General features: G+C 40.6%; 2 protein-coding genes across 14 annotated transcripts in view; one reads left to right on the top strand and one right to left on the bottom strand.

Moving 5' to 3' along the window:
* DGKK (diacylglycerol kinase kappa) overlaps positions 1-60,559 on the top strand; it is a 167,712-nt gene extending 107,153 nt beyond the window's left edge. For both annotated transcript variants that reach the window (XM_013990902.3, XM_085007928.1), the window contains exons 8-28: positions 17,947-18,049; positions 23,112-23,295; positions 23,986-24,094; positions 24,870-25,009; positions 25,924-26,005; positions 40,762-40,853; positions 41,620-41,719; positions 42,586-42,805; positions 44,540-44,644; positions 45,103-45,199; positions 46,841-46,948; positions 49,180-49,276; positions 49,552-49,659; positions 50,314-50,427; positions 51,048-51,182; positions 52,486-52,646; positions 53,426-53,567; positions 54,751-54,837; positions 58,531-58,641; positions 59,161-59,284; positions 60,279-60,559. In XM_013990902.3, the coding sequence (XP_013846356.2) occupies positions 17,947-18,049; positions 23,112-23,295; positions 23,986-24,094; positions 24,870-25,009; positions 25,924-26,005; positions 40,762-40,853; positions 41,620-41,719; positions 42,586-42,805; positions 44,540-44,644; positions 45,103-45,199; positions 46,841-46,948; positions 49,180-49,276; positions 49,552-49,659; positions 50,314-50,427; positions 51,048-51,182; positions 52,486-52,646; positions 53,426-53,567; positions 54,751-54,837; positions 58,531-58,641; positions 59,161-59,284; positions 60,279-60,358 (2,499 nt within the window). In that variant the 3' untranslated portion in view covers positions 60,359-60,559. The remainder of the gene's footprint in view (positions 1-17,946; positions 18,050-23,111; positions 23,296-23,985; positions 24,095-24,869; positions 25,010-25,923; positions 26,006-40,761; positions 40,854-41,619; positions 41,720-42,585; positions 42,806-44,539; positions 44,645-45,102; positions 45,200-46,840; positions 46,949-49,179; positions 49,277-49,551; positions 49,660-50,313; positions 50,428-51,047; positions 51,183-52,485; positions 52,647-53,425; positions 53,568-54,750; positions 54,838-58,530; positions 58,642-59,160; positions 59,285-60,278) is intronic.
* Positions 60,560-76,197: 15,638 nt separating this feature from the next.
* CCNB3 (cyclin B3) lies at positions 76,198-142,345 on the bottom strand. 12 transcript variants are annotated; one of them, XR_014835403.1, is made up of 12 exons: positions 142,190-142,345; positions 137,652-137,768; positions 134,747-134,833; positions 127,592-127,713; positions 109,994-112,868; positions 108,630-108,728; positions 106,642-106,734; positions 84,733-85,449; positions 81,688-82,705; positions 80,767-80,916; positions 76,736-76,866; positions 76,198-76,512 (listed from the first exon to the last, which is right to left on the bottom strand). XR_014835403.1 is itself a non-coding variant. In XM_085007925.1 (12 exons), exons 2-12 carry the CDS (start codon positions 137,745-137,747, stop codon positions 76,440-76,442), a joined length of 4,020 nt encoding a protein of 1,339 aa, XP_084864051.1. In that variant the 5' UTR covers positions 137,748-138,802; positions 140,100-142,345; the 3' UTR covers positions 76,198-76,439. The 12 variants fall into 12 exon arrangements, 8 of the variants coding, with proteins under 8 accessions (XP_084864051.1, XP_013846354.2, XP_084864052.1 ...); XR_014835405.1 differs by having other exon boundaries at positions 108,630-108,725; XR_014835404.1 differs by having other exon boundaries at positions 142,310-142,345.
* Positions 142,346-144,179: the final 1,834 nt, after the last annotated feature.

Here is a 144,179-nt window from a genome sequence, read left to right as displayed (position 1 = left end):
TTGGATAGATTCATGTCCTGTGTCTCAAGGTCTCTGGCTGCAGGATCTTGGGGGTCTCAGAGTTGGTGTGTTGACCTGATGTTGGGCAGGGCCAGGGCAGGGTGTCCTGGGGCTGGTGTGTACCCACTGATGGATAGGTCAGTTCTGAGGTTTCAGGATGCAAGACCCTGGTGTTCCTGGAGTTGGTACTGATCCACTTGTGGGTGGAACTGAGTCCCTGGCTGGCTGTGGGGGCTCCCAGGGGGCCCTGTGTACAGGTACAGTGCAGTAGTGTATGGGGCTGGGTCCTTGGCCCTCTGATGAAATGCCTAGGTCACAGAGTGGCTGTGGGCTCCGGGAATCTTAATGAGGCCCTTCTGCTTTTGGGTGGGGTTGTGTCCATGCCTAGCTAGCTATTTCTTCTGAGGTGCATCAGTACTGGTGCCAAGAGGCTGGCAGTTGGGGCTGGGTCCCTGTGCTAATAAGCTGGAGGAAAAATTCTAGAATGGCCCTTACCAACACCAATGTCCATGTGGTAGAATGAGCTCTCAAAACTGGGTTCTGCTAGTGTCTCTGTCCTCAGCATGAGCTTCAGTTGCCCCTTTCTGGCTGCTCTCTAAGATGAGGAGGTGGGTTTGACCCAGTATGCTTCCAAATTACTGCTCTGACTTGGTTCCCAGAGCATGTATGATTTTGTGATCCACCCGTTAATAGTAGAGTCTCTTTTCCCCACATTCCTCTGGCCCTCCCGAATGTAACCCCTGCTGGACATCAAAGACAGACTTTCTTGGGGCTTGTCTTCCTGGTACAGTATCCCTGGGCTTGGGAGCCCACTGAGGGGCTTGGACCTCTCAGTCCTTGGGGAGAACCTCTACTGTTGTAATTAGCCTCCCATTTGTGGGTCACCCACACAGGAATATGGGTCTTGACTATATTGTGTCTCCACTCCCCTATCCATCTTGTTGTAGTTCCTTCATTATATCTTTAATTGTAAAACTTTCATGCTAGTCTTACAGTCTTTCTCATCAATAATTGCTCCATAAACAGTTGTAATTTTTGGTGTGCCTGTTCAAAGAGTTGAGCTCAGGGTCTTACTTCTCTGCCATCTTGGTCACTTCTGACTGTTGATGACATATTATATATAAAAAACCATAAATACTCCAACAAAAAAGTGTTAGCATTAATTTAAAAAATCATTAAAGTTGTTGTATTCAAAATCAACATACAAAAAAATCTGTATTTCTCTACACCAATAGTAAACTATCAGAACATCAAATTTAGAAAATAGTTCCATTTACAATCACATCAAAAACGATAAAATACCTAGGAATAAATATAACCAAAGAAGTGGAAACCTGTACTATAGACATTGATGAAAGAAATTAAGTGGAAAAATATTTCATTCTCATGAATTGGAGAATATTGCGAAAATGGACCTTATACACAAAGTAATCTATAGATTTAATGTAATCCCTATCAAAATTCCAAGGACGATTTTTTACCAAAATAAACATTCCTAAAATTTTTATGGTACTATTAAAGTCCACAAGTACCCAAAGCAGGAGTTTCTGTGGTGGCTCAGTGGAAACAAACCTGATTAATATCCATGAGGATGTATGTTTGATGCCCAGCCTCATTCAGCGGGTTAAGGATCCAGCAGTTGCCATGAGCTGTGGTGTAGGTCACAGATTCGGCTCAGATCCTGCATTGCTGTGGAGGTGGTATAGGCTGACACCTGTAGCTCCTATTTGATCCCTAGCTGGGAACTTCCATATACTGCATGTGTGGCCCTAAAAAGAAAAAAAAATAGCCAAAGGAATCTTGAGAAAGAAGAACTAAACTTGAGGCATCATGGGCCCCAATTTCAAACTATATGTCAAAGCTGTAGTAATCAATACAGTATTAAAAACAGATATATAGATCACTTGAAGAGAATAAAGAGCCCAGAAATAAACCCATGCATATATGGCCAAGTTATTGAATATAAAGGAGCCAAGAATATACATCGGGGAAAGGACACTTTCTTAAATGGTTCTGGGAATACCAGATGGCCACATGTAAAAGAATGAAACTGTACTGCTATTGTATGACATAAACATAAATTAATTCAAGGAGTTCCTATCATGGCTAAGTGGAAATAAATCTGGCTAGCATCCATGAGGACACAGGTTTGATCCCTGGCTTTGCTCAGTGGGTTAAGGATCTGGCATTGCCACGAGCCGTGGTGTAGATCACAGATGTGGCTGGGATCTGGCATTGCTGTGGCTGTGGCATAGGCTGGTAGCTACAGCTCCAATTCAACCCCTAGCCTGGGAACCTCCATATGCCATGGGTGCCACCCCAAAAAGACAAAAAAATTAATTAATTGAATATACATTAAAGAATTGAGTATAAGACCTGAAACCATAAAACTGCTAGAAGAAAACATGGACAGTAAACTCCTTGACATTAATGTTAGTGATGATTTTTTAAAATTTGACACCAAAACAAAGGGAACAGGAGCAAAAATAAATAAGTAGGACTACAATGAATGAAGAGGTTCTGCAGAGCAAAGAACCATCAAGAAAATGAAAAAGGCAACCTACTGTTTGATAGAAAATATTTGCAAATCATATATCTGATAAGAGGTTGATATTTAAAATATATTAAAAATCCATCCAACTTGTAGTTCCTGTTGTGACTCAGTGGTAACAAACCTGACTAGCATCCATAAGGATGCAGGTTTGATCCCTGGCCTAACTCAATGGGTTAAGGATCCAGTGTTGCTGTGGTGTATATTGCAGATGCATCTTGGATCCTGTGTTGCTGTGGCTCTGGTGTAGGCCAACGACTACAGCTCTGATTCAACCCCTAGCCTGGGAGCTTCCATAGGCCCCAACTGTGGCCCATAAAGACCCCCCAAAAAAGAGGAAATCCATACAACTCCATAGCAAAAAAAACAAATGATCCAATTAACATGGGCAGAGGATTTGAATAGATATTTTTCCAATGAAGACATACAGATGGCTAACAGGTACATGAAGACATGCTTCACAGCACTAATCATCAGAGACATGCAAACCAAAGCCAGAATGAGCTATCACCTGATACCTGTTAGAATGATTATTATCTAAAGAAGAAGTTACAATTGTTAACAAGGATATGAAGAAAAGGGAACCCATGTGGACTGTTGGTAATAACATAAATTCATATAACACTATGGAAAAAAGTATGAAGTTTCTTCAAAAAATTGAAAACAGGAGTTCCCACTGTGGTTCAGTGGTAACAAATCCAACCAGTATCCATGAAGATGAGGGTTTTATCCCTTGCCTCACTCAGTGCGTTAAGGATCTGGTGTTGCCATGAGCTCTGCCGCAGGTCACAGATATAGCTCTGATCCTGTGTTGCTGTGGCCATGGCATAGGCTGGTAGCTGCAGTTCCAATTCAACCCCTAGCCTGGGAGCCTCATTATGCTACAGGTATGGCCCTAAAAAAAGACAAAAAAAACCCCACAGAACTACCATATAATCCAGCAGTCCCACTTCTGGGTATGTATCTGCAGAAAACAAAAACACTAACTCAAAAAGATATATGTACTTCCATGTTTGCTGCAGAAATATTTCTAATAGGCAAGATAGGCAAACAGCATAAATTTCCACTGATGGATGAATCTATGAAGAAGATATGGTATATATAAAAAATGTAATATTATTCAGCCATAAAAAAATAAAATCTTGCCATTTTTGGCAACATGGAGAACCTTGAGGATAGTAGGCTAAGTGAAGTAAGTCAGAAGAGGCAAATTACTATATTATCTCACGTATATGTGGAATCTAAAAAGAGAAAACCAAAATCAAGCTCCTAAATAGAGATTAACAGTTTGGTGGTTGTAACACATGGGAGCAGGGTAGACAAAATGGGTGAAGAGAGTCAGAAGGTACAGACTTCCAGCTGTAAAATAAACAAGTTCTGGGAATGTAATGTAGAGCATAATGACTGCAGTTAATAATGCTGTATTGCGTATTTGAAAGTTGCCAAGTGAGTAGTTTTTGTATTCCTTTGGTACTTAAAAAAATTCGCTTTAATAATTCACATACAGTACTATATTAGTTTCATGTGTGCAACATATTTACTAAATATTTTTATAAATTATGAAATGATTATTATAATAAGAGCAGTTACCACAATCACCATAAAAAGCTGTTATAGTATTATTGACTGACTATATATTCCCTATGTGTGTTACATTCCTGTAATTTATTTTACAGCTAGAAGTTTATACCTCTTAATCCCCTTCATCTATTTCACTCATCCCCCCAACCCTTTCTGCTCTGGCAACCACCAGTTTGTACATATGAGTCCGTTTCTCTTTTATGTTTGTGATTTTTTGGTTTTTCAGATTCCACATATAAGTGAAATAATACAGTATTTTTTTTCTCTGCCTTATTTTCACTTTGTGTAATACCCTCCAGGTCCATCTATGTTGCCACAAATGACAGTATTTCATTCTTTTTTATGGCTGAGTATTATTGCATTGTTTATATACACTGAATCTTCTTTATCCATTAATCTATGGATGGATGCTTGAGTGCTTCCATATCTTCGCTATTATATTGCATTGAACATAGGAAAACGTATATCTTTTTGAATTAGTGTTTTCCTTTTCTTTGGACAAATACCCAGTAATGGAAATGCCAAATTATATGGTAGTTCTATTTTTAGTTTTTTGAAGAACTTCCGTACTGTTTTCCATGTTGGCTACACCAATTTACATTCCTACCAGTAAGTGCACAAGGGTTCCCTTCTCTCCACATCCTCACAGCACTTATTATTTCTTGTCTTTTTGACAACAGTCATCTTCCAGATGTGTGGTGATATCCCATTGTGGTTTTGATTTGCATTTCACTGATGATTAGTGATGTTGAACACTTTTCCAAGTGCCTATGGGCCATATGTATGTCTTCATTGGAAAATGTCTATTCAGGTCCTCTGCCCAAATTTAACCAGGTTTTTAAAAAAATACCGAGTTGTATGAGTTCTTTATATATTTTCATATCAACTGTTTATTGGATATTTCATTTGCAGATATCTTCACCCATTCAGTAGGTTGTCTTTTTGTTTAGTTGGTGTTTTCCTTGTGCAAAAGCCTTTTTGTTATGTAGTCCACTTGCTTATTTTTGCTTTTTTTGCACTTGCCTGAGGAAATATATACAAAAAATATATCAAAGAGCTTACTGTTTATGTTTCCTTTTATTTTTTGTCTATGTGTTTCTTCCTTTTTGGTTACCCCTGCAGCATGTGGAAGTTCCCAGGCCAGGGATCAAACTAACACCACAGCAGCGACTGGCAGTGAAAATTCCATATCCTTAACCTGCTGAGCCACAAGGGAACTCCCTGTGTGTGTTTTATTTTTTTATTTGAAATACAGTTGATTTACAATGCCATGTTAGTTTCATATATATAGAACAGTGCATTTTATCTATCTATCTATATATATATCTGATTTTAGATACTTTTCCCCTATAGGTGATTACAAAATATTTTTTATTGTTATTTACCCAATACGATTTTTTTTCTACTGTACATCATGATGACCCAGTTACACATACAGGTATATATTCTTTTTTCTCACATTATTATGCTCCATCATAAGTGACTAGACATTGTTCTCAGTGCTACACAGCAGGATCTCATTGCTAATCCATTCCAAAAGCAATAGTTTGCATCTATTAACCCCAAGCTCCCAATCCATCCTACTCCCTCCCCCTCCCCTCCCCCTAGAAAACCACAAGTCTATTCTCCAAGTCCATGTGATTACAAAATATTGAGTAGAGTTCCCTGTGCTATACAGTAGGTCCTCATTGGTTATCTATTTTATATATAATAGTGCATATGTTAATCTAAAACTTCTAATTCATTGCTCAAACTCCCTTTTCCTCTTTGGTAACCATGAGTTTGTCTTCTATGCCTGGAAAAAATTTTCTGTTTTGGAAATAAGTTCATTTGTATTTTCTTTAGATTCCACATATAAGTGCTATCATATGATATTTGTATTTCTCTGTCTGTCTTACTTCACTTAGTATGGTAATCTCTAGGTCCATCTATTTTTCTGCAAATGGCATTATTTCATATTTTGTGTGTGTATGTATGTGAATATGATTGTATACCACATCTTCTTTATCCATTACTCTGCTGATGAACATTTAAGTTACTTCCATGTCTTGTCTGTTATAAATAGTGCCACAGTAAACATTGAGGTGCATATATCTTTTTGAATTATGGTTTTCTCTGGATATATGCCCAGAAGTGGGATTGAATGATCATATAGTAGCTGTAGTTTTAGTTTTTTGAGAACCTCCATACTGTTCTTCATAGTGACTGTGCCAATTTACATTCCCACTAACAGTGTAGAGGGTTCCATTTTTCTCCAAGCCCTCTCCAGCATTTATTATTTGTAGACTTTCCAATGATGGCCATTCTGACTGGTGAAGTTTTCATTTGCATTTCTCTAATAATTAGTGATATTTAGTATCTTTTCATGTGGCTCTTGGTCATCTGTTTGTCTTCTTTAGAGAAATATATAGATCTTCTGCCCATTTTTTAATTGGATTATTATTTTCTTGACATTGATTTGCATGAGCTATTTGTATATTTTGGAAATTAATCCTTTGTCAGTTTCAGGGTGATTCCAGTACCTCTATTTTTCTTTCTCAAGATTCAGGGTCTTTTGTGTTCTTATTAAAATTTAAAAATGCTTTTGCTCTAGTTCTGTGAAAAATTCCATTGGTAATTTTTTAAAATTTTTATTATGATTGATTTACAATGTTCTGTCAATTTCTGCTGTACAGCAAAGTGACACAGTCATACATATATGTACATTCTTTTTCTCACATTATCCTCCATCATGTTTCATCACACGTGCTTAGGTATATAGAACTCTGTGCTATATAGCAGCATCCCATTGCCCATCCACTCCAAATGCAACAGTTTTCATCTACTAACCCCAGACTCCCAATTCATCCCACTCCCTCCCCCTACCATATGGCAAACAGAAGTCTGTCCTACATGTCCATGATCTTTTCTGTTTTGAAAATAGATCGTTCTGCCATATTTTAGAGTCCTCATATAAGTGATATCATATGGTATCTGTCTTTCTCTTTCTGATTTACTTCACTGAGTATGAGAGTCTCTGGTTTCATCCATGTTGCTGCAAATGGCATTAATTTGTCCTTTTTATATCTAAGTAGTATTCCATTCTATATATGTGCTACATCTTTCTAATCCATTTGTCTGTTGATGGACATTTAGGTTGTTTCCATGTCTTGGCTATTGTGAATAGTACAGCAGTGAACATGCAGGTGCATGTATCTTTTTCAATAAAAGTTTTTCTGTATATAGGCCCAAGAGTGGGATTGCTGGGTTGTACAGTAGTTCTATATTTAGTTTTCTGATGTATTTCCATACTGTTTTCCATAGTGGTTGTACCAATTTACATTCCCACCAAGAGTGAGGGAAGGTTCCCTTTTCTCCACATCCTCTCTAGCATTTGTTGTTTGTTGACCTGTTAATGATGGCCACTCTGACTGGTGTGAGGTAGTACCTAATTGTTGTTTTGATTTGCATTTCTCTGATAATTAGTGATGTTGAGCATTTTTGTTCATGTGCTTTCTGGCCATCTGTATGTCTTCTTTGGAGAAATATCTATTTAGGTCTTCTGCCCATTTTTAACTTGAGTTGTTTGTTGGGTTTTGTTTGTTTGTTTTTGTCTTTTTAGGGCTGCACCTGAAGCATATGGAGGTTTCCAGGTTGGGGTCAGATCGTAATCAGAGCTGTAGCCACTGGTCTATGCCACAGCCACAGCAGTGCCAGATCCGAGCCACATCTGCAACCTACACCTCAACACACGGCAACACCAGATCCTTAACCCACTGAGTGAGCCCAAGGATCAAACCTGTGTCCTCATGGATATTAGTCAGATTCATTTCCACTGAGCCACAATGGAAACTCCATTTGTGTTTTTGTTGTTATTGTTAGTTGTATGAGTTGTTTGTATATTTTGGAGATTAAACCTTTGTCAGTTGAGTCACTTGCAAAAATTTTCTCCCATTCTCTAGGTTGTCTTTTCATTTTTTAAATGATTTTCTTTGCTGTGCAGAAGCTTTTGAGTTGAATTTGGTCCCACTGGTTTATTTGCATCTTTATTGTCTTTATTCTAAGAAGTGGGTCAAACAAGATGTTGTGTGATTTACTGCCAAAGAGCATTCTGCCTAGGTTTTCCTCTAGGAGTTTTATAACATCTGGCCTTACATTTAGGTCTTTAATCCATTTTGAGTTTATTTTTGTATATGGTGTTAGAGAATGTTCTAATTTCATTATTTTACATGTAACTATCCAGTTTTCCCAGCACCACGTATTGAAAAGACTATCTTTTCTCCACTGTATATTCTTGCCTCCTTTGTCATAGGTTAGTTTTCCATAGGTACTTGGGTTTATTTCTGAGCTTTCTATCCTGTTCCATTATCTATATTTCTGTTTTTGTATTAATACCATACTGTTGCCATGACTGTAGCTTTGTAGTAGTCTGAAGTCAGGGAGCCTGATTCCTCCAGTTCATTTTTTCTTTTCAACATTGCTTTGGCTATTTGAGGTCTTTTGTATTTCCATACAAATTTTAAAATATTTTGTTTCAGTTCCATAAAGAATGTTATTGGTAATTTGATAGGAATTGCATTGAATCAGGAGATTGCCTTGGGTAGTATTGTCATTTTGACTATATTGATTCTTCCAATCCAAAATCACGGTATATTTTTCCATCTATTTGTGCTGTTTGATTTCTTTTATAAGTGTCCCATAGTTTTCAGACTACAAATCTTGTCTCTAGATAGGTTGATTCCTAGGTATTTTGCTCTTTTTGATACAGTGGTAAATGGGGTGGTTTCCCTAATTTCTCTTTCTATTCTTTCATTGTTAGTATATAGAAATGCAATTTGATAGGGATTGCATTGAATCTGTAGATTGCCTTGGGTATTATAGTCATTTTAACAATATTGATTCTTCCAATCTAAGAACACAGTGTATTTTTGCATCTGTTTTTTGTCATCTTTGATTTCATTCATCAGCATCTTACAATTTTCATAGTACAGGTGTTTTGCCTCCTTAGGTTTATTCCTAGGTATTTTATTATTTTTAATGTGATGGTAAATAGGATTGTTTCCTTAACTTCTCTTTCTCATCTTTTGTTGTTAGTGTACAGAAATGCAGCAGATTTCTATGTATTAATTTCGTATCCTGAGAGTTTACCAAATTCATTGATAAACTCTAGTGGTGTTCTTCTAACATCTGTAGGATTTTCTATGTATAGTGTCATGTCATCTGCAAACAGTCACAGTTTTACTTCTTCTCTAATATAGATCCCTTTTATTTCCTTCTCTTCTCTGATTGTTATGGCTAGTACTTGCAAAACTTTGATAAGTAAAAGTGGGGAGCAGAGCTCCCTGAGGCTCAGCAGAATAAGTATCTGGCATTGTCACTACTGTAGCTTGATTCACCACTGTGGCACAGGTTTGATCCCTGGCCCCAGAATTTCCACATGCCACAAGAGTGATAAGTTAATTAATTAATTAATTTTAAAAAGTGGTAGAGTGGACATCCTTATCTTGTTCCTGACCTTAGAGGAAATGCTTTCAGCTTTTCACCATTTATATGGGTCTGTCATATATGGTCTTCATTATGTTGTAATAGGTTATCTCTATGCTCACTTTCTGGAGTTTTTTTTTTTTATCATAAATGGATGTTGAATTTTATCGAAAGCTTTTTCTTTTTTTCTTTTTTTTTTTTTTTTTTTTTTTTTTTTTTTGCTATTTCTTTGGGCCGCTCTCGCGGCATATGGAGGTTCCCACGCTAGGGGTCAAATCGGAGCTGTAGCCACTGGCCTACGCCAGAGCCATAGCAACGCGGGATCTGAGCCGCGTCTGCAACCTACACCACAGCTCACGGCTACGCCGGATCGTTAACCCACTGAGCAAGGCCAGGGACCGAACCCGCAACCTCATGGTTCCCAGTCAGATTCGTTAACCACTGCGCCACGATGGGAACTCCTTTTTTTTTTTTTTTTCCGAAAGCTTTTTCTGCATCTGTTAAGATGATCGTATGATTTTTATTCTTCAATTTGTTACTGTGATATATACCACACTGATTGATTTGTAGATTTGAAAAATCCTTGCATTCATCCCTGGAATAAGTCCCACTTTATCATGTCATATGATCCTTTTAATATATTATTGGAGTCAGTTTGCTAGTATTTTATGGAAAATTTTTGCCTCTAGTTTCATCAGTGATTAGCCTTAAATTTTCTCTCTTTTTTTTTTTTTTTGAGGCATCTTTATTTTTGCTGTCACAGTCATAGTAACCTCATAGAATAGGTTGGATTTGTTCTTTCCTGTGCAATTTTTTTTAATAGTTTCAGAAGAATAGGTGTTATCTCTTCTTTAAATGTTGGATACAATTGGCCTTTGAAAACCTCTGGTCCTGGACTTTTCCTTGTTCGTTTTTTAGTCACAGATTCTACTTTGGTAGCTGTAACGGGCCTATTCATATTTCTTCCCAATTCAGTCTTGGGAGATTGTGCCTTTGTAAGAATTTGTCTATTTCTTCTAGGTTGTCCATTTTATTGGCATGCAATTGCTTATAGTAGTCTCTTGTGTTCCTTTGTATTTCTGTGGTGTTGGTTATAACTTCTCCCTTTTCATTTCTAATGTTATTGATTTGGGCCCTCTCCCTTTTTTTTCTTGATGAGTCTGACTAAAGGTTTATCAATTTTGTTTATCTTTGCAAAGAACCAGCTTTTAGTTTTATTGATCTTTTCTATTGTTTTCTTCATCTCCATTTCATTTATTTCTACTCTGATCTTCATGATTTCTTTCCTTCTATGAACTTTGGGTTTTGCTTGTTCTTCTTTCTCAAGTTGCTTTAGGCATAAGGTTAGGTTGTTTGAGTTTTTGTTTCCTGAGGTAAGCTTGTATTGCTATAAATGTCCCTTTCAGAACTGCTTTTGCTGCATCCTATAGGTTTTGGATCATTGTGGTTTTTATTGTCATTTGTCTCTAGTTTTTTTATTTCCTCTTTGATTTCTTCAGTAGCATATTGTTTAGCCTCCACGTATTTGTGTCTTTTGCAGTTTTTTCTTGTAATTGATTTCTATTTTCACAGTGTTGTGGTTGGAAAAGATGGTTGATATAATTTCAGTTTTCTTAAATTTACTGAGGCTTTCTTTGTGGCCCAGCATGTGATCTATCCTGGAGAATGTTCCATGTGTACTTGAAAAGAATGTGTATTCTGCTGATTTCATATGGAATGCTCTATAAATATCAATTAAGTCCATTTGCGCTAATGTGTTATTTAAGGCCTGTGTTTCCTTGTCAATTTTATGTCTGGATGACATTGATGTCCATTGGTGTAAGTGGGGTGTTAAAGTCTCTCCCCTATTACTGTGTTACTGCTAATTTCTCCTTTTATGCTTGTTTGCATTTGCCTTATATATTGTGATGCTCCTATGTTAGGTGCATATATATTTATAATTTTTATATCTTCTTGGATTGATCTCTTGATCAAGTAGTGTTATTCTTTGCCTCTTGTAACATTATTAATTTTAAAGTCTGTTTTGTCTGATATGAGTATTGCTACTCCACCTTTCTTTTGATTTCCATTTGCATGAAATACCTTTTTCCACCCCTCACTTTCAGTCTCCATGTGTCTCTAGATCTGAAATGGGTCTCTTGTAGACAGCAAATATATGGATGTTTTTCTTGTATCCATTTGGCCAATCTATGCCTTTATTAGAGGATTTAATTTGTTTACATTTAAGGCAATTATCAATATGTATGTTCTTACTGCCATTTTGTCATTTGCTTTTGAATAGTTTTTATAGGTCTTTTTCTTCCTTTCCTCTTTTGTTTTCTTCTCTTGTGATTTGATGACTGTCTCTAGTGTTGGGTTTGGATTCCTTTTTCTTTTTTTGTGTGTGAATATATTATATATTTTTGGTTCACAGTTTCCATGAGGTTTTGTTGATTCCCTTGTTTGTTATTTGTTGCTTTTAATATTTTCTCTTTGTCTTTAACTTTCATCAGTTTGATTACTGTGTGTCTTGGCTTATTCCTCCTTGGGTTATCCTATTGGGACATTCTGCACTTCCTAGACTTGGGTAACTGTTTTCTTTCCCATATTAGGGAACTTTACATACAATTATTATCTCTTCAAATATTTTCTCAGGCCCTTTCTCTCCCTCTTCTTCTGGGACCCCTATAATGAGAATGGTGTTGTATTCGTTGTTATCCTAGAGGTCTCAAACTGTCATCTTTTCATTATTTTTTATTTATTCTGTTCTGCAGCAATGATTTTCATTACTCTTCCAGCTCACTGGACTCATTCTTCTCCCTCATTTATCCTGCTACTTATCCCTTCTAGTGTATTTTTCATTTGTAATTGTATTCTTCAACTCTGGTTGTTCTTTATATTTCTTAACTCTTTGCTTAAAAACTTGTAACTTCTCATTCTGTGCATCTGTATCTTTCCCAAATTCTTGGATCATCTTTTTGATCATTACTCTGAATTCATTCTCTGGTAGTTTGCCCATCCCAAATTCACTTAGTTGTTCTTCTGGGGTTTTATCTTGTTCCTTCATCTGAAATATATTCCTTTCCCATCTCAATTTTTTTTTTAATTTCCATTTGTATTTTTTTTTGGTCTTTTTTTTTTTTGCCATTTCTTGGGCCACTCTCACGGCATGTGGATGTTCCCATGCTAGGGGTCCAATCAGAGCTGTAGCCACCGGCCTACACCAGAGCCACAGCAACATGGGATCCAAGCCGTGTCTGTGACCTACACCACAGCTCATGGCAATGCCAGATCCTTAACCCACTGAGCAAGGCCAGGGATCAAACCCGCAGCCTCATGGTTCCTAATTGGATTCGCTAACCACTGTGCCATGATGGGAACTCCCTCCATTTGTATTTTTATATATGTGGTAGCTTAGTTACATTTCTTGACCTCCTAGAAGTCCCCTTCTATAGGGGATATCCTATGTGTACCAGAAGTGCTCTACCTTTTCATCACCCATGGGCCAGGCAGCATCTGGTCCCAGGGTAGGTTCTGACCTATGTTTGCAGACTCAGTTCTGCAGGCTGCAGGATGGTAGTTTTCATGCTTCTGGTGTCTTCCCCCTGGTTGGTGAGGATTGTCTAAAGGTTGTGTAGGCTTCCTGATGGGAGGGGCCAGTGCCTGCCTACTGGTGGGTAGAGCTGAGTCTTGACCCCCTGGTGGGCATGGCTATATCAAGAGGCATGTATAGAGATGGCTATGAGCTCAAGAATTCTTTAGGTATCCTGTCTGCTGACAGGTGGGGCTGTGTTCCTGCCCTGTTGGTAGTTTGGCCTGAGGCATCCCAGCACTGGAGCCTACAAGCTGTTGGGTTGGGCCAGGTCTCAGAACCTAGGATCCAAGATGTCTGTCTCCAGCCAGAGTTCACATAGGTCCCAACTATGTTTGCCACCAGCTTTTATGAGCACAGAGACAGGCATGGCCACCCCCACCTCCCTAGGAGACCTTCAAAGACCAGTATGTAGCTCTGGATCAGGCTCATATGGAGTCACTGCTTTTGCCCTGGGACCTAGTATGTTCAAGACCTTGTGTGCACCCTCCAAGAGCAGAGTCTGTTTACCCCAGTCCTATGGAGATTCTGTAATCCAGTCCTGCTGTCCTTCAAATCCAAAAGCTCTGGGGGCCCCTCTTCTTGATACTGGACCCCTAGGCTGGGGAGCCTGGCTGGGACTCAAAGCTCTCATTCCTATTGGAGAACTTCTGTGATATAATTATTCTCTTGTTTGTGGGCCACCTACCTGGGTTGTATGGGATTGATTATATAGTGAGTACACCACTCCTACTGTCTTGTGGTTTCTTCTATATGTCTTTGGATGCAGAATATCTTTTTTTGGTAGATTCTAATCTTTTTTATTAATAGTCATTCAGAAGTTAATTGTGATTTCAGTATTCTTGTGAGAGGAAGTGAGGTCAAGGTCCTTCTACCCTGCCATCTTTTCTGCAATTTCTTTATCTTCACTTTAGTCTGAAGTGCACAGCAATATGCAAAGAACATTGGAGTAAATAAGGAGCATATAGACCCATATTCAGCTTCTCAGCACAGCTAAAGCCCTCCCCATATAGTCCTGGGCATGTGCCCTTCTTATGTTTTTTGCTAGTTTTATGGTTTCAGGCCTTATATTTAAGTCTCTAACCCATTTTTAGTTTATTTTTATATAAGTATATGGAAGGGGCCCAGTTTCATTCTTTTGTATATAGCTGTCAAGTTTTATTGAAGGGGCTATCTTTCCCATTGTATATTCTTGTCTCCTTTATCATTCATTAATTGAATATATGATTGTGGATTTCGTTCTGGACTTCCTGTTCTGATCCATTGATCTATAAGCCTTGTTTTCGTGCCAGTATCACACTGTTTTGAATTCTGTAAGTTTGTGGTATAGTTTCAAGTATGGGAGTATGACACCTCTAGTTTTGTTCTTCTGTCTCTAGATTGCTTTTGCTATTAGGACTCTTTTGTGTTTTCATCAAAAATTATATTTATTTTTTCCTAGTTCTGTGAATAACACCATTGGTATATTGATAGAAATTGCATTGAACCTGTTGATTGCTTTGTGTAATATGGACATTTTAGCCATGTTGAATCTTCCAGTGCATGAGCATGGCATATTCCATTTTTTTAGTGTGTTGTCTTCAATTTCTTTAATAAGTTTCTTATCATTTTGAGGCTACAGGTCTTTTACCTCCTTATTTAAATTAATGTCCAGGTATTGTTTATTGTTTTGACACAAATATAAATGGGATTGTTTTCTTCATTTCTCTTTCTGATAATTCATCATTAGTGTACAGAAATGTAACAGGTTTCTGTGTATTCTGTATCTGCAAATTTCTGAAATCATTAATTAGCTCAAATAGATTTTTGGTGGAGTCTTTGGTGTTTTATATATATAGCACTATGTCATCAGAAAATTGTGATTGCTTTACTTCTTCCTTTCTGATCTTTATGCTTATTTCTCTTTCATGCCTCACTGCTGTGGCTAGGACTTTCAATACCATGTTGAATAAAAGTGGCATAAGAGGGCATCCTTGTCTCATTCCTAATATTTAAAAAAAAGCTTTCAGGTTTTCACCATTGAGTATGATGTTAGCTGTGATTTTGTCGTATGTGGCTTTTTGTTATGTTGAGGTATATTCTCTCTAAACATACTTTGTTAAGTTTTTCTCATTTTTCTCATAAAATGCTTGAATTTTGTAAAATGCTTTTTCTGCATCTGTTGAGATGATCATGTGATTTTTATCCTTCCTTTTGTTAATTTTGTACATGACCTTGGTTGGTTTCTAGATGTTAAAACATCTTTGCATCTCTAAAATGAATCTTACTTGTATGTGGTGTATGATTCTTTTAATGTATTGTTAATTTGGTTGGCTAATATTTTGTTGAGCATTTTTTCATCTATATTTATCAAAGGTATTGGCCTGTAATTTTCTTTTATTAGTATTTTTGTCTGGTTTTGGTATAAGGGTAATGATGGCCTTGGTAGAATGACTTTGGGAGTATTTCTTTGTCCTCATTTTTGGAATAATTGGAAAATGATAGGTGTTAACTCTTCTTTAAATATTTGGTCGAATTCACTGGTGAATCCACCTGGACCTTGACTTTTGTTTGGGGGGCTTTTTGCTTACTGATTCAATTTTCATTACTAGTAATCAATCTACTCAGATTTTCTATTTCTTCATGATTCAGTATTGGAAGATTACATGATCTATAAAATTATTCATTTCTTAGTCATTTAATTTGTTGGCATATAATTTTTATAGTATTTTCTTATGATCCTTTGTATTTCTATTGTATCAGTTGTAAATTTTGCTCTTTCATTTCTGATTCTATTTATTTTTCTTAATGAAATCGGCTAAACTATTATTGATTTTGTTCATCCTTTCAAAGAACCAACTCTTACTTTCATTGAAATTTTGTAATTTTTAGTCTTTATTTCATTTATTTCCTGTGTGATCTATTACTTTATCCTTCTACTAACTTTGGGCTTTGATTCTTCTTCTTTTTATAGTTCCTTTAAATGTACATTTGGATTCTTTAATTGAGATTTTTGTTCCTTGAGGTAGGCCTGTATTGGTATGAATTTTCCTCTTAAGTCCGCTTTTGCTGTGTCCCATAGAATTTGAACAGTTGTGTTTCCATTTTCATTTGTCTCAAGGTATATTTCAGTTTCTTCATTCACTCATTGGTTGTTTCACAGCATGTTGTTTAGTCTCCACGTGTTAATATTTCTTCCCCAGTTTTCTTCTTGTAGTTAATTTCTAGTTTCATAGTGTTGTTGTCATAAAAAAACACTTAATATGATTTCAGTCTTCTTATATTTAATGAGACTTCTTTTGTGGCCTAACGTGTGATGTATCTGGAGAATGTTCCATATGCCCGTGGAAAGAATATATATTCTACTGAATTTTGATAGAATGTTCTATATATACCTATTAAAGTAATCTTTTCTAATGTGTTTTTAAGGCCAGTGTTTCCTCATTGATTTGGGGGGGGTCTGGATGACCTATTCATTAATTTAAGAGGGATATAAAGTTCCCTACAAATATTTTATTTCTGCCTATTCAATTATTTTTGTTAATATTTACTTTATATATTTAGTTACTCCTCTGTTCAGTGCATAAATGTTTACAAGTGTTATGTCCTATTATTGACTCTTATATCATGATTTAATGTCCTTCCTTTTTTTTTAACAATCTCTGTTTTAAAGTCTATCTGTCTGATATAAGGTATTGCTACCACAGCTTTCTTTTAATTTCCATTTGTATCAAATACTCTTTTTTATCCTCTCACTTTCAGTCTGCATGTGTCTTTAGATCTGAAGTGAGTTTCTTGTAGGCAGCATATATAGGGACCATGTTTTTGTACCCACTCATCCACTCTACGTCTTCTTATTGGAGCATTAGACCATTTAAATTTAAAGTGATTATTGATAGGTATTTGCCTATTGCTATTTTGTTAATTTTTTCTGGTTGTTTTTGTAGTTCTTCTCTGTTCTTCTCTTGGTTTCTTTCCTTGTGTTTTGATGTATTCCTTTAGCATTATGTTTGGGTCCTTTAAGAAAGTAAATCTTAAAAGTTCTCAATATGAGAAAAAAAATGTAACTGTATAGCGATGAATGTTAACTAGATTTTTTTTTGTGGCAGTCATACATAATATATACAAATACCAAATCATTATGTTGTACACCTGAAACTAATAAGTATATCACAATAAGAAGACAATGCTGGCTGTCCTCTGGATCTCTTTTAAATGCTTTCATATAATTAGGCCAGGTTCATGTCCTCTAGGAACTCTGTAATTTTCCAGGAATTGGTGCTTGAAGATATCATAAATCTGGGAAGTATGGCATTAATGCAGAAGGCAGCAGAGTCTCAGCTTTTTCACTTCCCAGTTGTTTGACCTTGAGCAATATCCTTTACATCTCCAAACTTTGGTTTCCTCATTTTGAAAATGAACTTAATAATGTCTTCCCTACCACACACAGTTGTTGTAAGGATTGAAGTATAATAATATATTATCAGGATTAACACTCTTATACTGCAAGTAAACTTCCCATTCTGTAGGCCACTAAAATCGTTCCCTAGGATTGGCATCTACTCAGTGCCTGTGATGAGTATATTCTGAAAACCACCTTTGAAAGGAACAGAGTTCAGAGGGTACATTTCAGGGATGGTGCAGGCTTGAGATGGAGAGAGGTTGAGTCAGGGGTATGTGTATGGCACCCAGGGAGTTTTGAATACTGAGTACTTAAATTTTAGAATTGGAAAAAATACTGATCTATGTTATCTGCTTCCTGTCCCACTCATGTTTTTTCTTTCTTCTCGTGTCATTCCAGGTGCATGATGACTGCAGGAGACGGTTTTCCAAGGAATGCTGGTTCGGAAGTCATCGATCATCAGTCATTCCTCCCACTGCCCTCAGCGACCCCAAAGGTGATGGTGAGTAGCTAAACTTTAACCTCAAAAATACATTAGGGAGGGAGGGAATGTGCAAAGCCTGGGGAAAAGGACTGCAATTAAATTAATATGGTCAACAAGTTAAACATTTATGGGAGTACAAATGTGCATATGTTTAGAGAGAGCTCATGTTTTTCTTTGGACCTTTGGAATGGTGGATATTGATGTTTATGGTGTATATGTATGTGCACATGTTCTCTGTAGCCTCTGTCACAATTGTTTCCAAATGATCAGGATTGATTTCAGCTTTTTAATGATTTTTGGACACTAGCTAATCCATGAAATAATTCTCATTGCTTGCTGCCTACTTCTTTGCCAAGGAAAAGCCAGCATTATCTAGGAACAAAGAAAGGAACATAAAGAAGAGTATACAGTTTTCTTAGTCAGAGAATAGAATAAGGCAAGGATTCCTATAGCCATTACAACTGTTTTAGAACTAGACATAGAACATGTGTACATGTGTTCACATACATGTACATCCACTCTAAGCCAATCTAATCTTTCACAGTTCATTTCCCAACACCAACACAGATACAGACAGACATTGGTGCATGGAATGTACCACTCACAGTTTTCTGCAGGAAAGCATACTCATATGTCCCCATAATGACATGCACAGACATATCCCTTACTCAGAGATGCATGCATATATTATTCTCAGATCTACTCAAATATTTATCCATGTAGAGTCACCTACCACAAAGTTGACTAAGGAGGTGATGAGAGAGATGACTTGGTAAATAAGAGATACCTGGTTGGCCAGGAGAAATAAGGGACTGGGGGAAGATAGAGTTGACAGTAGAGAAAAAGTAGCAAACTAGTCAGCCAAGCATACTCAGGCAGCTAATAAAAGTCAACAAATCTTGAATCTGAGACTTTGCTCATCCCACAGTGACCTAGGGAAGATGTCTTTGGGCAAACTGAAGGATGGCCACCTCAGCATCTCACAAATCACCCCAAATATCTGTTGAGGGGCTGTCACTTCTTTGCAATTGGCCCAACAAGTTCTGTGCTTCCTGTCCTTATGAAAGTGGGGGTTTTAAATTTATTTTTCCCATCCTATGTAATTTCTTATTCTTGTTATAGATGGCCAACTAATAGCATTACTACTTTCTTTTGCTTTCCACCACTGACATATTATAGATTAGAAGCACCTGTGTTAAGCAATTCTTTTGAGTAGTGTCTCTTACAGTTCCCCACAAGTTAGCTTTTAGCCTTTCATCCTAGTCATCACTAGCCTTTCATCCTAGTCATCAGCAATCCTGATCCAACCGAACCTTACTCTTTAGAGCCCTTCTTTCTATCATGCTTTACTTGGCCTGTCATGTCTTAGGAATGTCTTTTAAAACCTCCATATCTTCTTGACACTTTCTAGCTTTTTGGTATAGGAAAATATGCTCTTTAATGGATAGATTCCCTGTTGGGAAGTCCCATCAATCTCAGAGATGATGTCATTAAAGATGATCTGGCCCAACCCCTCTGGCCAAGCTAGGAAATCCCTTCTTTAGCATCCACGGTGGAAACATCCATCTGATGACTTTCTGAGGAATCAGATTCCATTGTTGAGTAGCACTCATCCATTCATTATTATATGTTCAGTCAAAAAACTAATTTCTGAGAATGTCTTCTAATTACCCTTTTTCTTACCCAGTCTGTTTGGTAAGTTTCTTTTCTCATCCTATAGGATGAAAACAAAGTCAAACATTATCTCTAGTTTGGAAGTTTCTGTAGTTACCTGTCCCCAGTTCTTCAGACAAATAAATTATTTCCTTTGCTATAAACTCAGAACACATATCTCAGAGGACTTAACACACATGTATGTCTCCCACTCCAGACTGAGCTCTCTGTATCTCCAGCACTTAACTCAAACCTGGATACATAGTATATGCAAGTCAAGATTGTTATGTGAATTCATTAAAACATTTACTGAATGCTGCCTATATTTAAGGCTCAGTGATGAGCAATGTAGAAAATAAGATATGACTAAGACAGCAACCCTGATTCATATGGAAGAAAAACAGTATAATGAAGTATTTGTCAAATCTGAGAATGCATCGTATTCATTTAGGAGTATGTTAAAACACAGGATTCTAGGCCCTACCCCTCCTCCTGAGTTTTTGAGTCAGTAGATCTGGGTAGAGTACAAGAATTTGCATTTCTAACAAGTCCCCAGATGATACTGATGCTATTAGTCCTGTGAGCATTATTTACTAACTCTGTGACCTTGGGCAAGTTACTTAATTCTCTGTGCCTCATGTATCATTTGTTTTCTGCCAACAGAGAGTAAAAGTTGGTGCATTATGATGGTTAAATGAGTTAACATTTGTAAAAGAAGATTTTAAAATACAACCTTATGCTAATTCAACATCCTTCTGTGGTATGAACCCAACAATTTGAGAGGGACTGCTGGCTCCTTGGTTTTGGGTACTGTGATTATATTAATATAGCTCAAAGAAGAATGAGCTTCTTTTTTGAAAGGCTCTTTTGGGCTTTTGACTCATCTGGAGCTTAAAGTCAAGTAAATCCCCTAAGCCCTTTTCACACTTGATGCTGCCAAAGCAAGTTCCTACTGTCCTGTTCTGCTGCAATTTATGTCTTTGAGCCTAAAGGCCAAGATTCACATTTATCCCTTTTTCAGTTTGTTGACTTTGACCCAGCTGCTTGTTAAGGTCATTTTTCAATCTTGATTCTGTCATTCAGTGGCTTTCCCTCCAGCTTCAAAGTTGAAAAGCTGGCCTTCTCTGTTTTTGTTTGAATTGCTTAGCAATTTAAGCAACAATTTGAATAGTACAGGACATTCCCTTACAATTAACATCAGCCCATTCAAAAGCAATGCTATGGGCAGAATCACTTACCTGGTTAGGAATCTGCCTAACATTGCTATATTCCAGCAAGGATGATCCCTTTAGTAAGGAAGGGAAACACAAGCAGAATCAGGTTCTAAGACAAAGGAGAGGTAAAACTGTCCAGGCCATGACTTGAGGCCTATGCTGTTGGTTGGTAGGGGAACAAGCACATAAAAAGATACCATCTTTTGACTATTTTCTTCATGTATCTGAAGACCTAACCCCTAAGGTTTCAATTCCATACTGAACAGTTTGAACTGCTTCCTCTAACATCTTATTTTATCTGGTCCCTGTCACCTCTCTGATCTCATGTCCTATCACTCTCTCCCTCTCTCACTCCACAGCTGCCATGCTCTTCTCTTCACTGTCCCCAGACATCCCATGTAGTCCACTTTGTCTAGGTGACTTCTTATTCTCCCTCCTGCTCCTCCCAGAAAACTTTTCCCCCAGATATCTGCATTGCTCACTTCATTCCCATCTCATCTCAAATATCTCCCCCAGAGAAGCCATCCCTGAATACCCTATCTAAAATAACACCCCCTTCAGTCTCCATCCCCCTTTCTTGCCTTATCTTTCTTCATAGCGCATTATTTTCTATGTTTATTTGCTATGGTATGTATCACTCCATTAGAATATAAGTTCCATAAGAGTAAATATTGTTTCTATCTTGTCAGTGACAGATAGGACATAACAAGGACAGAAAAAGGCACAGAGAATGCCCTCAATACATATTTGTTGAGTGAATGAACAAATGTCTTAACTACCATTGTGTTAATAGGTTACCTTTTGTAAAAAAAAGAAAAAGAAAGAAAAAGAAAATGTTAGAACAGGGTAACATGATCAGGGAGAGTAACTACTTCCAAGTTATGCTACTGAAAGGACAGAGCAGACTCCGCTTGTAGCACTGAACCCTGGCAAGCCCTGAGAGTTTGGTACATAACAGGCTAGCTGGCTCAGGATACCTTCAAGCTCTAATGGCCAATGAGTAGAAATTGGCCCACAGAGGAAGCCTGCTTTAGATTTTTCCAGGCAAAACAGCCACAAAATCTGCTTAAGTCAGCAGTCTTCCTTGAGGCTCCCTTTCACCCAGGCTACAATAAATGGGACATTTTTACCCACCTCCCCCCCCCACCCCCATCCCACACCACTCAGGAGCTAGCCATATGCTTTTTCTCCTTTGAATTTATTTTTGCTGGGGCATCTCTGGCAAGCCACAAGCTTAGAGGTTTGGGGGGCTTACAATTTGCCTAGCATCTCCTATGAGACCATTGCTCACTGCCTGTCTCCCTGCCAACAGGCCCTACGACTCGGCATGAGCTGGCAGGCTTTGGCAATTTAGACTGCTGTAACTCCTCTTCTCTATGGGGAACTTCAGTGTTGGGGATTATTAAAAGCTTCTCTCCTGTCCAGACAATCTCCCTGTAGACTTGTTTCCTCTGGAAGTTGGTGTGATGACTTAGATTGCTCTGCCAGAGCCTTAGAGGAGTGATTAAAGCTCCAAACTTTACCCTACATTGATATGTTCTGTCATTAGCTCCTGGCTGAAAGACAGTCTTTCCTCCTCATCTCTCCAGACCTGATATCTTCTCAGTGTGAGAACCGAGCTATCTCTGGCAGAGAAAGGACTAGTTGGCATGCTGATCCTCCTCCTAGGCTCTCAGCCTTCTCCTTCCTCAGTTTCCCCTTGAGATTTTATTGATCTCTGGTTATGGTGGCAATTTTCTTGTTCTTGTGTTCCAATATACTCTTGTGTATGAATCTGTCTCCCCAGCTTGAGGGCAAGAGCTAGACACCTAGCAGTATCTCACATGATGATTGGCATGTAGTAGTTGCTCAGCAAATATTGGTTGCCTGGCAGCAGCTGGGCCAAAGACCAGCTTTTGTTGGCTTTTTTTAAAATAAAAGTTCCTTGGGGCTGCATCCCGACTTCCCCTCTCTTCCTGTATCAGAGGTACAAGGGAGCTGTGGGAAGTGTTGGACTTCTATTACTTTGTGGTGTGATATCATGGGTATTTGACTATGTCTAAACTCATTAAATTGTACACGTTAAATATGTGCAGTTCTTTGGATATCAGTGATGCCTCAATAAAGCTGCTTTTTACAAAGTCTGCAAAATTTGATGTTAAGGTGTATTTTGCTTCCATCTCAACGGCCCTTTGCTTTTTTTCCCTTTTTTCTCTGTTGTGTGCATATATTAGGCCAATTAGTAGTATCTTCAGACTTCTGGAATCTTGATTGGTCTTCAGCCTGTTCATGCCCCCTTCTCATCTTCATCAACTCAAAAAGCGGCGATCACCAGGGGATCGTCTTCCTCCGGAAATTCAAGCAATACCTCAACCCGTCTCAAGTGTTTGACCTGTCGAAGGGTGGACCAGAAGCCGGGTAAGCCTTGGTTAAGGGATATAATATAGTTGAGTATATAGAAGGGACCCCCGGCTCCATATATATTCTAGACTAGAATAGGCTTCCTAGAATTAGTTGTCGTATCTGGGCAGGAAAGATCTATGATCTCAAGTTAGGACACAAATACAAATCCAGAGCATTTTGAGTTGGCTGGTTAGAGGACTTTTAGCCCTCTCCCAGAAATTCTTCCAAGCCTATGTCCTGCCCTCAGATTGGTTTCACCTTTTCTGATTAGAAGAAGTAAAAACTGTGTCTCCTGACTTCAGAGGAGGAGGCAAGTGGATATTGCCCTCTACCTTTCCTGTCACTCAATTTTTCCTGAGGCCAAATAGATATGTTTCTACTACAGGCCTGTTTTCTTTGGGGCCCATCTGACTGTTCAGCCCTGGCAACTGTGCAAAGCATTCTTCTGGGCCTCAACAAATAGATTTGGCTGACTAGTAGCTTTCAGAACATGGTTGGGCAAAGAAGAGTGTGGGTTGAGGGAAGGCCTGATCTCCAGATTGCCTGTGATCTTAGGTACACAGAGAGCTCCAGTTAAGGGAAAGATGCCAGGTAGCCTGATAGTAGGGTGCAGAAGCAGCGGTCCTTAGCTCCTGGCATATTGTAGGGAAGTTATAAAATTCATCAGTTCATGAAATAACTCCCTTTCCACCTCTTCCTTTCCAGGCTCTGCATGTTCAAGAACTTTGCTCGTTTTCGCATCGTGGTTTGTGGTGGCGATGGCAGCGTGAGCTGGGTCCTGTCTCTGATTGATGCCTTTGAATTAAATGAACGGGTGAGTCTCTAGCTGACTTAATTTACCCATTGCTAGAGAGACTAGGGGTGTGGAGCTACTTATCCCAAGAGGTCCCTGGGCTTTAATCTCCTTTGGAAAATATCCATTTCCCACTGGTTTCATAGTCAACCTGACTGGTAGATTCCCGATCTAAGCCTGCACACCTATACCATTTTCTGGTGTTCTATCTGTGGAAAGGAGAAGTGAGGAAGTTAGCAGGAAAAGATGAGCAGTGCTCTATCCCCCAAGCCCCAAAGTGAATATTTAAAGGGGAGGAAAGCAAGCCAAAAAAAAAGTGGCATCAGGCAGCATTCAGCCCCCAATTTCCTAGCCCTCCTGAGGCCACTGGTTTTCTTCCCTGAGTCTCAAGAGTAGCAAAAATGTTTTTTTACCTTACCCCCTATGCAAGGAGCCTCCTGCTCTTCTGGCTGCAATAGCTTTGTCTACTTGAGGCACCTCACCTCCTGGGCCCAGCTTAGATAGAAATGTGTGGCCGTATTTCTCCTTTATAAGCATGGCTATACAGGTTGACATATCCCAGCAACTTTTCCCCTTACTGAGTTGATTCTGTATTGCCAAGAGTGGGACCCAACTCCTTAGAGAAAAATTTCACTCAGTTTCAAACATCTTCCTATTATGCTTCCTAAAATCATGAGTCCCTTATTGCCACTGGCTTTGAGACCTTATTCTTTCCCAAATAGCGCCCCCTTGTTTCTTTTATGGGTGCATCTTGGTAGGATTGTCTGAAAAGGATGTCTGGTTTTTGTTCTTGCAGTGTCAGCTGGCAGTCATCCCGCTTGGAACCGGTAATGATCTGGCCCGTGTCCTAGGCTGGGGTGCGTTCTGGAACAGAAACAAGTCACCTCTGAACATCCTCAACAGAGTGGAGCAAGCTAGCGTGAGGATTCTAGACAGGTGAGTGGCTGAAAGATCAGGTTGTTGTGGCTTTCCAGTCCCATGCCAGTTACTCCCACTTATGTCATCTCAATCAGGAATGTTCTAAACTCCCTCACAGAGCCTCACTGCCTTTCTGGCTTCAGTGCAGGGATATTTGGGGGACCTTGTCTATTAAGAAGCCAGGGTCTACAATGTAGCCTATAAACATCACCGAAGCCCCTCCTCAAACTTAAAAGATCCTAGAGCAGGAGCCCCCACTGGTAAATTTCAAGTGTTCCATAAAGCTCCTTCAAATTGCATAGCTAATTATCTATGTCTGCATATTTTTTTTCTTGGGAAAGTTTCCATCTTTCTGTTCTAGGATAGTAGAGAAATTATTCTACAGTTTCATTGGGTTCTCAAAGAAACTCCAAAAGGGGGGGGGGCTCTTAAACAATTGGCCTAGATTATCTGTGCCCCAGGGAAGAGAGATTATTGCCCTCCAATCTTCTGAGAAGAAAGACTTTCTATGTGGGGGCATATTATTTGATTTGTGGCTGCTCATAAGGATATCCCGGGGAGCTTTTTCAAGGTACCAAGCTGGGCCCTACCACAAATGCTTTTATTTAGTAGGTCTTGGGTATGGCCTTGGTATATGCATTTTACAAAAGCACCTCAGGTGATCTTGCTAGTTACCACTCCTTGAGAAGCACTGCTCTCTGAGAACCCCATGGTGGGAATCCTCCCATCACATTGCCTTGAAAAGTCATGAGGCAGAGGACCCTCTTGGGGAATACCTTGCAGTCAGGTGACCTGAGATAACTTGGGCATCCCCTATAACTCATCACTGCTCACCACATAAACATTTTGACCTCTTTCATGACATATGAATCATTGATGCCAGCCACTGAAGAAACAGAGCCCTAAATATCTGTCTTTAAACTTTATTTCAGATGGAGTGTAATGATCCGTGAGACTCCCAGACAAACCCCATTGCTAAGAGGACAAGTTGAAATGGATGTACCCCGATTTGAGGTAACTACTACTTAGCTACAATTCAGACCAACATCTTTATTTTTTGGCCATGCCCATAGCATCTGGAAGCTCCCTGGCCAGGGGTTGAACCCACGCCACAGCAGCAACCCAAGCCGCTGCAGGGATACCAGATCCTTAAACCTCTAAGCCACAAAGGAATTCCCCGACGTCTTTATTACACATTGAAATAATAGGCAAAACCCAGAGAGAAACTTTTGTATTTTCCATAGGCTTGATGAGGATGAGGTCACTGAGGAATGAGGACATTTCAATCAGCAGTTATTTACCAAAAAATGTGTTAGGTATTGGGGAGATAATTCAGTCAGCCATTTACTTGTTCATTCACTCATAATATATATATGGAAACTATAGATTAACTATAATGCATGAGATACTGTTTGAGGAGCCATTCTTATGCTAAATTGATAAAGAAGAATGACACAGTCCATACTGTCATAGAGCCCATAGTCAACTTGCAGTGCTAGAAAAATAGTTTACTAAAGTAGTATGAGTGTTAGCACATAAGGAAATAGAGGAGAATAGGAAGACTCAGCAGGTATACCTAACTCGGTCTGGTGGAGATCATGGAAAACTTCTCAGAAGAGTCATTTCAAAAGAGATTCCAGGACCAGAGGGAGTTAATCAGGATAAGTAAGAAGAAGCCTGTTCTAGATGGAACAGTATGTGTTGTTACAAAGGAAAAGGAGAGCATGGAATAGTCATAGAACATAAATGCATTCATAATGCCTAAGGCATAAGGGCCAGGGAGTGTGTATATAGGGGAAGTAACCAAAGATGAGGTTGGAAAAGTAATCAGGGGCCAGGCCAGAAAGGGCTTGGTAAACTATAGCAGGAAGTTTAAACTTTTTTAAGAAAATTTAAGTGTAGTTGATTTACGGTATTACTCTTAGGTATACAACATAGTGATTCAATATTTTTTGTTATTTAAACTTTAAGTAATTACAAAATAATAGCTACATTTCCCTGTGCTATACAACATATCGTTATGGCTTTTTTATTTTATACAGAGTAATTTATATCTCTTAATCCCACACCCCTAACGTGCCTTTCTCACCTTCCCTCTCCCCACTGGTAAGCACCAGTGTGTTCTCTATATCTCTGAATCCATTTCTGTTTTTATAATATTCATCCTTTTTAAATTTTTTATCTTTTTTATTTTTTAAATACTACACATAAGTGATAACGTAGAGTATTTGTCTTTTTATTTTAGACTTATTTGGACTTCCCATGTGGCTCACAACATAATTTTAGACTTATTTCACTAAGCATAATACCCTCTAGATCCATCCACATTGTTGCAAATAGCAGAATTTCTTTCTTTCTATGGCTGAATAATATCCCACTAAGTGTATACACACACAAATACACGCACTACATCTTTATCCATTCATCTATTGACATATATATAGGTTGCTTCCATATTTTGGTCATTGTAAATAATGTTGCTAATAACACTGGGGTACATGTATCTTTCCCATAAGTGCTTTCATTTCTTCAGATACATTCCTAGGAGTGGAATTTCTGAGTCATATGGTAGTTCCAATTTTGGTTTTTTGAGAAACTTTCATACTGTTTCATACTGTTTCTATAGTGCCTAAACCAATTTACATTCCCAGCAACAGTCTATTATGAGTTCCCTTTTCTCAAAATCCTCACAAATACTTATAGCTCTTTTTGATGATAGCTATTCTGACAGGTGTGAAGTAGTATCTCATTGTGGTTTTGATTTGCATTTATCTAATGATTAGTGATGATGAGCATCTTTTCATGTGCCTGTTGTCCATCTGTATATCTTTTTTGGAAAAACATCTATTCAGACCTTCTGCCCATTTTTAATCAGTATTTAATTTTCATAGGGATTTCATTTTCATGTTTGGCTTTTTTTTTTTTTTTTTTTTTTTTTTTTTGCTGTTTAGGGAGGTTCCCAGGCCAGGGGTTGAATCTGAGCCATAGCTGCCGTCCTATGCCACAGCCATAGCAACACAGGATCTGAGCTGTATCTGTGACCTGCACCACTCATGGCAACACCAGATCCTTAACCCACTGAGCAAGGCCAGGGATCAAACCTGAGTCCTCATGGATGCTAGTCAGATTCATTAACCACTGAGCCATGGCAGGAACTCCCTGCATGTCCTTTTTTGATATTGAGTTGTATGGGCTGTTTATATATTTTGGGTATTAACCCCTTATTGGTCATACCATATATGAATATTTTCTCTCATTCAGTAGGTTCTGTCTTTTCATTTTGTCAAGTTTCCTTTGCTGTGCAAAAATCTTTAAGTTAAATTAGACCCCATTTGTTAATTTTGTTTCTTTTGACTTGAGGCAGATCCAAAAAATAATGCTACAATTTATGAAAAGATTATACAGCCTATGTTCTCTTCTAGGATTTTTATGGTTTCAGGTCTCACATTTAAGTCTTTATTCCATTTTGAATTTATTCTTTTACATGTGGCTGTCCAGTATTCCCAATACCATTTATGGAAGAGACAATATTCTCTCCATTGTATATTCTTGCTTCCTTTGTTGTGTATTAACTGGCCACAAGAGTGAGGGTTTATTTCTGAACTCCCTGTTCTATTCCATTGATTTCTGTTTCTATTTTGTGCCAGTACCATGCTGTTTGATGACTGTAGCTTTGTAGTATAGTCTTAAGTCAAGGAGTGTGATACTTTCCACTCTATTCTTTTCCCTCAAGATGGCTTTGGCAATTCTGGTTCTTTTGTGGTTCCATATAAATTTTAGCATTATTTTTTTCTAGTTCTGTGAAAGACATCCTGGGTATTTTCACAGAGATTTCATTAAGTCTATAGATTACTTCAAGTACTAGGGATATTTTAAACAGTATTAATTATTCCAATCCATAAACATGGGATATCCTTCCATTTCATTGTATCATCCTCAATTTCCTTCAATAAGGTTTTATCATTTTCAGAGTATAGGTCTTTCACCTCCTTTGGTTAAGTTTATTCCTAGGTATTTTATTCTTTTTGATGTGATTTTTAAGCAGGATTGTTTTCTTGCTGTCTTTTTCTGATAGTTCATTATTAGTGTATAGGAAAGCAACAGATTTCTGTATACTAATCTTGTACCCTACAACTTTACTGAATTACTTTATTAATTCTAATAGCTTTTTGGTAGACAATTTAGAGTTCTCTATATATAGTATCATGTCATCTGCAAATTGTGACAGTTTTACTCCTTCCTTTCCAATTTGGATGCCTTTTATTTTTTTTCCTTCTCTGATTCTCATAGCCAGGAATTCCAATAATATGTTAAATAGAAGTATCAAGAGTGGGTATCCATGTCTTCTTCCTGATTTTATTATATTATTTATTTATTTATTTTTAATGGCTGCAACTGTAGCATATGGAAGTTCCCAGGCCAGAGACTGAATCCAAGCTGCAGCTGTGACTTACGCCACAGCTGTGGCAACTCCAAATCCTTTAATCTACTGCACTGGGTTGGGGATTGAACCCAAACTGCTGCAGTCGGATTTTTAACCCACTGCACCACAGCAAGAACTCCTCTTGTTCCTAATTTTAGAGAAAAGGTTTTCAGCTTTTCACCACTGAGTATGATGTTGTCTGTGGGTTTGTCATAATGGCCTTAATTTATGTTGAGATATATTCCCTCTATACCCACTTTGATGGGAGTTTTTATCATAAATGGGTATTTAATTTTGTCACATGATTTTTTTGCATCCATAGAGAGGGTCATGTGATTTTTTCCCTGGCTTTTTTTAATATGGTGTATCACATTGATTGATTTATGACTACTAAACCATCTTTTCATCCCTAGAATAAATCCAACTTAATCATGGTATATGATTATATATTATTGGATTCAGTTTGCTAATATTTTTGAGGATTTTTGCATATATATTCATCAAAGATTGGTGTGTAATTTTCTTTCTTCATGGTGTCTTTGTCTAGTTTTGTTATCAGTATAATAGTGTCCTCATAGAATGAATTTGGAGGTGTTCCTTCCTCTTCAATTTTTGGGACTAGTTTGAATATATATATTAGCTCTTCTTTATATGTTTGGTATAACCCCCCTGTGAAGCCACCCAGTCATGGACCTTGGTCTACTGGGAGTATTTTTTTATTACAAATTCAACTTCACTACTATCAGTGAAGTTGAATTTGTCATCTGTCTGTTCAGACTGTCTATTTTTTCCTGATTCAGTCTTGGAAGATTACGTTTCTAGAAATGTGTCTATTTCTTTTAGGTTTTCCAAATCATTGGCATATAACTGTTCATTGTATATTTTATGACTTTTTGTATCTTTTTGGTATTGGTTGTTATGTCTCCTCTTTCATTTCTTATTTAATTTGGGTCCTCTTTCTTTTCTTCTTGGTGAGCCTGGCTAAAGGTTTGTCAATTTTACTTATCTTTTCCAAGAACCAGCTCTTGGTTTCATTGATCTTTTCTATTGTTTTTTGGATCTCTTATTTATTTCCACTTTAATATTATTGTTTCCTTCCTTCTGTTGACTTTAGGCTTTGTTCTTTTTCTAACTCTTTTGAGTTGTAGGATAAGTTATTTATTCAAGATTTTTCTTATCTTGAGGAAGGCATTTATTGGTATGAACTCCTCTTAGAACTTCTTTTGCTGCATCCCATAGGTTTTGTAAAATTGTATTTCCATTTTCATTTGTCTTGGTATAGTACCTCACATCTGAGCACTCTCTTCAGCCACATCAGCTCTAACCCTAGTGTAGAACAGCTATTGTGAAGTAGGTAGGGTAGAATGGGCACTTGGCTCAGGCTGGGCCTGTGCCAGAGTGGTTGCAGGACATCATTCAGAGTCTCATTCAGTTTCAATCTGCTTTTTTCTGCCTTGTCTCAAGAATAAGCAAGTGTATATGTGCTCTGCACTAGAGGAGTCTATGTTTATTTGTTTGCTGTACAATATATCCAACTTTCTTATTTATTTTATACATAGTGCTTTGTATCTTTGAGTCCAATACCCCTATCTTGCCCCTCCTCATCCTTCTACACTGCTAGTCACTAGTTTGTTCTCTACACCTGTGAGTCTGTTTCTGTTTTTTAAATATAAATTAATTTTTTCACAATTCACATATAAGTGATAAAATAGAGTCTTTGTCTTATTCTGACTTATTTCACTAAGCATAATACCCTCAGGGTCCATCCACATTGTGGCAAATGGCAGCTGAGTAGTATTCCATTGTGTATGTGTGTGTACTCATACACCACATCTTTATCCACTCATCTATTGATGAACACTTAGGTTGCTTCCATATCTTAGCTATTGTAAATTGCTCTGCTATGATCATTGGGGTGCACTTACCTTTTCAAATTAGTGTTTTCATTTTCTTTGAATATATACCCAGCAGTGAAATTGAAGACTGTTTTGGGGGATTGTCATTCTTATTTATTCCTTTATATTTTTTCTTCCCTTTGATTTGATGACTATAGTGTTATTTTTTTTATTCCTTTCTCTTTTTTGTGTGTAAATCTATTATAGAGTTTTGATTTTTGGTTACTATGGGGTTCATATATGTTCACCTATAATGATAACTATTTGTTTTAAACAGATAGCCCTTTAAGTTCAAACACATTCTAAAAGAGCTACATTTTTACTCTCTTCTCCCATACTTTGTATTTTGATGTCACATTTTACATCTTCATGTTTATCCCTTTACTGACTATGGTATTTATAGTTGATTTTACAATTTTTCTTCTTTTACTCTTTGTACTAGCTTATTTAAGTGGTTATTCCTTAGCATTTACCATGTATTTGCCTGGACTAGTGGGATTTTTCCTTTCCTTTAGATACCCACTTCTTTAAGAAAAAAAAAATTATATAATTGGTTTACAATATTATATTAGTTTCAGGTGTATGGCATAGTGATTCAGTATTTTTGCAATTATACTCTATTATAGGCATTACAAGATAATGTGTGTAATTCCATGTACTATACAGTATATCCTTGTTGCTTGTCTATTTTATATATAGTATTTTCTACCTGTTAATCCCGTATCTCTAATTTCTCCCTCTCTCCTTTGGTAAGCACAAGTTTGCTTCCTATCATCTGTAAGTCTGTTTCCATTCATATATATGTATATATATATATCCATTTATATATTTTTAGATTCTAAATATGTGATATCATACAGTATTTTTTCTTTGTCTGATATATTTAACTAAGCATAATATTCTCTAGGTCCATCCACATTGCTCCAAATGGGAAGATTTCATTCTTTTTAATAGCTAATATTCCCGTGTGTGTGTGTGTGTGTGTGTTTGTCTTAATCCAATCATATGTTGATAGGCACTTAGGTTGCTTCCATGTCTTGGCTATTTTAAATAGTGCTGCTATGAAAACTAGGATGTATATATCTTTTTGAATTAGCGTTTCCATTTTTTTTTTTTCTGGATATATAACCAGGAGTAGAATTGCTAGATCATATGGTAGTTCTATTTTAGTTTTTTGAGGAAATGCTGTTTTCCGTAGTGGCCACACAAATTTACATTCCCACCAACAGTTTACTAGAGTTCCTTTTCTCCATATTCTCACCACCATTTCTTATTTATAGACTTTTTGGTGATATCCATTCTGACAGATGTGAGGTGATCGCTCATTGTTGTATTGATTTGCATTTCTTTAATAATTATCAATGTTGAGCATCTTTTCCTGTTCCTGTTAACCATATTTATGTCTTCCTCAGGACAATGTCTATTTAACTCTTCTCAGTTTTTGATTGGGTTGTTTCTTTTTTTGATATTGAGTGGTATGACCTGCTTGTATATTTTGTATATTAACCCTTTGTCAGCCACATGATTTACAAATATTTTCTCCACTTTCATAATTTTTTTATCCTATTAATGGATTCCTTTGCTATGCAAAGGCTTTTAAGTTTAATTAGGTCCTATCTATTTTTGTTTTTATTTCCTTTTCCTTAGAAGACTGACCCAAAAAATATGATTTTTGTCAAAGGGTTGTCTGATTATGTCCTTTTCTAGGAGTTTTATGGTGTTATGTCTTACATTTAGGTCTTTGAACCACTTTTTTGGCTTCGTTGTTGTTGTTGTCTTTTCTAGGGCCACACCCATGGCATATGGAGGTTCTCAGGCTAGGGGTCTAATCAGAGCTGTAGTTGCTGGCCTATGCCAGAGCCACAGCAATGTGGGATCTGAGCCACATCTGCAACCTACACCACAGCTCCTGGCAATACCAGATCCTTAACCCACTGAGCAAGGCCAGGGATCGAACCTGCAACCTCATGGTTCCTAGTCGGATTCATTATCCACTGAGCCATGATGGGAACTCCTGAACCACTTTTTGAATTTATTTTTGTATATGGTCTGTGGGAATGTTCTAGTCACATTGTTTTACATGTAGCCATCCAGTTTTCCCAGTACCACTTGATGAAGAGACTGTATTTTCTCCATTATATTCTTGCCTCCTTTGTCATAAATTAATTGACCATAGGTGCATAGGTTTATTTCCAGTTCCGTTTCTGCTCCATCGATCTATGTGTCTGTTTTTCTGCCAATACCATGATGTTTTGATTACTATTGCTTTGTAGTATATTCTGAAGTCTCAGGAGGGTTATACCTCTAGTTTTGTTCTTTTTCTCAAGATGGCTTTGGCAATTTCAGTCTTTTGTGGTTCTATATGGGTTTTTATTTTCTAGTTCTATGAAAAATATCATAGGTATTTTGATAGGGAGTGTATTAAATCTGTAGATTACTTTGGGTAGAATGGCCATTTTTAACAATATTAATTCTTCCAATCTAAGAGCATGGGATATCTTACCATTTCTTTGAGTCATCGTCAGTTTCTTTCATCAATGTTTTACGCTGTTCAGATTATAGGTCTTTCACCTCCTTAGTTAAGTCTATTCCTAGGTATTTTTTTATGTGATTTTAAACAGGATTGCTTTCTTGCTGTCTTTTTCTGATAGCTCATTATGAGTGTATAGAAATGCAACAGATTTTGGCATATTAATCTTGTATTCTTCAACCTTGGTGAATTCATTTATTAGCCCTAATATTTGGGGATGGAGACTTTGGAGTTCTCTATATAAAGATCATTTCATCAGCAAATAGTGACAGTTTTACCTCTTCCAAAATGAATGCCTTTTATTTCTTGTACTTCTCTGAAAGCTGTGGCTAGAACTTTCTGAGAGTTAGCATCTTTGTCTTGTTCTTAAATTTAGTGGGAAGACTTTCAGCTTTTCACTGTTGGTATGATATTGGCTATAGGTTTATCATAATGGCCTTAATTATGTTGACATATATTCCCTCTATTATACCCACTTTGGGTGAGAATTTTTATAATGGATGTTGAAATTTGTCAAATGCTTTTTATGCATCTATTGAGATGATCACATGATTTTTATCCTTCCTTTCATTAAACTCATGTATCATATTAATTGATTTGTAGCCAAATCAATTAATATGATCTACCCTCATGACCCTGGAATAAATCCAAGTTGATCTTAGTGTATATCCTTTTTACATATTGTTGGATTCAGTTTGTTAATATTTTAAGGATTTTTGCATTTATATTCATCAAAGATATTGGCCTATAAATTTTCAGTAGCTTCTTTGTCTGGTTTTGGTATCATGGTAATGGCGGTTTTTTAGAATAAATTTGGGAGTGTTCTTTCCTCTTCGATTTTTGAGAATAGTTTAAGAAGGATCAGTATTAGCTCTTCTTTACATGTTTGTTAGAATTCCTCTCTGAAGCTGTCTGGTCCTGGACTGTTGTTTGCTGGAAGTTTTTTTTATTACAAATTCAACTTTAGTAGTAGTGATCAGTCTGTTCAAATTGTCTGGGGTTTTTGTTGTTGTTGTTTTTCGTTTGTTTTGGTTATTTGTACCCATAGCATGCAGAAGTTCCCAGGCCAGGATCAAACCTGAGTGACAGCAGTGACCACACTCAATTCTTAACTGCTAGGCCACCAGAGAACTCCTGTTTCTTCTTGACTGAGTCTGAATTTTTCTAGAAATGTGTTCATTTTTTCTAGTTTTCCAATACATTGGCATATAACTGCTCATAATCTGATTTTTTTTTTTGTATCTCTGTAGTATTGGCTTTTATTTCTCCTCTTTCATCTCTTACTTTGTTTATTTGGGTCCTCTCTCATTTCTCCTTGGTAAGCCTGGCTTAAGTTTTGTCAATTTTATTTATCTTTTCAAAGAACTAGCTCTTGGTTTCACTGATCTTTTCTATTGCTTTTTCTGTCTCTATTTTATTTATTTTCTCTCTGATATTATCATTTCCTTCCTTCTGCTGACTGTGGGCTTTATTTGTTCTTTTCTAACTCTTTTAGGTAGTAGGTTCTTCTTTTTCTAACTCTTGTTTTTTTAAGATTTTTCTTGTTTCTTGAGGAAGGCCTGTATTGGTACGAACTCCCCTCTTAGAACTGCTTTTGCTGCATCCCATAGATTTTGGAAAGTTATATTTGTATTTTCATTTTTCTTGAGGTATTTTCTGATTTCCTCTTTGATTTCATCATTGTCCCATTAGTTTTATAGTAACATGTTGTTTAGCCTCCACGTGTTTATGTTTTTCCTATTTTTCTTTCTGTAGTTGATTTTTAGTTTCATACTGTTTTGGTCACACACATGCAAAAATACTTGATATAATTTCTATCCTCTTAAATTTGTTGAGGCTTTTTTACTGCCTAGCATGTGAGCATGTGATCTATCCTGGAAAACGTTCCATATGCACTTGAAAAGAATGTGTATCCTGTTGTTTGGGAATGGAATGTCCTGTAGATATCTATTATGTCCAACTAGTCTATTGTGTCATTTAAGTCCACTATTTTCTTATTATCTGTCTGGATGATATATCCATTGACGTCAGAGGAGTGTTACAATCCTCTACTATTATTGTATTATTGTCAAATTCTCCCTTTATGTCTGTCAGTATTTGCTTTATATATTTAGGTGCTCCTATATTGGGTGTATATTTTTTAATTAAAGTATAGTTGATTTACAGTGTTCTGCCAATTTATGCTTTACAGCAAATGACTCACTCATACATAAATACATTCTTAGGATATTATTTTCCATCATGTTCTGTCCCAGGAGATTTGATATAGTTCCATGCTATATAGTAGGACCTTATTGTTTGGGGTGCATATATGTTAACAAGTGTAATATTTTCTTCTTGTATTGATCCCTTTATCATTATATAATACCCTTCTCTGTCTTTGTCTTTTATTATAGCCTTCATTTTAAAGTCTATATTGTCCTATATGAATATCGCTAACCCCTACTTTGTCATTTTTGTTTTCATTAATTATCTTTTTCTATCCCCTCACCTTTATTCCATGTGTGTTTAGCTCTGAATAGATTCCCTTTTAGGCAGCATATTGAAGGGTCTGACTTTTTTAATCTGGTCAGCCCACTGTCTTCTGATTGGAACATTTAGTCTACTGACATTTAAAGTAATTATTGATAGGTATGTACTTAACTGCCATTTTATTACTTGCTTTCCAGTTGTTTTTGTAGTTCTCTGTTTATTCTTTTTTGTTTCTCGTGTTGTAGTTTAACAATTTTCTTTAGTAATATGCTTGATTTCCTTTCTTTTTGGTTTTTGTTTATCTTTTGAAGGTTTTTGATCTGTGGTTTCCATGGGGTTCAAATATGTTGACCCATAATTATATCTACTTTATTTAATCTGATAGTCATTTAAATTTAAACACATTCTAAAAGATCTACATTTTTACTCCCCCCAACATTTTATTTTTTAAGTCATATTTTATATCTTCATGCTTATCCCTTTACTGTTGTCTTTATAATTGATTTTACATTTTTTCTTCTTTTAATCTATGTGCTTGTTTATTTAAATGATCATAAATCCTTATTATATATTTGCCTTTCCTATTTGGGAATTTTCCTTTTCTATGGATTCTTCTTTTTTATTTAGAGAAGACCCTTTAATATTTCTTTTAGAGTAGGTTTAGTATTGCTCATTTATTTTAGTTTCTGCTTGTCTAAGAAGTTCTTTCTCTCTCCTATTCTAAATGATAATCTTGCTGGGTGGAGTATCCTACATTACAGGTTTTTCCCTTTCAAGATTTTGAATATATCTTGCCACTCCCTTTTGGCCTACAATGTTTCTATAGAGAAATCAACTGATGGTCTTACAGGGGTCCCCTTGTAACTAACTATTTTTCCTTGCTACATTTAGAATCCTCTCTTTAACTTTTGACACTTTAATTATGATGGGTCTTGGTATGGGTCCGTTTGGGTTCATCTTATTTGGGACCTTCTGTACTTCCTATATCTGGATATCTGTTTCTTTCTTAGGTATGGGAACTTTTCAGCTATAATTTCATTTAAAACATTTTCAACCACCTTCTCTCTCTCTTCTTCTGGGACCAATATTATATGAAATATATATATATAGATTTTGCTATTCTGATTGTGTGATTTCCATTTTCTATCTTCCAGATCTCTTATGTGTTTTTCTGTATCACCTAGTCCACTGTTAATTCCGTCCAGTGTGTTTTTTCAGTTATTGTATTTTTCAGTTCTGACTGGTTCTTTTATATTTGCTAGTTCCTTGTTAAATCTCTCACTGCGTTCATCTATTTTTCCCCTAATTCAGTTATCTTTCTTATTACTAATGCTTTAAAATTTTTATCTAGTAAATTATTTCCGTTTCATTCATTGTTTTTCCAGGGCTTTTCGCTCTCTCTTTCAATTGAGACAAAGGCCCCTGTCTTTTCATTTTGCTTATCTTTCTCTATCTCTATGAAATTAGGTCAATACCTATGCTGGTCTTGAAGGGATGTCCTTATGTAGGAGTGTTCCTATGCAGTCTGCTTGTACCCAGTGGCTTTGTGGTAGATCTAGATGTGATATGAGTAAAAATCACCTTTCTTCAGGTGTGCTGGTAGGTAAAACCTTGGTAGGAGGTGAGGCTGGAGATAGAGGTGCTAGGGCAGAGCCAAGTGTGATTCAGGGCTTTCCCTCTGCTCAGTGGACATCACTGCCCTATTGGGAGTAGGATCAAGTCCTGAGTTGCTGGATCAAAAGCCCTAAAGCTCAGGTCAGATCTGCTTGATGCATTTAAGTGTGTGCTCTTCCCTCTCCCAGCACTGGTACCCTTACCTGAGCAGAGCAGTACTGGAGCAAAAGAGGCTGGGGTGGGTGTTCATGGCGGGGGGGTCAAGGCATGAGCTGTGGTGGTCTGGCTGCCATCAGAGATCTGGTCTGCCTCTGATATGTGCAATTGCCAGTAATGGCCACCCCTTCCCTGCTTGGATGCCACTCAGGATTTGATCCACTGTAGCATCTTTTTAAAAATTTAAGTACAGCTGATTTACAGTGTTTCAGGTGTACAGCAAAGTGATTCAGATATATAGAGAAATATTCTATATATATTCAGAATATATAAAAATATATTCTTTATATATATTCAGATATATACATATATTCTTTTTCAGATTTTTTCCACTATAGATTATATCATAGCATCTTACAGCCAAGCTTCTTCCTTGCTTGTGGCAGCCCTCAGTCCAATGTGGAGCTCTATGTGAAGCAACTGGTGTTGGAGCATTTGTTTGGCTCAGGCTGGGGCACACACCAGAGTCATCACAGGAGACCAGTCATCCAGCTGGGTATTTTAATCCACGCTTTCTGCCCTGCTTTGGAGGCTAGCTAACATTCACAGGTTCTCCATGAGCATAGTCAGGCTTCTCAGCCCTCCTGAATCCCACCGGCTCTCCAACCAGCCAAGAGGGCTTATATTCCCTGCGTTCGACCCCAGGGCTGGGGTGCTCAATATGTGGCTCAAGCTATTCACTCCCCAGGGTGGGTGTTTGTCTTTTCCTCTGAGTCTCCTCCTAGGGGAACAGGTCCCAACTTCATTGGTTCTCTTCCCTTCTTATCTGATTCCAAGCGCATCTTTCTTACAGTCTTGGTTGTACAGGAGTTTTTCTGCCAGTTTCCTATTAGTATTCAAAGAGAACTGTTGCACATATTGATGTGTTCGTGGGGTAAAGTGAGTTTCATATTCTCATACTCTACCATCTTGATTTGAGTCTCTCTGAGTCTAGGTTTCTTACAGCCCTCCTATTAGTCCCACTGGTAATCTAACCAGCTAAGGGGACTTGTCGTTTGGTGTCAGATCCAAGGGCTGTGGTGCCCATTACGTGGCTTGAACTGCTCACTCCCCAAAAAGGCTTCTGCCTTTTTAATCCCATCCCTCTTCTATGTCTCCTCCCAGGGACACAGGTTCCAAACTGATTGCTTCTCTTCCCTTCCTACTCAATTCTGTGTGCATCTTTCTTACAGCCTCGGTTTTTGAAAATTCTTTGTCAGTATCCACTTAGTTTTCTGTGATAATTTCTCCACATTTTAGATGTACTTTTGATGTGACCATGGGGGGAAATGAGTTCTATGTCCTCCTAATCCACCACCTTGATCTCTTCCCCAAAAAAGTTTGAACTTTTGTCCTAAGAGCAATGAGAAATACATGAGGATTTTTCTTATTCCATTATGAAATGTTTAAACAGTAGGAAATTTTAACTGATATTTTCTACCATTAATATTTTACTATACTTTCTTAATCACATTTCTATCCATCTATCTAGTTTGCTAGCTAATAGAAAGGTTTTAAGCAGAATATCCCCATGGTATGTGGAGAAACAATTGAAGGAACAAAGACTAGAGACAAGGAAAAAAAGATAGGCAGTTCTGTAATTGTATAGACAAAAGATGATGGTGATCTGGACTAGTGAAGTGGTAATAGAGATAAGGAGAAGTGGGTGGACATATTTAAAACCTATTGAAGAGATAGGATCATCAGGAATTGGTAGATGTTTGAATATAGGGGGCGATGGAGAGGGATGCATATAAGTTGTGGTTAGGAGAGCAGACTTAAGAGCCAGACTAGGAGTTCCCCTTATAGCTCAATGGGATAAGAACCCAACTAGTATCCATGAGGATGTGGGTTCGATCCCTGGACTTGCTCAGTGGGTGAAGGATCTGGTGTTACCGTGAGCTGTGGCATAGTTTGCAGATGCAGATTGGATCTGGCGTTGCCATGGCTGTGGTGTGGGCTGGCAGCTGCAGCTTCCATTCAACCCCTAGCCTGGGAACTTCCATATGCTGCAGGGGCAGCCCTAAAAAGAAAAGAAAGATCCAGACTACCTGAAATCAAATCCTAGTTCTGCCACTCATCAGCTCTCCCTTTCCTATGCCTCAGTTTTCATTTCTGTGAAGTGGGGATAATAGTTCTTATTTCATAGAATTTTTTAAAGGATTACTTTAAAATACACACACACACACACACACACACACACACACACACATCTGAGAAAAGAGCCTGGCACATAGTAAGTGCTATATAAGTGGATCCTATTATTATTTTTAATTTTATATATAAGAGGTGACACTTTGGTTGGAAAGATGTGGGTTTGAATCCCAGATTTATTATTTACTAGCTATATAATATGAATTTGTTTGTTCATTTGAAACATGGAACAAACAGTTTCTCCTTCATATCAATTTTTGAGTGTTTAGTTTCATAGAGGAAACAATATGCACCTCTTATTTTTAGAATGACCACAGATCTAAGATTATCTGTGGAGTTCTTCAACAATAATTCTTTAATTGTGGTTATTTTCAGAGAGGTAGTTGAGTTGCAGGTAGAGCATCAGTAGGAGATGAAAGGGTGAGGATGGGTAGCACCCTATCAAAGCGCTAAGATTCTAGGTCTCAATACTCCTTTTCCCCCCTAGGCTGCTGCCATCCAACACTTAGAATCTGCAACCACTGAGTTGAACAAAATCCTGAAGGCCAAGTATCCGACAGAGATGATCATCGCAACCAGGTCAGTATTCTTTTGGCTCTCAATCTTTGGGGTGTTTTTGCCCCTCATGAGCCATTTCTTAGGCAGATATGGGGCTCATTTTAATATGTTGGGGGTTATGTCCAAGGAAAGCATGTTTACCTCTCCAAGTAGAGTTTCTCCCAACTAAAACTTCTTGAATGGAAAGTTTAGGGGGAAAAAAGATGAGATTGGGGTGAAGGTTCCTCCTATTCCAAAAAGACAAAATTTCAAAGATAGATTTCCATCTGATTCCTAGATAACTCTCTGTAGTACCTACTACAGCTGCTTTCTCATAGCCTGAGCAACACAATCTCCCCCTCTAAATACGTGGGTCATTCATTCCTCCTGGGACTCTGGTGGGTTCTCACCAAGTATATCACATTCTCTTTTGAGAAACACTCCCTACAGTTCCAAAGTCATTTGTCTCTACTAAATTAGCTGGATCTTTGAACCATAGCTGATTTGACCTAGGATGAAATCTTGACCCAAGCTGAACCAACTGAATTGTTTTCCAGAAATTCAGAATTTGGGCTAAGAAATGCTATTTAAACTCTCTTTAATATTAGCATATTTCACCATATGCACATGAAGAATCAGAATAAACAAAGAGGGGAGAGGGAGTAGGGAGAGAAGGAAAGGGAGAGAGGAGAGATCAAGAAAGAGAGAGGGAAAAGGAAGAGGAGGAATATAGAAACTAACATAATGAGAGAAGGGCTCTGGACCTCATGGTCCATGTTACATTGTGCCATCTATCTTATCTTTCCAGATTCCTGTGCTCAGCAGTGGAAGATTTTGTGGTTGATATCGTAAAGGCCTGGAGCCGGATAAAACAGAACAATACAGCAATAGAGTCTGTGATTTTGAAAGTAAGTTTCCATTCTTTTCTCTTGTACTCTTTGTGGTGCAAAACTTTTCACCCTTCACCAAATGAAGGGTGGCACTATACATACTTATCCATGTACCATGTACCAAAGTATATGCCAAGCATCTGTCCACATCTAGACGGTGTGCACCAAGCATGCATGAACATGGCTGTATACCAGAACATGCTCCAAAATATATACAACTACATGCTAGAAATATACCCACATTCGCCTCTATAACAACAATAGTAACAATAATAGCTAATACTTAACATGACACTTACTCTGTGCCAGGCACTGTTCTAAGCACTTAAAATGTATGACTTATTTAATCTTCACAATTACCCTAGAATATAAAAATGCAAAGAGATTAAGGTACTTGCCTCCACTCACAAACTAGTAAGTGATGGAGCTGGGAATCAAGCCATAATCACACACTACACCCCCGCAAACATCCACACAGACAAAGGCAGACACCAGGCACACATCCAGAACCATATCCACATCCATAGGAGCAAGCCCATGAAACCACCAATCCAGAAATGTTTATCTTTCCTCAATTTTGCCATATTACACATCATCTTACAGGCCACTGTGACATGAAAAAGACTAGGCAACATGCATTGATGCCTGCAGCTGCTCACAAACAAATGTCTCTTTGAACCCTTAACACCCTTTGGTTATCTTATTACATCTACCCAAGTAGTTCTTACCCTAAACTTTCATCTCCCCACATACAGCTTTCTATGGTCAATGTTCCCTGCCAACTATTAACTCCTCCCCACCTCTCTCCATACCATCTGACTCCTCATTCTGTCCTTTCGAGCATGAATCCCTCATAACAATGCCCTGTCTCCTTCCCCACATAGAGCGACTTAATGTATGACAAGCTCAGTGTCCTGATTGATATCCTTGCTGAAGATGCAGCAGTTGAGAAGAGTAGTACAGCATATGCAGACAGTGCCACAGCAGATGGAAAGCCCTTCGTCCCACAAATTGACCACATAGCCAAGTGCAAGATGGAGCTGGCCACAAAGGCCCAGAATCTCCAGAAGTCCTTGAAACTCATCATATTCCAAGTTGAACAAGGTAAGGGTCCCAGGGTTGTGGCAATTGAGGTAGAGGAAAGAGAAGGTTCCTGTGGATGGTATACTCCTCTCCCTCACTCTGGGTCTGCTATTTGACACTACTACCAAAATTTAACTAGATCCTGTATTCATAAAGCATCCAAAATCAATCTTCTGACTTTACTGATTTGAAAAGCCTCAGCCCGATAAGCTGCCCCTTTGACTTCTTCTGCCTCCCAGGCACTCAACTCTTGCTACCTATTTATTTTTGGAACTAACACTCATCCTAAATAATTACAGCTGCTAAGTGGCTTAGCTCAAAGCTCCGTCAACTTCCACCTCCAGACATGGAACTTTTTTCCACCTGCTCCTGTTCCCTTCCAACCACTAAGCCTATGATGATTTTAGAAAGAAAATAGTGTTTATCTCTGCATGTCTTACACAGTATTAATCAGTTACAAGGGCCCTGAAAATGGTCCTGTCAGCTCTGGCATTGATTGCCATTTCCCATAACTTATGACAATCTGCAAGCTTCCAACTCAGTATGAAAACTCCTTCAACTCCTCCAGCTTCTTATGTTAACATTTTGGTTCCCACTTCTTCTCCACAATGCTTCTTTGAAGCACAGATCAGAAAATGGTGTAACAGCAAGTGTGTTCTACCTGAGCTATTGGAATTGAGCAAAAGTTCACATAGCAAGGAAGTCCCTTTGGCTGGCCTTTGATTTTAAGCTATGGTACCTTCTCCTGCCTTGCTACCTTTAGGTAAAACCTCAGCCAAGTTTCTAAGAAAGAAAGGAAATATCTCTTCTGCTTTGCGAAATCATTAAACAGCCAGTTTGCCTTTATTTGTGCAGGTAATTTCCAAGTAGAAGAGATCACACCAATCTAACATGGCCATAAACCTGTTAAAACTAACCCTGTCTGCTCCATCAGTACATAAGTCAGAAGTGCAGCTTGTGTGGAGTTCCCATCATGGCGCAGCAGAAACGAATCCAACTAGGAACCATGAGGTTGTGGGTTCTATCCCTGGTCTCGTTCAGTGGGTCGAGGAAACAGCATTGCCATGGGCTGTGGTATGGGTCAAAGACTTGGCTCAGCTCAGATCCTGCATTGCTGTGGCTATTGCATAGGCCAGTGGCTGTAGCTCCAACTGGACCCCTAGCCTGGGAACCTCCATATGCCAAGGGTATGGCCCTAAAAAGAAAAAAAAAAGTGCAGCTTGTGGCCTTGGGACAAAGAAAGGCACACCCCAGGTAGAATAGGGATTGAACCTGTGAGCTTTAGCATAGGCTGAGCATCTGAGCTATTCAATATATAAGCTGGTGAAAGGAAGGCAACTCCTCAAATATTCTGGGTATTTATCAGACATTTGAGTGGAGGAATGGCATGGTCCTAGAGGGTTAAGTTTAGAACAAAGGTCATGTGAGTAAATGAATTAACAAATAGGTGAGAATGGAGGTAAAAGAGAAGGTTTCCCACCCTATTCCCCCTACCCCTGGCCCAGAGCTTCTACTCATAGCCACATTTACTGGATAACAGGAAAAGAATATCAAGTAAAATTGAGAAAGCTTGGGCATGGATATGAGGAGTGGGCAATACGGAGAGGTGATGATCAAATGAGAGTCTCTGTTGTCGCCCCACACACTGAAATTAACTAAGAATTGCTCAAGAAATGTGACCAATTCTCCCTCCCTCCTTTCCTCACTCTCTTCCTTCCTCCCTTTCCTTCCCTCCCTTCTGCTTTTTCTCTATAGTTCTTGATGAACAAAGCCGACAGACGATATCAGTTAAGAACTTTAGTTCAACTTTCTTCCTGGAAGATGACTCAGAAGATATTAACCAGATGAGCCCAAGACACCGTAAGGATCCTTTTCTTCTCCTCTTAGTCTAAGCTTCACCTCTGCTCTGTCTTCTAGTTCCCAGAGAATAAATGTGTATTTTTATCCATCTTCCTTGAGCCATAGTCCTGCTCTGCAGAAGATATCGCGCCTTCTCCAGAAACCTCACACTATAGGATCCCATGCCCATGTCCAGAAGTAATGACCCCACTAGGTACTTTGAAAAGGCTGGCATGATGAAACCCAAGATGTGAAGCTGTTTCACTGCCAGCAAGCAAGTAGCCCAGCCTAACTAGTCTCTCAGTGGAAGTTCCTGTCCATCCAAAATGATCCCTCTTTGGAACGAGAACCATAAATATTATCTAGGAGAAAGTCACTGAGGTTGACTCTGCTCCAATGGAGAAAGTAGGGTGAAATGCAAGTGGGAGGAAGGGCTTTTTGTTTGTATCTGACACCAACGTGATATCTTTTGTGTCTAGGTTCTCGTCTTGGTACTTTGTCTTCTATATCTTCTCTCAAAAGTGAAGACCTAGAAAACCTCAATTTGGAACACTTATATTTTACACCTGAAATGATGTAAGTATTCAGGCCTATCACCTCTTCATGGCTTCTTCCTTTCTCTAATTGAGAGAATATTCTAAGGATACCCAGAACCAACTGCTGACTCTACTTACTAGTTGTATAACCTTACGCAAGTAATTCAACCAAAACCGCAGTGTCCTCTTGTATAAATGGAGGTCATTGTAGAACTTGCCACATAGGTTTACTGCATTTATTGAGTTAATATATGCAAAGTATTTGCATTGAGAAGTGTTTGGCACCCATAGTTACATACTATGTGTTATAACTATTTATTTTTAGTTATTATAAATGTTATTGTCATTTCAAAGGACCTGTTTTTCACTGTTGCCTTTACCAGTAAATGATTGGAGTTGCTAAGAAGTAAGTGGACATTTAGGGAACTAGGTAGCAAATCTAAAGACATCCATCTCAGTAGCCTTACCTCTTTAGAATATCCCCAGTAGCCAAGTTCCACCCCATTGATTCATTTTGAGTTCCATGAAGAAGATCAGTTACATCAGTTAGAGAAACCCCAATTTCTAGACTATGGTCAAGGGAGGCAAATCTCATGCGAGAGATGTAGGGTCAGTTTAGTAAGGAATTTTTTAAAAATCTGGGATTAAGTAGCTAAACTGTACCTATTTTCAGTTTCTCAAAAGAAAAACATAGCTAGCAAGTATTTAAGTTTCCTATACTTCCCATTTATTCTTATCCCAACCCCCACTCCCCTCTACTTTACCATTGATTTTAAGTTCATATCTGAGGCCTCAATAGACCTACCTAATGAGCTTTGATCAATGGTATGCTGAAAAATGTTTAACAACCAGCTTTCCTGGCGGGAGGAAGCCCTGATTTGTTCCTGGTATAAACCCTCCCATCATGGCCTATTTCAAGTTACTGATATAATGTGTGCAGAGTTGGGAAGTGATGGGCATAATCAGCTTACATAAGCTGGTATGAACTGGCTTTAGCACAATGCTGGTTTTGATGTTGACACCCCAGATGGACGCAGAAGAATCAAAAAACTGCTTGGCTTTTTTTGTTGTATAAATATCTACCCTCATTTATCAGTTTTATTGTCCCATTAGATGTATGGTTACTTTGCCCTTTGATGTGAAAATACTACAGAGGAGTTCATACATCTCTGAAAATAGTAGTGCAGACTTTATTCTCATCATATATATATATATATATATATATATATATATATATACACATATATATAATTACTCAGTGAATTTATTACATTTATAGTTGTACAATGATTGTCACAATCCAATCTCATCATATATTTTTATCTGAGGTATTTAAGTTATTTATGGGAATAAGCCAATGACTCTTATTTCCGTTTATTGTGGGGAAAATATTGGCCACTCATATCTGAGAGTCTCAAAAGGTGACTTCTTTATTATGAGTCCCAATCCCACTGAATACTCCCAAAGATGGGGGGGGTATCCTCTCTTACAGCTAATAAGCTAGTTGTTAACATAAATAGGACTTCTACATTTGCCTCTCAAGAACATTTAGCCGTGTGCCTAACGTAGAGGCCTTTCCTCAATGGTTTTTGATCATGCAGATAAAGTCTGCAGCCCAGTAATAACAGTACTTCTTTCCTGCACCAATGCCTATTCTCTTCTTTCCTTTGGCTACTTTCAGACGCTTCAAAGAAAGGTGTGTCATGAACAACTACTTTGGAATTGGACTAGATGCTAAAATTTCTCTGGAATTCAACACCAGAAGAGATGAACATCCAGGACAATACAAGTAAGGAGAAGAAACTCCCCTCCCTACATGCAGACACACAATTGCAATACATGCATATATCCCTACATCCCTTACCTCAAAGACAAGCAACAGAAAGAGGTTCATCTTTTGGAAGTAAAAAACATTGGTCCAAGGTTAGCCTAGTGGGATAGTTGGCCCCATATGTTGACTGGATGTGTGATGACTCTGCACTAGCATCCTGAACTTGGAGCTGCCTTCCTAGTCTTGACCTGTGGACTGCTATGTAAACATAACTAACTGTGTTACTGTTAACAAAAACAGGTTACAGTGAATTGATTTGGCAAATTACCTATCTTTGTTCTGTCTCTGAGAACCTGCCAAGGTCCCAGTGGTGGTTTCAGGTCTGTTTTTGCTTGGCAAGGCTGTAAAATATCAAAGATTGCCCTACTGGTTCTTAGTATTCCTAACCTGGTTCCCCTCACCTACTGATTTCATTCTATCTAGTGTTGGCCTACAAATAAAAAGAGGCACACCTTCTACCCACCACTACCACCACCACCCCCGCCACATGCCACCAGAACTCCTCTCTCAGAGCAGGCCTGGACTGAGTAGCAACTACTTTATCAAATATGCGTTTTGCAAAGAGTTTCCCAGTTGCTTGTCTTTTCATTTTTTAATGGTAAAATAGAAAACTTTTGAATTTCAGTCCCTTTTTTTAATGGACCACGTTTTTGATGCCACATCTAAGAAATATTTGCCTACTCCAAGGTCTTAAAATTTTGCTATATTTTCTTCTAAAATGTTTGTTGTTTTTGCTCTTGCATTTAAGTCTGTGATCTGCTTTGAGTTAATTTTTTATGTATAGAATTAGGTAAGAATCTAAGTTTGTCTCTTTGCACATGGATATCCATTTACTACAGTGCCATTTTTAAAAACTATCCTTTCCTCCAATGAATTGTGTTGGCACCTTTGTTGACAATCAATTGGCTATAAATGTAAGGGTTTTTTCCCAGACTCTCACTTCTGTTGCATTGGTCTGTGGGTCTATCCTATGTATGTACCACACTGCCTTGATAACTGTAGCTTTATAGTTTTGAAATTGGGAGATGAAAGTTTTCCAACTCTGTTCTTACTTCAGAATTGTCTTGGTTGTTCTAGGTATTTTGCATTTCCATATAACTAAACTAGTTTCATAGATAAGGAAACTAATGTGTCCCAAAAACTTACAGTTTAAAGCAGAGTCCAAATAATTTTGTGCTAGCCTTCTTACATTTCAAAACTCATGTCCTGTGGTGGCTCATTTCTGTGGCTCTACTTTAAAAGCTCATAGTTGAGAGGGATGGACTTGGAATTTGGGGTTAAAAGATGCAAACTACTACATTTAGAATGGATAAGCAACAAGGTCCTGCTGTGTAGTACAGGGAACTATATCCAACCTCCTGGAACAGACCATGATGGAAAATAATATAAAAAATAATGTATATAAATGTATGGCTGAGTCACTTTGCTGTACAGCAGAAATTGGCACAACATGATAAATCAACTAGACTTTTAAAAAATTACAAAAAAATTAAAAGCTCACAGTTAACTATCTAGCCTTTCTAGTGATTTTAAGTATTTTAGCCTATTTTTATCAGACTGCACAGTAAGCAGGACCTTGTCCTTCCCACCTCCACCACAAGTCTCCTGACATCTTTGTCTGTCCCATATTCTCTCCACTGGTGGCTCCTCCTCCTCTACAATCTGCCCAGTAAGCTTAGCTCTTTTCTATAGCATTGAATTTTGTCTGACATATAGGTCATGGAAAATCCCTCTGCCATGCCAGAAAAGTTATGCTTCAAAGAAATTACAGTCTAAGAGTCACATGTTTCAAATGAAATGGATTCCAAGCAGCTGAAATCTTGAGCTCCTAGAGTGGCACTTGCCAGGGTTGCTGGTGTGTACCAGCCAGTTATGCTCACAGCTTTTTATGAGTCTTACTTTCTATGTATAGCCTGTCTCTTCCAAGCCTAAACCAATATCAGCAGCAAGTAAAAGTGACAAATCAATGGGATGCTGAGGCCTCAGGGAGACCCAGGAACCCATTGTAGCTGGTGTTTTTATGAGAATACCAGTTACAATATCCTACATTCCCTCTTGCGTCCAGTTACCATTGAACATGATTCCTCCCTATAAGACCCTTGATGTCTCCTCTTACTTTTCTTCATCCATGTATCTTTATACTACTTGCCCACTGACTACTTTTCTCTACCCTTATCTCCTCCCTGTAGCAGCCGCCTTAAGAACAAGATGTGGTATGGCCTTCTGGGAAGCAAGGAACTCTTTCAGCGCTCTTACAGGAAACTGGAAGAACGAGTGCACCTGGAGGTGAGTGGAAAAGAGAGCGATCCTTCCTGGGCATGAAGAAAGGAAATATCATGACCTTGGGAATCAACTTTCCTCTATATCCTTGGTTCTTCCCAAGCTTTAACTCTGATCCTCACACCCAGTTCATGGGAGGAAGGCATAAAGATAGATTTCCATTTTATGGAGAAGATAATGATAGTATAAAGAGAGGACAGAGCCCTGCCCCCATCTCTGTAAATGTCTCTTCACTTTGGTATCTAAAGCACCAGCCAATAAGGGTTACTCTTTTCTTTCAGTGTGATGGAGAAGCCATCTCCTTGCCAAACCTGCAAGGCATTGTAGTGCTCAACATTACCAGCTATGCCGGAGGCGTCAACTTTTGGGGAAGCAGCACAGCAACAACAGTGAGTATGGAACAGGGAACAGAGAGGGAGACAGGCTTGACCCCTCTAAAGTCTATTAGAAAAGAGAACTGAACTGATTAGAGCATAGAAGAAGAGGAGGTGGGCTGGGAACCTTTATTAGCAGAAACTATATGATCAGGTTTTTAAAAAAAGGCAATTACCACCCCAGAGCACAAGAATCAATCCCGAAACTCAGGATCAGATCAATTCTTAGATGTTACCTGGGCCTTGGATCTTCTTTCCTCAGGCCTAACAGATCCTTGAAAGGTTTCCTAGACCATGCTCTTTTCTCTAAGGAGGTCTGTCAATAAAATCTCCTGGGACATTGGCTGTGACTCCTTTCCTCTGAGCTCACCCAAGAAGGAAGGCCATATGAGACCAGTGGGACTGGCCTTGGGGATCTACGATGTTAGGTTGGACAGAGAGGGAACCAGTTGAGAGCTGTGATCTCAAAAGGGGCTGAGTTTTGATCTCAGTGCCTTTTTCCCAAATTGGCTTCCTAACTTCATCCTTCCCCTCTGAATATGTAGTATTTTCTCTGCTCTTCGTGAGCTAGAAAAATTCTCACCAGGAGCTTTCAAAGCATACCTGTTTGCAATAGACAAGGTGTGGTTTCTCAAGAGTGAGATATGTGACCCAGTTCTTCCTCCTCAGGAATATGAGGCTCCTGCGATAGATGATGGGAAGCTGGAGGTAGTGGCAATCTTTGGTTCCGTACAGATGGCAATGTCCCGTATCATCAACCTGCATCATCATCGCATTGCCCAGGTAGGCACAGGCCAGGTGGGCACCAGATAAGGTTTGAGCTCTGTGACTACAACCCAGGATGTGGGCTAGCCCCAAGAATTGACCAGATATAAGAATGGCAGGGTGGGAGTTCCTGTAGTGGCTCAGCAGTAATGAACCCAACTATTATCCATGAGGACGCGGGTTCGATCCCTGGCCTCGCTCAGTGGGTTAAGGATCTGGCATTGCTGTGCACTGTGATATTGGTAGCAGATGCTGCTCGGATCCCGCATTGCTGTGGCTGTGGGCTATGGGCTGGGATGTAGGCTGGCAGCTGCAGCTCCAATTCGATCCCTACCCTGAAAACTTCCATAGGCTACAGCCTTAAAAAGACAAAAAAATAATAATAATGGCAGGGTGGAGGAGAGCAGATAATCTGGTGGGCAACAAGGTGTTGGCCGAGGTTAGAAACAGAGATGGTAGGGACCAAAGGAGCAAAAAGCCCACAGGAAACATGGGTTTCCTCCCTGGGATAACCTAATTCACATTTTTGCCAGTCCTTTACAGATATTCATTTTGACCATGACTGTGAGGCCATCAGAGTAGTCTATACATTGCCTCATTCTTTCTCCCCCATTCTCCCTCCTCCTCTTCTCTGGCAGTGCCGCGAGGTGATGATAACCATTGATGGCGAAGAAGGTATCCCAGTGCAGGTGGACGGGGAGGCCTGGGTTCAGAGGCCAGGCCTTATCAAGATTAGATACAAGAATGCTGCCCAGATGCTAACAAGAGATCGGGTGAGAAGGGAAAGGCTTGACTTGGGTTCCTCTACCATCTTATCTGTATCTATCACCTGAGTACTAAATACTTCCAGTCAAGCAAAAGTCCTCAAAGGGAGGTCTGCATGACATTTATATCAGAGGCACCTTGGATGCCTTTTAGAAATGAACATTCCCAGGCCCCACACTGACCCACTGAATCCAAGTGGGGATGGGCAGTTCCTGGGAACTTGCGTTTGCAGACACGTGCCCCCAGACATGCTGATATATAGAGTCACTTGCAAGCTACTGTCCAAGAAAGTGAGACAAGACACCCTCTCCTGTGGTTTTTGACAGAGTTGTCCTCCTCCCTCCACTGCACCGAGAGCTAAAGGCCTCAGGTGGTTATGGAGAAATCTGCTCCCTTAATAAGAGATGTTTCATTGACTATGGGCTTTAGGTTCCTCTAGGGTATCTTAAAAATATTCCATTCCCAAATGTCACCCACCTCAGCTAAACCTTTAACCTAAAGCCAGCAAGGAGCCATTATCAATCAGATGCTCGGTGCTTGGAGGCTTCCTTCCACTCTAGCCTGTGCACAGTCCATAGAAATAGCAATAGGGAAGGGATGGGATGGCTGGTTTATAAACTACCTACATTGTGTCGGGCACATTACATGTATTCTTCCAAGTAGGTCCTCTCAACAATCCTATGAGGTAGATATACTTATTCCCATTTTACGGGTGAGGAAAATGAGGACCAGAGGGGTTAGATCCTTTACTAAAGGTCACACAACTAGTACAGGACAGAAGCATGATTCCAAAATTAAACTAAATATGTCTCTCCTGGGGTTGTGGGATGGAAATCCTATAAAATTGGATTATGATGATCATTGTACAACTGAAAAAAATTAAACTAAATATGTCTCTAAATATGGCTCTAATGATGTGTCTAAATATGGATCTAAAATCCATGAGAACATATTGCCTAGATTTGGCAAAGAGGGGAGCATGAAAGCTACTCCACTGTTTTAACTGATCATAATGCCTTCATATGGGAGCTTCTGGAAGGCAGACATCTGTCTGATTCAAGTTTGTTGTCCCAAGACTTAGCATGATAACAGCAACAACACAGCAATAGCAAAAACTACAAGTGCTTAGGATGAAAGAGGCATTGAATAAAATGTTGGACAGATGTATTGGTGTGGAGATGGGTGTATGGAGGAATGGATGGGGCCCTCTTTCACCTTTTCCCACTGTACCCACAAATTGCGGTCTCAGATCTGTCACGTGCCCTCTTGGCTACGGCAGTCATTAAGATCTGCCACTGTCTTCATCTCCAGGACTTGGAGAACTCAATGAAAATGTGGGAGTGCAAGCACTCTGAAATCCAAGCTGCCTCTCAACCCCAGCTGGACTCCCAGGAATCTCAAGATAGCCTCTCTGATGAGGAGTATGCCCAGATGCAGCGCTTAGTTCAGCTTGCAGAAAACCTCATCAGCAGGTAAGTGGACTGACCCAGATACGGATGGGGAAATCCCAAGAAGGGATAGGGAGAAGAAGCCAATTTGTGTCTGTTGGCTACTGGAGAGCCTGGCCTCAGAAAGGTGGAGATGGACAGGGACCCTGAAAATCCAGATAGAGAATAGTCTTTGTGGTCACCACTAACCCAGCTTGGACCTCTCCCATTAGGCCCAGAGATGAATTGTGATCTCCTCCTGCTGCCCCAGACCCAACAGGATTAAAAATGTTCATCCTAGGAGTTCCCACTGTGGCACAGCAGATTAGGGATCCATGTTGTCTCTGCAGTGGCACAGGTTCTACCCCTGGCCCAGCGCAGTGAGTTAAGGATCCAGTGTGGCCGCAACTGTGGCATAGGTTGGAGCTTCAACTCAGATTCGATCTCTGGCCCAGAAGTTTCCATGTGCCACAGGTGTGGCCAAAAAAAAAAATGTTTATCCTTTCCCTCAAATGTCCAGAAGGCCTTAGAGTTCCTGGAGACAGCTGCCCTCCTCTATTCTAGCCTCCCTCTCTCCCAAAGCACCCAGGATCGAATTGAAGTGAGATAAGGATAGACAAAAGTGGATACCTAGAGAAGAGCAGAAACATTTTCTGGCACAGGTGGCTCCCTAGAGGAGAGTAGAAATAACAGGAGAAAATAAAGAATCCAATTTGGGGACCGAGGGCTTTCATTTTTACCCTTAATCCCAACCTTCCCCAGCACCTCAGACCAGAAGTCCTTCAGAACACTAGGCTCAATTATCTGTCCTTACTTTATTACAGACTTACTGACCTAAGCAAGGTCCACCAGCATGTGCCTGTCCTCATGGATTCTGTGAATGCCAGTGCTAACATCTTAAACAACATATTTTACAGCCAAGACAGCACCAATGAGGCAGGTGCAGCTTCCTGCACTCCCATTGAGGTAAGGGAGGGAGGGGCAGATGAGGGAAAGAAGTCAAACCAAATAGGAAAGGGAATAGAAGGGAAGGGAGGGGAGCCAGAGGTTGGATAGAGAAACTGGGCAAATGATACGGCAGGAAAATGATGGATAGAGTTAGACAGGGAGGCAGGTATTCCTTGACCTGTTACAGGTCCAGAGTGGGTACTGGGAGAATCCCCCAGCAGATGTCATCAGCCTGAGAGCTATCTACAACACTGGCTCTAGGAGCAATAGCCTGTGAATGGAGAGGAGCTTGGCTTTGGCCCTTCCTCATCCCAGGTAGATCCCTGTATAACCTGTCAAGGTGACACTTGTCATTGAAACCTCAGCTCTAGGCTGCCTTGGTTTCCCTCCTGAGGGAAAGGTCCAGATGCGGATACTTGCTATTTAAATGAGCCATCTCATGACTTTACCCACTGGCAGAAGATTGAAGTGATGCTTTTAAAAAGTAAGCAATGAGATCCTGCTGTATAGCACTGGGAACTATATCTAGTCACTTATGATGGAGCCCAATGGAGGATAATGTGAGAAAAAAGAATGTATATACGTATGTGTGATGAGGTCACTTTGCTGTATGGTAGAAAATTGACAGACCACTGTAAACCAGCTATAATGGAAAAAATTTAAAAATTTAAAAAGTAAAAGTAACTTTAGTGCTAGGCAAACAATACCAAAGGGCCACATACAGGGTCAGGGCCTCCTAAAACGTAGGTTACCTATTTATCTGGGGCCAGATCTGGGTTGGAGGAGGACTGGAGCTCAAGGCCCGGAGTTTCAAGAGGAGAGATGGTTAGGCCTAACTCCACCTACCATGGGAAAGGTGGCTTTGGCCTAGTGGCCATAGGTGGCCTCTGTGGTTTGCATAGTTCTTATTTCCCTGTACCCCCAGCACTCAGCAATGATGCCAAATGCCAGGTTGTACTGTGCCGCTACATAGAACACACCAAGACAGTTGCATTGGTAGTTCGCAGCTGGCATCAGTTCTGACTGGTCGGCATCCATGCTGTACTACTAGTTGTGCTATATTGCGAATATTACTTTTTCACCTACAGCCACGTCCTGCTAGCCTGCTCACCTCCGCAGAGAAGCCAGCTGCATGCTTACTAACCAACAACTCCTGTCTTGGCTCTCTCCCTTCCTTTTTTCCCCTCTCTTCTCCTCTCAGACGCTAACCAGAAATGACGCAGTCGATGTTACACTTAGTCTTAAAGGGCTCTACGATGACACCAAAGCTTTCTTGGATGAAAACTTGGTGAGTGGAGGGGGTGGGAACGAGGGATGGCAAAGTGTCCCATCTGAAGGTGGTCACGGGCTGTGCTGGGTTCCAGGGCATTGGGAGACATGTAGGAGCATTTTGGCCAGATGCTTACCTGGCAGTCCATGCTGTGTCATCCTCACCCAGAATTGTCATTGGTTGTGTCACGTCCTAGGTTATGCTAATCCATAGGGACTACCATTATCATTGAAGAAAAGTCTCTCCTTCTCCTTTGACAAATGTCTCCTGGGTCCAGACCAGGCCAAACAAAAGCAGGGTGTTGTCATCATACCTCATACAGTTTCAGAAGAAAAGGGTGAGCTTTTTTGAGCAGTTCTCCATCTCCCAAGTTTCCACATACATCTCTTGCCATGTTGGCAGACAGACAGTATGGAAGAGTGGGGAAGGTCAGGGGGGCTCCGGGTTTGAATCCCAAATCTGTCACTTACCAACTATATTCGTTTCCTAAGGCTGCTGTCACAAAATGCTAACATCTGGGTAACTTCAAACAACTTAAATTTCTTGTCTCACAATTCTGCAGACTAGAAGCCTGAAATCAAGGTGTCAGTAGGGCCACGTTCCTCTGGAAACCTGTAGGGAAATCCTTCCTTGCCTCCTCCTAGCTTCTGGTGACTTGCGGGCAATCTTTGATGTGTTCCTTGGCTTGTAGACGCATTACTCCAGTCCTCCGTATTCACACACTGCTCTCCTTGTGTCTTTCCTGTCTTGATATGGCCAGCTCCTTAAAGGATACCAGTCATACTGCATCAGGGCCTGCCCTACTCCAGGGTCCAGACCAGGCCAATGGTCTCATCTGAGTAACTGATTACATCTGCAGTGACCCTATTTTCAAATAATTGTGGTACTGAGGGTACTGACCCTATTTCAAGACACCTTTTTGGAGGGGACACAAATGAATCCACAACGCTAGCAACTACACCTCTCTGGGTCTCAGTTTCCCTACCTACAAAATAAGGACAGTAATCTCTACCTCGCCAGGTCATTGTGACGATTAAACTACTGCATGTTAAGGGCCTCACTCTGCCTAGCAGCCTGAATGGTGGTAGATTGTATTAGTGTTAGGGAAAATGGACTGAGGCTCAGTTTTTGAGCCACAGGAAGAGTTGCTATCTCTCATATTGCAAAGCCCATCGGCTCACCTGGTGAGTGTGCTCTAATGAGTCAACTGATCGTGACCACCCCACTTTGAGATTCGCCACTAAGGCCCCAAGGAAGGTGCTGTTCTTGCCTCTCGTCTAATTAAGGCTTATTTGAAGAGGGGCCTCTGAGTTGATTTTGTAAGAAGTGCATCCACTTCCCCTTTTCCATTTGCACATCTAATTGGCACACTGCACAGGTGGCAGAGTGGCTAAAGCAATCAGGCCAGGCTGTCCCAGCATCTGAGCCCCAGGTTAGAGTCTTTCAAGCCTTTGGTGGCTGTGACAGAAGTACCTTCTATATATAGGCAGAGCTCTGTGGCCTCGCCAATTTGGCCAGCAGGAAATATGGGAGCTTGGCCTCTCATTGCCACTCAGGCTTTCTTAAGGCTCATGGGATCATGAAAATTGGTTTGTACCAGCCAATAGCCCCAAATGAACACATAGCACACTTAATATAGAACCCAGTAAGGATCCCCTGACGCACACGTGCACGCACACACACATCTAAATGAGACCTGGGTGCACATGGCAGCTAAGAATGACCATGTGTCCCCAGAAAGGCCATATCATAGAGGTGTCCTGGACATAAGGCTTATTTCATCTGAATGTTGTTGTTCTTCCCCTTAAAGGAGGAAGACAGTAGGGAGCTCAGTGTTGGGAGTGGGATGCAGCCTTCTGATGAAGAAACTACCATCCAGTACCTCCCGCTTCCCTTATTTGGCAAACTGGCTTAGTGATATATTATAACAGGAACCAAGAAGTGAACAACAAAGGCCTCTGAGTTAGTTTGCACACTTATCTCAGAGAAGAGTCCTGGACAAAGTCTCCAGTGGAGCCAGAAGGACAAGAGAATAGAGCATGAGACTCAGGCCCACCCACATACTATTTCTCAGAGCCTAAGTCTTTAGCTGCCAAATAGGAAGTCATTAGAAAGCCATTTTATCCCTTTCCTGTTATCATTAGGAATCATTCTCTAAGGCCCTCAATTCTTCTTTCTTCTCTGTGTCTTTGGGTTTGACTACCAAATCCCTTTTGAGCTCCGCTGGTTGGTGTGCCCCTAAGGACTCCCTGCCCCTTTCCCCCTTCTCTTGAATAGATGGCCATTTCTACCTGACACCACTGTTCCCCATCCCACCACCATGGGCACACACATGTTCTATGCATCTGAGCTACTCTGTACTATCCTAAATCATTACTTGTAAGGCAAAAGCAAGAGATTACTTCTCCTGCGTGACTCGTTCCCCTCTCATATCCCATCCTGATTGATCATAACCTCTGATCCCATCCCCTGCTCATTCCACCTGCTGCCCATTTGTGACAGTTGGCAAGGTTCCACTTACGGCTGGCCCATGCACAGGGAGGAGGCACAAAAGTACCAGACTGAAAGTAGGGTGCGTGCCAGGGGGGAGAGAAGAAGCCAAGTTAGGTGGGCTGGAAAGCATGTCAGGAATGAGAATAGCAGCACACATCTGTTCTTCCAGCTTTCTGTTCAGTGGAACATGAACTGTCTCATCTATGCTATTGGTCTAGAACTTGGTTCTTCTGAGTTGGAGATAGAATTAGTACTGAATTCTTCCTTTTGATTTTTGCTATAACAATGTTGCCTGCATAATACATATTTTTAATTACAAAAAAAACTATCAAGGGAAATGGCCCCAGAAAAATATATTTTAACACTCCATGGACCATATAGGGTTCATCCTTCGGGTCTGGGGGTAACCAGGAAATGATTAAACTTTGTTTCCTGAACCCATGGGACAAGCCATCTAGAACTATTTCTCAATTACTCAAAGTGAATAGCAAGGGGATAAAAGCACAGCCTTCAGAGGCAGACCCCCTTTGCAAGTAAGGGAAAATTTGAGCCAATCTCTCTCTCTTTCCTTTAACTTACAGTAACTGTGTCATAAAGATGCCCACCCCCAGTATCCAGCCAGCACACACTGCCTTCCTGGGACAGTGTGATATAGAGGGTAGGGTATAGAGTTAAATAGATCTGGGTTTCTGTCTAGCCATATGATCTTGAGCTTCTTTGAGTCTGTCTTCTCGCCTATAAAATGACAACAGTAATACTTTGTAAGGTATTCTAAAGCTATTGAAAAGATGGAATGAAATCACGTATGCACAGTGCCTGACAAATAGTATATGTTCAGGAATTGGTAGCTATTACTGGTGGTGGGGGGCACTTAGATGTCTCCAGGGACTTGAGGGTCAAGGGTAGGACCCTTATCCTGGACCCTAAGTTGTAGGGGTACAACTCAGTGTTAAGTTGTACAAACTTAATGCTTGCCAAACTATGAGCATTCCCAGTGCCAAGGAAAGTATCACTATCTAGTTGTCTCCTGGGTGTCCCTATTGACAAGGTAAAGAGCTGGCTATACTTTCCAGTGACCCCGTTGGCCAAAGGAGATATAGGTTGGCACCCTGTGGTCTCACAGCCACTAGCAGGGACTAGGAGTTGGGGAGACAGCAAGAGTCTTTGAAGGCAGGGTGGTCGGCCTTGGATACTCACTCTTTTTCCTGTCTTCACCAGCTGAGAAATGCCGAATATGAGGCCACACTGCAAACTTCCCTGGATGCCATGAGTAAGGAGTTCGAAAAGCTATCCAAGATTGACTGGATGAATTCCATCCTCATTCCGGAGGTATGTGACCTGTGGACTGGGAAATAAAGGGGGAGGGAGTTCCCAATGTCGCTTAGTGGACTCAGAACCTGATATAGTCTCTGTGAGGATGCGGGTTTGATCCCTGGCCTTGCTCAGTGGGTTAAGGATCCAGCATTCCTACGAGCTGCAGTGTAGGTCACAGATGCAGCTCAGATCCAGTGTTGCTGTGGCTGTGATGTAGGCCGGCAGCTGCAGCTCCATTTTGACCCCTCACCCAGGAACTCCCATGTGCCCAGGTGTGGCCTTAAAAGGGCAGCAGGGCAGTGGGGGGGCAGGCATTTAGCAGAGCATCTGGCACTCTGTAGGATCTTGGTATAAAGATCAGATGCCTTCTGGGGCCTGGGACTAGTGATTAGGAGTAACTCCCACAGCAGGATAGATAACAGATCTGCCTGCTTCCACAGCTGTCCTTGTTCACCACCTTGCCAGGCCTCTAGGACTTGTTTCTGAATACTAGGCAGTTAACATTTCGACCTTCCTCTTGTTGTGGTTTGCCAGGAAAAATCTTCAGACACTGACAGTAGAAGCCTCAGATTGAAAGTTAAGTTCCCCAAATTGGGGAAGAAGAAGCCAGAAGAGGAAGACAGGCCTAAATCAGGCCAAGGCATCCAGGGTTTTATTGGTAAGTTTCCCTGACAGACACAGAGATCGTGAAGATGTCCCCCGAGCAGCCTGGGTACCTCCCAAGGGCCTGAAGCTCCCATTAGAAATGCACACGGGGATGGAGGTGATGGAGGAGGTGGCCAGCTGGGAGCCAACCTTAGGTGATCCCAAGTAGTCTCTTGGACAAGGTGTGTGTTAGAAAGTGATAGGGACACTGACAGGAAGAGAACCTTCGAGGCAACTTTGCTGTGTGGTCGTTGTGATAGAAACAGCCGAAGAGAAAAATGAGAACAGGTAGTTACCTTTCTGCTTGACCCATTCCTTTCCTTGGTTGATAAAGTATGGCAAAACAGTCCAACTTAGATCTCTCTCCCAGTCTAATACAGCTACAAGCTTTTGGTCCTGCTCCAAAAGGCAGCACTATTTGAGATGGGTTGGGATTGTCCGTGCTGGGGACCCTACAGGGTTCCATGACCTGTCTAAACATTCTTAAGCCTTATGTGTTATAGATCCCTGGAAATGCAAATTTTCTGTTTCATTATTTAAATTTTGGTTCCACCCCTTCTTCAGAAGCTTGAGAGAGAGAACAGTAGTGGACATGGCGGGGGCGGGGGCGGGGGACGGATGGAAGGCGACAGTTTTGTTTTTGAGGAACTGAGAGTTTGCACAGGTGCCAAGAGAGAATCTCCAGGACCAAACTATGTTTTCTCAGGTTTGGTCCAATGGGTCTGAGTCCCTAAGAATCTGCCAGGTGGGAGACCATGGTGCATGAGAGTCTTTCTGAAGACGCTGAAGCAGTTCCATGGATTATCAGCTTCTGAGAACTCATGCCATTGGTGTTTGGCTCGCATGGTGGCAGGTGGTTTCCTAAGATGGTTCAGAGATGGCATAATAGGAACAAACCAGTCTGTCTCCTAAAGGACTCTGTCTGCTCTCTTTAGGATCCATACATTTGGACATCTGGCAATGTGCTAACCTCAACACTATTTCTAACCTTGCTTTTTTCTCTAAAGGTAATTTGTGGCATCGCAGACATCGCAGAGATGAAGCAAAAGATGATGATCTTCCAACATCATCAGAATCTCAACTATAGTCCTTGAAGGCTAGATGGAAGGAGAACTCACAACATTTAGGATTCTGCTAAAAACTCTTAAAACCTCAATACAGGCAAGACTAAATTATTTCAGAACAAATATGAGCACCACCAAGAAAGATCCTCCAATTCTTTACACTAATATTTTTTCCTGGACTCAATCAGGTCTCCTTAGAGGTTAACATTTTCTCATTGGCCAAAGATTCTTGCTCTGAGTTGTCTTGTTCAGTTCTCCTTCTCTTTGCTCATCTTAAGCAACTACAATATTTAATTGAGATAAGCTTTTCGTGAATGGCCTGGGATCTACAAAGGATTCAAGGGAGTTCACCTTTTCAGGGATTTTGGAATGTTTTTCTCTGACAGAGAAACTATTGATGTTAGAGAATGAATGAAAGATATACTCTCAGGGAGATTAGGAGAGGGGTCAGGACAGCCAGGCTTAGTGGTGTTTCTCCCCCAATCCTTGCCAATTTGCAACTTTTGACTTCAGGAGGTCTTTTCTAGTTGGCTTATTAAGGTGAGAACTAGGTCCTGGGGGCTTGTCCACTTGCCTGTGACCATGTGAAATCTTTTCTTGTGACCACTCTCTCTCTGCAAACCCTTTATATTTTTCCATGTGCGCATGTACGTCTTTGCACACGTCCAGGTGGTGCTCTGGTGGCTGGGTGGGCCCATTGATTGGAACTCACCCCTATGGCAACCATACAAGCTCCCCTCCTACTGCCTTGATCCTAGCCTGCATGCCTCCATGGAGAGTTTGCCTGCATTCTTGCTGGATTTTTTAACTAAATGTTTTGCCGCTGTGCTGCAATATAGCTATGTATAGAGACATATAAAGATATGTATATATATATCTATATATATATAGATATCTCTATATATATATCTATATATTTTTAAGAACTGAAAATACAACTCGACCTCTAAGTGACCCTATAATTTATTGTGCTAACCCAGGAATCCCTCCCCACCCTGATCCCACCCCCTACCCCACCATTACCCCCACACACATAGGCCTCTACCAACTGCCCTAGTTCTTGGTGGAGCTTCAAATCTTTTGGTGCATTTTCAGCGTCTTAGAAGTGGCTGGGGTCTACCTATGGCCCAGCTGATTCTGACGCCCCCTTAAAATTCTGAGCCAGGCTACAGAAAAGGGAACAAAAACACCAATGCCCTAGAGAAGGGGGCTAAGCTGGCATGCTGCCTTTTTTGCTCTGTCCTGGACTCTACATCAGCAACTGCCCCAAACTGTGCTGTCCCCTTCCCCAATAAAGACTATATGGAGCAACCAGGCCTTGAGCTCTGTGACTTAGATGCCTGAGCTAGGGGCTGCCTGACCATCAAGTCGCAGCCTAGGCCCTTCCCCACAAGCTCCATCTTGGCCTGCGTCTTCTGGGTTAAGTCCCCCCAAATCACCTTTGAATCCCCTTTCTTGCTCCTTTCCCTTGAGTACAGGGGGACATCCAGAGTGACAAGAACATGGGCCTGGGAAGAGGGAGGCCAAAAGCTTCTGCTTCTCCCATGGTTCTTCCAAATTTCTCACAAAAATAAACCAGGCCAAAATTGCTCCAAACCCCAATTCACTTTTTTTTTTGAATGCCTGTGCCCAAGTCAGGCAAATCCAATTGAACTCCAGTATTTCTCCAGTGGTTCTCTCTAGTCTGCCTTCTGTCCCCACCCACCCTCAACTGATACCTTTGGGTAAGTGTCCCATCCCACTTAGCAAGAGCAAGCCAGAAAACTGGCCTCTCCCCACTTCTCAGACAAACTTAGCGTGCTCAATTACCTGATTCAGTCCAATGGCTGGTTCATTGAGGTGCAAAATCCAGACTCTAAGCACTGGTTCTCAACTCTGGAACTCCACCAGCCTAGCCCACTTCAACCAGCCACCTGTGTTCCACCTCTGCAGGGGTGAGGAGAAAAATACAAACAAGGGGATAGTCCCCAGACGTCTGATTGCTGTGCCAAACAAACAAAAAAAGTCCTAGCTCTACAACTAGAGAAGAAGGCTCATGGAAAAAAAAAAAAAAACATTGAGAGAAAAAAAATATTTAAAACTTATTTAAGCATCAGAATATGTTAACTTACTGTACGTATTTCAATGGGGAATGTGCTGTTGCTGTGTCTTTGGCTTTCTCTACATTACTCTTTCTTCCCAGGAAGAGCTATTAGATCAAATCAGTGAGGTCACCATGGCAGCCCAGCTTGGCTCCTCCGTGGCTACACACGTTAACAGCTGCGCACACGCTCCCTCACAGAGTTGGGAACCAAGTTGCATTTTTCTCAGAAGAGCCTTTTTTCAAAATGACAAATTTCCAAATGAGCAAATTTAAGGAAACAAAAGGAAGTCCTGGGAGAGGGTAGCTTTTTCTTGGCAATGCCTAAGCAGAGCTGTCTTGTAATTACTTTCATCACTGATGACAGTAAACTATACTCCATCTCTTGTGCTTGCTTTGCTGACTTGCTATACGTCTTTGTACGTTGTAATGCTATTGCTCTGTGGTACCATCGGGATTGCCCTTCACCTACTCTGTCCCCCCACCCTGAGTCAGAATAATAGTACATGAAACCACTGGGATTTGGGGGCTGGAGTCAACTCACAGAGCAGACCTACTAGGGGATAAGGCCCAGGAGCAAGTGTGGGCTTGCCAAATCACTTGGTTACTTCCTAACCTGCTTGGTTAGCAGTTGCTTCCCCATAAGGAAGACAGCGTTCACTGAGTGCCCGTTCTTGCGCGTACTAGCTTGGAAACAAAGCAGGAAGTGGTGATCTCTTTCTCAAGGGAGTTGGCTCAGCCTCTGGAAGCATGAGTTCCTTTCAGGACTTCATGGTGAACTACCTGCCGGAATACAATTTAATTATTCGGGTGGTGGGACCAGACGCACACTGTCCATCTCAATTATGTACAGAGACGCCATCAGGAGCCAACGTTCCGGGGTTTGGTTGCATCTCTGGAGCACTTCCTGAGGGATGGATTGAGTGGGCAATTCCTAGCCAGAAGAACACTGGGGAAGGAGAACACCAGTGGATTTGGAGTGTCATCAACTGCTTTTGGTGTCAGTACCACAGGGGGTCAGCAGCTATCGGTCCCCTCACCAAAAAGGGCCGATGTTGTATCCAAAGGGGCAAGGAGGAAAAAAAAAGGAAGCATTGTCAACTTAACAAATCAGGTTAAAGGTTCATCAGGAGACACAGTTGGGATCAACATCAACTTCCCTCAGGAAACAAATAGAAGAATTTTAGTTTCATAAGTAGAAACTGATACCAAAGCAACCAAACCCATTAGCACCTTTCCATACTGTAAAGGACCTTGATTGGCTTTATGGTTTGTGGAATTGCCTTCGTCTGTTTGCTAATCTTTAATCTATGTTATTTTCTCTGTTTTTTTGGTTTCCTCGGAGGCCCCTGCAAAAAAGCAGCAGGGCCAGGGGCTGGTTGGGGGAGGAAACTGTGGTATTGATGGTGTAACAGAAAAAAAAAAAAAAGCAGAAAGAAAAGGTCCACAAAGTGTGCCTATTCCTCCTCCCCATGAAATGGAACACCAGTCCTCAAAGTTACTAAGTTTTGCTTCCTAAAGTATTTTAATAAATGGAGAAATGTAATCCACACGGGTGTCTCATCATTGACATTCGCACAGGAGGAGTTGAATGGTGATGGAAATGGAGAGTGGGCGTGGGTGATTATCCAAGGTCCAAACAAGCCACGTGCGTTTAGGGATGGCAGGTTGGGGAGGGCAGCAGGTGCACAAACCACTACTCTCCATCAGGGTGAGCATAACACTAAAACGGCTGCCACAAAAATATTCTAAAACCTAAAACCACTCGGGACAATGCTGTGGGGAAATACTTGCCACTGTACTTGTTCTAGAAGCTGGTTCTCTTGCAGGATCCAGATTCCAATGAAATGAATTAGTTCCGAGAGAGATGAAGTGAGGTAGAAGAGTACAGCCCAGATTACTGAATAGATGCATAAATGCAAAAAGTACCTTGAAAAGCTTTCAACAATACAATATGCTCCCCTAAACCATACATCACATACTCCTCTCCCAGCCAGAAGGGTTCAAATGGGAAGGAGGGTTCTGGCTAGACCTGGGAGTTCCCTTGTGGCCCAGCAGGTTAAGGATCCAGCATTGTCACTGCAGCAGCTCAGGTAGCTGATGTAGCCTAGATTTGATCCCTAGCCTGAGAACTTCCACATGCCATGGATATGGCCAAGAAAAAAAAAGAAAAAAAAAAGACACGTATTTTGGAGTTTCCTGGTGGCTCAGTGGATTAAGGAGCCAGCATTGTCACTGAAATAGCACGAATTCAATCTGTGGCCCCAGAACGTCTGCATGCTGCTTGTGTGGCCAAAGGGGGGCAAGAAAGAATTTAGTTAAACACAACAGTCAAGCAATTAAAGACTTGGACTAGTCACTCATGTTGGAGCATGGTCATGTGAGAAAAAAAACGTATACATGTATGTGTAACTGGGTCACCATGCTATACAGTAGAAAATGGACAGAACACTGTAAACCAGCTAGAATCAAAAAATTAAAAATCATTATAAAACAGAAAAAAATTTAAAAATATAAAGAAAACCCTTGGTTAGGCCTGGGATCAAAGTGGTTCAATTTCTGCCCTACTAAAAGTGACCCTAGGGGAGCCAGTTATTAGTCACATTTAATGGGGAGGCCACTGAGGTTGTACTCAACCAGAATTCCACAAAAGGCTACACCAGCATGAGAACTTGGGTATTCTAAATCCTTGACTTTCTTGTACTTAAAAACTGCCTCTTAAGAGACAAAACAGTTGTGACCTTCATGGCCACACTTAAGTCTATTCCTGTAAAAACTACATCCTTAGGCTTTATGAGGGAAACAGCCCTGTTGCTGAGGAGCTACCACCAGGGTGGGCCCTGTAATGCCTGTTAAGAGGTTTGGACTACATCCTGTAAGCTAATAAAATACCATCAGAATTGAATTTGTCTCTTTTTTCAATTATCATACGACGAAATCGCTTTTTTGGAGTTCCGTCATGGCTCAGCAGAAACGAATCTGACTAGTATCCATGAGGACGCAGGTTCCATCCCTGGCCTCGCTCAGTGGGTTAAGGATCCAGTGTTGCCATAAGCTGTGGTGTAGGTTGCAGACACGGCTTGGATCCGACATTGTGGCTGTGGTGTAGGCCAGCGGCTACAGCGCCGATTGGACCCCTAGCTTGGGAACCTCCATATGCCGCGGGTGCAATCCTAAAAAGACACAAAAAAAAAATCATTTTTTTTCTTTTGGTATATAATTTAGTGAATTTTCATACACATAGGTAGTCATGTAACAACCACCACCATAGGATACAGAAGTTTCCACTATCCCATAAATCTCCTTTGTATCATTCCTTTATAGCCACATCTTAACTTTACTTCTAACCACTGATCTGTTTTCCAGCCCTACAGTTTAGGAAAGAAAGTCATAGACTATGTAATCTTTTGAGACAAGCTTCTTTAACTCAGCATAATGCCTTTCAAATTCTTTCAAGTTGTTATGTGAGTCAACAGTTTGTTCCTTCTTATTGCTAAATAATATTCCATTGTACTGATCTACCAGTTCATTCACCCACTGAAGGAATTTTCGGTTGTTTCCAGTTTGGGGCAATTATGAATAAAGCTGCTATAAACATTTATCTACAGGTTACTCTATCCACTTCTCTAGGATAAATGCCCAGGAGTGTGATTGCTGCATTGTATGGTAAATGCATGTTTAACTTGACAATAAACTTCCAAATTATTTTCCAGAGTGGCTGTACCATTTTGCATCCAAACCAGCCATGCTTGCAAGTTCCACTTGCTCCATATCTTTGCAAGCTCTTGGAACTCAGTTTTCATTTTAGCCATTCTAATGGGTGTTTAGTGGCATCTCACCATAGCATTTCTCTAATGGCTAATGATATTAAATGTTTTTTCATGTGCTTATTTGTCATTCTTAAAACCTCCTGGGTGAGGTGGCTGCTCAAATTCTTTTCTCTTGTAATTGTTTTTCATTTACTCCTTATTGAGTTCTCAGAATTCTTTATAAATCCTGGATTCAAGCTCTTTGTCAGATACATGATTTAAAAATATCTTCTGCTAGTCCACAGTTTGGCTTTTCATTCTCTCAACAATATCTTTCAGAGGAACAGTTTTACATTTTTTTTTTTTGGTCTTTTGTCTTTTGTAGGGCTACACCCGCGGCATATGGAGGTTCCCAGGCTAGGGGTCAAATCGGAGCTACAGCCGCCCTCCTATGCCACAGTCACAATGACTCGGGATCCAAGCCGTGTCTGCAACCTACACCACAGCTCATGGCAACACCAGATCCTTAACCAGTGGAGCAAGGCCAGGGATCAAACCCACGTCCTCATGGATACTAGTCAGGTTCATTAACTGCTGAGCCACAACAGGAACTCCTACATTTTTATCAAAAGAACAATTCATCATTTCTTTCTTCTATGAATTATGCTTTTTTTGTGTGTTATATATAAAACTCTTTCTCCCACTCAGCAGTTCTTGACCAGGGATGACTTTGTCCCCGGGATACAGCTCTGGTTGTCACAACCTGAGGGGCATGGTGCTACTGGTTTCTCACAGTAAAGGCTGGGGATGCTGCTAAATGTCCTACAATGCACAGCAAAGTTTCCACAACAAAGAATTATCAGGTCCAAAAGGTCAATGGTGCTGCTCAGAAAGCCCAATAACCCAGGTCACAAAGATTTTATGTTGACTTCTCAAGGTTGTATAGTTTTGTTTTTAGATCAGTTACTCAGGTTGAATTAATTTTTGTACAATGAATGAGGTTAGGTGAAGGTTCATTCTTTAGCATATGGATGTCCAATTGTTCCAACACCATGAAGTGAAAAAAAAAAAAAAAGACTGCTTTTATCATTTAATTGTTTCTGCACCTTCTGTAAAAATCAAATAGCCATAACTGTGTGGGTCTAAGTTTGGACTCCATTGCATTTTTCTTTCTCTTCCTCAATAACCATGCCATATTCATATTTATAGCTTTTTAGCAAATCTTCAAATTAGAGTGATTCTTCCAACTTTATTCTTTTTCAAAACTGCCTTAGCTATTCTAGTTCATTTGCCCATGAAATTTTAAAATCATTTTGTCTACATCTACCAAAAAAATCCTACTGGGATTTTGAGTGGTATGGAGGTAAAATTACAGATCAATGGAGAAGTGACATCTTTACTCAGTTGACACCTCCATTCCATGAACACCACATTTCTCAGTTTACATGATTTCTTTCATCAGCATTTTCTAGTTTCCACCACAAAGATTTTGTATTACTAGACTTAAACCAAAGCATTTCATTTTGAGGACCTACTATAAATGGCTTTTTAAAGTTTTAATTTCCTTTTACATTGTCCAGGTACAGAAATGTGATTGATTTTGATGTATTGATTTTGTGTTCTATTACCTTGTTAAACAAACATGTTAGTTCTAGGAGGGTTTTTTTTTTCCTTCTTTTTTTAGTAGATTCCATGATTTCCATCAAAACTCAGAGTTCCCGTCGTGGCTCAGGGGTTAACAAACCCAACTAGGATCCATGAGAATGCAGGTTCAATCCCTGGCCTCACTTAGTGGGTTAAGGATCCAGTGTTGCCATGAGCTGTGATATAGGTCTTGGATCTGGCATTGCTGTGGCTATGGCGTATGCTGGCAGCTATAGCTCCGACTTGATCTCTTGCCTGGGAACCTCCATATGCTGTGGGTGCGGCCCTAAAAAGACAAAAGACAAAAACAAACAAACAAAAAAAACACCTCAAGAGAAGAAAAACAGTCTATTAAATTTACCCAAGTTTTTACCACTCCTGTATTCTTCCTTCATTTGTAATGTTCCACTTTCCCTTCTGGTATCATTTCACTTCTATATGAAGAAATTTCTTTAGGAATTCCTTTTCAGTAGGTCTGCTTACTATGAATTCTCTTAGTTGTCCTTCACCCAAAATTGTGTTTTAAATCTTCCTTCATTCCTGAAGGATATTTTTTGGTGGATTCTCTGAGTTAAGAAATCTCTCAACACTTGAAAAATTGTTGCTTCTTTCTGATTTAGAGTTTCTACTGAGAAATCGCCAGTCATTCAAATTGTTATTCCCCTGTACATAATGCATCATTTCTCTCTGAATGCTTTCAAGATTTTTTTCTTAATCTTTATTTTTCAGAGGTGTTCTTATGATGCTGGGTTTCCTATGATCTAATGGGATTCTTTTGGCTTATCTTGGTTGGGACTTTCTCATTGTCTTGAATCTATAGGTTGGCGTCCTTTACCAAACTTGGGAATTTTTCAAGCCATTATTGTGTCAGATTTTTTTTTCAGTGCGGCTGTCTTTCTCCTCTCCTCCTGGGCCTCCAAGGGCATGACTGATAGGCCTTTTATCATTGTCCCACGTGCCCCTAAGTCACTGTTCATTTGTTTCTAATATTTTTTTCTCAGTGGTTCATATTACATAATTTCCATTTATCTACATTAAAGTTTATTAACTCTTTCCTCTAATATCTCAATTCTGCTATTAAGCCCATCCAGTAAGTTTTTTTTTTAATTTCAGTTATTGTATTGTTCAATTCGGAAGTATCCACTTCGTTGCTACTTCTTTATAACTTCAACTTATCTGATTAGACTTTGCATTTTAACATTTGTTCCAAGAGTGTTGGTGCTATTCACTTGAGTTTTTAATAGTAGCTGACTTAAAGTCTTTGTCAGATAATCACAACATCCGCATCCTCTTGTTGTTGATGCTTATTCACTGTCTTTTAACATGCAAGTTGAAGTATTTGTGGTTCTTTGTACGCCTGGTAATCTTGGAGTGTGTCCTGCACATTTTCAATATAGCATTATAAAACTCTAAGTCTTGCTTGAATTACATGGGAAACATATATATTTTTGCTCTAGCAGTCAGTGTGATTAGACTCAGGCGACATGTTCCCACCAGCCTTCTGTTGGTCCAATGTCAGTTCAGTTTTCAAAGCTTTTGCAGTATTATTCAGATCTGTCTGGTGTGTGTGTGTGAGAGAGAGAGAGAGAGAATGGGAGAGAGAGAGAGGGAGGGAGACCAAGTGGTCAGAATGGAATCTAGATGGATGTTTGATGTTTGTCATTTCATTCTTTGGTACGCTAACTGGGATATGATCAAAATAGGCACAGGTTACTAGTGGGTATCCAGGAGCTCATTATTAAAAAAAAAAAAATCACGAGGTCATTTTCCTGAACTCCTTACCTCTCCACATTTACCTCAGTGCTACCCAATTCCTGGGACTTCCAGTCCTCCAGTTGGAGACTGTTCACTTCTGCAACTGGACCACATCTGGGAAACAAGCAGTAGGAAGACAGAGACAAAAAAGCAACAGTGTGTGGCTGGGCGCTCTTGTGGCCCACAGCTCCACCAGACAATTACTAAGGTTTCCCCTCTCCAAGAGTATTGGTTCCCGAAGGCTCTCATGTTGCCACTGTTGCTGCCACTGCATGATTGCCTGGGGGTTGGGATGTGAGAGAAGAGAAATTTCTTAAAATGTTGGATCTCTGCCCCCCTCACTTCTCAAGCAAGAACTAGAGGGCTTCTCCTGGAGTTCTCTGCCTGTACTACAGTACTCACTTCCAGATGTCCAAATACACTAAGTGCAGGTTGGGAAATGAGGTGGGGGGAGTGGGAAACTCACCACTGGTTTGCCAGTTCCTCAAATTCTGGTGTTCATCCATCTCCAGGCAGCTATTTTCTTTTCAGAATCCTCAAAGATCTGTGCCATGAATTCTGTCCAGGTTTTAGATTGTGTTCAGGGACAGACAAAGAGTAGCAAGTACTTAACCATCTTACCTAGTACTGTAATCTAGAATTTTAAATAAATCATTCTGGAGGTTATATGGAAGGTGAATTTTTTTTTTTTTTTTTTAGGGCCACACTCGAGGCATATGGAGGTTCCCAGGCTAGGGGTCGAATCCAAGCTGTAGCCACTGGCCGCACCACAGCAATGCCAGATCTGAGCCATGTCTATGACCTATACCATAGCTCACAGCAACACCAGGTCCTTAACCCACTGAGTGAGGCTAGGGATCAAACTTGTATCCTCATGGTTCCTAGTCGGATTCATTTCCGCTGTGCCACAAGAGGAACTCCCTGGAAGGTGAATTTGATGGAAACAAGATTGAAGATAGGTAAACCAGTTAGGAAAGTACTAGAGTAATCTAGGCAATAGAGGAGACCTCAAACCTGGGCCGTGGTAGAAGAGATTATGATAAGAATGCCAACTCAAGAAATATCTGAGATGTAAAATTCACAAGACTTAATAAGTCACCTTCTTACAAGGCCATAATTGAAAGTTATAAGAAAGGAATTGAAAGTGATCAAGACTGATGGCTCCATTAAAAAAATAAACAAAATACTTAGGAATAATAAGTATTATTATAATACTTATAAATAGGTAGTTATGATAGTTATACTTATACATACAATATGTATAAGTTATATAAGTATTATAAGTATGTTATATAAATATTATTACCATATTTATAAGTATTATTACAATACTTATAACAATATACTTGTAGCAATAGAAATATAAAACTTATACTCTAATAACTATAACACATTGTTGAAAAGACTTAAATAAATGGAAAGACATACCATGTTGTAGGGTAAGACATTCCAGTTGGATTCTCTCTTTTTTGTAATGCAAGGATCTGACTTAAGCCTTGATTGCCCAGATAACCACTTTAAAGAGGCACCAGTTCAAAGGTGGCTATCTCAAAAGTCACACTGCTAGCCACTCCCACCCCAGTTCCTACTCCTTTGTTTTAGTGATCTTGATAGACTTTGCTAACTGACCATTTGGGCTGCTTGCTTTTTCTCCTCTCTAGCTTCAAATTCCACTCTTGTATTTTAAATTCACCAATAATGAGTGGGACCCAGAAACCCTAGGTTCCCACCCTCAGCTTCAATAAAAGGAGAACCCCAGGCTTGCTCATTTGCTCACTCTCTCCTGACCCTTGATCCTGCCCCAGGTGTGCTGTGTATTTTCCAGGACCTGTAAACAAAAAACTTTGTCTCTTTCAAATACTGATGGTTATTGCTGAGGGCATCTTGCAATCATAAAAATAACCACAGGGAAGGTCCAGTGAAAACACTGGTTATGAACAGGCTGAAACCAGCACAAAACACATATTCATAGACTAGAAGCTTTAATATGGTTAAGATGGCAATTTTCCCCAAATTAACCAACGAATTCAATGCAATCCCAATTAAAATCTCAACTTTCTTTTCAGAAATCAACTAATGCTGTAATTCACATAGAAATGCAAAGGACCCAGAATATAGTCAAAACAATGTTTTAAGGAGTTCCTATCGTGGCTTGGTGATTAACAGATCCAACTAGGAACCATGAGGATACGGGTTCAATCCCTGGCCTTGCCCAGGGGGTTAAGGGTCTGGCATTGCTGTGAGCTGTGGTGTAGGTCACAGACGCGGCTTGGATCCCGAGTTGCTGTGGCTGTGGTATAGGCTGGAGGTTACAGCTCCAATTAGACCCCTAACCTGGGAACCTCCATATGCCAAGGGAATGGCCCTAGAAAAGGCAAAAAGACAGAAAAAGAAAAGAAAAGAAAACAGTATTTTAAAAAGAGAAACAAAGTTGGAGAACTCCCATTTCTTGATTTCAAAACTTACTAAAAAGCTAGAATCATCAAAATATGATACTGGCATAAGGACAGACATACAGGTAAATAGAAGATAACTGAGAGTCCAGAAATAAACTCTCACATTAACAGCCAATTAATCTCCAATGAGGATGCCAAGGTAATTAAGTGGAGAAAGTACAGTTATTTTTAACAAATGGTACTGGGGCAACTGGATATCTGTTACCAAGGTAGATGCCCCAGAATTATATACCCTTGCCCCTTCCTCGAAGGAAACCAAGTGTTCCTATCTAAGTTTCAGGAGGAAGCTGCAAAGAGAAAAACAAGAACTAGGCCCAAGGTGGTGGAAGATCTGACTTCCAGTAGACCTTGAGCTTCACTACACACTCATTGTAATATATTAGCATGCTTAAATGACACAGCCACCAGCACCTCAGGACAGTCAGCAACTGCCAGGACAAGAATCAGAAAAGTCAATACTGGGAGTTCCTGTTGTGGCTCAGTGGTTAACAAATCCAACTAGGAACCATGAGGTTTCAGGTTCTATCCCTGGCCTTGCTCAGTGGGTTAAGAGCTGTGGTGTAGGTCACAGATGCGGCATGGATCCTGAGCCGCTGTGGCTCTGGCATAGGCTGGCAGCTACAGCTCCAATTAGACCCCTAGCCTGGGAACCTCCATATGCCGTGAGTGCGGCCCTAGAATAGACAAAAAAAAAAAAAAAGAAAAGAAAAGAAAAGAAAAGTCAATACTGGGCTAAAAAGGAGTGTTGCCTCAGTTCTAGTCCAAACCTGTTCTCAGATAAGGCATGAATATTCCTCCCTCTCTTTCTAATTCTCTCACTTTTCCCTCAATCTTACGTATATGGTGTCTCTGCCCAAATTATGTCGAGAAGTTGATTTGCAAACTAAGTTCTCACTTCTCCATTCTCTGGCCATTGAATAAAGCTTGTGCTGTTCCAGTCTGAGCATCAGTTTCCTTATTGGCTATGCAAATCTGATTGGAAAGGAACCTCCCCGGCTGAGACAAGGGACCTTGGCCCAAGCTAAAATCCCAGCACGGGTCCAGCGGATTCATTCAGTAACATATCCACATACAAGAAAATGAAGTTGAACCCTTACAGCACACCATTTATAAGAATTAATTCAAAAAAGATTTAACACCTAAATGTAAGAGCTAAAACTATAAAACTCCAAGAAGAAATAATGGTCATAAATCTTTATGACCCTGAATTTGGCAACAGTTTCTTAGATAAATTATACTTCATCAAAATTAAAAAATTTTATGCTTCAATTAACATAATCAAGAATGTGAAGACAATCCACAGAATCGGGGAAAATATTTGCAAATCATATATATGATGCAGATTATATAAATAATTCTTACCTCTCAATAACAAAGAAATAAATAACCCAGTTAAGAATGGGAAAAGGAGTTCCCGCTGTGGTGCAACAGGATCAACAGCATCTCTGGAGTGGTAGGACATAGGTTTGATCCCCAACTGTTCACAGTGGGTTAAGGATCTGGCATTGCTGCAGCTGTGGTGTAGGTTACAACTGTGGCTCAGATCTGATCCCTGGCCTGGGAACTCCATATGCTGCAGGGAGGCCAAAAAAGAACCAAAAAAAAAAAAAAAAAGAATGGGAAAAGAATTTGAATAGACATTTCTCCAGAGAGGATACACAAATGGTGAATAAGCACAAGAAAAAGATGTTTAACATCATTAGCCATCAAGGAAATATGAATCAAAACCACTATAAGATACCATTTCAGGAGTTCTCATCATGGCACAGCAGAAATGAATCCAACTAGGAACCATGAGGTTGCAGGTTCCATCCCTGTCCTTGCTCAGTGGGTTGGGGATCCGGCATTGCCATGAGCTGTGGTGTAGGTCACAGACACGGCTTGGATCTGGAGTTGCTGTGGTGTAGGCCAGCAGCTGTGGCTCCAGTTCAACCCCTAGCCTGGGAACCTCCATGGACTATAGGTGCGGCCCTAAAAAGACAAAAAAAAAAAAAAAAGATACCACTTCAATGCCCATTAGAATGACTAAAATAAAGACAGATAATAAGAAGTGTTGGAGAGGATGTGGAGAAATTGGAACTCTCATATACTGCTGGTGGTAATGTAAAGTAGCTCATGGTCCAGCAATTCCCCTCCTAAGGATATGCCCAAGAGAAATGAAAACATACGTCCACACAAAAACTTGTACATGAAGGCCCAAAGCAGAATTATAATTCATAATAGCCAAAAAGTGGAAACAATCCAAATTTCCATCAACTGATGACTGGATAACCAGAATGTGATATATCCACACAATGGAATATTTTTCAGCAATACAAGGAAATGAAATACTGATATACGTGACAATATAGATGACCCTTGAAAACATTATGGTAAGCGAAAGAAGCTAAACACAAAAGGTTACATAGTGCAAGATTTAATTTATGTGAAATGTCCAGAACTGGTAAATCTATAGAGACAGAAAGTAAATTGGTGGCTGCCTAGGGTAGGGAGGTGTGAGGATGGGGTGGGATGGGGACTGACTGCAAATGGATATGGGGTTTCTTTTGGGGGTGATGAAAATGTTCCAAAACTAGATGTGGAGACAGATGTACAACTTTAACTTTGTGAATATAATAAAAACTATGGAACTGTAGACTAAAGTGGGTGAATTGTGGATTATGTGAACTATATCTCAGTAAAACTTAAAAATACGTAAGGTTACAAAGAAAACCAGTCATATTCAATGACAGTAATCAAAATATAAACACAAATTCTTGACAAAGAAATAGATGTACTTCTTTAATAAGGCAGGAAATCTAATCTTAATTTTCAAGTAGTGATGAGTGTAAAATAAATTTTGAGACACGTACAACAACTGTAACAAAAATGATTGATGGTTCCATTAGCACCTCTAAAGAACAGAGTTGGAAAAAAGGAAGGGAAATAAACCAGTTAATTGTTTCCCCTGATGACGCTCCAGGATTAAAAAGCAAGTACAAACATGACGTGTCCTTTCAGTGAGGTTGGAAAGTTGCAAGACAGCTTTCCAGCCTAGTGCTTTTAGCATATTTATACAAACTTGGCTGCACCAGCTAAGTCACTGCCCAGCAGCTCAGACTTCTCTGGCCGTACCCTTTAGTCATCCTGCAAGGTAGTGGGATGGCACAGGAGGAAACCTAACAATACCTGGTCACCAAGGTGAAGCAAGTTGGGAGGGATAATGGAAAATGGATACAATGGGTAACAAAGCACTAAGGGCATGGCATGCTTTCCCTCCTGTGTTCAACCCAGCAGGAAAGTAGATATGACCAGACTAGCATGGGAATTCTTGGGTCAGAATTGAGGAGTCTTTAATGACTGTCCCTCTACCAGATATCAACCTCCAAGACTAATTTTCAAAATATTTGATAAGTGGTAACAATGGGCTACCGAGCGATCACAATAGTTGCCAGCCACAGCACTAGAATAGTCTTGGAGGGCCCCTGCTATGACAGACATTACTTGATTCAGTTGCTAGATTCCAGGGAGGTCCCAGAGGCAGTGACTCTTCATCAACTGGTTCAGGTCCTCTGTTAACGATTGAAGGAACTCTACCAGTACACATCACCCCAAAGACAGGACAGAGTGAGAGAGAGTAGAGCCTCCTTAAAGCTTTATGAATGAAGGACTGAGCAAGTGGGATACCTCGCTGATTTCACAGGTCAAAATTTCTCCTCTTGACAGAGGGTAAGGACCAAAAGAGATTTCAGTGCACCACTCCAAGGTGCTGGGTTTTTTTCAAATTTAGACTCTAGGAAGTCATCTAACATGAAAGTGGGGGTACATTGCAGTGAAAATCCTAAGCCCTACCTTTTCATCATCGAACAAGAAGCAACTAGCAGGCAACCAGAAATGGGGACCAAAGGGTATTGGCCCACACTTCCAGCCGCCCTGGATCTAAACACTGAGACCTGTCTGTTGGGTAGGGGGGAATCTGTCTCTTTGGACTGCCCCTCCCCCTCCCTGGGGTCCTCCTTCTACAGACTTATCCATCAATTCCCTCCAAGCTCAAGTCCTCTTCCTGTGAAGAAAAAGCCTCCAAAAAGAGAGGGATATTGGATAAGCCAGACGTTGAGGCACAGTCTTTACTAGGCAAGGAAAAACACACCCTTGGGTTACGCATGGGGCTCCTAAGCAATAAGAGGGGAAGGGAGCCATTTTACCAACCATTAATTTTTATTAAATTTCTAATCAAATACTACAATAATTTCTTCTCTTTTATAAAAAAAAAACTTAAATATTTATAACAACATCAGTTGGGGAAAAGACAAACAAAGAGAATAAAAATGAAGAAAAGTGACGACAAGACAAATTCAAGGACAGAATAAATACAGCCTATTTTACATGCCTGGCTGGCCCTGGTGGCTGCTGCCAGAGTGCCAGACCCTCAGCCTTAGAATTAGCAGCTGTTCAAAATCTCCTCCAGTTTCAACATGTCCAAGGGGGGGATTTTGGCGACTTCAAAGAAGACCCTGCAAAAGGAAGAGGGGTCTGCTCAGTGTAAAACAGGCCAAAGCAAGTAGGCTCCATGGAATAAGTGGGATACAGGCCCTTGGGTCCCTATCTTGCTTTAACCCTGGAGCAGAAAGTAAGGTAAAAAGTACCTGAATCTTTCTTTTCCCTTCAAAGAGATTAGTCTGCACCCCGACTCATGACTAAGCACAAACCCAACCTCGACGGGAGTTTGGTACTTACTGGTGGGAGTACTTGGACTGCACAGTCTTGAGCCTATTGCAAGAACGCAAAGTCAGCAGGATGTTCAGCTGCTTGACCAAGGGGTGAAGATCAGAGGTCTTGTAGCCAGTGTAATACTCCAGGGTAGGAGCCTAGAAGAAGCAACATGAACAGTGATTTTCCAACAGGAAGCTGACCCTTCCTGTCTCCAATACCCCCAACTTCCTATCCATAGTATAGACAGGAAAGATGGTTAAACATTTCAAAGACCCATACAGCATGGGCACCGACTGTTCATTATAGGGTACTAGCTAACAGAATATATTCCCGCTGCACACGGATGGTATGGCTATATCCATGTGCGCCAGCTGGATATTAGCCCTGGCCATAGGTATTCATGTAAGTAGACACCCACTAAAGAACTTAAGGACCAGGGCTGACTTTGTAACTTACTCTCAGGTTAAGAGCCAATGGCCAGGCAAACCTCAGAGCAAACTTGAGCTCCCACCTAAACAGTCAACAGGAACGTAAGGCTGGTCCTCCTCTCTGCCTCGAACAGCTATCATTTCATGCATTCGTTTTCTTGTTCGACTTTAAGGACGCCTATCATGTGGCGAAAGGGATATAGCAGAGTGTTTAAGAGCAAAGGTGCTAGAGGTGAACTACGTGGGTTCAAATTCCAGCACAGCCTTCAACCAGTTACTTAACCTCTCGGTGCCTCAGTTTCCAAATCTGCCACATGGGGATCATTATACTAATTAAATGAGTTAATATACAGAAATCACATCAAACAGGGTCTAGCATATACCCGAAGAATTAATATTACCCAAAGGACTAATATTACCAAACTCCATATAGGATGCTGTGAATACAAAGATGAGTAAGAGATGACAAAAGCACCTGCTTTTGAGGAGTCTATACTCTAGCGGGGGAGACAGACGTGTACACAGAGAATTGCGAAATGTGTGGAAAGTGTTATGCTGGAGGGCAGCACGGGACCCTAGAGGAAAAGAAGCACAGAGCCCAGGCATTTTGGCTGGGAGAGTCACAGAAAGCTTTGTAGATGGGGGTACGTCTGCAACAGGTGTTGAGAGTCTAGTGGGAGCTCCAGAGGTAGAAAAAGGAAGATTTATTATTCTGTGAGGTAGTGGTTTTCTTAAAATGTCTTAAAACTATTTTCTCTGAACTCTAGTTTGGTTTTTGTTTTGTTTTTTTGTTTGTTTGTTGCCCAAATATCTTACCCGAAAGCTCAAATATCTTAGCCGGAATTGGGGGTGAGGGGCCAAGATGCCTACCAATTTGGATCCCTTTACCTCTTACATGACCCCTGAGATACTTCTGTAGGAATCCCAGGGCTCCACTGAACCCCGTTTGCAAACCACTGCCACAGGCAGTCATTGGTATGCTGAGCAAGGGAGTAAGGCATCCTACTGAGTGTGTTAATTAAGTAATTAAGATTAAGGGCCCTATTGTCATGGCCCCAATTGTTCAGGCCCCAGTGCTTCAGAGGGACCCTTACAAAAGCCTGCTCACTGGTGGTGACACTTTCACACACTCTCTCACCTAACATACCTTCTACACTACTATACACTAGTACTGTTTCCAAAACACACAAATAGGCATATGTCTGTCACTCCGCTGCCTAAAAAACGTGCAATGCCTTAGTTTAACAGGGGTCTCTCAGTATGGTAGCAAAGGCCTGTCACCATCTGACCACCCTCTATCATGCTGGTCTCACCCCTCACCATTCCCTGTTAATACATCCTCTGCTTCATCCACAGGAAATGTCTCATTCTGCCCCCCAGTACCTCACACTGTTTCCTTATTGCCTTCACATCTTTTCAAGTATTGTTCCCTCTACCTAGGATGTCTGGTCTCACAGGTTCCTACTCATCTTTCAAGACCCAGCTCAAACGTCCCCTTCTCTGGGAAGCAGTGTACACAGTATAGAGGACTATGGAGCCGGACTTCCTGGCTTCAGATCAGGGCTGACATTTAGCTGACACTCCCTGGTCTAGCCACACCAAGTGTTAAAAACACTGACATTTTTCTGTCCTAGTTGGCAAAGCAGTTTGCTGCCCTGAGCCTCTCAACTGTCCCCCCTTCAGGACCCATCAGACGTCCTCAAGATCCAAAGGTCAAAGCCTGGGTCCGCATAGGGCCTCCAGGATCATGGTTCTGGACCTATGGCCACATTCATTCTTTTTTTTTTTTTTGTCTTTTTGCCATTTCTTGGGCCGCTCCTACGGCACATGGAGGTTCCCAGGCTAGGGGTCCAATCGGAGCCGTAGCCACCAGCCTGCGCCAGAGCCACAGCCACGTGGGATCCAAGCCCGCGTCTGCCACCTACACCACAGCTCACGGCAACACCGGATCCTTCACCCACGGAGCAAGGGCAGGGATCGAACCCGCAACCTCATGGTTCCTAGTCGGATTCGTTCACCACTGCACCACAATGGGAACTCCGCCACATTCATTCTGATCACAGAGTAGGTATATGCTTTGACTAGCGCTCCTAGTTCCCAAAGCCTAGGTCTGCCTCTCATTAGCAAAACATGGGAAGTTATTTCTCATCTGTAAAACACGGATAAGAGAGCTGATCTCATAGGGTTGTTGTGAAGATTAAGCGAGTTAACACATCAAGTGTTTAGATCACTGTCTAGTCACTCCATAAAGGCCAGTCATTGTTATTATCACATTCTTTTTCATCATCATCATCGTCATCATTGCCATTTACCAAATGCTTTCTCTGTCCCAAGAAATTTCAGGGCCCTGTCCAAGTTCTCTCCACTATTTAGAGGGTTCTTCCTCAGCACACAGAGGTTTTCCCATCAGTGGTTGGGAAGAGGATGCTCATTGGTAAATATATTCTTTCTATATGGAGGGCATGTTACACATCAGTAAAAATTCAGTTTTCTAATGTTGCTTTCATTCAAATTTTTTTTTTGTCTTTTTTTTTTTTTTTTTTTTGCTATTTCTTGGGCCGCTCCCGCGGCATATGGAGGTTCCCAGGCTAGGGGTCCAATTGGAGCTGTAGCCGCCAGCCTATGCCAGAGCCACAGCAACGCGGGATCCGAGCCGCGTCTGCAACCTACACCACAGCTCACGGCAACGCCACCGGATCCTTAACCCACTGAGCAAGGCCAGGGACCGAACCCGCAACCTCATGGTTCCGAGTCGGATTCGTTAACCACTGCACCACGACGGGAACTCCAAATTTTTGATACAATTGAGAAAGCATCAAATATACATTCTGGTTGTATTGGGGAAGGAGGCTGGGTGGTGGGGACGGCAGAAGAAGAAGAGCACGATAGTAAACCTCTGAGTCCCCTATTACATACATGGACAGTTGCTACTCTGTTCTCTGGGTCAGTGCCTTCCAAATTCTGTTCCAAAGAGCTCCCTTGTGGGGGCGACCTTGCTGAGGAGACTGCCAGGAGCAGAGGTGAGATTGGGGTCATGTAAGAAGTGGGTCCAGGGTGTTCCCACCGTGGCACAGTGGAAACGAATCTGACTAGGATCCATGAGGACGCAGGTTCGATCCCTGGCCTTGCTCAGTGGATTAAGGATCCAGTGTTGCTGTGAGCTGTGCTGTAGGTCGCAGGCATGGCTCAGACCCTGTGTGGCTATATGGCTATGGTGTAGGCTGGTGGCTACAGCTCCGATTCAACCCCTAGCCTGGGAACCTCCATATGCCATAGGTGCGGCCCTAGGAAAAAAAAAGTGGGTCCACCCCATCCCTTGCTGCAACGGAAATAATTTCTCATTAGTCTGTTTTGTGATATTGGGCTTTCACGGAAGCTTGGAACAAAGAGTACCGTGACTAAGAAAAATGAAAAAAAAAAAAAAAAAAAAAAAGACTTCAAAACCATGGTTCTAGAAACCGTTTAGGCAGCTAGGCCCCCAAGATGTCCAGATGTTAAAGAATCATAATGGCAGGTACGTGGCAGTTCTGTAGAATTTCCCACGGCCCTAATTTACACCTTCCTCCTGAGCGGAACCTCGGCCTTTAAATCCCTACCCTTTCTTCTCCACCGCCCACAAGTGTTTACCCAGTGTCCCAGGTTCTTCATGTAGAGCGCCAGGAGGAAGGAGCCAGCAGCCAGCTTGGAAGCCCTCTCCTGGATGTAGTCGTATTCCTGCAGGGTCATCTCACAGATGAAGCGGGACAAGGTCAGTGTCTCCATGCTGGCACGAACACACTAAAGGCAGGAAGAAGACTGGCTCAGCCATCAATTCGGAACCCTGGCGCCAAGCCGAAGACGCCCTGGGCCAACGCTAACCAGTCAGCCCCCCTTGAGCCTAAACGACTCTTCTGCCTGAATGATATATTTCTTCTGCACGCCGACGCACATGAAGGACCCTGCCCCCAAAGCACAGCATCTTTAGGAGGGAGGGGATTCTGCCATTGGCAAGAGTCTTTGCCACCCTTGGGGTTTTCAAGCAAATTATCCAGTATGCTTGGGGTCCCCTCCCACCTCTGCTTTCCGTTGGTGCCATCCTCTCAAGAACCAAAGCCCTCCAGCTGTAATGGTGCACCTGCTCCTAGGCTGGATGTATTCCATGCTCCAAAAGAACTCCTTTCCTTTTCTTGTTTGAATCATATATACATATGATTCAATATAATGATAAATATAGAGTGACTTCCACGGAAACCAATACTCAGGTAAAGGAAGAGAATTTTGCCAGCATCTCCCCCAAACTTCCCATGTGTGCCTCCCTGATGGAAGAATCTCCTCCTCCTCCCCTCCTCTGCCCTGACCTCAAAACTTTACAGGTACACCATGGCAATCTGTCATTTTCTCCCTCCCCCTCCTTCCACTCCACAAAGATTGCAATCTAGGAGGGTGGCCCAAAGAACCTACCCCCAGGTGTCCGCTTTCCCTTTTCCCACCACTCAGGCAGCCACTCTGGGAATGGAGGGGACGAACCCAGAAGCGGGGCAAGGAAGACTTAGGCCTCCTCCCTCTTACCCTAGCATATCTGCGCAGAAAATGATAGGCAATAGGAATGTTGATATCAAATTCTAGGGTATGCAGGATTCGGATTTCCATGGCAAGCATCTCATCGCGCTTGTAAATATCATCGCAGATGTACAGGAAGTCATCCACACAAGGTGGGCAGGGCTCCTACGGATGGAGAAGAGAGGCAGTGACAACCAGGTGAAGACCGCCCCCTCCTCTCTGCTTGGAGGTGAAAGGCAGATGAGGAGAGGGGGGGAAGGATAGGAGGTAATAGCATTTCCTGGCATACATCTTCAGGGGAGCTCCGAGAGCCAACTTCTGGTTGACTTGAGGGGCCCGTCTGGAAAACAAAATTGGAAGATGGGGGAGGCAGATGGGGCTTCTTAGGGTAGATTCTTGTAGCACTGGAAGTGGCAAAATATGGCACAGGGACTGGGAGTGGTGAGCTCTCTCCTAATGTGTGACAACTCCCCCCTGAATCTTTTCTCTAGCTGCATCTCACTGCCCGTCCCAGCGTTCTTCTCGCATCTGTATTTTCAAATCACAAACTGGACCAGTCCTCCGGGTTCATGTAGAAGAAATCTAAGGCCTGCTCTGGAGAGAACAGAGGGAAGGAGACCACGGAAAGGGGAGTTAGAGATGGAAAATAAGACTGCACTTTGTTTCCCAGACAGAGGAATGAATAAGGAGGATTGGGAGGGGGCACTGCTGGAGTAACGGGCAGTGAGAGGGAGGCAGATAGGCGCAGAGAGAGCCTAAGCAGAAACTGAAGACTGCAAGGGGTGGGAGGATGCGCAAGGGGGCTAGACTGGGAGGATCCCCGTCAGGTCAAGGGCTAGAAGAACCGCTGCCTCCCCCCACCCACACCACCCAATCCAGGAGTACCTTGCCATTCCCAAGTCACACCCCTCTGCAGGCTGAACCTTGGTCTTAGGGAGAGAACTAGGAGGCAGGAAGACCCCTCGAATCTTTGTCTGTTTGTTTTAGTGTTTTAGAGCCACAACCGCAGCATATGGAGGTTCCCAGGCTAGGGGTCGAATCAGAGCTGTAGCTACCAGCCTACGCCACAGCCACAGCAATGCAGGATCCGAGCCGCATCTGCAATCTACACCAGAGCCCACAGCAACATTGGATCTTTAACCCACTGAGCGAGGCCAGGGATCAAACCCGAGTCCTCGTGGATACTATTTGCATTCAAAGCGGCTGAGCCCCAACAGGAACTCCCTCCCCCTGAATCTTTTCTCTAGCTGCATCTCACTGCCCATCCCCGCGTTCTTCTCGCATCTGTATTTTCAAATCACAAACTGGACCAGTCCTCTGGGTTTGCAGAGAAGAAAACTGAGGCCCAGAGAGAGGAAGCGACTGGTTCAAGTTCACCCAGCAACCTAGTGACAACCCTAGGACAGGAAACTCTCCCTTCCACTGCTCTACTCACCAGTGGCTCCTTCCTTTCTTCTCTTTTTGTACCATCCCCAGACCTCCCCTTGTAAAAGTCTTTCTGTGCTTCTCAATCCTGTGAGGGGAAGACACCCCTTCTCCAAAATACTTAGTCTTTTGTCCTGACAACCTGAAGAGGGGACCCTTCGGCTTCCAAAATTTGCTAGGAGAGAGCATGCCCTTCATCCACTTTTCCTCCCTCCTGCTCTCTGTTGGACACCCCCGCCCCCCAGGCTCAGCTGCTTGTTCAAAACCCCCTTGAGGCTGAGACAAGGAATACTTGATGGAGCCCCAAAGACATTCCTAGGTAGGGAGAGGGAGGAGGAGGGAAAGGGGGGCGGAGGGAGAGGGGGAAAAAGAGAGAGGGAGGTGAGCAATGGGATGGCTCAGGAAGCCAGTGCACGGGGGAAGGAAATGAGCCAGAAAGAGGAAGAAGGGAAAAGAGGAAGCAAAAGAAGGAGAAGGCTAGGGGGCAAGGGCAGGAAGGAGGGAGGGAGGATGAAAGGAGGGAAAGAAGGAGCCAAGGAGGAAAAGAGGGTGCAAGGGAGCAGCTGAGGAAGGGAGCGAGAGGGAGCGGGGAGTGCGGAGGATCCAGGGAACCAGGGAGCAAGATGTAGGAGAGGAAGTGAGCCGGAGAGGGCAACAGGGAGGGAGGGAGGAGAGAGAGAAGGAGCCCAAATGAAGGAGATAGGGAAGGAGGGTGGGAGAGAGTTAAGTGGGGAAGAATCACAGTGCTTAGGTACCTTGGAGCAAGGATGGGAGACGAGGAGGGAAGGAGGGAGCAGACAAGGAAGGGGGGGGGGAAGGGAAGGAGACAGCTACAGAGGGGGGAGGGGAGCAGATACTAGAGGAATGGAAGGGAGGATGGGGGGGAGGTCGAGAGGGGAGAGAGTCAGCTAGGGAAGGAGAGAAGAGAGTGAACAAGGGGTAGGGAGAGAAAGGGAGGGCCGAAGGGGGGAGGAGGAGGGAGGGAGGGAGAGAGGCACTGGAGGAAGGAGGCAGGGAGGGAACCCGGGTGGAAGGGAGGTGGGGCATGGAAGGAGGGAGCAACTGAGGAGGGGAGGGAGGGAGGGAGAGAGGGGTCCAGAAAGGGAGGGTTGGAAAGAGCAACAGGGAGTGGGTGGGTGCCAGGGGAGGGAGGAACCCACTAGAGAGTGAGCTCAGGTACAAAGCAGGGGTTCGGAGATCAATCCAGGGAGGCACTGAAAGGGACGGGTGGAGTTAAGGAGGTTCTGGTCAGGGTGGGAGCTGATGAGTGAAGGAGAAAGCAAAGGAGGGAAGCAGAGCAGGGATACAGCTGAGGAGGGAACAGTTGGCATCTAAGAGGAAAAAATCAGATGAAGTAGTTAGATGGATTATGGTTATGAAGGAAAGGCCAGCTACTTGCTTTTTTTTATACTGCTCCTTCAAAAATCATTAATGTATTTAGGAGCTCCCGTCGTGGCTCAGTGGTTAATTAACGTGACTAGGAACCATGAGGTTGCAGGTTCGATCCCTGGCCTCGCTCAGGAGCAGACGTGACTTGGATCCCGCGTTGCTGTGGCTGTGGTGTGGGCCGGCAGCTGTAGCTCTGATTCAACCCCTAGCCTGGGAACCTCCATATGCTGTGGGAGCAGCCCTAAAAAAAGACAAAAAGACAAAAAAAAAAACAATTAATGTATTTGGACTCACTGCTGTCTACACCAGGTCATTTTCGCTTCAATGTCTCCAGCACCTGGATTTGGAACTACTTTCTTATATATGCAGTTTGAGATTCCACTAGATGGAAATGGTGTTGCTAGAAGAAGAAAAGGGGAATGGGGACTAGTCCGGAAGGAAGCTTTAAGAAGAACAACCCATGTAATTAGGAACATGCCCACACACACACACACATCTTCAAAGAAGAAACAGGAGAACTTTGTTGATGCCAGGAAACAAACATGCCACCATTTGCACCCAACATCAGCTTTCCTGCTAAGGAAGACAGACAAAAAAATTGGGAGGAAAACTGATTTATGTGCATGTATGTAATTGCATACACACACAAATATACACATATGCACATGTGCATATGTGTGTACATACATATATTATACATATATACATACATTCATATGCATGCATATAAATACACATCCATACATAAATACATATATATCTAGCATGGAGAGAAACCAATAGATTCGTTTTTTCCAGGTCCTATGAACTCAGGCTCACCTCAAATTTTGCTGCAATCAGAAAAGCAGTGGAACCAAGGAGCTGTAGCTTGTCTCTCTTGCATATTACCTCCATAAGGTAATGATCTACCAGCTTTACTGCCAAGTACAGGGTCTCGTGACTCATCTCAAAGGTCATCTAGAGGAACACACAAACAGGGCAGGAATTCACATATTGTCCAACTCCAAAGCCATATCCAGATAGATCGAACTACCCGGTCTGTGGCATGGAGGAGAGTGGAGCTACCGGACCTGGCCAGCTGAAACTCTGCTCTGAATGCAGGAACCATCTTAGCTAGGTACCTGGCTATATCTCCTGTGCCTTTGAGGACCCTGGACTTATCTATTCCTACCCATTTGGGTAAGTGACCAATCTCAATGTCAGAGAGAGATGCTCTGCCTTCTCTCTGAGCACCTGAGTGAACATACCTTCTCTTTGATCTCCAAAACTGAGACGCTGGCTTTCCCCATGTGCTACTTGTAGTGTAAACCCAAAAAGTTGGCTTCTCCTTTGGATGTAAGTTTTGATTGCCAAGGTATCTACTTCAAAGAGGTATCCACTTCAAGGATGGCCATCTCCAATGAACGCACTGCCAGCCCCAAGACTAGATAAGGAACCAGGCCACCTCCCCCACTGAGGCTTCTTTGTCAGTTACCATTGGATTTAGTAACTGACCATTTGAACTGATTTTTTTTTCCTCTCCCCAAGCCTTAAATTCCTGCACTTATGTTTTAAATTAACCGACAAAGAATGACCTCCGGAAATACTAGGCCCCCAACCTCAACCCATTAAGAGCAGAACCCTCTGGCCTGCATGCTCAACTGCTCACGCTCTCTCACTCTCTCTCCCCTCTCCTCCAACCTCAACCTCCCATGTGGCTCCAGGGGTGCTGTATAAGTCTGAGGTCCTTTAGATAATAAACTTTTCATTTTTCAAAGTTTCCGGATGGTTACTGCTGAAGGGCATCTTGCTGTCATAATAAGAACTTCAAGGTCTAGTCCAGCCACAATATTAGTTATTGATGGACTGAGACCAGCACTAAACATTACTACCTTATACAGTGAACTCCCCAAAGAGATGTTTATTTAGCTCTGAAATACAGAGACGTGTTTATTAGTTTATTCATTCACTTCTCTTTCCAACTAGATATGTTATCAAAATATACGGATTGGGAGCAAGTACCAAGAGCACCATTTGGAAGTGAGAAGCCAAAATGAGATTAAAGCAGCAGCAGTATAACCCTCCTTTCCTTCTTTCTCTTATTTGTCTTTGTTCTTGTTTTACAAACTTCAAGAAACCATGTCTTATAGCCCCAGTCCCAGAGTTAGTGCTGGCCCATATGGCATCTTTGTGCAAATTAGAAAAGAAAAAAAAAAGGCATCTCTCTGGGTGAATGCAGCCCTTCTGGCATACATCTTATCATGTAGACAATACTTTTATATAAATTAACAAAAGGTACCCCTGCCTCAGTGTATAGCAGGCTCACAGCCAGAATGCACAGCATGGCAAACAGGGTATGAGCTAGATTCCATTGCCTGCTTTTGCCTTGCAGGAAGCTATGTGTCAACACTATTTGCACCGTACACAGTGGTCCCACACAATCCTCAGTGATGTTTCTTCCTCACAACTCCTTAGGCTCTTAGGATTCAAAAACAATAAAATCTAGGGCGTTCCCCATGTGGCTCAATGCTAACAATTGTGCATTGCTGTGGCTGTGGCATAGGCTGGCAGCTGCAGGTCCGATTCGACCCCTAGCCTGGGAACTTCCATATGCTGCAGGTACAGCCCTTAAAAAACAAAACATTATTCTATCTTCCAGGTCTATAATGGAAAAAAATAAAAATAATTATATAAAAAACAAACAAAAAAACCCCTCTATACTAGCTCTGTAACAGGGAATAACAAATCTGACTCCATATTAGATCTGTTTCTTTTACTTTTTAACCTTTGTATGACATTGCTTCTGCTAAAAGTTAATCACTAAAGAGATGTGGCCTATAGTTTGAAGTATACATAATGGTCCACTCCCTGGAATCCTGCCCCCAGGCCTGAATGTTAGACTAAAATACCTTTACTTAATTCACAGGAAGCATCCTGAACTAGCTCACCTGTGAATGGCTGCAGGAAAGAAGTTAATACATTCTCTCTTGGAGTCTGGCCAAAACCTGGAGATATCTGCAAAACTTATGGCCTTTTTACTTTACCTCCTCCCCTCCTCTTCGTTCAATAAAAGAAACCATCAGCCAGACCCTGGATGTCAGTCTGCCATCTTAGACTCCCAGCCTTCCAAATAAAGGTTGCTATTTCTGGCCCCAACACCTCATCTCTTGATTTATTGGCCTGTTGTGTGGCAAGCAGAATGACCTTGGACTTGGTAACAGTCCAACACTTTAATTAATGCATGAATCCCCTCTTTCATGTCTCTACCAAATAGTTGCTCAGTTCCTGCCATAGAAATTCCAAATACAGCCCAATTTCTCACTCAATGGTTTTAACAGAAAATTCTTCCTTTTACTGAGTAGGAATCACCCTCACTGTAAATTTCACTTACTTTATTGGTCCTCCTTTGCTATCAGCTACTCTTACTGACTGGACCCTAATGACCAAAGAGTAGGTCCATAAGGAGCATTGAAGAAATGGATGTCTATTTGGATGGTAAAATTATTATCAGAATATGATTAAATACATTGCTTCAGCAATAGACATATTACATTTCTGAATAATAAAGAAGCTATTCTTACTGTTCCGGGGATATGCCCTTGGATCTTCTCAGAAATATGTCTTTATTAATTTCCTTTTACTTCTATAATAAATTGCCACGCACTTAGTGGCTTAAAATGACACAGATTCAATATCTTACAGATCTGGAGGTCATAAGTCCATGGGACTCACTGGGCTGACAAAAAATCAAAGTGTTAGCAGGATTGTGTTTCTTTCTGAAGGTTCTAGAAGGGAATCCTTTTTTTTTAGCCTCTAGAAGCTGCCCACATTCCTTGGTTTGGGATCACTTCCATCTTCATAGCCAGCAGTGGCCATCACATTGCATCATGCTCTGCCTCCCTCTTCCACATTTAAGGACCCTTGTGATTATAACTGGGCCTATTTGGATAATCCAGGATAATCACTGTATCTTCTTTTTTTTTTTTTGTCTTTTTGCCATTTCTTTGGGCCACACCTGCGGCATATGGAAGTTCCCAGGCTAGGGGTCAAATCGGAGCTGTAGCTGCCAGCCTACGCCAGAGCCACAGCAATGTGGGATCCGAGCCACGTCTGCAACCTACACCACAGCTCCCAGCAACGCTGGATCCTTAACCCACTGAGCAAGGCCAGGGATCAAACCCACAACCTCATGGTTCCTAGTTGGATTTGTTAACCACTGAGCCACAACTGGAACTCCCTAATCACTCTGCCTTAAATTCAGTGGACTATAATCTTAATTCCATAGTCTAATTTCCTTTTGCCATATGAGGTAACATAGTCACAGATTCTGGGGATTAGGGTGCAAGACATTTTATTCTGCCTACTACATATTCCAAAAGAATGTCATGAGAAATGGAAAAGGAGAGTTTGTGCAAATGAAATGTAATGACTATTACATCTAAGTGTCAAGAAATTGAGTTTATACATGGGGAGTTCCATGTATGGTGTAGGTCAGCAGCTACAGCTCCAATTGGACCCCTAGCCTGGGAACCTCCATATGCCATGGGTGTGGCTCTAAAACGACAAAAAGACCAAAAAAAAAAAAAAAAGAAAAGAAAGAAATTGAGTTCATACAAAATCAAATCCAAAACAGTTAACAAAATTATAGTAAGAACAAACATATCAATAATTACTTTAAATGTAAATGGATTAAATGCTTCAACCAAAAGACATAGACTGGCTGAATGGATACAAAAACAAGGGCCATATATATGCTGTCTACAAGAGACCCACTTCATGATCAAGGGACACATATAGACTGAAACTGAGGGGATGAAAAAAGGTATTCCATGCAAATGGAAATCAAAAGAAAACTGGAGTAGCAATACTCATATCAGACAAAATAGACTTTAAAATACAGACAAGAGATAAAGAAGGACAATACATAAGGACCAAGGGATCAATCCAAGAAGATATAACAATTGTAAATATATGTGCATCCAATGTAGGAGCACCATAATATATAAGGCAAATACTAACATCCATAAAAGGAGAAATTGACAGTAACACAAAAACAATGGGGGGCTTTAACACCCCGCTTATACCAATGGACAGATCATCCAGAGAGAATATCAATAAGGAAACACAGGCTTTAAATGACGTATTAGACCAGATGGATTTAATTGATATTTATAGAGCATTCCATCCAAAAGCAGAATACACATTCTTTTCAAATGCACATAGAACATTTTCCAGGACAGATCACATGCTGGGCCATAAAGAAAACCTCAGTAAATTTAAAAAAACTGAAATCATAACAAGCATTTTTTCCAATAACAATGCTATAAAATTAGAAATCAATCATAAGAAAAAACTTCAAGAGACACAAACTCATGGAGGCTAAACAGTATGATACTAAACAACCAATGGATTACTGAAAAAAATCAAAGGGGACATGAAAAAATATCTAGAGACAAATGAAAATGAAAACAACAAAAATCCAAAACCTATGGGATGCAGTAAAAACAGTTCTAAGAATTTATACTAATACAAGCTTGCCTTGGAAAATAAGAAAAATCTCAAACAACCTAACTTTACACCTAAAGTAACTAGAGAAAGAAGAGCAAAAACCGAATGTACAAGAAATAGCAACAACAACAACAACAACAAAAGACAAAAAAAAAAAAAAAAAAGGAGTTCCCGTCGTGGCGCAGTGGTTAACGAATCTGACTAGGAACCATGAGGTTGCGGGTTCGGTCCCTGCCCTTGCTCAGCGGGTTAACGATCCGGTGTTGCCGTGAGCTGTGGTGTAGGTTGCAGATGCGGCTCGGATCCCACGTTGCTGTGGCTCTGGCATAGGCCGGTGGCTACAGCTCCGATTGGACCCCTAGCCTGGGAACCTCCATGTGCCGCGGGAGCGGCCCAAGAAATAGCAACAACAACAACAACAACAAAAGACAAAAAAAAAAAAAAAAAACCCGAATGTAGAAGAAGGAAAGAAATCATAAAGATCAGAACAGAAGTAAATGAAATAGAGACTAAGAAAATAATAGAAAAGATCAATGAAACTAAAAGCTGCTTCTCTGAAAAGATAAACAAAGTTGATAAACCTTTAGCCAGACTCATCAAGAAAAAAAAAAAAAAGAGGGCCTAAATCAATAAAATTAGAAATTAAAAGGAAAAAGTTACACTGACCCCACAGAAATACAAAGGATCATAAGAGACTACTACAAGCAGCTATATGCCAAGAAAACGGACAACCTAGAAGTAATGGACAAATTCTTAGAAAGATACATCGCCTAAGACTGACTCAGGAAGAAGAGAAAATATAAACAGACCAATTATAAGTATTGAAATTGAATCTGTGATTTAAAAACTCAAAAAAAAAAAAAAAAACCTCCCAACAAACAAAATCCAGGACCAGATGGCTTCATAGGCAAATTCTACCAAACATTTAGAGACTTAACACCTATCCTTCTGAAACTATTCCAAAAAATTGCAAAGGAAGAAACACTCCTGAACTCATTCTAAGAGACCCCCATCACCCTGATACCAAAACCAGAAAAAGACACCACAAAAAAAGAAAATTGCAGGCCAATATCACTGATGAACTCAGACACAAAAATGCTCAACAAATACTAGCAAACCAAAGCCAACAATATATTTAAAAGATCACACAACATGACCAAGTGGGATTTATCCTAGGGATACAAGGTTTTTTCAAATATGCACAATCAGTGCTATATACTACATTAACAAATTGAAGAATAAAAACCATCTGATGATCTCAACAGATGCAGAAAAACTTTTAATAAAATTCAGCATCCATTTTTGATAAAAACTCTCCAGAAAGTGGGTATAGAGGAAACATACCTTGATATAACAAAGGCCATATATGACAAACCCACAGCTAACATCCTATTAAACAATGAAAAGCTGAAAGCATTTCCTTCCTCTAAGATCAAGGATGTCCACACTCACCACTTTTATTCAGCAACAGTTCTGGGAGTTCTAGCCATAGCAATCAAAGAAGAAAAAGAAATAAAAGGGATGCAAATTGGAAAAGCAGATATAAAACTGTCAATGTTTGCAGATGACATGATATTATACAAAGGAAATCCTTAAAGATTCTACCAGAAAACTACCAGAGCTCATCAATGAATTTGGTAAAGTTGAAGGGTACAAAATTAAAACAAAGAAATTTGCTGCATTTCTATACACTAACAATAAAAGATCAGAAAGAGAAATTAAGGAAATAATCCCATTTACCACTATATCAAAAAGAATAAAATACCTAGGAATAAGTGTACCTAAGGAGGTAAAAGATCTGCACTGTAAAGCTATAAAACACTGATGAAATAAATCATATGGTATTTGTCTTTCTCTATAATATCACATATCTGGAATCTAATATATGGCACAAATGAAACTTTCCACAGAAAGGAAAATCATGGACTTGGAGAACAGACTTGTGGTCGCCAAGGAGGAGGGGGAGGGAGTGGGATGGATGGGGTGCTTGGGGTTAATAGATGCAGACTATCACCTTTGGAATGGATTACCAATGAGATCCTTCTGTGTAGCACTGGAAACTATATCTGGTCACTTATGATAGAGCATGATAACATGAGAAAAAAATGTATACATGTATGTGTAACTGGGTCACCATGCTGTACAGTAGAAAACTGACAAAACACTATAAACCAGCTATAATGGAAAAAAATAAAAATCATTAAAAAAAAGAAATCGAACATGACATAAACAAAGAGAAAGATACACTGTGTGCTTGGACTGGAAGAATCAATGTTAAAATGACTATACTACCAAGGCAATCTACAAAGCCTATGCAATCCCTATCAAATTACCAATGGCACTTTTCACAGAACTAGAACAAAAAATAAAAAATGTATATGGAAGCACAAAAGACCCTGAATAGCCAAAGCAATCTTGAGAAAGAAAAACAGAGCTGGAAGATGGTCCCTATCTTCAGACTATACTGCAAAGCCATAGTCATCAAAATAGTACGGTACTGGCATAAAAACAGACACACAGATAAGTGAAACAGCATAGAAAGCCCAGAAATAAACCTACACACCTTTGGTCAATTAATCTTTAACAAAGGAGGCAAAAATATACAATGGAGAAAAGATAGCCTCTTTAATAAGTGATGCTGGGCAAACTGGACAGCCATGTGTAAAAGAATGAAATTAGAACATTCTCTAATACCACACACACAAATAAAACTCAAAACGGATTAAAACATAAATGTAATACTGCATACTATAAAACTCTTAGAGGAAAACATAGGCAGAACACTTTTTGACATAAATCATAGCAATATCTTTTTTGATCTACCTCCTAGAATAATGAAAATAAAAATAAGAAAATCAGACCTAATTAAACTTAAAAACTTTTGCACAGCAAAGTAAACCATAAACAAAATGAAAAGATAATCCAAAGAATGGGAGAAAATATTTCCAAACAAAGCAACCAACAAGGGATTAATCCCCAGAATATATAAATAGCTCATACATCTCATTACCAAAAAAAAAAAAAGATAAAAAAATAGGCAAAAGATACAACTAGACATTTTTTTCCTAAGAGACATAGAGATGGCCAAAAAGCACATGAAAAAATGCTCAACATCGTTAATTATTAGAGAAATGCAAATCAAAACTGTAATGAGGTTATGACCATCACCAACAAGTCTATGAATTATAAATGCCAGAGAGGGTGTGGAGAAAAAGGAAGTCTCATACACTGCTGGTGGGAATGTAAACTGGCACGGCCACTATGGAGAACAGTATGGAGGTTCCTTAAAAAACTAAAAATAGAAGTACCATATGATCCAGCAATCCTATTCCTAAGCATATATCTGGGGAAACCCATAATTTGAAAAAACACATGGACCCCCATTGTTCATTGCTGCACTATTTACAATAGCCAAGACATGGATGTAACCTAAATGTCCATCAATGGATGCATGGATAAAGAAGATGTGACATATTTAGACAATGGAATATGAATATTGCTTGGCCAGAGAAAAGAATGAAATAATGCCATTTGCAGCAACATGGAGGGACCTAGGGATTATCATACTAAGTGAAATAAACCAGAGAAGGACAAATATCATAGGACATTGCTTATATTTGGAATTTTAAAAAAAAAAGATACAAATGAACTTATATATAAAACAGAAATATACCCACAGACATAGAATAGAAACTTATGGTTACCAAAGGGGACACATGGAGTGGGGGTAAGGATAAATTAGGAGTTTTTGATTAACATACACACATTACTATATATATATAGATAACTGACAAGAACCTACTGTATAACACAGGGAACTGTACTCAATATTTTATCATAATCTATAAGGGAAAAGAATCTGTAAAAATAATATATATGTATGTATAAGAGAATCACTTTGCTGTATACCTGAAACTAACACAAAACTGTAAAATCAACTATACTTTAATTTTTAAAAAAGAAACAAATCGTGGTCAAATAATTATCAAAAAAAAAAAAGTGTAAGAATGGAAAGCGGCAGTTCTTTGTGAGGAAATGACAAAACCAGTGCTTATATAGCCTCCTTGCAGTACCTCACACAGGCACCTGGCCACCCATGCAGCACACTGTTATCCAATGGTAACATCAAAAAGTGTAGGTAATAATATCGGAATGAATGGTTGAAAACTGGAGTCAATAAATATTTAAATCAGCAGCTGTGTCAGTTACAGCAATCCTACTTCCTTGAACGTGAGACAACACTCTTCTAACATAATTCTCCTATTGGGACTACATGGAACAAGTCTAATCCTTGTGACAACCCCTTGACTACTGAAGATGGTTGTTATGTTTCCTATCCATTTGCATTCTAAACCAAACAACTTAACTTCCTCTACCTATTCTTCAGACGATAGGATTTTTCTGACCCCTCAGCATCAGGGTCCAAATGAGTAGCCTAACATTATGCCAGTTAGAGAGGTTTGGCAGTGCTCTGGGTAATTCCAAGCAGCTACACCAAATGAGGACAAGAAGCCTTTCAGCACAGTAGCAAGGTTCTTCCCCTACAACTGCCTTTGACTAGTGCACCCTTCCAATTCTTCCTAAACAATTCTTCTCTTTATCTGGAAATGGAAAAGCAGCAGCAAAAGGGAAGTGATAAACAAAACTCTAGAAAATGTAAAGATTACTCTTAGTCTTGAACTAGGAGGCCAATATGACAACTTCATGTTAAATTCCAAAACTCAAAGATCATCTTCTACAAAGATGAATAAACAGAGAAAAGCTACCAGATATATGAAAAAAACAAGTACTTTTTCAAGGAAAAATGCTCTGAGGAACCAGGACAAGTATCTACGTATGAAACCTTTTCAGTCCAAAAACCGAAGCAAACTTTTAAAAAGCATACTCTCAACAAGACCTGAGAGGACACTGAATCTATGAAAAGAGAACACTCCAGGATCTAGAATGACTGGTTTCTAACTAAAAAGCAACCACTTAAATAAGATGTAACAGTGAACAGTATATTAGATTGACAAAACCAAATCAATGATTCAAAGGCCCAGAGCTGAGAGATAAAAGAAAGTTGAAGATAATGAAAACTTGATGCCCAAGGAGAATAGATTCTGGAGACACACACACATACAGACATGACCAAAATAAGGAAAAAGGCAGAAGAGAAATAATAAATAATAGATAAAAAATTTCTCTGAACTAAAGAAAGACTGAACCTTTAGGTTGAAAGGACACACAATATACTAGATAAGGAAAACAGATCTGCATCTAGACTTTTAAAAAATATTTATAGGGAAGGTAATGTATTAAACAATAATAATCTGAATCTAAAAGTCTAGATTACTTTGACTAAAAATAGAAGAAATAAACTAAAAGTAAACAAACTATCTCATTTTCCTTGAGGGGCAGTTAATAGATAAGGTGTACTAAAGGGGTCGATGAACTAAAAAACAACTACATCCATATGGTGGAATATCATGTAGCAGTTTAAACGAACAAGGTAGATCTATACTTACATTGGAAGATTACCAGGACTTAAAGGAAAGAGCAAGTTGTAGAGCAATGTACACAGCATGACCTTGAATAGGTCATACAGCAAAAATATCGAAAAACCCAGCCCACTCAGTAAAAAGCTGTATTTTTATGTGTGCATGTATGCATATATGTATGTATGCACATTCATGTATTACTCATATAATTTAAGATTTTTAAAGAAAGGATAGTCAAAAACTTAATAAGACACACAAAAAAGATCTAGAAAAGTATGCTTTACACTATTTATGGTTATCTCTGAGAAGTAGGGATAGAGGAAAAGGGTGTTGATTTTGTACATACATATACGCAAATATATATGGATACACACATATTATAAACATGTATTAATTGTGTTAAAAAATTGTATGGGACAGAATGGTTAAGGTGAAATAGAGAGGGTGAAGAAATGCCACGACAAATTAACTAAACAACAATTACAGGTTGTTATCACCCATCTCTAAGACCTTGATAAGCAGAAACAAATAAATTAGCATATAAATTATACAATAATTATTAAGCCAAAATTAATTGATACAACGATCTTGGACCCTATAGAGACTATGTATTTTATTCAAACATCAATGAATTATTTATAAAAACCCATTATATCTGAAGCCATGAAGAAAATCTCATTAACTTAAGCAGAAATTATCATTCAGGTCACATTCTCAATACATAATACAATAAATCTAGAAATTGGCAGTAAAAGGATAAACCAAAAGAACTAAAGAAAGGCAAGGCATCTGAAAAAAAAATAGTAAGCATTATTTTAAAATAAAAAAACAAAACCTGGGTCAAGGGAAAAATAAAAATTGCAATTGCAGATTATTGAGGAAAAACAAGATAGCTACAACACTCTCTTTCAAAGCTAATGGGACGTAGTTAGAACCATTACTTAGAAGAAAATGCATAGTGTTGGAGCTTTTATTATGAAGTCAGAAATAATTAAAATACACTAAGCTTTCATTTCAAGAAGCTATGGAAAAACAACAAAATAAACCTTAACAAAACAAGAATAAAATAAAGATGAAAGCAGGTGTTAATTTTTTAAAAAAGAAAAAGTTATATATTTATCCATGAGCTGGCTCTTTGACCATAGGAATGAACAAAACTTTTGTGAGGAAAATTGAGGAAAAGAGAGTGTATACATACATGCAAACAATGGGAGCAAGACAACACATCACACACAACATTTTGAATGAGAAAAGAAATAATTACAAAGAATTATAAAAGAATACCATGTACAATCCATAGTAACAATTGCAAATAACCAAGAAATGGATGTTTTTTAAGGAAAATATAAACTACAAAAATGACTGAAGAAGAGTAATAAAATCTTGATAACTATCAATGTTACTAGAAAAAGTTAACAAAGAATGACACACACAAATGGCATCATGCACAGTGGGTTCATGGGCAAGTTCTTCAAGGAAAATATAATTCCTGTGTTAAACTTAATACTGTAGGAAATTTTCCCTAATTATATTAATAAGCTAGAGTAATCCTGGTACCACAACTTAATAAAGATAGCATCTTCACCAAAAACCTACAAAGGACTCTTACTTATGAATACAGAAGCAAAAATTCTAAGTAAAGTATAAGCACACCAAATCTAAGAGTAAATTAAATAAATCATGACTAAATTCAGCAAAGTAGATGAATACCAAAAAAAAATACAGGAAAAATATCAATTGCTTTCCTAACATACTAGCAATAAATTTTAAAATCAAAGGAAAAAGAATAACATTCATAAAATGAAAAAAAAAAAATTCTTCAAGGAGTTCCTGTTGTGGCTCAGCAGAAACGAATCCAACTAATATCCATGAGGATACAAGTTCAATCCCCGGCCTCACTCAGTGGGTTAAGGATCTGGCATTGCTGTGAGCTGTGGTGTGGGTCACAGACACGGCTTGGATCCCATGATGCTGTGGCTATGGCGTAGACTGGCAGCTGCAGGTCTAATTCGACCCCTAGCCTGGGAACTTACATATGCAGCAGGTGCGGGCCTAAAAAGACAAAAAAAAAAAAAAATCTTCAATACCAAAGAAAAACATTTCTAAGTCAGTGAGACCAATATAAAGAGGAGCTTTTAAAACTTAAACTTGCAAAAGAAAACCTGGTCCCTAAATAGACACAACATAACTGGTTTAGAAAGTTCAATACTATGAAACCTGTCAATTCTCCTGAATTAATCCCAACAAGCTATTTTTGAAAACTTGACAAAGTTATTCTACATCTTGGAGTTCCTGTTGTGGCACAGTGGAAACGAATCCGACTAGGAACCATGACGTTGCAGGTTCGATCCCTGGCCTTGCCCAGTGGGTTAAGGATCCAGTGTTGCCATGAGCTGTGGTGTAGGTCACAGACACGGCTCGGATTTGGGGTTGCTGTGGCTCTGGCGTAGGCCGGAGGCAATAGCTCCGATTAGATCCCTAGCCTGGGAACCTCCATATGCCATGGGTGCATCCCTCAAAAGACCAAAAAAAAATTTATTCTATATCTCACCTGCAACAATTAACGTGAAAAACAACCATGACTATTTTTTAAAAGATTAGTAAAGAGGCAATAAATGTATTACAAAGCTTTAATAATAAAAAACAGCATACTACTCATGTTAGAATAGACAAACATACCAAAGAATAGAATTGAAAAGACTATAAACAAACCCAAATTTATGTACTCAAGGATGTCATTTCAAACCAGTTGATAATGAAAAATAAGTGATATTAGAATAACTAGGCAATCATTGGGGAAGATGTACAAATGCTGACATCAAAACCAAAACAAATTCCAAATAAAGATTTAAATGTAAACATGAAACTATAGGAGTTCCCTGGTGGCCTAGTGGTTAAGGATTCAGCATTGTCACTGCTACAGCTTGGGCTCAATCCCTGGCCTGGGGTGTGGCCAAAAAAAAAAATAGTAAAGAAACTATAAATGTTCTAGAAAAAATTCTGAGAAATATTTATATAATTATGACTGAAGAAGACTTTTCTAAGCAATAAATCTTAAAATCGTAATAACTGACTCCTTAAAATATCAATGCTCCTGTACATAAGATTAAAATAATGCATTTATAAATTTCACTTCTCAGAATGGAAAAAATATAACATCTTATGCTGGCAAGATTATGAGAAAATAATCGCTTTCATTCAATACTGGTTAATGTACAAATGGGCATGACACTTCAGAAGGATAGTTGTCTAGACACAAAAGAAATTTAAATATATATTGTTTTGATCTAACACTTCAAATTCCTAGTAATTTATTCCAGAAAAACAACAGTACAATTATGACCAATGCAAGTACATGCATGTTCACTACAGGGTTATTTGCTCCAAAGAGCAAAATTTGGAAATAACCTAAATGTCCATTAAAAGGGTTGGGTAAATAATGACAGTTGAAGAACAGAATACAGTTGACGATGAAGAAATATGTCAATTTAACTGTAAAGATGTTTGCAATTACATGAGCATTGTTACATGAGAAAAAAAAAGCAAGTCACAAACACTATAAAGAGGATAAAACAATCCTAAATGTACACGTTCCTAACAACAGATTTTCAAAATACACAAAGCAAAAAATGACAAAGCTGAAAAGAGAAATAGACTAATTCACAATTACAGTTGAAAACTTCAGTACCCTTCTCTCAGTAACAGAATTAGAGAGCAGAACATCAGCAAAAATTATACAGAAATTAATAACTTGAACCAACTGAATCTGACATTTTATACAACACTCATCCATCCAACAGCAGAATACATTCTTCTCTAGTGCTCATGTAATATTCACCAAGACAGACTTTATCCTGGGTGATAAGCCTTCAAAAATTTTAAAGAATTAAAATCATACAAAGTATCTTCTTTGACCACAATGGAATTGAACTAGAAATCAATAACAGAAAAATAAGAGCAAAATCTCCAAACAGTTGGAAATTAAACAACAAACTTCTAAATAGTCCAAGCATCAAAGAGGAAGTCTCCCAAAATTTGTGACATGCAGTTAAAGCAGTACTTAGGGAGATATTTATAACATTAAATGCTTATATTAGAAAAGAAGAAAGGTCTGAAATCAAGGACTTCCTCTTCTACTTTAAGAAACTAGGAAAAGAAGAGCAAATTAAACCCAAAGCAAGAGAAAGGAAACTATAAAAATGAGAGCAGATATCAGTAAAACTGAAAACAGAAAAATAGAGAAAAACAGATGAAACCAAAACCTAGTTCTCTGAAAAGATCAATAAAAATGATAAACTCCTAGCAAGACTCATAAACTAAAAAGAGAGAAGATACAAATTGCCAAATATTAAGAATGAAAGAGTCAATAATCAGGAATGCTCTGAACATAAATTCAACAACTTAAACAAAAAGACCAATTCCTTAAAAACCACAAACTTCCAAAGTCATCGGACATGAACAGATAACTTCAATAATTTCATAATATTAAAGAAATTATATTCTTAGGTAAAATTCTTCACAGAAAAGATGGCCCAGTAGTTTTACTCATGAATTCTACCAAACAGTAAAAAATAAATAATATCAATCTTACACATCTCTTCTAGAAAACAGAAGCGAAGGGAATATTTCCCAAATTACTTCATTTCCTTAAATAACAGCTGATAGTATTAGAAATAAATAAATTTATTTATTTGTTTATTTATTTGGCCATGCCATGCAGTGGCTTGATGTGGGATCTCAGTTCCCAACCCAGGGATTGAACCTGGGCTTCGGGGGTGAACTGCTAGGCCACCAGGGAACTCCCCTCAAATTATTTTATAAAGCCAGTTCATTCTCATACCAAAACCAAAGACAGAACAAAATGAAAAAAGATCACTACAGACCATCAACCATCATCAATATAGATGTAATAATCCTTAACAAAATATTAGCAAATACAACTCATCAATATACAAAAATAGTATGCCAGAACCAAGGGGGGTTTATCCCAGGAATATGAAGCTGCTTCAATATTTAAAAATCAATGGAGGAGTTCCCATCATGGCTCAGTGGTTAATGACCTCGACTAGCATCCATGAGGACTCAGTTCGATCCCTGGCCTTACTAAGTGGGTTAAGGATCAGGCGTTGCCCTGAGCTATTGTGTAGGTCGCAGGCGCAGCTCAGATCCCACGTGGCTGTGGTGTAGGCTGGCAGCTGCAGCTCTGATTGGACCCCTATCCTGGGAACCTCCACATGTAGCGGGTGTGGCCCCCAAAAAACAAAAAGACAAAAAAAAAAATCAGTGGAGGAGTTCCCATCATGGCCCAACGGAAACAAATTTGACTAGTATCCATGAGGACGCAGGTTCAATCCCTAGCCTGGATCAGTGGGTTAAGGATCCGGTGTTGCCATGAGCTGTGGTGTATGTAGGTCACAGACATGGTTTGGATCTGGTGTTGCTGTGGCGTAGGCTGGCGGCCACAGCTCTAATTTGACCCCTAGCCTGGGAACCTCCATATGCCACAGGTGTAGCCCCAAAAAGACAAAAAAAAAAAAAAGAATTGATGGGATATACCATATCAATAATCTAAAGCAAAAAAGAAAACTTATCAATAGATGCAGGAAAAAAAACATTTGACAAATTTAACATTAACTTTCTCGACCTGATCAAAGGTGACATCAAAAACTCTACAGTTGGAGTTCCCATCATGGCTCAGCAGTTAACGAACTGGACTAGCAACCATGAGGATGAGGGTTTGATCCCTGGCCTCACTCAATGGGTTAAGGATCCAGCGTTGCTGTGAGCTGTGGCATAAGCCAGTAGCTACAGCTTTGATTGGACCCCTCGCCTGGGAACCTCCATATGTGATGGGTGTGGCCCTAAAAAGCAAAACAAACAAACAAACAAAAAAAACACAAAGAGAAAAAAACCTCAGGAGAAGAAAAACAGTCTATTATATTTAACCAGGTTTTAAGTTTTTTATGCACAAGATGTAATTCAATTCCAAACTCTCAGCAGGATTTTTTATAGATATAGACAAACCGATTCTAAAATTTACCTAGAAAGGCAAAGACACTAGAATAGCTAAAACAATTTTGGAACAAAAGGACAGAGTAGAGTTGGAAGAAGCATGTTACCTAGTTTTAAGACTCATCATAAAACTACAGAAATAAAGACTGTGATATTGGCAAAGGAATAGACACAGAGAGCAATGAAACAGAATATAGAAATAAGTATAGAAATAGACCCAGACAAATAAGGCAAATTGATTTTTGGCAAAGGTGCAAAAGCAATTTAGTAGAGAAAATATATTTTTCCACAAGTGGTGTTAGAACAATCAGACATCCATATGCAAAACAATGAGCCTTGACTTCAAAATCTTCATACCTTATACAAAAACTAACTCAAAATGGATTATAGATTTAATGTTAAAGCTATAAAACTTTTAGGAGTTCCCTGGTGGCCTAGTGATTAAAGATCCAGTGTTGTCACTGCTCTGGCTTGGGTTCCATCCCTGGCCCTGGAACTTCTGCATGCCACAGGCGCAGCCAAAAAAAAAAAAAAGCTATACAACTTTTAGGTAAAATATAGGAAAAAATATCCATGACCCAGGTTTAAGCAGAGTTCTTAGACATGACACAAACAAAAACTGCAGTCCATAAAGAAAACATTGAAAAACTGGACTTTATCAAAATGTAAACCTTCTGCTCTGTGAAAGACACAAATAAGGGAATAAAAAGGCTACAGACTGGTAGACCATGTCTGTAAATCACATATCCAACAAAGGATTTGTATCCAGAACATGTAAAGAACTCCCATAACTTGACATAAAAAAATAAATAAACTAGCGAATTTGAAATGAGGCGAAAGATGTAGACACTTTACCAAGGACGATGTACAGATAACAAGTAAGCATGATGTTCAATATTATTAGCCCTGGAGGAAATGCATATTAGAACTATGGTGAGATTCCTCCATACATCTATATGGCTAAGATTAAAAACAAAAACAAAAACAAAAACTTAACCATAGCAAGTACTGATGAGACGTAGAGTAACTGAAACTCTTATACATTGCAGGTGAGATTGCAAGACGATAGAGTCATTCTGTAGCAGTTTCTCATTACGTTAGACATATATTTATCATTTCTCATTTACGTTAGATCTAGGTATAGATATTGGAAATAAAAACTAATAATCACATAAAGCCCTGTACATGAATGTTTATAGTGCTCTTTTCAGTCTCAGAAACTGGAAAGAACCTAAATGTCCTGCAAGGGGTGAATGGTTAAACAAACCTTGGTACACCCATAGCACGGAATACTACTGAGCAATAAAAAGAAATGAACTATTGATACACACAACGTGGCTAGATCTCAAGGAAATTATGGTGAATGATGAAAGCCAATCCCAAAAGGTTACGTGGTGTGCAAGTCTACTTATATAACATTCCTAAAATCAGAAAATTACAGAGGTGGAAAACAAGTTTCCAAGGACAGGAAGGAGAGGGAAGGGAGATGGCTGTGGCTATAAAAGGATAAAACGGGGGATCTTTCTAGTGATGGAACAGTTCTGTATCTTAATTATACAGATGCTGCTTACAAAATTTACGTATGTGATAAAATTATTTAGACTAAACACACACAAATAGGTACCTGTAAACAAACTGGTGAAACATTTCTAAATAAGGCCTGTGGATCTTGATTGTGATACTACATTACAGTTATGCAAAATGTTACCACTGGGAGAAACTAGGTGAAGGGTACATGGGACCTCTCTATATTCACTATTTTTGAAAATTCTCCAGAATCTTTTTTTTTTTTTTTTTTTTTTTGGTCTTTCGTCTTTTTAGGGCCACACCTGCAGCATATGGAGGTTCGAAGGCTAGGGGTCAAATCAGAGCTTCAGCTGCCAGCCTTCGCCACAGCCACAACAACACAGGATCCCAGCTATGTCTGCGACCAACACCACAGTTCACGGCAACGCTGGATCCTTAACCCACTGAGCAAGGCCAGGGATTGAACCAGTGTCCTCATGGATTCTGCCGGGTTAGTTAACCACTGAACCACGACGGGAACCCGGAAACTATTATTTAAAAATACTATTAAAGTTCCATAGAACTGTATGCCAAAAGTCAATTGTACCAATTATTTTAAAATATAAAAGTCAACGTTATGAAAATAGTATGTATATCATTCCCTACAACTGTGTTTCTCTACCAAAAGGTGTACATCAGCATCATTTATGGAGCTTTAAAAATATATGTGGGTCTGGGCCATACCTCCACAATTCTGATCTGATAAGTCTGGGATGGGACCTGGGCATCTGTGATTCTGTGATTCATGCACCACTTTAAAAGTAGGGGATAACAGGGAGTTCCCATCACGGCTCAGTGGTTAATGAATCCAACTAGGAACCATGAGGTTGCAGGTTCGGTCCCTGGCCTTGCTCAGTGGGTGAAGGATCTGGCGTCACCGTGAGCTGTGGTGTAGGTTGCAGATGTGGCTCGGATCCCATGTTGCTGTGGCAGTGGTGTAGGCCGGTGGCTACGGCTCCGATTCGACCCCTAGCCTGGGAACCTCCATATGCCACGGGAGTGGCCAAGAAATGGCAAAAAGACAAAAAAAAAAAAAAAAAAAGTAGGGGATAATATACACACAAGAATGTTAACACTGTTGTAGGTTGTGGGATCACAATTATCATTTCTTTCTTGGCTATAATAAATGTGAGTTTTTGTGCAATAAAAATAACACAAACTTTTTTTAAAAAGTTGAGTTCAGGGAGTTTCCATCGTGGCACAGTGGTTAACGAATCCGACTAGGAACCATGAGGTGGCGGGTTCAATCCCTGGCCTTGCTCAGTAGGTTAAGGATCCAGCGTTGCTGTGAGCTGTGGTGTAGCTTGCAGACGTGGCTCGGATCCCATGTTGCTGTGGCTGTGGTGTAGACTGGCGGCTACAGCTCCGATTGGACCCCTAGCCTGGGAACCTGCACATGCTGCAGGTGTGGCCCTAGAAAAGGCAAAAAGACCAAAATAATAATAATAATAATAAATAAATAAAAAGTTGAGTCCAGGTGTTCCCATTGTGGCTCAGCGGTAACAAACCTGATTAGTATCCATGAGGATTCAGGTTCAATCCCAGCCTCACTCAGTGGGTTAAGTATCTGGCATTGCCCTGGGCTGTGGTGTAGCTTACAGAGGCAGCTCAGATCCTACGTTGCTGTGGCATAGGCTGGCAGCTGCAGCTCCAATTGGACCCCTAGCCTGGGAACTTCCATATGGTGAACACTCAGCCCTTAAGAGGGGAGAGAGAGGGAGAGGGAGAGGGAGAGGGAGAGGGAGGGGGAGGGGGAGGGGGAGGGGGAGAGAGAGAGAGAGAGAGAGAGAGAGAGAGAGAGAGAGAGAGAGAGAGAGAGAGAGAAAGGAAGGAAGGAAAACATTGAGTTCATCGTTCCAGCTGGTAGAGAGATTTTATCTGTTATCCATTTATTTCCTATTCCTACGCCCAGTTTCATGCCATTTGAGAATGGGATGAGACGGTCTTCTCCTTTCTCATCTATATCACTCATAAAAAAAAATGTTTTGCCTTTTTAGGGCTGCACCCATGACATATGGAAGTTCCAAGGCTAGGGGTCAAATCAGAGCTGCAGCTGCCATCTAGCACCACAGCCACAGCAACTCAGGATCCAAGACACGTCTTTGATTTATACCACAGCAAACAGCAACACTGGAACCCCAACCCACTAAGCAATGCCAGGGATTGAACCCAAGTCCTCATGGACACTAGTCAGGTTTGTTGCTGCTGAGCCATGACTGGAACTCGCTAAAAATGGTGGTCAGAACAAAGTCCACTGGCGGTCTACTAGATATCTCTTTCTTGCTTGGCTATGATCAGCAGTCTTTGCGGTCAATTTTACTTATTGAAGATCTACCCAAATTCTATTCTTATCGAATTTACTATTCTTCGTTTCCATAAGATGAGAGACATTTTCATGCTTTACTGATGTTCAAATATACCATGTCTATGACATTTCCCTAGTCTGTCACTCCAAAGTGAGCCTGAACCACTCTTCTGGTATTTAAAGGATACTAAACTATATGACCTTTTCTTCCTAATTTTATATAACACTGTGCTGGGCTTAGACCACGCCTTATATTTCCTTGCAAACTCCATAGCAATCCATTCATTCAACAAATATTTATTGACCTCTACTACATCCAGGTACTATTCTGGGCTAGGCTTCCTTCATGTAAAGAAATAATTAAGTATTTATAGCAGTATTTGGAGTCTCTGTTGTGGTGCAGCAGAAATGAATCCGACTCGTATCCATGAGGATGTGGGTTCGATCCCTGGCCTCTCTCAGTGGGTCAGGGATCTGGCATTGCTGTGAGCTGTGGTGTAGGTCACAGATGCAGCTTGGATCCTGGGTTGCTATGGCTGTGATGTAGGCCAGCAGCTGTAGCTCCAATTCGATCCCTAGCCTGGGAACTTCCATATGCCACAGGTGCACCTCTAAAAGGCAAAAAAAAAAAAAAAAAAAAAAAAGGAATATATATATATATATATATATATATATATATATAGCAATATTCCCTCAAACGTCCAACCCTCAACAAAAAACCACCTGCCATGTTGGGTGCTACACTGTCCGTCCTATTACCCATCCCATCCAAAGCTTCAAAGACTTTATCACTAGATATACTTTGAAAGGATTTTGAGAATGATTAAACTACCTTTTACATCATTGCCTTTTCTAAAAATATCTTTCCTTCCACTGAGTACCCACGGTGCCTTATTAATAACATCCTTTTCTTTCCCTTTTATTTTATTTTATTATTATTATTTTTTTTTTGGCCTCACCCGCAACATGAGGAAGTTCCCAGGGCCAGAGATCAAACTTGTGCCACAGCAGCAACCCAAGCCACAGCAGTGACAATGCCAGATCCTTAACTGCTTGGCTACCAGGGAACTCCAATAACATCCTTACAGTACTTAGTATATTTTACTTTGTATTGTCTTACCTGTCTGCATGTCTTATCTTGCCCCATAGGTCATAAGCTCCCTGAAGGCAGGAGTCATGGCTTATTCAGTAGTTCTGTAGATCCAGTAAATTTTTACTGTGTTTGGCACCTGGCAAAGCTTAATGAATAATTGATAAAGAAAAAGAGCAGCCCCTTAAGGCAGCAGTTGTCAAGCTTACCTGCACCTCCACCAACCAGTCCACGAGAATGGCCCTCATGTCACTGTTGATATCAGTCTGCCTGGCCATGTATTTTTTAAGTATAAACTTTTCCTGGCAGCAAGAAGAAAGAAATGTTAAAAAAATAAACTCTTCCTGGAGTTTAAACACTGTAACTTAGGAAACAAATACTTGCAACTAATATCTCAGAAAAAAAACTGTAACTTAAGTAACTTCTTCACAGTTTTTTTTTTGTTTGTTTGTTTGTTTGTTTGTTTTTTTTTTTGCTATTTCTTGGGCCGCTCCCGTGGCATATGGAGGTTCCCAGGCTAGGGGTCCAATCGGAGCTATAGCCACCAGCCTATACCAGAGCCACAGCAACGCGGGATCCGAGCCGCGTCTGCAACCTACACCACAGCTCATGGCAATGCCGGATCATTAACCCACTGAGCAAGGGCCAGGGATCAAACCCACAATCTCATGGTTCCTAGTTGGATTCGTTAACCACTGTGCCATGACGGGAACTCCTTCTTCACAGTTTTAACTCATTATTTTTCAGCTGGTATCAGATAGGAAGCAAAGAATCCTTTACCAGACAAGGTTCCGTTATCCTTGGGAAAAGGACACACATGTTATTTGTGTGCAGATATTGAGGTGTCAGGGTGTTTATTGAGGAGTCCAGGAGACTATGGAACAAGGGCAGGTGCACACCTGGGAACAGAGGTTCACACGTATGACCACCGTTGGGATACCACTGAGATTCTGCCCCTTCTTTGCAATTCAATCTAAAGCATGATGCCATGCTGTGTAGAGGAGGAGTTCTCAAACTTTAACAGGCATACGTGAAAGATACTTGGGGATCTTGAAATTTCATATTCTAATTTAGAAGGTCTTGGGTGAGGCTAGGTTTCTCCCTTTCAAACAAGATCTCAAGTGGAACTGATACTGCTGAGCTAAGGCCTGCAGTGTTAGTAGAGCAAAAGTATCTCTTGCTTCCTCCAAAGTATACTAGAAAATTTAGAGGCTCTGGAGTCAGTTAATCTGTCTCTATGTCTCTAGAGAGGAGATGAGATAGTCACCCTTCCTCTTACCCATGGCCTGCTATAATTCTAATTAGTAGATTATCTAGTTATGTAGTAGATTATCTAGTTATATAGTTAGATTACCTAGTTAGTAGGTTACCTAGTTAGTAGGTTATCTAGTTAGTAGATATGGATATGAATAACTATGTAACTATGTTCCACTGAGAGAAAGAAGAAATTTTGCAATTGATGAACACTAGTAGCACAGGAGACCGGCAGATATCAAAGGAGAAACACGATTTCACCAGGTTGGAGAGCTGGGACAAAGGGTACGGTGTACACATGACAGCAGAAACTTGCACAGAGAAGGGAAAACATCGCTAAGACCAGCCACTTGGAAAGAGATCGTGACCATTTTCGTGTCTGAGATTATCTCCTCAGCAATTAAGAGATGCAGGTTTATAGTCTTCAAGGTAATCAGACTTTAGTTCATATCCCAGATCTCCTACCAAAAATTAGTTGTGACTGAGCAGTTTCCCCCAGCTAGAAAAAGGAGAGACTAATACCTACCATCAGGAAATTATTGGAAGAATTAAACAGGATCGTGTTTATAAATCCCTTAGCACAACTTTTTTTTTTTTTTCTTTTTTGGCTGCCCTGCAGCATATGGAATTCCCAGGCCAGGGATCAGATCCAAGCTGCAGTTGCAACCTAAGCCACAGCTGTGACAGCGGATCCTTAATCCACTGGGCCAGGTCAGGGATCGAACGTGTGTTGCAGCTCTCTCAAGACACTGCCAGTCCCATTGCGTCACAGCGGGAACTCCCACGATGATTAACTCATAGTAAGCTACCAGTGGATGTCAGTTGCTGCTATTATTATTGTCATTATCATTATTACCTCCTCCTTTAAACTTGCATTTGAGGGAAATATGATGAGGAAATAAGAACTAGAAATCATTGCCCCTCTCCCCCACCACCTACACACCTCTCTCTCCTTCATGTAACTGAAGATATCCTTGGCATATATTGAGTTGAAAAATGGATCACTGTGGTCCTTGTCAATATCCTCCAGTGGAGTCAACTGCTTGGAAAGCACCAAAAAGACATATTAGGGGAAATATTCCAAGAAAAGCTTAGGACATTTACATAAAAAATGACTCATTCGCCCCTCTGTCATCTTCTGCTAAGGTTCCTCAAATCTTATACATCCTGGGCCATAACAGAGCACCCCTTGGCCCTATAATTTTCTTTTTTTGTCTTTTTAGGGCCATACCCGTGGCATATGGAGGAGGTTCCCAGGCTAGGGGTCGAATCAGAGCTGTTGCCACCAGCCTACACTGCAGCCACAGCAACACCAGATCCGAGCCGCATCTGTGACCTACACCATATCTCACGGCAACGCCGGATCCTTGACCCACTGAGCAAGGCCAGGGATCGAACCCACAACCTCGTGGTTCCTAGTCGGATTCGTTAACCACTGAGCCACGACGGGAACTCCCGGCCCTATAATCTTCATACTGTCGAGAAATGCTTAGTCCTCCTCCTCATACACACCTGCTCTGCCTTAAGAACAGAGCACTATTTTTAGACGCAAGCTCAAGATTCTCCAAGAAAGAGATTCTTAATTTACTCTTTCAGCTTATGTCACCTGCCTTCTTAGGCCCCTTGTTAGGTCTCAGTGCTTTGATCTGGCCTGATTCATCATCTTATTATTATTTTCCTCCCTTATACACCTTTATCCAGATTGTTTTGCCTACAAGAGGGGTTGCGCACACACACACACACACACACACACACACACACACACACACACACACACACACACACAGAGTATTCTAGACCCTTGAGGGTATTCCTGGAATAAATACTTTTTTTTTTTCTTTTTCTTTGTCTTTTTGCCATTTTTTTGGGGGGGGGGCGCTCCCGTGGCATATGGAGGTTCCCAGGCTAGGAGTCCAATCAGAGCTGTAGCCGCCAGTCTACACCACAGCCACAGCAACTCGGGATCCAAGCCACATCTGCACCCTACACCACAGCTCATGGCAACGCCGGATCCTTCACCCACTGAGCAAGGCCAGGGATTGAACCCACAACCTCATGGTTCCTAGTTGGATTTGTTAACCGCTGAGCCCCGATGGGAACTCCTGGAATAAATACTTTCTAACTGCTCAGGTATATCACTATGCCAACCAGGAAGTCAAGGGATTCTACAAGGCCAATTTGATTTACTGTAGCTTACTATACGCAACCCAATTGCTTAGGAAGGAAACAAAAATCTCGTTGCTAGCAGCCGCTTCCAGGACAACAAAGAATACTTCATCTAATTTAAGAAGAAAGAAAGCAGAATACCTCCTCCTGTGATCTCTTGCCCCGAGATGAGGAAGGTTTATTGGAACTGGATTCACAAGCACTGGACTTGCTTGTGGCACTGAATTTGCCCTCACTTGACATGACAACAGTGCTGCACATGCCTGTTCTAGATTCAGGAGCAGTGGTGGTGGACACATGTGGGCTGCTTTCAACTTGGAGGACCAAGAAATCTTTAAGAAAGGTATCTTCCTTGTGAGTGAGATTCTCTGGCAAGGTCCCTGACTCCTTGCAGGGCAAGTCCTTCTCACTGCTGGGCTTTTCCTGCAAGGCCAAGGGCTCCTTCAGGATAGGCTTCTCCTCCATTGGGAGATTCTCCTGCAAAGCCCAGGGCTCCTTGATGGGGGTCTCCTTTTCACTCCTGGGATTCTCCTGTGTGGCCAAGGACTCTCTCAGGGTGGTCTCTTTTTCAGTGCTGGGCTTCTCCTGCAAGGCCTGCAGCTGCTTCATAAGGGACTCCTCCTCCTCACTGATCATGTTCTTTTGCAAGGCCAACTGTTCTTTCAAGAGGAACACCTCCCCCTGAGCAGTGGGCTTCTTCTTTAAAGATGATTGCCCCACTACGGTCGTTGCTGCCTCAGCAGAGAGTTCTTCATCCAGAGCTAATGGTTTCTTGAAAAGGAATTCCTCTTCAGAGGTGCTATTCTCCTGGAAAGCCAACATCTTCAAGGAATCCTCTTCAGCATCAGTCTTTTGCAAGGCCGAAGACTTACAGAAGAGGGATGCATCTTTGTGGGTAGGTTTAACATGCCATGAAAATGGCTCCTGAAAAGGGAATTCCTCCTCGGCGGTAGGCTTCTCGTCCAAGGTCACTGGTTCCTTAATATATGATTCTTCTTCAGTGGTGATATTCTCCTGCAAGGCCAATGGCTTCTTTGAGAGGGACACCTCTTGCAGAGTGGTGGGCTTCTCTTTCAAGACAGACAGATCCTGGAAGAGGAACTCCTCTTCAGGTGTAGCCTTTTTTTTAAAGGGCAATAGCTTCTTAAAGAGTGACTCCTCTTCGGAGGTGGTCTTCTCTATGATCAATGGCGTCTTCAAGAGGGGTGTCTTCCCCTGACTGATTCGCCTCGTTTTTAAAGATAATGGTGCTGTGGTAAGAACTGCCTCATCAGTTGAAGACTTCTTCCTAAATGACACTGGCTCTGTAATGCAGGAATCTTTACCCTTGCCAATCATATTCTGCAAGTCTGACAGTTCTTGGCAGATGGACATGACCATTTGAGTGGTGCATGTCTTCTTCTTTAAAGATAATGGCTCCTTGGTAGAGACTGCCACATTTGTGGTATGTTTCTTCCCAAAGGATACTGGCTCCATACGAAGTCCATCTTTATTGTAAATATCCTCTTGGAATTCCAATGGCTTCTTCACCAGGGCTACATCCCCCTGAGTGGTGTGCTTCTCTTGCAGTGCAGATGGCTCCTTGAAGAGGGACTCCTCCTCAGTGGTGGGCTTCTTTTTAAAGGATAATGACTCCTTAATGAGTGACTTCTCTCCAGAAGTAGTCTGCAATCCTAGTGACTTGGTCAAGCAGGACACCTTACCCTGAGTGGTACACTTCTTCTTAAAAGGTAACAGCTTCTTGGTGGAGGTTTCCCCCTTCTTATCAAAAGCCAGAGGCTCCTTTAAAGGTGACTCCTCCTCAGCTGGAGTCTTTTGCAAGATCAAGGGCTTCTTCAAGATGGATACCTCCTCCTGAGTAGTGTGATTCTCCTGCAATGCAGAGGGCTCTTGAAAAAGGGACTCCTTGGTGGTAGGCTTCTTCTTAAAGGACAATGGCCCATTAATGAGTGATTTCTCTTCAGAGGTGACCTTCTGCAATGGTAGTGGCTTCTTCAAGTGGTACATCTTCCTCTGAGTGGTACGCTTCTTCTTTAAAGGTAATGTCTTCTTGGAGAGGGCTGCCTCCGTAGTAGTATGCTTCTTCCTAAGGGAAATTGTCTCCATAAGGAATTCATCTTTGCCATCTTTTTTCTTCTGAAATGCCCATGGCTTCTTAAAGAAGGTAACTTCCCCATCTTGCAACACAGATTGCTCCTGGAAGTGGGACTCATCCTTATTGGTGGGCCTCTTTTTAAAGGACAAGGACTCCTTAATTAATGTCTTCTCTTCTGAGGTGGTCTTCTGCAATTCTAATGGCTTCTTCAAGTGGGTCATCTTCCCCTGAGAAGTACACTTTTTCTTTAAAGATAATGATCTCATGGTGAGGGTTGTCTCCTCAGTGGTAGGTTGCTTCTTAAAAGCCAGTGGCTCCTTAAAGAGGGAATCCTCTTCAATGCTGATCTTCTCCTGCAAGGCCAATGATTTCTTCAAAATGGGTACCTGTGGCTCAGTGGTGTGCTTCTCTTGCAATGCAGGTGGCTCCAGGACATGGCATTCCTTTTCAGTGGTAGGCTTTCCCTTAAAAGGCAATACCTCTTTAATGAGTGACTTCTCTTCAGAGGTTGTCTTCTGTAATACTAGTGGATTCTTCAAACAGGACAACTTCCTCTGAGTGGCACACTTTTTCTTTAAAGATAACAGCTTCTGGGTGGGGGTTTCCTCCTCAGTTTTAGGCTTCTTCCAAAAAGTCACTGGCTCTACAACATCACTGTCAGTCTCTTCCTGCAAGGATAGAGGCTTCTCCAAGAAGGACCCCTCTCCTTGATTTGCACATTTCTTTAAAGATAATGACCTCTTGATGAGGGCTGTATCCTCAGTAGTGGGTTCCTCTTTTAAAATAGATGGCTTTTTGAAAAGAAATGCCTCGTCACTAGTGGGTGTTTTGGAGCTGGTAGATATCTCCAGAATGAGTGATTTATCTACATTTGGTACCATGGTGGTTGAGACTACTGCTGGTGAAGGTTCCACCTTATACCTGTAAAGGAAACAATGTCTGAGTATAAGACAAATGTAGTTCCTAGAATCCTCACCTACCATCTCATTTTGTCATTTCACTTACTAAATGTATGGAAAGGAAAGGGCTCCAACCCCAGGAGACAAACTGGAGGGTAAAAATCAATGGGTACCATAGTGAATCAACTAAGTAGTACACTGGATAGTTTCTATGACCTAGGTCCCCACACTTTTCTAAAAATTTTCCCCTGAAATAATGCTATGGTTTCTCATGTGATTCATTACCTTTATTTATATACAAAAGCTTTTATTATAATACTTACCACATTGTATGAGTGATTTGCTAATATATCAGTCTCCTTCACTAGCTGCATTTATTTGTCTTTGTCTGTCAATACCAGGCATCTGGTAAGATTCAGGTTGAAATTAATATTGTTTGAAGGCTTATGAGAGAGGATTATAAGAGAGACTTATAAAAGGCTTAGGAAGGCTTATAAGAGAAAGATAGGCTGGTACTTAATGCTCGTGGTATCTTAATGCTCGTGGTATCACTCTAGGCTATTCACAATATGCTGTCCTAGTGGAGGTAATAAAAAGACCAAAATATGCATTTGTTCACATGTGTCAGATGTAAACTTTTGTTTTGAATGGGACTGTATGCCCAATTACAGTGACTAACCTTGTGTGACCAAATCACTGGATGACTAGAAATCAAAATAAGAAAATGGAGAAGATTAAGGGTAAATACATTCATCAGTCTGAACAAGAGTAAGTATTTCTAAAAGACTAAATATGGTATGGTTCCATATATGAAACATCTAGAAGAGACATATCCATAGAGGTATATCCATAACAGCAAAGGGCTAGACTGGTAGTTGCCTGGAGCTGGGGAGGGGTGGAGAGGAGAGTAGAAAGAGGGACTGAGAAAGATAAGGTACTCTGAGTATGAGTTTCTTTGAGGGGGATTGCTGAAAAAGTACTAAAATTAAATAGTGGTGATGGCTATACAACTCTATAAATCTTAAAAACCCCTGAGGGATTAAGATGATGGAACAGAAGGACTGGAGCTCAACTTCTCTCATAAAAACAACAAAATTACAACCAGATGCTGAGCAACCTTCAACCAAATGGACTGGAAACTTGCAAAAAGATATCCTACTCTAGAAGACAAAGAGGAGGCCACATCAAGAGGCAGAAGGGCTTATTATACAATATAAGAAACCCCATACCTCCCAGGTAGGAAGCCCCACAAACTGGAAAGTAACTGGTTCACAGAGACTCACCTACAGGAGTGAGAGTTCTGAGCCCCACATAAAATCCATACATCTGGGGATCCGGCACTGTGAGAAAGAACCCCTGCATCTGGAACTGAAGGCCAGTGGGACTTATGTGCAGGAGTTCCATGGAAATGGGCGAAATGGAGACCCCATTCTTGAAAGGCACACACAGGCTTAAATGTGCACTGGGTCCCAGGGCAAAGTAAAGGCACCATAGGAATCTGGTCAGACCTGAATGCAGTTCTTGGAGGATCTCCTAGGAAAACAGGGGGTGACTGTGGCTTATTGTGGCAGATGGGCATTGGAGGCAAAGCTCTTGGGAACATTCACCAGCATGCCTTTCTCTGGAGGTGGACATTTTGAGAAAATCTGGCCCCACCCATCAGTGCTGAGAAGCCCCAGGACAAACAATAATTCAGGTGGGATCACAGCCCGACCCATCAGTAAACCCACCAGGCACACAGCCACCTCTAATCTCACCCAGAGACAAAGCCCCCCACCCACCAAAGGGATAGGACTCAGCCCCACCTACCAGTGGGCAGGCACCAGTCCCTCCCATCAGCAAGCCCCTGTACCAACTTCAGCCACAAGGGGGACAGACACCAGAAGGAAGAGAGGCTACAACTCTACTGTCTGCAAAAAGGTCACCACACCAAAAACCTATAAAAATGAAAAGACAGAGAACTATAACTAGGATAAGGGAGAAAGAAAAAACCACAGAAAATCAGCTAAGTGATCTGAAAATTCTCAGCCTCCAGGAAAAAGACTTTAGACTGATGATGTTGAAGATGATGCAAGACATTGGAAATAAACTGGAGGCAAAGATGGATAATTTATAGGAAACACTGAGCAAAGAAATACACGATATAAAACTTAAGCAAGCAGAGATGGAAAATACAATAACTGAAATAAAAAATTCATTAGAAGCAGCCAATAGCAGAATACAGGAAGCAGTAGAACGAATAAGCAAGGTGGAAGACAGATAAGTGGAAATTACGGATGTGGAACAGAAAAGAGAAAAAAGATTGAAAACAAATGAAGAGAGTCTCAGAGAACTCTGGGACAACATTAAATGCAACAACATCTGTATTATAAGGTTGCCAGAAGGAGAAGAGACAGAGAAAGGGACAGAAAAAATATTCAAAGAGATGATACCTGAAAAATTCCCTAACATGGGAAAGGAACCACTCACTCAAATCCAGGAAACTCAACAAGTACCATATAAAATAAGCCCAAGGAGGAACACCCTGAGACACATATTAATCAAACTGACCAAAATGAAAGACAAAGAGAAAACCTTCAAAGCAGCTAGGGAAAAGAAACAAATAACATACAAGGGAACCCCAATAAGGTTATTAGCAGATTTTTCAGCAGAGACTCTGCAGGTCAGAAGGGAGTGGCATGATACACTTAATGTGATGAAAGGAAAAAACCTCCAACCAAGTTTACTTTACCCAGCAAGGTTCTCATTCAGATTTGAAGGAGAAATCAAAAGCTTTACAGATAAGCAAAAGCTAAGAGAATTCAGCAACACTAAACCAGCTTTACAACAAATACTAAAGGAACTTCTCTAGGCAGAAAAGAAAAGGCCACAACCAGAAACAAAAATAGCACAAATGACAAGGCTCACCAGTAAAGGCATATATACAGTAAATACATGAAATCATCCATGCACAATTATGCTGCCAAAATCAGAAATCGTGACAAGAGGAGGGTACAAATGCAGGACACTGGAGATGCACTTGCAATTAAGAGACCAACAACTTAAAACAATCATATATATATATAGACTCCTATATCAAAACTTCACAGCAACTGCAAACCAAAATCTACAACTAATAAACAAAAAAGAAAAAGCAACTCAAATACAACACTAAAGATCGTCATCAAACCACAAGAGGCGAGAACAAGAGAAGAAGGGAAGAAAAAAGAGCAACAAAAATAAATCCAAAAACAGTTAATAAAATGGCAATAAGAACATATATATCAATAATTACCTTAAATATTAATGGACCAAATGCCCCAACCAAAAGACACAGACTGGCTGAATGGATATAAAAACAAGATGCATATATATGCTGTCTTCAGGAGACCCACTTCACTTCTAGGGACACATAGAAACTGAAAGTGAGAGGATGGAAGAAAATATTCCATGCAAATGGGAATCAAAAGAAAGCTGGAGTAGCAATACTCATAACAGACAAAATAGACCTTAAAATGAAGAATATTTTAAGGGACAAGGAAGGACACTACATAATGATCAAAGGATTAATCCAAGAAGAAAATATAACAATTTTAAATATCTATGCACCCAACATAGGTTCACCACAATATATAAGGCAACTGTTTGTTACCCTGTGTAAACAATAACACAATAGTAGTGGGGGATTTTAACACCCCACTTACAGCAATGAAACAGGTCATCCAGACAGAAAATCAATAAGGAAACCCAGGCCCTGAATGAAGCATTAGACTCAATGGACTTAATAGATATTTATACAACATTCCATCCAAAAGCAACAGAATACACATTCTTCTCAAGTGTGCACAGACATTCTCTATGATTGATCACATTCTAGGCTACAAATCAAGCCTTGGTAACTTTGAGAAAATTGAAATCATATCAAGCATCTTTACCAACCACAACTCTATACAACTGGAAATCAACAAGAAAAAAACTGCAAAAAACACAAACACATGGAGACTCAACAACATGCTCCTAAACAAACAATGCATCACTGAAGAAATTAAAGAGGAAATTAAAAAATACCTAGAAGCAAATCACAATAATGATACAACACTCCAAAACCTATGGGATGCAGCAAAAACACATCTAAGAGGAAAGTATATAACAATACAAGCCTACCTCAGGAAACAAGAAAAAGCTCAAATAAACAAGCTAACTTTACATCTAAAGCAGCTCAAGAGAGAAGAACAGACAAGACCTAAAGTTAGTAGAAGGAAAGAAATCATAAGGATCAGAGCAGAAATCGAAGAAACAGAAACAAAGAAAACCATAGAAATGATCAATGAAACGAAAAGCTGATTCTTTGAAAATATCAACAAAATTGATAAACCCTTAACCAGACTTATCAAGAAAAAAAGAGAGAGGACTCAAATCAATAAAATTGGAAATGAAAAAGGAGAAGTAACAACGGACATCACAGAAATACAAAGGACCATAATACCACTATAAGAAAATATGTGCCAATAAAATGGAAAACCTAGAAGAAATGGACAAATTCTTAGAAAAGTACAATCTTCCAAGACTAAACCAAGATGAAATAGAAACGATGAATGGACCAATCACAAGAACTGAAATTGAAACTGTGATTTTCAAACTTCCAACAAACCGAAGTCCAGGACCAGACGGCATCACCAGCGAATTTTATGATTTAGAGAAAGAAGAGCGAACACCTATCCTTCTGAAACTATTCCAAAAAATTGCAGAGGAAGGATCACTCCCAAACTCATTCTATGAGGCCACCATCACCCTGATACCAAAACCAGACAAAGATACCACAAAAAAAGAAAACTACAGGCCAATGAAAAAATCCTCAACAAAATACCAGCAAACCACATCCAACAATCCATTAAAAGGATTGTACATCAGGATCAAGTGGGATTTATCCCAGGGATGCAAGCATTCTTCAATATCTGCAAATCAATCAGTGTGATACATCACATTAACAAACTGAAGAATAAAAACCATATGATCCTCTCAATAGTTGCAGAAAAAGCCTTTGACAAAATCCAACAGCCATTTCTGATAAAAACCCTTCAGAAAGTGGGCATAGAGGGAACCTACCTCAACATAATAAAGGCCATATATGACAAACCCACAGCTAACATCATTCTCAATGGTGAAAAGCTGAAAGAATTCCTGCTGAGATCAGGAACAAGACAAGGATGTCCACTCTCGCCACTACTATTCAACATAGTTCTGGAAGTCCTAGCCACAGCCATCAGAGAAGTAAAAGACATAAAAGGAATCCAAATTAGAAAGGAAGAAGTCAAACTATCGCTATTTGCAGATGACATGATACTATACCTAGAGAATCCTAAAGACTCTACCAGAAAACTGTTAGAGCTCATCCATGAATTTGGCAAAGTCACAGGATACAAAATTAATACACAGAAATTGATGGCATTTCTATATACTAACAACAAAAGATCAGAAAGAGAAATTAGGGAAGCAATCCCATTTACCATTGCATCCAAAAGAATAAAATACCTAGGAGGAAAACTACCTAAAGAGACAAAAGACCTGTATTCTGAAAACTATTTGACACTGATGAAAGAAATCAAAGAGGACACTAATAGATGGAAAGACATACCATGCTCGTAGATTGGAAGAATTATTATCAAAATGACTATACTACCCAAGGCAATCTATAGATTCAATGCAATCCCTATCAAATCACCAAGGACATTTTTCACAGAACTCAAACGAAATATTTTAAAGTTTGTTTGGAAACACAAAAGACCCAGAATAACCAAAGATATCCTGAAAAAGAAAAATAGAGCTGGAGGAATCAGGCTCCTGGACTTCAGACTAAACTACAAAGCAACAATCATCAAAACCATATGGTACTAGCACAAAGACAGAAAGATAGATCCGTGGAACAGGATAGAAAGCCCAGAATTAAAGCCACGCACCTACAGCCAACTAATCTATGACAAAGGAGGCAAGAATATACAATGGAGAAAGGACAGCTTGTTCAATAAGTGGTGCTGGAAAAACTGGACAGCCACATGGAAAAGAATGAAATTAGAACACTCCCTAACACCATACACAAAAAGAAATTCAAAATGGATTAAAGACCTAGATATAAGACCAGATACTCTAAAACTCCTAGAGGAAAACATAGGCCAAACACTCTCTGACATAAACGACAGCAACATCTTCTCAGATCTACCTCTTAGAGTAATGACAGTAAAAACAAAAATAAACAAATGGGACTTAATTAAACTTAAAAGTTTCTGCACAGCAAAGAAAACCCTAAACAAAATGAAAAGACAACCCACAGAATGGGAGAAAATCTTTGCAAATGAATCAACTGACAAGGGATTAATCTCCAAAATTTATAAACACCTTCTGCAGCTCCATACCAAAAAAACAAACAACCTCATCAAAAAATGGACAGAAGATGTAAATAGATAATTCTCCAAAGAAGACATATGGATGGTCAAAAAACACATGAAAAGATGTTCAACATCACTCATTAGTAGAGAAATGCAAATCAAAACCACTCTGAGGTATCACCAGACACCAGCCAGAATGGACATCATCAAAAAGTCTACACACAATAAGTGCTGGAGAGCATGTGGAGAAAAAGGAACCCTATTACACTGTTGGTGGGATTGTAAATTGGTGCAACCACTGTGGAAAACCATATGGAAATTCCTCAGAAAACTAAAAATAGAACTACCATTTGATCCAGCAATCCCACTCCTGGGTATCTATCCAGAGAAAACCATGACTCGCAAAGACAGATGTTCTTCAGTGTTCATTGCAGCACTATTTTCAATAGCCAAGACATGGAAACAAGAACCTAAATGACCATCGACAGAGGACTGGATAAAGAAAATGTGGTATATATACATGATGGAATACTACTCAGCCATTAAAAAGAACGAAATACTGGCATTTTTAGCAATATGGATGGACCTAGAAATGATCATGCTAAGTGAAGTCAGTCAGATAATGAGACACCAACATCAAATGCTATCACTTACATGTGGAATCTAATAAAAGGACACAACGAACTTCTTTGCAGAACAGACACTGACTCACAGACTTTGAAAAATTTATGTTTTCCAAATGAGACAGGCTGGGGTGTAGGGGGATGCACTGAAGGTTTGGGATGGAAATGTTGTAAAATTTGGTTGTGATGACTGTTGTGCACCTATGAATGTAATAAAATTCATTAAGTAATTAAATAAATAAATAAATCCCAATGTTACTATAAGTAAAAATCAAAATATCAGTTATTTTACTGATTTCTTTTTTGGGCTAATATAAGTTTATATATATGAAAACTTTTTGGAGTTCCCGTCGTGGCGCAGTGGTTAACGAATCCAACTAGGAACCATGAGGTTGCGGGTTCGGTCCCTGCCCTTGCTCAGTGGGTTAACGATCCGGCGTTGCCGTGAGCTGTGGTGTGGGTTGCAGATGCAGCTCGGATCCCAAGTTGCTGTGGCTGTGGTGTAGGCCAGCGGCTACAGCTCTGATTAGACCCCTAGCCTGGGAACCTCCATATGCCGCGGAAGCGGCCCAAAGAAATAGCAAAAAAAAAAGACCAAAAAAAAAAAAAAGAAAACTTTTGTAGCATATTTCACTTATGTCTCTCTTCAGATTCCTGTTTAATAATAGGAAATTTTTGTGGATATAATTGAACCTTTGGAATGCAGAAATTAGAGAAAAACACTGTGTTGTCTTTAAAGGATGTGGTTTAATTAAACCTTTTGAAATGAATGAATTTTTAAAAAAAAACACTGAATTGTTCGAGTTTCCTGGTGGTTTAGTGGGTTAAGGACCCAGCATTGTCACTGCTATGACGTAGGTTGGATCCCTGGCCCCAGAATTTCTGCATGCCATGGGCATAGACTACATACATAAACAAATAAAATGAAGTGCCTCAAAAAATTCCATCTGACTAGATGGGGTCCATGTCCCTCCTAATGAGAACTAGAAGTAGTCTTTAGATAGTCTAGTTATGATAAAGAGCAGGCAATCTGGATCTAGACTGCCTGGATCCAAACCCTGGCTCTTCCACTTATTGGCTGGATGACCTTGGGCAAGTTAATATTCTATGTTTCACTTTTTTTTTCACCTGTAAATAATAATAATATTACCTCCTATAGAGGCTACTGTAAATATTTGATTAATATGCATAAAAACACCTAAAACAAATAATTGTTAGAAACAACTGCATACCAATAAATCAGATAATTTAGATAAAGTGGACAAATTCCTATGAATATACAAATGACCTAAAGACTCAAAAAGGAAATAGAAAAAAAAATACAAAAGAAAATAGGAAATCTGGACAGACCTATAAACAAGTAAAGACACTGAATTAATAATCACAAACTATCCACAAAGAAAAATCTAGGCACAGATGTCTTCACTAGTGAATTCTACCAAAAATTTAAACGAGAATTAATACCAATACTTCATGAACTCAGGAAGAGGTAAGAATATGTCCAAAGTTATACTGTGAGACTAATATTTTTCTGATGCCAAAAACAAAGATATCACAAGAAAATCCTAGTCTAATATATTTTACAAATATGGATGCAAAAATCCTCCACAAACCCGGAAATAAACCCTGACACCTATGGTCAATTAATCTTTGACAAGGGAGGCAAGAACATCAAATGGGAAAAAGAAAGTCTATTCAGCAAGCATTGCTGGGAAACCTGGACAGCTGCATGCAAAGCAATGAAACTAGAACACACCCTCACACCATGCACAAAAATAAAATCAAAATGGCTGAAAGACTTAAATATACAACAGGACACCATCAAACTCCTAGAAGAAAACATAGGCAAAACACTCTCGGACATCAACATCATGAATATTTTCTCAGGTCAGTCTCCCAAAGCAATAGAAATTAGAGCAAAAATAAACCCATGGGACCTCATCAAACTGACAAGCTTTTGCACAGCAAAGGAAACCCAAAAGAAAACAAAAAGACAACTTTCAGAATGGGAGAAAACAGTTTCAAATGATGCAACTGACAAGGGCTTAATCTCTAGAATATATAAACAACTTATACAACCCAACAGCAAAAAAGCCAATCAATCAATGGAAAAATGGGCAAAAGACCTGAATAGACATTTCTCCAAGGAAGAGATACAGATGGCCAGCAAACACATGAAAAAATGCTCAACATCATTGATTATAAGAGAAATGCAAATCAAAACTACCATGAGATACCACCTCACACCAGTCAGAATGGCCATCATTCATAAATCCACAAATAACAAGTACTAGAGGGGCTGTGCAGAAAAGGGAACCCTCCTGCACTGTTGGTGGGAATGTCAACTGGTACAGCCACTATGGAGAACAGTTTGGAGATAACTTAGAAATCTATACATAGAACTTCCATATGACCCCGCAATCCCACTCTTGGGCATCTATCCGGACAAAACTCTACTTAAAAGAGACATGTGCACCCGCATGTTCATTGCAGCACTATTCACAATAGCCAGGACATGGAAACAACCCAAATGTCCATCCACAGAGGATTGGATTCAGAAGAGGTGGTATATATACACAATGGAATACAACTCAGCCATTAAAAAGAACGACATAATGCCATTTGCAGCAACATGGATGGAACTGGAGAATCTCATACTGAGTGAAATGAGCCAGAAAGACAAAGACAAATACCATATGATATCACTTATAACTGGAATCTAATATCCAGCACAAATGAACATCTCCTCAGAAAAGAGAATCATGGACTTGGAGAAAAGACTTGTGGCTGCCTGATGGGAGAGGGAGGGAGTGGGAGGGATCGGGAGCTTGGGCTTATCAGACACAACTTAGATTTACAAGGAGATCCTGCTGAGTAGCATTGAGAACTATGTCTAGATACCATGTTGCAACAGAACAAAGGGTGGGGGAAAAACTGTAATTGTAATGTATACATGTAAGGATAAATTGATCCCCTTGCTGTACAGTGGGAAAATTTAAAAAAAAAATCCTCCACAAAATAGTAGCAAACCAAATCCAGAAGCATATTAAAGGATTATAAACCATGACCAAGTAGGATTTATCCAAGGAATGTAAAATTAGTTTAACATCTGAAAATCAGGGAGTTCCCATCATGGTGCAGTGGTTAACAAATCCGACTAGAAACCATGAGGTTGCGGGTTTGGTCCCTGCCCTTGCTCAGTGGGTTAATGATCTGGCGTTGCTGTGAGCTGTGGTGTAGGTTGCAGACGCGGCTCGGATCCTGCGTTGCTGTGGCTCTGGCGTAGGCCGGTGACTACAGCTCCGATTGGACCCCTAGCCTGGGAACCTCCATATGCCGCGGGAGTGGCCCAAGAAATAGCAAAAAGACAAAAAATAAAAAATAAATTTAAAAAAAATAAAAATTTGAAAATCAATTCATATATCATACCACATTAATGAAATAATAAACAAAAGCTAACTGATCATCTTAATAGATCCAGAAATGCCATTTGACAAAATCCAGTACCCTTTCATGATAAAAGCACTCAGCAAAGTAGGACTAGAAAGGAGATTCCTCAACTCTGAAAGAGCATCTATGAAAAACCCAAAGCTAACATCATAGCTAAAAGTAAAAGACTAATGCTTTCCCCTAAGATCAGGGAGAACAAAAGGATGTCCAACTCTTTTTTTTGGGGGGGGAGGGGAACATTTGTCATATGGTAGTGAGTAACTGATTGCTGATGCTTTATTAAAAGAACAGAGAGGTTCGGTTCTAAAATCCAAACTCTTTGCTATGGTCCCTAAGACCCTGGTGATCTTGCTCCTGCCTGCCTCTCCAAATCCATCTCTTAAGAAACATTAGTTCAGGAAATAGGTATTTAGTGTCTATGATTTCCAAAGACTGGGTAATCAGAGTAGGCTTCCTCAATAGAGTGATCAACTTTCCTTGTTTGTCTAGGACTGAAAGAGTTCCTGAGATGCAAAACTTTCATTGTTACATCTGGGCAAGTCCTAGGAAAACCAGAATAAGTTAGTCATCCAACACTTGGAGGGTAAGGATGACCAACTCTTAGTACTTTTATTCAAAATAGAACTAGAGGTTCTTGCCAGAACAATTAGTTAAGAAAATAAAGGCATCCAGATTGAAAAAGAACAAGTAAAACTGTGTCAGCAGATGACATAATCTTACATATAGAAAATCCTAAGGAATCCACATGAACACTATTAGAACTAATAAATAAATTCAGCAAAATTCCATGATTCAAAACCAATATACAAAATCACATGTATTTCTACATCCTTGCAATGAACAATATGAAAATGAAATTATGAAAATGATCCCATTTACAACAGCAACAAGAAGAATAAAATGCTTACAAAAAATTTAACAAAAGAAATGAAAAATTTACACTCTGAAAACTATTGAAAATGTCAAAAGAAATTACACATCTAAATAAATGGAAAGACATCCCATAATTATGGATTGGAAGACTTAGTATTATTAAGATGGTAATACTCCCCAAATTGATTTACAGGTTCAAGGCAACTTCTATAAGAATGCCAACTGGTTTATTAATAGAAATTAACAAGCTCATTCTAAAATTTATGTGGAATCGCAAGGAACCCAGAAGAGCCAAATCAATCTTGAAAAAGAAGAACAAAGATGGAGGAATCATACTTCCCAATTTCAAAACACACCACAGAGCAACAATAATCAAGATAGTATGGTACTGGCATGACGAAAGACATGTAGATCAATGGAATAAAATTGAGAGTTCAGAAATAAACTTGAATTTACAGTCAATTGATTTTCAACAAGAGTGCAAGATTAGTCTCTTCAAAAAAATGGTACTGGAAAAACTGGATATTTACAATGCAAAACAATGAAGTTAGACCCCTAACACACACCAACAACAAAAATTAATTCAAAACAAATCAACAGGAGTTCCTGTTGAGGCTCAGTGGTAACAAAATCAACTAGTATCCATGAGGACACAGGTTTGGTCCCTGGCCTCACTCAGTGGGTTAAGGATTCGGAGTTGCCATGAGCTGGAGTGTAGGTCACAAATGTGGCTCAGATCCTGTGTTGCTATGGCTGTGGTGGAGGCCAGCAGCTGCAGCTCTGATTTGACACTTAGCCTGGAAATTTCCATATACGGCACGTGTGGCCTTAAAAAAACACAAACAAAACAAATCAACAATCTAAGAGCTAAAACTTTAAAACTAGAAAGTCTTAAAAGTAAATGTTCATTGGAGTTCCCATTGTGGCACAGCAGAAACGAATCCAACTAGGAACCATGAGGTTGCAGGTTTGATCCTTGGCCTCGCTCAGTGGGTTGAGGATCTGGCATTACTGTGAGCTGTGGTATAGGTTGCAGACACGGCTCAGATCTGGTGTTGCTGTGGCAGTGGCATAGGCCGGCAGCTACAGCTCAGATTGGACCCCTAGCCTGGGAACTTCCATATGCCGTGGATGCAGCACCAAAAAAGGACAAAAAGACAAAAGACCAAAAAAAAAAAGTAAATGTTCATAACCCTGGATTGGTAATGGTTTCTTAAATATGACACCAAAAGTATAAACAACAAATGAAAAAATAAATTGGATGTCATTAAAATTAAAAATGTTTGTGCTTCAAGGGACATCAAGAATAAAATGAAAAGACAACCCACAGAATGCCTGAAAATATTTGCTAATCATATATCTGATTAGGGACTTGTAACCAGACTATACAAAGAACCCCACCAACTCAATAATGAAAAGATCAATAACCAAGTATTTCAAATGAGCACAGGATCTGAATAGACATTCCTCCAAAGAAGATATGCAAGTGGCTGATAAGCACACGAAAGATGACCAGATCATTAGTCATCAGAGAACTACAAAACTAAACCACAATGAGATACCATCTCACACTCACTAGAATGGCCATTAAGAAGGAAAGAGAAAGAAAGAAAGAAAGAAAGAAAGAAAGAAAGAAAGAAAGAAAGAAAGAAAGAAAGAAAGAAAGAAAGAAAGAAAGAAAGAAAGAAAGAAAGAAAGGAAGGAAGGAAGGAAGGAAGGAAGGAAGGAAGGCAGGCAGGCAGGCAGGCAGGCAGGCAGGCAGGCAGGCAGGCAGGCAGGCAGGCAGGCAGCAAGGATGTGAAAAATTTGACCTCCTCATCCATTGCTAGCAGGAATGTAAGATAGTGCAAACTCTGTAGAATACAGTTTGGCAGTTCCTCAATGAGTCCAACATAGAATCACTGTATGAACAAGCAATTACATTCCTAGTTACATATGAAGAAGAATTAAACACAGGCATTCAAGCAAAAAGTTTTACACAAATGTTCATGGCAGCACTATTCACAATAACCAAAAGGTAGAAATAATTCAAATGTTCATCAAGTGATGAATGGATAAACAAATTACAGTACATCCATACAATGGAATATTATTTGGCAATAAAAAGGAATGAAGAACTGATACCTGCTAAAACATGGGTGAACCTTGAAAACATTAGCTAAGTGACAGAAACCAGACACATAAGACCACACATTGTATAACTCCACTTCTATGAAATGTCCAGAATAGGTAAATCTATAGAGATAGAAACAGGTCTAGGTGGTTGCCTAGAAGTGTGGAAGATGTGAGAATTGAGAGGTGACAGCTAAAGGTACAGGGTTTCTTCTGTGGTTGATGAAAAATGTTCTAAAATTCATTGTGGTAATGGCTGCATAACTCTGAATATACTAAAAACCATTGAACTCTACATTTTAAATGGATGAATTGTATGGGATGTGAATTACATCTCAATAAAATTGTTACCAAAAAAAACCCCACTTAAAATAATGTGTGATTATGGTGAGCTCTCAATAGATACTATTAGTTCTAACACTATTATTGGAACTGTGAACTCTGAACGTTTCCACATTTTGTGAGGATTTCCTTGCTAAAGTCAGAATGATGAAAGACACTCAAAAGAAAATAATGCAGGGAATTAAGATCAAAATATACATGCAAATCCCAGGAATTTCATTTCAGCAAGAAACTGAGTAGGGCTAAATGCTAATCTCTGGGTTTGATTTCTTTATGCTAGGTAATTAGCAAAGTGTCCTGTGGATCTGGCATGTTGATTTTTTGGAGTTCCCTAACCTTCTTCCCTTACCATTTGGAAGCCATGCTTAGCCCTACTATAGTTATCTAGCTAATCTTTTCTATTCTTCCCTAAAGAAGTAATTCTCACTGGAATGAGGAGAGGGTGTAGAAAGATCTCACTCCACTTTCTAACTCTTCTGCCAATAAAAATTTTCCTAGGAGTAAATCCTTTTTCCAATCCTAAATGAAAATACTCACATCTAACCTGCAAAACCTGTGATCGATTCTCTTTAACCACTGGAAAACACCCATTTCTGGCATAAGGAGACAGTAATTTCTCTACAGCAACCAGGAGCAAACCTCCCGGTAAGGCTTCTCATGAGATAAGCAGACTGGCAAGCTATCAGCCAGCTTCTGAGAATACCCTGAAAAGTTAAGTTGCCTCCGCACTCTCAAGTACAGACTAACTCAATCAGGGACTGAATTACTGAAAGAGAAAAGATGACCACAAGATCTTTTGACAAGTTCCCTAGTGACAATAGTTCTTTCAATATGCACATCATGGAGGTAGGGGTTGGGGGAGGTGGAGGGAGGAAGAGAGATACGAAGCCTAGAATTCTTCAGCAGCTCTGCCCAAGAGGGTCAAAAGGATGTCACACCCTGTCCTTTACCTCTAAGACCATGCCATCTGAGTACCCTCTGACCTTTTAATATTCATCTCATTGTTTCCACGGGCAGGTGTGTTCCTGTTTAGCTTCTTGGAAACATCTTTAACGAACTCATTATTGACCTCCTTCTTGGTCGGGGCAGGTTGACTTTGAGAAGCCTGCAAAAAACAAAAAAGGAGGGATTCACGAGAGGGAAGCGAGAAAATGGAGAGACCCTCAAATTACATAATACGTGGCTCTTATAGGAAAGTCCTGACCCACATCCCCACCCTGGACACCTTTTTTGGGTGTTACCAGGAACACCAATCAAATTACCTCTCACCACCAGTATGATACTGGTCTTTATCTTGATGCAAGCTAGCAGTATAGCAGTACTTGGTACCTAGGGGCTAAAGAGCAGCCCTAAGTGATTTCAAGATACATAGGATGTGGTTCGGATCTCCAGGTCAGGCAAACTGGCTGGCAGATTCCCAAAAGATGTTTCGTAAGCACCACATTCCATTTGGCCCCGTTAAGATGTTCAGAGGGGAAAAACAACTATGTGACTGGCTTTGCTGCCTGGGTACACCAAGATGAACTAGGTTTTGGGGGTAGACCTCTAATACAACACTACCCATGATACATGCTATCCCATCTCACCAAGGGGATAGTTATTTAACATGGGGCTCTGTGGAGCGCCACCGCAAACTCGAACCATGACTAATCCTATTTAACAGTAGAAGAGATCATAGGCCTGGGAAGAATGTCAGGAGAAAATCACTTTTAAAGTTACGCTTTCAAAAATGAAACAAATTGGGAAACCCATTGTGGCTCAGGGGCTTAAGAACCCGACATAGCAGAGGATGCAGGTTCAATCCCTGGCTTTGCTCAGTGGGTTAAGTATCTCACGTTGCCACAAGCTGCCGTGTGGCTTACAGAGGCAGCTCAGACCTGGCATGGCTGTGGCTATGGTATAGGCAGACAGCTACAGCTCTGAGGCGCCCCCTAGCCTGGGAACTTCCATATGTTGCCGGTGTGGCCCTAAAAAGAAAAAAATAATAAATAAATGAAATGAAACAAACTGATTCTAATTATATTCCAAATAAATACCATAACCACACTCAAGGGTAAAAGAAAGAAACAGAAGTAAATACAAGAAACAACTAAGCCACATAAACACAGAATATATACATATACCCTCAACACACACATTCTCAGTCAGGATGGGTGTGGGAAGTGCTGAAGAATATGGCAAAGAAATCTGGAACTCTTTTTAGTAGGTTTGTTTCTTATGGTGATGTGGAAGAAGTAATTTTAAAACCCTTTTAGATGTAGTACCAAGGAAATATATTGATGATCATGGGAACCGTGGTTTTCATTGTAGAAGAAACAAGAATATAAGAAAGAATCCTGTGTGCTGGAATGGGAGCTGTGTGGACTCATGACTTCTTAAATAGGTATATGTTTATCTACATCTGAGACTATAGGCACGCATATATTTGTACACATATGCACAGATATGTGTGTATGCATACGTGTAAATATATGCGGGCCTTTCGGAATTCAGCCTAGAGAAAGGGCAGAAAAAGCACACACCCCAATAGCACAGCTAGCACTGAGCTCTTGGTCTCTAATGCCATTCACCACTTAAAGAAACAGGAATTCTTCAGATAAATGATTGACTCCATGGCTGAGATAAAATAGGTACCAGATGGACCTGGAACATCCTGTTATGCTGGAAAGAAAATACTCAAAAAAAATTAAAAGATTATGTCACGAAGTAGTCAGATTACAGGGGACCCTAGAGGCCAAATCTGGGACAATTTGAGCCTGAAAATAATTCAATACAATAATGAACATGAACCACTGAAAAAATAAGAATTCATAGGTCTCTACCAATGCTAAATAAACAGGTAAGGGAGTTCCCTGGAGGCCTAGTGGTTGGGGACGCAGTATTTTCACTGCTGTGACTTGCGTTTGATCCCTGGCCTAGGAACTTCCACATGCCAAGGGCATGGCCAAAAATAAATAGATAAACAAGAAAGAAGGGAAGGCTCTGCTTGTGGTAGAATGCCAGGGTCAGAACGGTAAATGGGAAGCAAGGGCTATAGTTGGAAAAATCTCTATAAAGATTGGGTTAGGCAAAAATCCTCAATGGATGCTAAATCTACGGGACATTTTGAAGAGCAGGTTGTCCCACAGACCATCTATTAGTCGCAAGAGGAAAAAATAAATAAACAGTTATTACATAGTGGAGAAACCAGACAACATTTTGACTGAGGGATCAAAATTAACTTCACCAATGAGGGGCAGAGGGACATCATGTGCCTCCAGATGTGATACTCTAAGAAAGACAGAACACCACCTGCACAGTATTGCAGCCAAGTGTGTATAACATCAATCTAATCACATGGAAACATCAGACAAACACTGGATCCTTAACCTAAAAGGGGGGGGGGGCAGGGCTATATTCTTCAAAAAACATAATTAAAAAAAAAAAAAGGAGTTCCCGTCATGGCTCAGTGGTTAACAAATCCGAATAGGAACCATGAGGTTGCGGGTTCGATCCCTGGCCTCACTCAGTAGTTTAAGGATCCAGCATTGCCCTGAGCTGTGGTGTAGGTTGCAGATGCGGCTTGGATCTGGCGTTGCTGTGGCTGAGGCGTAGGCCAGAGGCTACAGCTCTGATTAGACCCCTAGCCTGGGAACCTCCACATGCCACAGGTGCGGCCCTAGAAGAGACAGAAAGACAAAAAAAAGAAAAGAAAAGAAAACAAAAAACAAAAAACAAAGGCAGGCTTTGGAAATGTTCTAGATATAAAGAAGCTAGAGACATGACAAGTAAACAACCTTAGACTGGATCCTTTACTGGAGGGGAAAAAATGCTTGTAACATTGATTTTACAAGGACAACTGAAAAAAAATTGGCATATGGACAATAGATTACATAAAAACACTGTATCAGTGCAAATGTATGGAGTTGTTGACTGCACTGTGGTTATATAAGACAATTTCTCTGAGGAAATGTACACTGATGTATTTATGGGTAAAGGGCCATAATGTATACAAGCAAATGGAATAAAATGTTAATAATGGGTGAATCTAGGTAAAAGGTATATGTGTGTTCTTTGTACTCTTTTTTTGCTATGTTTTGTTTTTTTAGGGCTGCACCCACAGCATATGGAGGTTCCCAGGCTAGGGGTCCAATCGGAGCTACAGCGGCCTGCCTACACCAGAGCCACAGCAACATCAGATCTGAGCCGTGTCTGTGACCTACACCACAGCTCACGGCAACACCGGATCCCCAACCCACTGAGCGAGGCCAGGGATCAAACCCACAACCTCACGGTTCCTAGTCGGATTCGTTTCTGCTGAGCCATGATGGGAACGCCTGTACTACTTTTTATTTTTGCAGCTTTCTGTAAATTTGAAATCATTTCTAAATGAAATATTAAAAAATTATGCCTTTGTAGCATATCATAATAAGCAACTACAATCCAAAAGGGAATCCTTTCTGAGGCCCTTGAGTTGTTGTCTACCCTTCAAAAGAGCTTGGCACAGTTTTCATTTTAACTTCACCTAAAGTTTTACAAACTCCCTAGGTGTCCAGCTGAGATTCAGAATTAGAAAAGATGTGCATTCTTGGCAGGAGGAAGGTAGGGACCCTAATTCCAAGGGTGAAACTTTCTACTCGCCATATACGAAGGTTCAAAGCACTAATATTTTCAGATCTAAGTTCAAGGGGACCTTTATCATTATCTCCCCATAACTCTTTCACCAAGAAATAGGAAACCAGAGATGTAAATTCTGACAAAAATAATTTAGGTCGGGGAGTTCCCGCTCGTGGCGCAGTGGTTAGCGAATCCGACTAGGAACCATGAGGTTGCGGGTTCGGTTCCTGGCCTTGCTCAGTGGGTTAACAATCCGGCGTTGCTGTGAGCTGTGGTGTAGGCCAGCAGCTACAGCTCCAATTCGACCCCTAGCCTGGGACCCTCCATATGCCGCAGGAGCAGCCCAAGAAGTGGCAAAAATAATAACAATAATAATAATAATAATAATTTAGGTAAATGTGGATATAGACCTTATCTCCTGATCCACTGGCTTAGGACCAACTCAAACAAAGCAAAAGCCCCTCCTATGATGGGACAATAAAGGAGAGGGAAGGAAAAAAAAGAACACTCACAGCAGACTAACTACCTAGAACAGATCAACTCTTTTGGCAGGCCAGGCCCTCCCTGTAGTGAACGTTGAGAAGACAGCTATGGGGACCTGGAGACCTAGTAACACGGACAGAACGAAGCACATCATAATAAAGGGAATCCCCAAAATTCAGAGAGAAAGGAATCCTCACCCCTCAAAGAGATGAGCTGAGACATCTGAGGAGATGCCCAACCCTGGAATGGCTTAGGTACATGGTCATGATGGAACTTTCTGGAAAGCACCAAAGGCCATGCAAGGGGACTAGAACCTGAACCCAAAAGGGAAATAGGCTTTTGGAGCTTCTGAAAAGCGAGAGGCCAAAATACTGCTCAGGGATGCCTTGCTTCCCACCCCCTCCCCCGACCCTGGATAAGTATACGCCCTAACAGCGGTTGAATTCAGTTGGAGAACCAGAAGGATCCTAGCGCATATTTCTGATTGATTTATCTGTTTGTGCTCTTGACTTATTTGTTTGTTCTTTATGAATGAGGATATACACGATAAACTTCACGGGGAACAAAGGGACTGAGAGAGAGCAGGAAAGTTTCTCACATGCTGTTAGGCCTTCATCCGCACAATGTCGCTGCACTCCCAACTGGAGGCCAAGGAAAGCTACACTAAGATGGGCTGCCCCTGCTCCTGATTTGTGTCGCTACCTTATCTCAGCCAAGTTTCTAGATCCATGGTTACATAAGACAGGAAATAAATCCAACCTTACAGGTCTGTGTGGGAGGTCTCTCTCTCTCAACCAATCTATAGTAAATCTGATTGCACAGGAAGCTGTGACATAATCATCTATGTTGTAAGCTGCATGAGGAAGAGACCACAAAAGCATCTAAAGAGCAGAGATGCAAAGGCGAAAACTTGGAAAGGATGGAGAAATATTTATTTTTGTGTCTGATATATTGTATGAGTCACTCTGCCATACAGCAAAAATCAACACAACATTGTAAATCAACTATACTTCAATAAAAAAAATTTAAGAAGAAATTAGACGAGACTTATTTCACTTAGCATAATACCCACCAAATCAGAAGACAAATACTGTATGGTAGCACTTATACGTGGAATCTTAAAAAAAAAAACAAAAACAAATGAATGTGTGTATGTGTGTGTGCGTGTGTGTGTAAAACAAAATAGAAACAGACTCACCAATACAGAGGACAAACTACTGGTGACCAGTGGGGAGATGGAGCGGGGGAGAGACAAAAATAAAAGAGGGAAAGAACTGCCTTGCTTTTCCAATCCTGCCCAAAGAGGTAGAATATTATCTAGTAGATATAAGAATTCTGGTAGCCATAAAAGGAAACCCTATCTTAGAGATCAGGACTATTTCACCATGGTTCTCCGTATCCTAGATGAAACAGACTCCAAAACCAACACTGGGCAAGACTTTTTCTACAAAGTGGAGATAATTATAATATCTGCCTCATAGGATTGTATGAGAATTTTGTGGATACAGGGAAAACATGCTTAGAATAGTGCCTGGTGCATGGTAGGCACTCCGTAGGCATCGGCTATTATCATTTTCAAATTCTAAGATTACTTTTGGCCCAATTCTACATTCAATGCGTAGCATTCTAAATACTAAGTTCAATTTTTGGCTGGTACCTTAGTAATACCAGAAGGGAGGTAACTTGGAAGCAAACTCAAGAATTATAGTCAAAACTGAGTTTCTAGATCTCCACAGTTGAAAACCAGACCATGGAACTGTGGTCTTCAATGGTTCCGAACATCAGGGTGCATTTTTTTTTTCCCTTTATTTGCTGCACCCACAGCATGAGGAAATTCCCAGGCCAGGAATAGAATCCGAGCCACAGCTGTGATCTATGTCACAGGCGGGACAATGCCAGATCCTTAACCCACTGTGCTGGGCCAGGGACTGAACCTGTGCTGCTGCAGACAACTCCAGGTCCTTAAAGCACTGTACCACAGTGGGAACTCCCAGAGCGCATTTTTTTTCTTTTTTTTAATTTAATTTTATTCAAGTAGAGTTGATTTACAATGGTGCATTAGTTTCAGGTGTACAGCAAAGTGAATCGGTTGTACATATAAATATATCCATTCTTTTTTGTCCCCTATAGGTTATTACAAACTACTGAGTAGATTTTCCTGTGCTATACAGCAGGTTCTCATTAATCTTCTATTATATACAGTAGTGTGTATGTGTTATTCCCATCTTCCCAACTCTTCCCTCCCGCCAATGGTTTCACGTATAAGATTGGTTTCGAAATCTGTATGTTTATTACCAGAGGGTATTTTTGATTATTGCTGTGCCTGGAATATTGCGGGAACTTAATGCAGGAGTGGAGGGGGAAAGAATGCTGGCTGAGGTCAGTCCTACACAAGAGAAAAAAAAAATGGGGAGTTCCTGTCTTGGCTTAGCGGAAATGAATCTGATTAGCATCCATGTGGACACAGGTTCGATCCCAGGCCTCGCTCAGTGGGTTAAGACTCCAGCATTACCTTGAGATGTGGTGTAGGTCACAGACATGGCTAGGATCTGGCGTGGCTGTGGCTGTGGCATAGGCCAGCGCCTACAGCTCCAATTCGACCCCTAACCTGGGAAGCTCCATATGCCGAGGGTGCGGCTCTAAAAAGAAAAAAAAAAAAAAAGTGTTGTCTGAAACGCCCATAGTGCCTGAATTGATAAACACTGCCCCAGACTACAATGAATCCACCAAAAGTACTTGCCTCAAAGGCCCAGGCGGCCAGCTAAGCCATCTCTGGACTTGATCTAAAATGCAAGATACATAGCTCTCATATTTGTCTGCAATTCCATATCTGATAATCGCTCTGCAGCTTCCAGAGCGCTCTAGCTATTCACCCAGATGGTATGTACCAGCAGAAGAACCCCTGCAGTTTCTGAAACTGGGTCATTGATTCCGAGTAAAAGTGGCTCTCAACATTCCAGAGAGGGTCAGAGTCTGGTAAGCTGGAAAGATCCCTCAGGGAGGGGGCTGTCTAACTTTTATGCAACACCGCGCCCAGAGGCCTGGACTAGCATACTCACGTTGGTGAGATCTTCAAAAGCTGATCTCTTTTTCAGTGGCCCCTGAGGTGAAGATGGAGATCTCTTTGCTTGGGAATTCTCCCCTCTCTAAAAAAAGAAAAGAGGTACATGAGTATATGCAATGGTGAACAGTCTTTTCAAGGTCTTGGGGTCATCTTCGGGGCTCTAAGGGAAACACCGGAACCTCCAAGCAACTGGGAAGGCCTATGATAAACCCCAATAAACCATAAGAAAAGGAAATTTCAGTACTCACTGCTGCTTAGAGAGTCCCTAAAAGGCAGGCAGTCATTGATGACAGGGACAAGGCTGTGAGGAGACAAGATGACCTTCCGTCTAACTCTCAGAATGAGCAAAAGAGCTTAGCGCAGCGAATTTTCTCTCTTACGCCTATGTATGGCTATTCTGGCCAAGATCAACCATCACCACCACCACCACCCCCCTTGCAATTCCCAGTCATTCTTTTAAGATGGATGGCCCCAGATAAATTAGTTCAATAACTTAACAAAATGTCTCTGATGTTAAGGAGTTGATTTAAGACATTTCCAATAAGGACAATAACACACATCCTTAGATACTGATCGAGGATCAGCTAGCTCTCTACTAGCTGGTGACCTTGGACAAGTCACTTAATTTCGGAGCCTCTGTTTGCTCATTGGCAAAATGGGAAAGATAACCTACCTTATTTGAGGATCAAATAAGAGAACGCATGTTTGTTAAAAGTCTTTATACACTTTAAATGGGAAGGAATTGTATTTTTAAAGTATATATATTTCAAGATGGTTTTCAACCTCATAGGGGAAATGCTATGTTTTAAGAGTTTGGGGAGTTCCCATCGTGGCGCAGTGGTTAATGAATCTGACTAGGAACCACAAGGCTGCGGGTTCGATCCCTGGCCTTGCTCAGTGGGTTAAGGATCCGGCGTTACTGTGAGCTGTGGCGTAGATTGCAGATGCGGCTTGGATCCCGCATTGCTGTGGCTCTGGCATAGGCTAGAGGCTACAGCTGCGATTGGACCCCTAGCCTGGGAAACTCCATATGCCACGGGAGCGGCACAAGAAATGGCAAAAAGACCAAAAAAAAAAAAAAAAAAAAAAAAAAAAGAGTTTGGTACTCCATATTAATTCCTAATTTTTAGTGTATATGAGGGGAGCGGGGGGAAGGAGGAAGGGTGAATATTTTGGAGCAAAGGGAGCTTTCTCTCTAGGTAGTACTTACCTGTGCATAGCTTACCTCACTCCCAAATGAGCAAGACTATCTCTATGAGGTCAGAGGTTAAGGTAAATCACACTGTAGGGCTCTTCTATCCCCTAACAGGTTTTATTTGGTGACAGTCTCCTAAGTATCAGATTTCCTTTATGAAATGAGAGCCCCGCCCTACCTATGTCACAGGGTTGTTATAATGTGAGACAGAACACTGAGGTCAGACCATTTACCTGCCCTGTTCTCTAGTTACATCATAAACAATGAGTGATTAGAAATTTAGAGAACTGGAGTTCCCATGGTGGTGCAGTGGTTAACGAATCTGACTAGGAACCATGAGGTTGCGGGTTCGATCCCTGGCCTTGCTCAGTGGGTGAAGGATCCAGCGTTGCCATGAGCTGTGGTGTAAGCTGAAAATACAGCTCGGATCCCACATGGCTGTGGCTCTGGTGTAGGCTGGTGGCTACAGCTCCGACTGGACCCCTAGCCTGGGAACCTCCATATGCCACGGGAAGTGGCCCTAGAAATGGCAAAAAGACAAAAAAAAAAAAAAAAAGAAAAAAAAGACAAAAAAAAAAGAAAGAAATTTAGAGAACTGGATTCATATTACAATAGACCAATCCAAGCACAATAGAATAATCCTGAAAGAGCTGAGAATTACTTCTGGGTTTTTTTTCATTGATTAAGCTAAGAAATAAGTGAACTCTTAGTCTTTTATCTGGTTCATAATAAATAATCCTGGAGGAAATAATTAGCAAAAAATAAATTATTATTTTCTCACAAATTAGCTAAGCAATGAACTGTCTGTCTGCTAGCCAATTCCTACTTAATATTACTGGGAGAAATAACCAGCCCCAAATAAAATTAATGGGCGAAACTGAACTCAATAAAATTTATATTTGCAAAATAAGCCCTGAGAGAGTCGGATGTGGGAAAATAACCGCCACAAAAGAAAACGTAATAGTGGCAGAACTCTAATCAGAACATGTATGTGGACAAGAATCTGATCAATGTATCAAATCTTTGTCAAATTTACATAAGAAAAACCCATTTGGCCCCCTGCAAGAAGATCATTTTAGCAAGACAAAAACGAAAATGATTAGAAAATGTTTATCTGTCCTGAGAGAAAACCAATCAAGGAAATTAAACCGGTCTAATGATGTTTGCTCCAGGAAGCACTCCCCTAACAATTCATCAGTGTTCGTAAAATTCTGACTAAAATATGAATAATGACAAACATAGAATATCGCAGGGTCGGAATGACAATGTTGAACTATCCACAAAGTCAAGACAGCAGAATCAAAATAGACCTATTCTTCAAATTTAATAGCTGTAAAAAGCCTTATAATACATCTGTGGACCTAATCTTCGTACTTGCCCCAGTATGTACCAGGCAGCCCCCGGGCAAAGTGCTTTGAGCATCACAGAGAAAGTAAGCGTATACACGTGATCATTAATGAGAACTGAGTATTGTTTGCTTTTGAGGGTTGTGAAGGATGCCATGCATGTGCAGGAAAGAAGAGTTCACACTTTCTTCCCAAGTTCTAATCTGCTGGTCTTCTCCAACTACAAGGTCTGCCACCCTTTCCCACTTTCTCTGATTAAACCAAGCATATTCCAAAAGATGTAGGTATGAGCGTAGGGACTGAGCCAACACAGGAAGAGGCTACCTGAGACACTGTTGGGAGAGACAGCTTGCTCTAACCTTTTCAGATGGGCCATGATCCCTGGGCACAATTATGCTGGTCTTAGATTTCTTCGTCTCACGTTTGGAGCGTCGGGGTGGTAGTGGCAGTGGCATTTCTCACAGATTCAGCAGCATCTATCCAAGACAGGGTTGCAATCAGAAAAGGACTCTTTAAAAAACACCATTCACCAGAAAAATCGCAGAATTCTCTGGAGATCCTTGAGAAAACCCTGTCTCTCTATAGCATTTCTAGGAGAAAACAGACTTTGATGGAAGTAGATCTGGGTTCAAATATTGGTGCTCTTACACTTAACCATGGGCAAGTGGCTTTAACTCACGGGACTTCAGTTATCTCATCTGTAAAATGGAGATAAGCATACCTACCTCTGCAGAGCACTGTTCAAATTAAATGAGATACTCTATGTACAAAAAAAAAAAAACAGCACAGTACCTGCCATCATCTGTTGGCACCAGGACTATGGCCTAGCCCCTAGTTTAGGCGTAGGAACACTGGGAATGAATTAAGAGATTTGCACTGAAAATAATCAAAAACATTTAATAGATGCAAACTATAGCCTTTGGAATGGATAAGCAATGGGAATGGATAAAGATAATGGATAAGGATAATGGGATAAGGATAATGGGAATGGATAAGGGAATGGAATGGATAAGCCATGGGAATTTGGAATGGATAAGCAATGGGATCCTGCTGGGAACTATGGTCACTTGTGACGGAGCATGATAATGTGGGGAAAAAAGAATGTATACATGTATGTGTGACTGGGTCACCTTGCTGTGCAGTAGAAAATTGACAGAACACTGTAAACCAGCTATAATGGAAAAAATAAAAATCATTATATAAAAAAAAGAAAAGAAGAAACTAAAAATCATTATATAAAAAAAGAAAAGATCATATAGTATGGAGGCTCACTGGTAGGGTTAATGTTCTTTAAAAGGTATGAGGTTCCTGGAGTTCCTGTCATGGCTCAGTGGTTAACAAATCCGACTAGGAACCACGAGGTTGCGGTTGCGGGTTCGGTCCCTGCCCTTGCTTACTGGATTAATGATCCGGCGTTGCCGTGAGCTGTGGTGTAGGTTGCAGACGCGGCTCAGATCCTGCGTTGCTGTGGCTCTGGTGTAGGCTGGCGGCTACAGCTCCAATTCACCCCCTAGCCTGGGAACCTCCACATGCCGCGGGAGCGGCCCAAGAAATGGCTAAAAGATAAAAAAAAAAAAATGTTTTAATTAAAAAATAAAAGGTATGAGGTCCTGGCCATAGCAATGATAATGATGCCACAGAGAAGGCAAAAGAATGGACCACACATACACAGGTATGCACAATAGGCCAGAGGGTATCTGAAGGCTGCATTCAATTAAGAAACTGTAATCCAGTTCCAGACACCTGGTAAGAAAAACAAAACCAAAAGATAACTGCAGAAGAAACTAACTTGTTGAAAATCACTAGACATAAAAAGTTAATAGTCATTACAGACCTTCACCCCCTCGCATTCCTACATTCCTTAATGTTCTTTTAGTTTGTCAGTTCTCAATAGCTGATACACTTATGTGTCTTACAAACAAATACATTACTAAGAGGAATCAGTCTTTGGATATACAAGAGACCTTTCCCACTCAGATACTACTGCCCTTCCAACCCACCCACATTCAGTCTCCAAGTTCAACTGCATTTGACAAAGAACAGTCCTCTGTAAGAGAGACCCTTAAGGCATTGCAACAAATTTACCACTATGTACCAGATACTTCAGGCAAGGAAGCTACAAACAGAAATAAATTATGTATCTTATCCTGGCAGTAGTCACTGCACAGTTGTAACAGTTACATAAAAATGTGACAAATGATTTAATAATGGTAGATAAAAAGTACTTTAGAAACATAAGGGAAAATCAGTAATCTTGTTTGGGGGGGGTAGAGGAAGGGTTCGTAGAGAGGGGCTAGATTTGATCTGGACTTAAACCACCAAGACGTTTCCAAGTAGACAGGGAAGCTTTCCAGGCACCCAGGCAGAGGCTTGAACACGGAGAGCACAGCAGGTCTGGGAACATCCAAGTTGTCTGGGAGTGTGGAATATAAAAAATGTGCTTGGGGAGGAGTTAGAAAGAGGCAGCAAGCTAGGCTGGGGCCACGTTGTTAAGAGTGCAGAGAAGACTGCATTTTGAGGGGAGAAGGGGAGGTTTAAGAAAGGAGAAAGGCTGACTTGGGTTTTGCTTTGGATGGAGAATATTAAGCATTCCCTTGGCGAGGAAAAGTCAGTACAAATATGCGCCTTTCACATCTATTACATCAGTTAAGCCTCCCTATAGGAGTTGCCTTCGTGGTGTAGTGGTGACCGAATCTGACTAGGAACCGTGAGGTTTCGGGTTCGGTCCCTGCCCTTGCTCAGTGGGTTAAGGATCCGGCATTGCCGTGAGCTGTGGTGTAGGCTGGTGGCTACAGCTCTGATTCTACCCCTAGCCTGGGAACCCCCATATGCCCCAGGAGCGGCCCTAGAAAAGGCAAAAAGATTTAAAAAAAAAAAATCCCAACAAAACCATGAGGGTAAGCAGGGCAAGTCAATTCTGTCTGTCTTATGGTCCCAAGGGAGCTAAGTGACTTACTACACAGGACAGACTATTAAGCAGCATAGATCACCCAGCTCTTTCCAGGGCTCTTTTCTAAAATATTGTGAAGTCTCTCTGATGGTACACAAAAAGATTCCAAAACAGTCCACAGGCCAAAGCAAAAGGCCATAGTGTGATAGCAATGAAGAGTGAGAAGGCTCATAGGCTGTTTTTAAAGAAGCAATCGGGCTTCCAAGTCAGCCAGTTTAGCATTTCTGAGCCTCAGTTTCCTCATTTGCAAAAGAGCTATAGCAACTCTTACTTGCAGAGGTACCATGTGGTGCAAATGTAAATTTGCATGTGCAAAGCTTTAACGGATGATTGGTCCAAATCCAAACCTATTTTCCATCTCATCCCTCAAAACTCAGCCAAGCAGCAATAAAGATAAACTGGGTGAACCCACCCTTAACGGCACTGTATGAAAACCACTTCCTCCACTCTTATTAGTCACACCTCATACATTTTTTATGGATGACCAAAGTGTTCTGAAATCTTTATCTTTTCAAGCGGAAAGAAAATAAACGGGAGTCAACACGTCAGAAAACTTTCAGCTGATGATGTCACAGGTTGACTAAAACCTCAGAGGAAAGGTTTTCCAGATGATGTTCATATATCACCTTCATTTTCCTGAACAAAAAATCATTTCTTTGAGGGCTGCACACACTGAGCTAAGTAACTAATTTCCTTGCCACTAGGAGGGGAGAAGGGATTGACAGCACCAAAGATATGCTTTCATAAAAGGGCATCTGCAGAACACTCTCAACTTCTACCACCTACAGAACCCTTAGCCTTATTTGGACAAGAAAATGACAATCCTTTCCACTTTCCAGACTTTCTATCTCCCCTACATACACATGATAAATGTTGGAGATGCCACTGGGCATCCAGGGGCTGGTGCTGAAACTCACACAGAGGCAAGTTGGCTTATTCAGCAGCCCAGTGGCTCAGACTCCAAAACCGTAGACAAAGGCAATCTCAGGAAATAATAGCAACTTCTTTTTATAAAGGCAGGTTACAGACAGCAAGACCCTGAGCAGAGAAAGCAGCATGGGGTCAATGAAAGCAGCGCTGGGTGGGGAAGGATGCCAAGGGTCTAGTTCTGATCCTGCCCCTAGTTGGCTGCCTGATGCTGGACAGGTCCCTTTTCCCTCTCCAGACCTCCTTCCCCCACCTGATAAAATGAGATAGTGGGGCCAGAGTCTCCTTGACATTTAAACCACGCTCAATGGGCCAGCAATATCGGCATCACCTGGGAGCTTGTTAGCACTTGAAGATCTCAGGCCCCAAGCTACATCTTATCAAATCAGAAGGTGCAAGTTAACAATATCCTCAGGTGATCTGTATGCTCTTTAAAGTTTAAGAAGCATTGTTCTAGGGTCGCGTCAAACTGGCATCCTAGGATTCCAAGAAGAGGGTAGCAGAGAGCAGTGGGAATGACACAGGGATGGGATTGGAGATGGTGATATGAGAGAGCCAGGAGAGATAACAAGAGAGAAAAGACACGTTTCCATCGGCCTTCATATCCTTCAACCTGTAAAGACATCCCTCAAGTAGCATTCTCTGGCGTAAACCTGTCTTCTGGGTGAAACTGATCCTGCAGAGTTTCACTTGTGAAAAGACGTTATGTAAATTACTCTGATTCAGGAATGCGTACCGGTAGCTCCATTTAAAAGCCAGGACCCGGGCGGGGGAAGGGGGTGTTTTTGGGGGGGGGGGGGGAGTTTCGACGTTGCTATCTCACCCCTTAATACACACTCCCTGCCCAACCTCGTACTGCTGACTGACAGAAAACCAAGCTTGGTTTCCTGGCAGGGATGCCATGCATCTAGGCAAAAGAAGACAGTGAGTTACAAGGGACTGAAGGGAAGACTCAAGGACCCACCCCGGTGCGACAGAGCCGGACATCGGAGCGAGCGGTTCAAGTTCAAAGGCGCCTACCTCATATCGAGAGATTAAAGGCAGAACAGGAGAGCCCACGGATGCACTCCTAGCCCCGGGAGAGACCCAGGAAAAGAACGGAGCTCCGGATCGCAGCAACTCGTGTGCGTCTCAACTTACCCTGTGCTCTCTCGGATCAGCCCAGTAGCGAATTTTGAAAATTACAGCCTCAGAAGGAAGAGCAGTGGTGATTGGCCAGCAGGGGCCAATCAACGTGCAGTTGAGACTTGCGCTCGCCCAGCAGGGAGGGGCGGGGCTGGGTATTTTTAAACTGAACTCTGGGCTAATAGACTTCACAACTGGGTGTGGTTTCGAGTACTATTGGTTGGACCCGGCTGAGCTGACAAGCGGGAGTACTGAGTCTCTTTAAAGACGAGTTTTCATTTAAATAATCGTGCTAGAGGGCGGCGAGAGTGGCTGCTTTACGTAGGAAAGTTCAGAGCAATTAAAACATTAATATTGATAAGCTTTTGTAGAGTTACACGTTAACTCCTGATGGCTTCACAAATGGCCTTGTGAGGGAAGCCGAGCAGAAATTATTGCCCCTATTTTATGAATAAGCACCCGAAGCGCAGAAAGCTAATAGCAGCTAACATTAATTGAGTGCTAGCTCTGTGCTAATTGCTATAAATGTTTTATGGTTTTAAACTTTGTCCCAAAGGGTAGGTACTTTTATTACTGTTATTTTACAGATAGCAAAAGTGTAGCTTGCTAACTGCTCAGTGTCAATGTGCTTTGTGGCAAAGGAGGTACTACTACCGATATTCTCATTCATTTCATTCCTACATGAATCCATTCATTCAACAAAGTACCTGCTTTGTTCCAGGAGCTAGAAAATATATATATATGAGTAAGTGACAGAAGGCTTGAAGAGTTTATAGGTCTGCCCTTGTCTTCTGAGGAGGCAAAGAAAAAATGGAAATGCCAGGGATAAAATCTAGGAATTCCTGCATATATAGCAGACACTCTACCATTAAAAATTACATCCTTCGGAGTTCCCGCCGTGGCGCAGTGGTTAACGAATCCGACTAGGAACCATGAGGTTGCGGGTTCGGTCCCTGCCCTCACTCAGTGGGTTAAGGATCCGGCGTTGCCGTGAGCTGTGGTGTAGGTTGCAGACGCTGCTGTGGCTGCTGTGGCTGAGCCAGCGTTGCTGTGGCTCTGGCGTAGGCCAGTGGCTACAGCTCCAATTAGACCCCTAGCTTGGGAACCTCCATATGCCGTGGGAGCGGCCCAAGAAATAGCAAAAAAAAAAAAAAAAAAAAAAAAAATTACATCCTTACTTTTATTATTAGTCCATTCTCCTTTTAATATCTCATAGCTTCTACATTAAAGGTAAAATAGGTCACATGATCCCAGGCTCTCTTCTCTTTTTAATCTCCCTAGGTTATCACATCTGGATCCATCACTTTAAATATCATCTAAAAGCTGGCCCTGAATTCCAGATTCATAAATACAATTGACTATTCCACATCTCCGCTTGGATGTCTAATAAATGCCTCGCATTCAAGATATTCACAACCCTCACCAAACCTGATCCTTCCTCGATTATCGCAATTGGTATCACATCAAGACTAGGTATCATTCTTTTATTTTATTTATTTATTTATTTATTTATTTATTTTGCTTTTTAGGACTGCACCCTCGGCATATGGAGATTCCCAGGCTAGAGGTCAAATCGGAGCTACAGCTGCTAGCCTACGCCACAGCACAGCAACACCAGATCTGAGTCTCGTCTGTGACCTACACCACAACTCACAGCAATGGCAGATCCTTAACCCACTGAGCAAGGCCAGGGATAGAACCCACAACCTCATGGTTCCTAGTCAGATTCGTTTCTGCTGCACTACGACGGGAACTCCCTGGGTATTATTCTTTTTTTTTTTTTTTTAATTGTTATTTCCCCAACACAATTTCTTTTCTACTGTACAGCATGGTGACCCAGTTACACATGCATGTATACATTCTTTTTTTTCACATTATCATGCTC

Source organism: Sus scrofa, chromosome X, assembly GCF_054392235.1.
Source record: "Sus scrofa isolate SSC_HxYL_T2T_F1_AM1 chromosome X, Sscrofa_HxYL_maternal_Yorkshire_Landrace_v2.0, whole genome shotgun sequence".
Lineage (NCBI taxonomy): Eukaryota > Metazoa > Chordata > Mammalia > Artiodactyla > Suidae > Sus > Sus scrofa.
Note: the sequence above shows the minus strand (reverse complement) of the source record. Positions and strands in the feature narration are given on the sequence as shown.

Bases quoted from the DNA above. Each gene is read 5' to 3' on its own strand.
- CCNB3 (XM_085007925.1), bottom strand. From the start codon at position 137,747: ATGCCACTGCCACTACCACCCCGACGCTCCAAACGTGAGACGAAGAAA. The intron at 81,844-85,311 runs GTGAGCCTGAGT...CTCCATCCGTAG, and splicing joins TGATTGCAGCAAAATTTGAG to GAGCCCTGCCCACCTTGTGT. The intron at 76,867-80,766 runs GTAAACACTTGT...TGCTTCTTCTAG, and splicing joins TGAAGAACCTGGGACACTGG to GCTCCTACCCTGGAGTATTA.